This window comes from Mustela nivalis (assembly GCF_964662115.1).
Source record: "Mustela nivalis genome assembly, chromosome: 6".
NCBI lineage: Eukaryota > Metazoa > Chordata > Mammalia > Carnivora > Mustelidae > Mustela > Mustela nivalis.
Window position 1 is genome coordinate 33636654 of NC_139025.1, and position 102966 is coordinate 33739619.

Consider the following 102966-nt stretch of genomic DNA (forward strand, 5'->3'; position numbering starts at 1 on the left):
CCTGGGATGGAGTCCCGCATCAGGCTCTCTGCTCAGCAGGGAGCCTGTTTCGTCCCTCTCTCTCTGCCTGCTTCTCTGCCTGCTTGTGATCTCTGTCTGTCAAATAAATAAAATCTTTAAAATACTCAGCCATAAAAAGAATGAATCTTGCCATTTGCAACGACATGGATAGACCTGAAGGGCATTATGCTAAATGAAATAAGTCAGACGGAAAGGTACCATATGATTTCACTTATATGTGAAACCTAAAAAACAAAACCAGAAACAGACTCAAATACTGTTGCCAGAGGGAGAAGGGTAGAGGGATGGACAAAGTAGGTGAAGGGGATTAAGAGGTACAAACTTTCAGTTATAAAGTAAGTCCTGTATACTCAGTAATACTGAGTATTGTTTGGGGACAGGTGCTGACCCCCTTATGGTGAGCACTGTGGATCTCCAGACTTGTCCCGTCACTATGTTGTGTACTTGAAATTACTATTATATGTCAACTATACTTCAATAATAAAATTTAAACAAAAACTCTTTTCTTCCTGGGTCTACAAAACTGAGGACCAGACCCCCTGAAAGGATTAATATCTTAAGAGACCCTGCCTGAGTTGTCCACCCTATAGGACTCCCAATTCTGCTCTTTATTTAAACAAACAAACAAACAAAAAGTGCCAGGTAAGGACTAAGGACAATGAGTGTTAAATGACTTAAAGGAAATTCAGAGAGGATTGGGGGGTGGGGTGGGGGTCAAAGAATGACTCGCCTATCAAGTAAAGTTTATACTAGCATTGTTTTGCTATTTTTCTTGTTCTTCTCTTTCCTTACTGGAAGAAAATTTTTATAAAATCAATAAGGAAGTATCTAATCGTGAAAGCCCCACCCCACATCCCAGGCTTGACTACTCTAGCTTTACAGACCTTTGTATATAAACACAATTCATACTATTTTTAAATAAGGTTGGAGTATGCTTAGCTGCTGTAACTAATCTTCTCCTACAACAATGGCTCAGACCCAGTAAACTGGTTTCTTGTTCATTTAACATCCCAGGGTGGGGGGGGGGGGGGGGGTTGGGCATTCTAGGTCAGCAGGAGGCTTTCCTCCATGCACTAATTCAGAGATCAAGCTCCTTCTGGCTTGTGGCTCTGCCATCATGAGAGCTTTGCCATCTGTGTGGCTAAGGTTGGGTCTCCCTGGGGCCAAGGCAGCAGGAGAGAAAGAAAGAAGGCTCGTCTGCTTTTAAAGGCTCTGGCCTAAAAGTGGCTCATCATACCTGCTCACATGGTACCAGTCAACAAAGGCAGGTCTGACTTCTGTCCAGAAGAAAATGGGTTTTGGCAGACAGCTAGCCATCTCTGCCACAATCTCAACTTTTAATTTCTACTGCCATAACCTTAAAGTGATTAAGAACTCACAGTACAAAAGCCTATGTTGCTGATTCTAACTCTTGGCAATCCTAACTATTCTAGTTCATTACAGAGCTGAGCTGGTGAACATACTAGGCCATCCTGATAGAGCCTTTTAGGACCTTTCTCCTCCAATGCCTGCTTTACCAAAACCATCGTAACACCAAAGGACCAGCAGAGAAGAGCCCAGGATTGGTTTCTAAAGAATTAACAAGGTTCTGAAAGAAGTTACTCAACTCTTTCCATGTTGGAAAGAGTTGAGTGTCTTAACAGAAATGAGAAGTTTGCCTATGGGAGTAATGCAAATGAGGCTGAAGAGAACAGGCATTGTAACCCACAGGGCAGCATTTTTGAGGAGCGGGGAGACTGACGGGAGGTTCATGTTTTATAAGAACAGGATGAACAGTAATAATGAAGCTATTACTTAATAGAGTGCTGTGGCGATTTCTTTCAGTTAGGAAGGCCCAAGAAATGGTCTCACTGATTTTTTTTTTCTTTAAAGATTTATTTATTTATTTGACAGAGACATCACAAGTAGACAGAGAGGCAGGCAGAGAGAGAGAGGGAGAGGGAGAGGGAGAAGCAGGCTCCCTGCTGAGCAGAGAGCCCGATGTGGGACTCGATCCCAGGACCCCGAGATCATGACCTGAGCCGAAGGCAGCGGCTTAACCCACTGAGCCACCCAGGCACCCCTGGTCTCATTGATTTCTAAAGAATCTTAGAGTCCAAGTGAGAAGAGCAAATATTACAATATGGGAAGAGTGTCTGTCTGTCGTGCTTGAAGGAGCTGTCCCTTTGTTGGACTTTGTGGCTCAGGTCAATTCATCGGCAAGTCTAGATCAGATGAGATGACGTTGCCATGCTGCTCCTTCTTCCCAGAAGGCATTGTAGGACAATGGTAGGACAACTTAAGACTTCAGAGAAGCTCTCCTGACAAACTGATTTGAACAAACATGAGAGAGCACTCGTGTCTACTTGCAGCGGGGAAAGGACAGCTCTGCAGACACTGGAACAGCCTTGCTGCTTTTTTCTGCAGTGAGGGTAACAAAAATCCACTGAATACTACTGATCTTTTAAGCCGAAATGTCACCTTTGGCCTTGATAAACCCCTCCAGTCTCCATCAGAGAGGAGTGAGGACACACGTACATCAGCAGAATGATGTAACCCACTTGTGGGGAAGAAATCAAAACAGCCCTCCCTGACCTTAGCAGTATCTGGGGACAGCACTTCTGTTCCAGGGCCCCAATCTCTGGGGAATCCCTGAAGGAAGCCAGTGATAGGGAAAGGAACAAAATGGTCTCCATCCACCACACCGTTCTAGATGTTTCACAGAGAGCAGCCAATCCTCACAGCCTCAGCTGCTCTCAGCGTCCACCCAGTGGAGAGGAGGAAATTCAGCCAAGTGAATAGCTCCAACTGTGTAGGACAAGCCTGAATCACCCTCTCACTAGAGACTCGCATGAAGACAGTGTTCTGAGTCAGCGGCCCCTAAAGGGGCCTCATTCTGTCTCCTACTCTGACTTCCACTCACAGGGAGCTCTAACTGCTTCCAAGGCTCCCAGCAGGGTAAGAGAAATGGCCTCAGGAGGAGGCTGACACACAGAAGAGTCTGCCACACCACAGGGAGCCCACTAGCTGAATAACAGATTTCAAGAAAAGCTAGGAACCGAGTAGTGTGCGGTTTTTTTTAAACTGTCCCGGAAGGGTAGTACCTGGGTGGCTCAGTGAGTTAAAGCCTCTGCCTTTGGCTCAGGTCATGATCCCAGGGTGCTGGGATGGAGCTCTCTGCTCAGCGGGGAGCCTGCTCCCCCTCCCCCACCTCTGCCTGCCTCTCTGCCTACTTGTGATCTCTGTCAAATAAATAAATAAAATCTTTAAAGAAAAATGAAATAAACTGTCACTGAATAGGATGGCATGTTTATTATGAATTGTCAGGAAGAACAAATCAGTGAAACTTGGAGAAAGAAAAAGATGCAGATCTCACTTGGAGCTGGGAGGGTACAAATATTAATGGCTTTTTAAAAGTTACTGACTCAAATATCATACAGGATACACTTAGCCCCAAAGGGAATTCCTGGTATTATAAGGGAATGTAACTGCTAATCCTTAGAACCTCAAAACTGTACCTAGAAAACTAGCTTATTGAACCCAAAGTTGCGAGGTTACCAGAGGTTTAAAAGTTAGGGGAAAAGGCCAGAGTTACTTCAGGCCATTTGCAATAAGAATTTCTCGCTTATCCCTAAAATGTGATTTGGGTAATAACCTTTGAAGAGGCTGTTACTTAAGGGAAAGTCATTTGATTACCACTAAGAAAATGCAGATGTCTGCATTTTAGTAAGTGCATCTGACTGCAGGGGCTGTACAACCCCCAGAATCAGGAGTCCCAGAGGCGTCTCAAAATCCGCTCTTTGCTTCTTAGTCTCTGGCTCCAAAAGAAGCTGAGTGTATTGGGGAAAGAAATCCCATCACGAAGATAACACCTATTTTTTCTGGTTCATTTCTGGGTCTCTGAGAGGACTGCTTTAACCAGGGCTCTCAACATCTCCTCCTTCCTCACCCAGTTGTCTGAGGCAGTGAGGAGCTGGCTGAGGAAGACCAGGGCAGGGAGAGTGGCTTAAGGAGGAAGGGTGACCCCGGGCTTCTAGGCTTCATGTCAGACACGTCCATCTGGCATGCACCAGAGTTCGCCTCAAAAATCAAATGATACAAACATGGTGCCCATAGATGCCTTTGCAGGAATGGGATACTTGAGTAAAAAAATTTTAAATACAGGACTTGAAAATTCAGTTCACGACATGTAACGGAGATGACTTACAACACCATTTATAGTTTTCTTGCTACTTGGTTCTCTGGCGACATTGGTCCTTCTTCATAAGGAGAAGAGAGTGTCACTGTCTGAAGAAAAGCTGAGTAATGTTTGCCCTCTGTGATGAGGAAGCACAGGCTGGCTGAAGACAAAGCAAAAGCTGGCGCCTTGTACCCCCGGCCTCCATCCGCTCCCCCTCAGTCCTATGTGTAGCATCCCTCAGGCAGCCCTGACTGCCATGAACAATAAGCAAATAGTTAACTTGCAGAGCTCACAATCCTGCTAGACAGGAGTCTCCCTTGGCTTACAAATGTCCTAAATCTCACTAACAAAGATGATTTATAGCAGGATTGTGACATCCCACCAAAAAGTCTCCCAACTATCTTAATGTTAATGGCTGGTCTAAAGACAACATTGATCAAGCCGCAAGGGCAAGGCCTCCAAGGCCTCGGTAGGCCTCTGACATCTTGGCACCTTGTAGGCCCTCTTTAGCATATGAAAACTCCTGTGAAACCTCCCTTCCCCTCACCTTCCCCCAACCACAGGGTACATAACCTGCCACCCCTCACGACCCGGGGCAGCAGCTCTTCCTGCCCAGGGGTCCTGTCCCCGTGCTTTAATAAACCATCATTTTGCACCAAAGATGTCTCAAGAATTCTTTCTTGGTCATCGGCTCCGGACCTCAGCCCACCGAACCTCACCTAGGTTCGAACTTCATCACCTGGACCAAACTCACGTCAACCCTCGAAGCTCCTCTAGACCGTGGCGAACCAACTCAGGCTTTTGCAAATGGACCGTTAGCTGGTGGCACCCCCATAAGCCTGGTTCCAGTGCAGGCTTCCCAAGTCACAGCAACATAACCATCTCCTCCATTCAGAACAAGATCGTTGAGCTTCTCTGGAGAGAGATCTGCTAGTGGTATAACAGGCCAACAAAACTTCAACCTGCTCCAATGTAGAGCCACAGGAAGAGACAACAACAATCCCTGGGGATAAAGAACCGCTCTCCAGAAAATGTGATCTTTTCTAAGTTCTTCATATTCGACCTTGTTCCAGAAAAGATTTGAAGGGAAACATATCAGACTAGTGACTGACTACAGCTTCAGGAGCTAACAGTTCTGATGTACAGCTCTCTTCCCCAGAGCCTGGGCTGGCATCCTAGGGAGTGTTCCCAGGGAACCTGGAACCAGACAGACCACATTCCAGACCCCTCTAGGTGGAAAACAGAGTGCATACAAGATAGCCACAGGAGGTGAAGTGCCACAACAGACACAAAAGGAAGAATTCTTGCCCTCTGGCCCCTAGCTTCCTGGACGAGTCAAGATCGCCAACCAAGTTCAGTTTCTGAGCTTGTCCTATCTCACATGCTCTTAGTATTACCTGAGATAAGGGAAAGCCTCCACAAGCTAAGGTTTATATCTTAGTTCAACTGGATGAAGCATCTTTGTGGTTTTGTGCCCCACCCTACCGTTTCTCTTTTCCTTGAAACTGATGGCGTAACCTAAGACTTCCCAAAACCTGTTTGTAATAGACTGTCATTTTGATAAAATCAGGTTTTGGTGAGAAGCTGCAAACACACACAGGCCCACAGATCGCACACTGAAACGGCTCCTAGAGTCTCCAGCTCTCACACACAGCTTGAATCTTCCAAATCTATGAAATACTACTAAGGCAAAGCCAATTAATCTTGGAACGCCAACTCTCTGAAACCCTAAGCATGATGCCATCCGCTCTGTGACTCAATTCTTGGGTCATACAGGAAGGAGTTTTTTACTTCTTTTCCTCTTCAGTGGTTTCTGACCTTGTGGCCTGGGGGAAGGAGCCAGGAAGATTTGGTCTGTCTTCTCCCAATCTGAGCATTACTACACCTGTTATATTAATACAACCTCATATCTGAATCTGGAAGGTATTAGCCAGCAATAAAAGCGGAAGAGGGGAAGGCTTCAAGCAGAAGAGGCACAGAATACCTTCAGCCCTATAGAACAATTCACAATTCCCGGGAGCCCAGGGTTCCTGGGAGGACTGTGGAGAAGGGGGGGTATGCAGGGGTGGGGGTACAGGTGTTGCAAAAGGAGAGTGACAGTGGGGAAGGGGCAGGACACAGATCCTAAGCAGGGAGCTTACTAAGGTTTCCACATCAAGAAGTGACCAATCAAATCTGTGCTGCAGATTTAGCGCCCTGGGGGCCTGAGGGAAAGGGATTGGCTCAGAGGAAGTGCAGCTCCACAAGGGGGGGGGGGGGGAGACAAGGCCATAGGAGAAGCAACAGATGCTGGTAATACTTACAGTGGGATTGGAGATTAAGGGCCCTCACACCAGCTCTCTGGTTTACTACCAGAGTTGAGGACACAGGGGAAGCGAGTGAAGAAGATGAGAAGTTTCGTACTGGATAGATGGCCTTGAGGTGTTAGAGACTACCTTGTTGAAACTACATGGAGTGGCACCTGGGTGGCTCAGTTGAGCATCTGCCTTTGGCTCAGGTCATAATCACACGGTCCTGGGATAGAGCCCTCTTAATTGGGACTTCAAGCTCAGGGGGTAGTCTGCTTCTCTTCCTCTGCCCCTCCCCTCTGCTTGCGGGCTTGGCGCTCTAAAATAAATACATCTTAAAAAAAAAAAAAGGCACTGCCATGTATTGATGATTGATTGACACTGGGTAACAGAGACAACAAATTCACTAGGTCACCGTCTCTACTTGGTTATGTTTGAACATTTCCTTAATAAAGTCAAAAAGATACACAGAGGGACACCTGGGTGGCTCAGTTGGTTCAGCAGCTGCCTTCGGCTCAGGTCATGATCCCAGCATCCTGGGATCGAGTCCCACATCGGGCTCCTTCCTCAGCAGGGAGCCTGCTTCTCCCTCTGCCTCTGCCTGAAATTCTGTCTGCCTGTGCTCGCTCCCCCCCCCCCTCTGATAAATAAATAAAATCTTAAAAGAAAAAAGATACACAGAAGCCAAATGGGCTACAGGTTTGGAGCTGAGCAAAGAAACAAGTGTTGGAGATAAAGCTTTGGAGGCATCAGCATAAAGGTGACAGAAAAGCCATGGGGAATAGACAAAATGCCAACTGAGAGAATATTAAAGCAAGAGAATCAAGGGAAGAACACTGAGGAACACCAGAAGGTAAAGGGCAGATAGCTGAAAATCTAGTCAAGGAACCTGAAGAGCTAAAACCAGAAGAACATGGGGTCTGTTTCAATAAGGAAGGAGTGGAGGGGCGCTTTGGTGGCTCACTCATTAAGTATCTGCCTTGGGCTCAGGTCATGGTCCCAGGGTCCTGGGATTGAGCCACACATCAGGTTCCCTGCTCAATGGAAAGCCTGCTTCTCTCTCCCATTCCCCCTGCTTGTGTTCTCCCTCTTGCTGTGTCTCTCTCTGTCAAATAAAATCTTCAAAAATATATATATAATAACAAGGAAGGAGTGGCCGACAGTGATGAGTAAGGTGAATGCTGCAGTGTCTCCTCTGATAGAACATAGGAGGTCCAAGACCGAAGCAAAACCAGTTTTTGTTGCAATGATGGTCCAGGACGTCAGACTATAACAAGTCAAAGTGTGCAAGGGCAGTGGAGAAACCATGACGGTAAGATCTGCAGTTAATTACTGAAGGGATGGGTTAGAAGTTGAGGAACAAGAGGAAGGAAAGGGTAATTGCTAGAACACTCTGAAGGCAGGAGAGATAGGATCTGGAGCATAGGGAGGTGATGTGACCATTTGTTCCTTGTCCAAGATCTGTTCTTCACTTCTCCAGTGAGACAGCAGACCTCTAGCTGGGAACATGACCTCTTAGAATTAAGACTAAACTCACCATCTTCCCCTGTAACTGGGTGTGGCCATATGACCCATTGGGGCCAACAGGATAAGCAGGAGTGCCCTGCAGCTTCTTGGAAACTTTCCTTCAGGGAAAGCACAAGTTCTCCTTCACCTGCTTCTGTCCATTCTTGCCCCCTGCTGCCAGATAGGACACCACACTATCTGGGACCATTAGATAGAGACCTTGCTGGTGGAACAGCGAGATAAGAATCTAGGTCCAAACTATAAAAACAGAAGGTCCAAACCTGCTCTGGACTTCTCTCCAGACCTGCTTACTGGAGAGTGAGTTTTTTGTTGTTTTTTTTCCCTAAGATTTATTTATTTGAGAGAGGGGGTCAGGGAGAGCAAGGGAGGGTGCGGGCACACAAGCCGAGGAAGGAGGGAGTGGGAGAAGCAGGCTTCCCACTGAGCAGGAACCCCGATGGGGGACTTGATCCCAGGACTGCAGGATTATGACCTGAGCCAAACGAGCTGAGCCACCCAGTGCCCTTGACATGATTTTTCTAAAACTGCTGTTATTTTGTGCTTTATCACATGCAATTTTATCTACCCGATACCAGGAGGACGGGATCCCTCATCCTCTGAGGGTATAAAAGAATTTTGGTCCATACAACTAACTGGGGGGAGTCATGGGGAAAAGGGCTGTTAAGGGAGTTTGTGCCTGAGTCAGAAAGACAAGACCCTGAGGATTGTGGGTAAAGACTTGAAACAGCCATCATGGGAATCATGGGAAATGTGAGAGTGAGTACACCATGAACACGCAGGACTTTAAGAAGTAGGAAGCCATACACTTTTGACAGAGCCACTCTGAGTTTCTTCCACCACCACAGGAGCTGAGAAGGCAGCCGACTGCCCCAGTCCAGGGATCGTGTTGCACAGGGCAAGAAATGAGTCTCTCTTACTCTACTACTGACTGTATGACCTAGAGAAAGTTTCTTATGGTTTCCAGGACAGACTTTTTTGGTTTGTTCATTCTCAGATTTATAGAGCAAAACAATGTGCTAAAAAGCTAAAAAAAAAAATCATTTTAAGCACATGGCATGGTCATGTCCTAAGAAAAGCTACAACCTCAAGCTACGGCCTCATTCTTAACTCACATTATATTCTAACTTACTTTAATTCTCCTTTAAATTGTGGTAAAATACACATAAAAATAATCACTTTTAAGTGGTATTCCATGCATTCACATTATTATATAACCATCACCACCATCCACCTCCAGAATTCCTTTCATCTGTACACATTAAACAATATTTCTTCATTCCCCCTTCCCCTGGGCAACCACCACTCTGGGGCCCTGGGCAACCACCACTCTGCTTTCTGTCCCTATGCGTTTGAATACTCTAGGTACCTTGTAAGTGGAATACGTAGTTGTCTTTTTGTGACTGGTTTATGTCACTTAGCATAATGTTCTCAAGGTTCACCCATGTTACAGCATATGTCAGAACTTTCCTTTTTAAGGCTAATATTCCATTGTACGTTTGTATCATTTTATCCATCCATTCATCCATCAATGGGCTCTTGGGTTCCTTCCATCTTTTGGTTATTGTGTGCAATGCTATGAACATGGGTGTATAAATATCTCCTCTAGACCCTACTTTCAATTATTTTGGGTATATGCCTGAGGTGAAATTGCTGATATGTTAACCATTTTTAATTTTTTGAGAAACTGCCATATTGGTGTTTCGGGGTTTTTTTTGTTTTGTTTTGTTTTGTTTTGTTTTTTAAGATTTTATTTATTTATTTGACAGAGAGAGATCACAAGTTGGCAGAGAGGCAGGCAGAGGAAGCAGGCTCTCTGCTGAGCAGAGAGCCCAATGCAGGGCTGGATCCCAGGACCCTGAGATCATGACCTGAGCCGAAGGCAGAGGCTTAACCCACTGAGCCACCCAGGCGCCCCCGCCATATTGGTTTTGACAGCAGCTATATCATTTTGCATTCCCACTATAGTGCACAAGAGTCCTAATATCACCACATTCTCACCAAGTCTTGTTATTTTCGGGGTTTTTGTTGCTGTTTTTATTGTTTTTGACACTGGCCATCTTGATGGGTATTGTTTGTTTTTAACAAATTAAGAATGACCTAGTAGCAAGAGCCTAGCACAATGTCCAGAACATGGCAAATGGATAACAACTTTGAAATGAAAGGTCTAAGTTAAATTCTTTGCTGCCTGCTCCCTTTCTGAGAAGGAAAGATTTGGTTATACTGAAATTTGGTAAATCCCAATAATGCCTTTAAGAGATTTACCTACATCTGCTACGTTGGCTTTTGCTCCAGCATATTACTCAGCAAATTACCTACTGAAGAATGGCTTCATCACCTTCCAGAAAGAAACCAGCATCCATTGCCAGCCACTCCCCATTGCTTCTACCCACCAGTCCCCAGATTAGTCTACTTTGTCTCTTTAGATTTGCCTATTCTGGATAGTTCATATAAATGGAATCATAGAATATGTAGCTCTTTGTGTATTTCTTTCACTTACTATAATGCTTCCAAGTTTCATCCCTGCTGTAGCATGAATTAGAAATTCATTCTTTATGATTCAGTGATATTCCACTGTATGGATATAGCCTATTTTTTTTTTATTAAAACAACTTAGATCTCCCATCAAAATCCAGATTTCTGGTTTTTCTTGAAAAATTGAAGAATAGAAGGCCTTCCCCTTCCCAAAGAGCAATCACTGGCTAGAGCTCAATAATAGCATCTTGTTCCCTGAACATTCCCAGGCACCTTTCTTTCTCTGGGTCTTACTGTTCCTTCTGCCTGAAATACTCCCAGTTACATACCTTGTGCCTTTCTTCACCTGCCAAAGGTCTTCTCACAGGACTCCTTTTTGCTGAGGCCTCCCCAACTACATACACAATGCCTACTCTATCCCCAATACTTGCTATCCCCCACCACTTGCTTTCATTTTTTTATCATCTGACAGACTGTATGTTTTACTTAAGTCTGTTTCCAACCACCCTTCATTAGAATGGCTGCTCCAAGATAACAAGACTTTCTTTTGTCCACTATTATATTCCCAGTACCTAAACCTTAGCAGTGCTCAAATTTTTGGAATATAGAAATTAGCAAAAGAACTTGTTATAGTTTTTAGTGACTAAAAGCTGCTCCTAGAAAAGAAAACCTGAAAATGATATTTAAAATGCTTTGATACATACTTTATATTACTTACATTTTAAGTGCAATCATTTTAACAGATGTCTACAGTCTTATAACTCTATTAAGATATAGGCTTAAGATCGAGAACACTGAAAATGATTTAAGTCATGGTAATACACTAAAGTTGGTCTGCTTACTAGTCAGGCATGCCCAGAACTTAAAAATGTCTTTAGTTAAAATTTGAGGTGGTTTTCAGGAGTCACATTAAGGAACGTGATGGTTCAAAAATCAAAGCACCAAGGAACAGAGAGCTGCTAAAACCTGGAGAGACTAAGATCTAGTCCGAAATTAACTAAAGGCCAAAGAAACTGTAACCTAATGAGTTATATTAACTTACAAGAAGTCTGTGTCAAGTACTAGGGAAAAAGACAAACAAAAGAACAAGAATTTATTATCAAGAGACTAGAGAGAGGACTTAGAGTATCCCAGTCCACATGGCAATTTTTCTCACTAGAATTTGTAAACTGCGTATCAATCGGGATCTCTAAACTACAAGCAACAGAAACCTGTTCTAGCTAATTACAGCAGAAAAGCAATTTATTCAATTTGGGTAACTCCCGGAATCTTTTTAAGAGGGCTGATATCTGGGTTAAAGGCCACAGTACCAGCAATTATGGCTCCCGAAGTCCAACTACAGGACAGTCCGGTAAAGATCTAGAGCTCCACTACTCAGGAAAGGCACTGCATGCAGCTGGCACGACTGACCCCATGACGCTGGACAGAAGCCCCTGCTGGCACTGTTACCACCCTGCCCATCACAGAATGAATTCTTTGCTGCTCCTTCTCGAATTTCAAGTCAAAGTTTAGGATGCATGCTTCTATATGTGGAGCCTAGGTCAAGGGCTCACAACTCTAGCTGCAATGAGAATAAGGCAGAATGTGGGTAGAGAGAAGTCTAAAGACATAGATGAAGGTCAGATTGCAATGCTATGTGTTCTACACTTCAACCTAGGGGTCGAAGGACAAATAGCAAAATGTAAAACTATTAAATGAAACTGGATTAGAAAAATGTATCTAGTACAAGCCTGAGATTTCATTGCTTATTATAGGTTCAGGCTACATTTAAAAATTATGAACCTTTAAAGCCAATTTTAAGAAATACAAAGTGAATAATATGGCAAATTAGAAAAGATGGTATATGAATGAAAAGACTGAAAAGCATGGACGCATGTAAAAGAAAGCCATGGAAAGACTAAGCAAAGGATAAATGGTCTTAGAAAGCTTACTCTGGTGGCAGCAAAGAATGTGAACCAAGGAAGGTAGACAAAGGACCAAAGAAACCAAAGGAAAGTTACAGTCAAGTGTAAAGAGAGAGAACTACAGCAGCACCATTATGGCGAAGGACTCTAATCTTTTAGGAGGGGGAAAAAAATCAACAACTTTGTGACCAACAGATGTAAAGCACAAAACGGAAGGAGCAAAGAATTGTGATGGTCTTTTTAGTTTGACTTGAGTGACTGAATAATGGGTGATAGCATGAAACAGACAAGGGGAGGACAGCAGGAGAAACAGATCTGAGGAAGAAGATAAGGAATTTTGTTTTGAACAAGTGCAGTTTGAGACATCTGTGAGAGTGAGACGAGGGTCCTTAGAACCAAGCTGGAGAAACACTGGGGTCAGCATTTAAGGGTTGGGAAGAAGAGGAAGATCTCACAAAGGAGTCCAGGAAAGACTAGTCAATGGAGACAAGAGACTCAAAAGAGAGGGGTGTCTTTGCTCACAGTATTTCCAGAATAAAGCGATCAGTTGTGCAATAGAGAGGCCCAGCAAAATAAAGGCTGACAGATCAGTAGGCTTGCTCGAGGTAATTTCAGTGGAATAGCAAGGGAGAGGCCAGGCCAAGTATCACGATAACACAGCTAATGAATATTAACACCCCACCGCAAGCAAATACATATCCCGGAACTCACACATCAATCTGTACCGAATAGTTCTCAGATCTTCCTGTTAAACTACCTAAGGCCCTCAATCAGCTCTTCCTGAAGCAGACCAGATTCTGGTCTGTTGTCTGATGGAGCACCAAATGGAACAGGAAGGACAAATGTCTCTAGCCTAGTCGAGAGGAACCAGAGGGGCTCCCACATGGCTTCCAGAACTCCAGCCTAAGTTAATTTAAAGAGTTGTTTCAGTGGCTGGCATCTCTTTTCAGTGCCTCAGCTGAGTCCAATTACCTAATTACAATGATAAAGCCCTCAAACTGTACATCTCCCTTGACAGTGATCCCCCTCCCCCCAGCAGAACACTCCTTCAACTTCCAAAGAAAAAAGGGGCCAATGATCAATGACTGTGGCTTTCAGGGCTCACCAGAATCAGAAGCAGAGGCACCGAATCTGAGACTTGGCAGGCCAACTGCCTCTTCATCTCTCCCAAGCTCTCTGCATATGCTCAGATAAGGGGTCACCTGAGAGAGAAGCCGAGTGTCCTTACTAAATCCAGGGTAAAAAAAAAAAAGGGAAAACCAAACCCAGACACTAAATCAAATCCATTCATTCCAGAAAACAGGAAGTTTGACCAATGCCATGGCAATACCAGCAGCCTGTGACATCAGAGCTGAGGCCAAGGAACAAAGGGATTTGTGAAAGTTATCTTTCCCTGGGTCCTCTCCGCCTTGAAATCTGACCCATGCTGCCTGTTTGAAAGTGCACTGGTACCTCAGTACTGCTTCACAACAGAGCAACTGAACTTCTCTTGGTACTTTTCTCAACCTATTTTTGGAGATTAGCCAAAACCACACGCTGCAAATGTGCTGAGTGCCACACTCTTATTAATATGCAATGAGATTCTATTCTGGGCTGCTGGTCGTACTGGCCTACCAGTCAGCTACAGGGCAAGGATATAAATTGTAAGGCTAAAAAAAACTTAAAGAGAAGACCAAAATAAACTGCAGCTTCCCCATCACTTTAGGTTGAGAGGATGTATTTGAGGGAGTAGTGTTTAAGGGAGAATGGCTACTCCAGGTTGAAGCGGAAAAGTACCATGAGCTAGGACAGGAAAAGTCCACAAAGCATGAGCCACAGATGTGCCTCTCCCCCTCATTCAGCAGCCTCAACTGAATATTATGTGTTCTGTGTAAGAGGCTGAAACTGATTCTTGTCTCTAAAGGTAGAATTGAGGACTGAGCAGGCAATTCAAGCAAGACCAGGCCCAGTTCATCTGACGGGCTGCAGGGGTTTATCCAGTATTTAAAAAAAAAAAAAAAAAAAAAAGTTGTTCCCAGAGATTATGGTCTTCAGTGTAAAACGCTGCCTTTTAAAAAGGCTGAGGGGCCCCTGAGTGGCTCAGTTGGTTAAGCAATTGCCTTTTCAGCTCAGGTCATGATCCTGGAGTCCTGGGATCTAGTCCTGCATCCGGCTGCCTGCTCAGCGGGAAGTCTGCTTCTCCCTCTGACCCTCTCAGCCTCTCATGCTCTCTCTCACTCTCATTCTCTCAAACAAATAAATAAAATCTTCAAAAAAATTAAAAAGGCTGAATGTGTACAGCTGATTTAAAGGGAGAGGATCCTCATTTATAAGCAGGAATAGAGGGGCACCTGGGTGGCTCAGTGGGTTAAAGCCTCTGCCTTCAGCTCAGGTCATGTTCCCAGCGTCCTGGGATGGAGTCCCACATTGGGCTCTCTGCTGAGCGGGGAGCCTGCTTTCCCTTCTCTCTCTCTCTGCCTGCCTCTCTGCCTACTTGTGATCTCTGTCTGTCAAATAAATAAATAAAATCTTAAAAAAAAAAATAAGCAGGAATAGAAACTTCTTGTTAGGTAACTGATGACACATTAAAACTGAATCTTCATTTCTCTTTCATCTTTGGTGGTGAGCCTAGAGAGTTATTAAAAGAATTAAGAGATCCTACTGAAGAAGGATCTGTAATTATTTAACAGAGAAAAGTTTTGAGTAGTGAACCAAAGACACCACATCTAGATCTAGCCAGAGGCACAGGAAGTACACCTCAGCCCAAGGTGGTTTTGGTGACTTCACTCGACCTGTGTTTTAGAAGGAAATGGTCCACCCCTGGAATGGACTCCGTTTTCAAAGCAAGAGTGGGGAAGAGATTTATAGTTAACCTAGATTCCCCATTGCTATCTGCAGCACCCACAGCTCACTGCTGCCACACCTTCTGCACGTACAGCTTCAGAAAAGATCTGGGAGTTGTCCTCATATAAATAGAAGAAATGCCTTTAAACAGCAGCTAGAAACATTCAGGTTAGGTAAAGGAGCCTTCCTATCTAACAGTTGGAATTTGGTGCCCTCTGACCAAAAGAAGGGTTCTCTATTACCATATAAATGGCTTTTATCTTTGGGTCAGGTTCTGTAACTTTACAGTAACTTGGGAGCTTGTGAAAATGCACATGTCTGGGTCCCACCCAGAGCCAATAAATCAGACTATTCCAGGGAGAAGCCTAGGAACCTGTATTTTTTTAACAAGTAATCCAAGTGATTTTCATCACAGGGAAGTTTGAGAAACACTGATCTAAAACTCTGCTTATCGTAATAAAAAGCTATTCATCCTGGGGAGGAAATGAAGGAGAGGAAGAGAGGAAACAGGCTAGACTGATGAATCAGAAGCACACCCTGATGGAGTTCCGAGAGCTGGAATATGAGAGGGAAGAGCTGACTGAGCAGTTAGAGCTGAACTTAGCCAGTATTCTTCCCACTGCTTGCTCCAGACCCCATGTCACTCCACCTCCTCGCCTTCTACACAGTTACTCTCTTTATTGCCGACAAGACTTTGCCTGAAGACTCCCAGATCTTAAACAGCAGATGGAATCAAAGGGAGGACGAGAGGCTTCCCAAGTACAAGCAGACACTGTGCAGTCCCTGGACAGGAGAGGAGACTGAATGGCCTGCTACCAGCCATCACAGAATCTAAACTCCAGCCACTTACCCAAATTGGACAGTCTTTTCATCAAGCCAGCCTCTCTCACGGCAGCAGGACCATATTCCACTCCTTTTCTTTTCTGTCACATAAATCACACAGTTAGATGTGAAAGAAGTGGGTTAGAAATAAGACCACTTTATTTCGCAAAAATACAGAAATCTGCTATTCTATACTTAGTTGCCAACAGATCCCTCTGAAAACCTGTGACACCATCAGCCCTTCCTTTTATTTTTTTCACCTGAGGTCGGCTCGTTTCAAACACTTGCAGGGGAGGAGCAAAAAAAATTACTGGAATCAAATCAACCTCCAAGCCCCTGACTGTGGGAAGAGCAAGCAGAGGCCAAGACAGGGAAGGGCCTTAGCCTGGTCTGGATCCGGTGCTTGGGGGGGTCGGGGGGAGGGTGTGTGCGGCTGGCAGAGGCCTAAGCCTGGGCTTCACGAGCAGTGAGGTCTCCACGACTGCAGGTTTCTTCCATTGAAGAGAACAAAACCGCCCCTCTCGTCCCCTCGCCGCTGAAGACGACAGCTCCAATATCCCCCGCCAATGAATGGTTTCTGAGAATGCATCCTGAAGCCTTAAATCCCCGGTCGCTCACTTCAACCTCTTCTCTCCGGACATTCCACCGGGTATTCTGGCCGATTTGTCCCCCTCCAGCCCCTCCCTGAAATCCTGCCCCAACTCCCCAAGCGGGACCCACCACTTTCCCTCTCCTCGGGAGGAAGGCCGCGGAGACCCTCCAGCCCGCGGCCCCTGCCCGCAGCGCAAGCAGGATGCCCTCCATCTCCTTTCTCCTTCCCCATCTTTTACCAGAGGAAACCCCACGTGCTCTCCCGGTGCCCAATCGTGGGAACCCACCACCTCGTCCCCCTCTCTGTTCCTCTTCATCTTCTCCTCGTCTCCCCGCTCCTTACCCCACCCCTGCTTTCTCCTGGTTCTGCCCCTCGGTGCCAGGTCCCGGTTCTCACCTGTCCCTGTGAAAACGGGGCTCCGATCACAGCCACCGAGTGAACGGACTTCTTCAGGATGGAATGCACTCGCGTCCGGAGGAGACGCGACAGGCTGCTTCTCAGGGACATGACTGGCAGCGCAGGAGGGAAGTGAGAGAGAGGAACGCTACTCCGTGCGGCTCGCCGCCTCAACAGAGCGCGGCAGCCCCGCGCAGCGCTTCACCTACCCGGGCGCCCCGGGCACCGCACCGCCCTGTGACGTCACAGCCACCCGGCCCCGCCCCCGCACCAGCCCCCGACACACCTTCCCGTAGACCCCGCCCACTCCTCCTGGCCTGGACACGCCTTCGCTGACGTCACCCCGCCCCAGGCCGGGCTCTCCCTCCCGGGAGGAGCCCCTGCCGCGGACGCCACAAGGCTAGTGTCAGTGTCGGACCAATAAGAGCGCGGTCACGGACAGGTTTGTCCCGCCTCGGGAAGCGGCCGGCCCCCGCGAAGTTAGCGAATTCAGCGGAACAGGGGAACCAACTAGCGACCACGCAGATCGCGACTCTTCACACAAATGCATGCCCGGCAGGTGCCAACTCTAGGGAAGGGCTGCCGGGGCTGGATCTGGGCTAGTCTGACCCCGCTTGAGTGTTCTGCCAAGAGGAAGCCAGCATCCATCTGCTCTGTTCCGTCTCAGCTCTGGGTCCAAAAAAAAAACACTTACCCATCATTGGGCTTTGAAGGCTAGGAGATCAAATACAGATAGAGCTCTCTGGGCCAGGAATGTTAATAAAAACTCACCTATACGGGGTTGTAAAAAAAATAATAATAATAAAAAACAAAAAACAAAAAAACCCTCACCTATCCTAGGTATTTTGGTTGGGGAGATTAGGATTTTACAAACAATCACTTTCCAGTGTTTCCAATTCTTTGCCTGTATAACGGGAGCACTGTTACTAAAAAACTAAGCAGTGTATCTGGACTGTTCCTAAAATTTGGGGAGGCTATAGAACTGAAAACAACTAGAGTCGTAATAATAATACTTTAATAATCATAGCCAACGTAAGTTCCAAAAACGTTTAGCCCTCTAACAATTCCGTAAATCGGGACTATTTTAAAGAGGAGGAAACAAGATCAAAGAAGATAACTTCCCCCAAGTCATATAGCTTGTAAGTGACAGAGTTGTGTGACTCCAGATTCCAACCAAGTTCTTACCAAGGGCGGGCTTGCAGAAATTTGGACATTAGTCCTACCAAAATACATTTTTACCTAAACAACAGAAAATTATCTCAACTGATGCCAACTTACATGCTGCTCTCCAACAAAACAGTCAGAAATCCCCATGGCAACATCATAACTCCAAGGAGCTTTAGTATTATAAGGTCGTTTATTTCTAGAGGATAAATTTTATACCTGTCTCCCCCTGCTGGTTTAACAAAGACATACATGCCTGAAGCTTTAGCAAAATGAGTAAACCATTACTGTAAGGCAGTAGTTCTGAAAGTGTGATCCTCACAGCAGCAGCATCAGACTTTACATACTTGTCAAATGGAATATGTTGGGCTCTTCCCCCAAATTTACTGACTCTCAGTAACTCTGCAGTGGAGTACCAGCAACCTAAATTTTAACAATCTCTCCAGGGTCGGAAGCTGTGGAGAGCAGTAGGGGTGTGGTCAGGGATTCAGTCACTGATGCAGTCCCACTTCTTTCAGATCCTTGGAATTATCTTGGTACCTTTTTCCTATCCATCAACACATTTAATTTTTTCCCCCTTGACTGTATTTTCTCAAATTGATTTGGGCTTTCCTGGACTCCAGCAAAACTGGTTTCTGGAGTACCTACTTTGGGTCACCAGGTTGACCTTTCTAATGTGCTACATTAATCCTGAACATCATTTCAGTGGTTTTCCATTATCTATAGTTTAGTCAGAGATGAATCATCCATTCCACATTATTATGGGGGGCGAGCAACAGATTGCTATATTACTATTGTCCTTTAAAATTCTTATTATTGCTTCCATACATTTAAAATATTTTATAATTCATTTTTAGACCCTGAAAAATGTGGTCTGCTTTTGTTTTCAAAATAGGCATTTGTTTTCTAAATAAGCTATTAAAGATAATATTCAAAAGTTGTAAAAGTCATAGAAGAATAAGTTGTTTTAGAAATTTACAACTTGGGGCGCCTGGGTGGCTCAGTGGGTTAAGCCTCTGCTTTCAGCTCAGGTCATGATCTCAGGGTCCTGGGATTGAGTCCCACATTGGACTCTCTGCTCAGGAGGGAGCCTGCTGCCTCCTCTCTCTCTCTCTCTGCCTGCCTCTCTGCCACTAGTGATCTCTCTCTGCCAAATAAGTAAATAAAATATTTTTTTAAAAATTTACAACTTGTTTTGTTATAGCGTAAGTGGAGGACCCTTCCTCATATTCAAAACAAGTTGCTCTGCTTTTCTTCTTCCTTTATTGGAGGACCTAAATATTCTCTCTAATTCAGTGGCTGCCAACACACACTCTATCCTTGACAGGTTGCTGGCAGTGTGTATGTGTGTGGGGAGTGGGACGGGGGAGCCTGGTGAATAGGGAAGCCCTGATAATGGTGTTTGCCAGTTTCCAGGTGTATATACTCCCAAGCTACCATTGTGATGTCACTGATCATGGAGTTGGGGAAAGGTGCTCCTTGTATAGTATTTCCACTGTACAGATATGATCAACATAAATAACCTCAAGAGCACAAATAATAACACTAGATTTATAAAATAATTAGGCAATGACAAGTTTCGAATGTATATTATCTTTGTTTTTAATACAATTTACTTGTAAGTTTATATAATTTGATTTTTAACGATTTTTAACAACTGGTTTGAAATAGTCTTGAAAATTTAACAATAGGGTTTTGCAGGTGGCAAGCATGCCTTCAGTATGTCTCCAGCAGGATACAACATACCGCTGTTTACTGAAAATCCACAGTAAACAGAAAAGGGAACACAGAAAAGACTAAACTGGAAATTCCCAAGGGCTGGGACCATAACTCTTTCTGCTCATCATTTTATCCCACTGAATACAGTGCTTGGTACATAGCAGAGGCATGGCAAATAATAGACCTTCCAGATTTTTAATGAAATCCTTATGTGCTTTGGTCTCTGGTTCTGATATGGAAGTCTTTCTGGATTTCTACTTCTACTTTCTAACATCCTAAAGAACTGAGTTCACCAACCACACCTTTAGACTCTAAAATTTAGAGCCTCCCTTTCGTTTAAAGAAAAAAAAATGTGTTTGTTCAATCATTTATTGCCAGTAATTACTGAGCACTTTATGTGTGCAAAGCATTGTTCTATGTGCTGTTCAGAGAGATGAAAACAATAGCTCAACACTCCCAGTGCTTACATTCTAGTGGGGAAAAGAATCAAGTAGTTAAATAATTTCAGATAGTAGTAAGTGCTATAGGGAAAATAAAGCAGGGAAATGGGACACAACGTGCTGTTTTAGAAAGGCATATCAAGGAAGATCTCTCCAAGCTAAACTTTGAGCCAGACACCTGAATGATGAAAAGGAGCTGGTCATAACAAGTTCTGGGAATAGAGCCTTCTAGGTTTACAGGAACAGCAAGATCCAAAACCATAAAGCTAAAACATGCTAACAGATCAGAAGAAGAACAAAAATGCCTGGGTAGCCCAAATGTGCAGAGCAAAGGGTGTATAGTCAATTGAACCAGATTCATAGGCAGGAAACAGATCTCAGAGGCAGCAGTGAAGAGCGTGAATTTCAGAGGAAGAATTTTTTTTTTAATTTATTTATTTGACAGACAGAGATCACAAGTAGTCAGAGAGCAGGCAGAGAGAGAGAGGAGGAAGCAGGCTCCCTGCCAAGCAGAGAGCCCGATGTGGGACTCGATCCCAGGACCCTGGAATCATGACCTGAGCCAAAGGAAGAGACTTTAATCCACAGCCACCCAGGCGCTCTCAGAGGAAGGATTTTTACACAAAGGTAGAGGGTTAAAATTTCTGAATCTATGTTAGGGAGTTGGGAATAAGGCAGGGGAATAACTTTAAGTGATGGTTTCATCGTCTACCCAACCCACAGCCTGGTCTGGAGGCAGCCACCTGAGCCCCTTTCATACTGCTCACCTCCCCCAACACCACCACAAACAGAGGGGTTTTCATCACAAGCGTTGATCAGTGATAGGGGTGTGAAAGCAGAAACATGGCTGCCATCAACGTATAAATGAAACTTAGGTGTGAAATCTGTTTTAGCACCAGTGGAGGCCAGGCTTCAAAGGACACCTGAATGCTTTTTCCTTTGTTCAGGTTCCAAACCGAAAACAAGTCTTAAGCCCTCTGCACCTGGATGTTCTATTTGGAACATTCTGTAGCCAAACTAATGAGAGTTCTTTCCTTGGTGAGTTACAGAGAGAGAGACTGCACTAGGTGTAGTTGTCACACAAAGGAAACATTATTTGCAGCAAATCAGGAGACCATGGAGAATAACTTCCAAAGCTAGCTTCAGGAGTTAGTGGGTTTCTTTGAAGAGAAGGATGAATATTCAGAAAGGGGAGCTTTGTCATTGCATGTAAAGACGGGCATAAGGTTGCACAGGTGCATTTAAAAGACACGCCTACACAGGTATCCCATGTTATGTTAATGAAGCTCGTGCTCCTCCTTGAGCAGAGATTTGAAGTGTATAATGAGGTCCAGGTAACTGTCAGACATTCCATGGTCCCTCTGCTCTGTTGTAAATCAGCGGTCAATCTCACAGTGCTCTAGGCTGTGGAGTTTTCCCTGTTGTTTGCCTCAAAAAGATAAGGTTAACATTCCCATGAGGAAGAACGGTGTCCATAAGGGTCTTGCTGGTGACAATTGTAAACTTATGACCCTGTGGGGCACAGTTTCACTTCCTCCCGCCTCCCTCCTTTCCTTCACTTAATTTCTTCTCTTTCCATGTCAAAGTCCCTTTTCTGAATAAGCCTTTCCAGACCTCCCAAGTTGAATTAGACATAATCACAGAATTTGCTAAGGCTACTGAATGGTTACCATATGCTAGATCACTGCCCACCGCTTCCCAGTTGTTATTTAATCCCCATCACAAGGCTTGCGAGAGGCACTATTATCATCTCCATTTCAGATATGGTAACCAATGCGTGCAAAGGCTAACAAATGTGCCAGGGCTCACACAGGAAGTGGCCAAAAGCAGAATCTCAAACTCAAGATAGATCAAGGGTTTTAAATACCCCTGGCATGGTTTACTTAATCCTCTGAATTATAATTGTCTATTTATTTTTTTATTTTTTTTAAGATTTTATTTATTTATTTGACAGAGATGGCAAGTAGGCAGAGAGGCAGGCAGAGAGAGAGAGAAGTGGAAGCAGGCTCCCCACTGAGCAGAGAGCCCAATGTGGGGCTCCATCCTAGGACTTTGGGATCATGACCTGAGCCAAAGGCAGAGGCTTTAACCCACTGGGCCACCCAGGCGCCCCAAATTGTCTGTTTAAAGGACTATCTCCTTCTCCTTAAGAGCAGCTTCTTTGAGAGCAGGAATGGTGCCTTACCGTCATTAAATACCATGCCTAACACGAGAGGTGTTCAATAAATTTTTATTGAATGGTTAGATATTAAATGGCATATGAAAGTGTCTTTTTAAGAAAAAGATTTCTTTGAGAGAAAGTGCTCACAAATGGTGGTGGGGGAGGGCAGAGGGAGAGAATCTTCAAGCAGACTCCCTGCTGAGCACAGAGCAGGACTCAATCTCATGACCCATGAGATCATGATCTGAGCTGAAACCAAGAGTCTGACTCTTGACTAAGCCACCCAGGTGCCCTTGAAAGAGTCTTTTAAAATAAGTCATATCTCTTTATGTTATGAAAGTTCTGATGATGGAATTATCATTCTTATATGGGACACAGAAGATTTTATGGAATTAGCATTTGAGCTGAGCCTTAAGGACTTTCTAGGAGGAATCTGCAGGGTGTTTTGGGAACGGTGAGAATACTGATGTCAGCTAACAGGCATGAATATGATTGATAGAAGACGGGGAGAGTCGATAAGTATTTGAGAGCCCATTGGTCAGAAAATGTTCTAGGGATACTGTGATAAACAGAGTCCAACCTCTCCTGAAGATAGAGATTACGGGTACTAATAGGTATGAAAATAAAACAAGGCAACGTGGTCGAGGGTATGTATGAGGAGAACGTTAACTAGTGTCATGGGGATGAGGGACAGATGTTAAAAATACTGAACAGGTGCAGTCAATAATACTTAGCTATAGATTAGGGAGGGAACTAGAAAAGGGAGAGGTGTTAAACCTGGATCAGGGGGGAAATGATGGTACTGGAGTAATAGGTTTTTTTTTTTCCCCAAGCTTTCATTTATTTATTTGACAGGCAGAGATCACAAGTAGGCAGAGAGAGAGAGGGGGAAGCAGGCTCCCCACTGAGCAGAGAGCCCGATGCAGGGCTAGATCCCAGGACCCTGAGATCATGACCTGAGCTGAAGGCAGAGGCTTTAACCCACCCACTGAGCTATCCAGGAACCCCTGGAGTAGTAATTCTTAAGGGAGTATTATTTCTGAAGGGATTAATAGCTTTATTTCGTGCCAAGCATAAAGAATCTAACCAAACATTTGGGGACAAACCTCTTTCAAGAGAGGGTGACCCTTCTCTGTTTCACAGACTAGCTTTTTTTTTTTTTTTAAGATTTTATTTATTTATTGGACAGAGAGAGAGATCACAAGTAGGCAGAGAGGCAGGCAGAGAGAGAGGAGGAAGCAGGCTCCCCGCTGAGCAGAGAGCCCGATGTGGGGCTCAATCCCAGCACCCCGGGATCATGACCTGAGCTGAAGGCAGAGGCTTAAACCACTGAGCCCACAGACTAGCTTTTAAGGGCAAAGGCCATGCGGTCAGGCCTGGCCATGCACAGGTGGCCAGTGAGATTGTAACACACACAGGAAACTCCACAGTGATGCTAGGTGACCAATTGAATTACAGTTTACCCTAGCAGACATTTGAACCAGCCTATTACACCCTCATTAGGATTGGCGACAAAAAGGCTCCCAAAGGGCGGGGGCCCATACTCCTTGGTAGCTAGGGAGACAGTATGCAACCCCCCACTGATCGATGTCTCCACCTGGCCTGACCCATCCTTGTATCTGGGCTTTGTTACCTGGAGCTGGTTTCCAGGACTTCCTGTCAAGTTTTTTAAATCCCCTGAGGGAAGGGGAGCAGGGACAGTTAACTTTAATGAAAGCCTCTTGCTAAATAGGTCCTTACAACCATCCTGGAATGCCACATGATGGGGATGTGACTCTATGAAAAACAAAACACATCTTACTTTCTGCTCTAACTATTCTAATAGGCTTCTTTCTATTTCTGTGTGTCTATTTTTCCTTTCTTTCCTAGTTGTCTGTTTTTTCCACCATCATTCTTCCTTATTTGAAATAATTACTAGCCATTTTCACCAGACAGGAAAGCAACAGAGTGACACTAAATAAGCAGTAGAAGATTAACAAGATAGAATACTATGCAGCTATTTTAAATGGTATTTATTTCAAAAATCTGTAGAAATATGGAAAATGTTTGGGATACCTGTGTGGTTCAGTTGGTTAAAACACCCAACTCTTGGTTTCAACTAAGGTCATGATCTCAGGGTCATGGAATCAAGTCCATTGTTGGGCTCTGTGCTCAGGGCAGAGTCTGCTTGTCCCTGTCCTTCTGTTCCTCCTCCCACTTGCTCTCTCTCTCTCTCTCTCAAATAAATAGTAATTTTAAAAAACTAAAAAATAAATAATAAAAATCTTTTAAAAAAAGAAATAGGAAAATGTTTGCCAAGCATTAATTTTTAATAATTGTTAGCTTAATCAAACAAGGAGGCCATTAGACAGGGTGTTTCTAATAGTTCAGCTGCCTACATAAGCAAACTAAAACCGAACCTGTAAATGCCTCAAGATTAAGAAATCTAAACCCAAGCACAACCAATGACAGTCAACAAATAAGTTCTCAAATAAGGCAACCTTAAGCTATAGGCAATCACATAATTTCCTTGCTTTGCTTCCACCTCTTCTCTCTAAAAGTTTTTCCCCTACCTCCTGTCAAGTGGAGAGCTCCTACTCTCTGGTTTAACATTGCTCCTACTACTTCTGGTAGTAGTAGTAGTAATAGCTCCTACTACTTCTGGTTTAACATTGCCCTATTCAAACAGATTTTTTTTTTAAAGATTTAATTTATTTGACAGAGAGTGCACAAGCGGGGGGAGCAGCAGGCAAGAGGGAGAGGGAGAAGCAGGCTCCCCACTGAGCAGAGAGCCCTATTTGGGGCTCGATCCCAGAATTCGGGGATCACAACCTGAGCCAAAGGCAGATGCTCAACCGACTGAGCCACCCAGGATCCCCTAAACAGATTTTTGCTCAAACTTAAAAAAAAAACTTTTTTAAAGTAGGCTCCATGCCCAGCACAGGCTTTGAACTCACAACCCTGAGATCGAGAGTTGGATGCTTAACTGATGGAACCACCCAGGTGTCCCAAACTTAAAATTTTTAATATGCCTCAGTTTACATTTTAACGTTACAAATGTTGTACACACTATGACTACAATAATTTTAAAAAGTGCAATAACTAGGGGCACCTGGGTGGCTCAGTTGGTTAAGTGTCTGCCTTCAGTTCAGGTCATAATCCCAATGTCCTAGGATCGTGTCCCATGTGGGGCTCCTTGCTCAGTGGGAACCTGCTTCTCCCTCTGCCTACTGCCCCCCAACTTGTGCTCACTCTCTCTCTCACTCTATTTCAAATAAATAAATAAAATCTTAAAAAAAAAAAAAAGTGCAAATGCACCTGGATGGCTCAGTGTGTTAAAGCCTCTGCCTTGGGCTCAGGTCATGGTCTCAGGGTCCTAGGATGGAGCCCCGTGAGCCTGCTTCCCCCTCTCTCTCTGCCTGCCTCTCTGCCTACTTGTGATCTTTCTCTCTGTGAGATAAAAAAATAAAATCTTTAAAATAAAATAAAATTTTAAAAATGTGCACTAATTAAGAGATGGAATGAGAGAGTAACATGTAACACTGAAAGGTTTTTAGGATTGGGTATAGGATTTTTCTCTCATTCAAAAATTTTCTGTATTATGTTATCTTTTCGACAATGAAAACATTAAAACAAGATGACTTAATCCTTGGGAAATGAAGATTTATTGGTTTAGGCGTCAGGGTGATAGATGTATTTTCTTTTATATAATTTCAATTTGATGCTGGGAAAATAAAAAACATATCTTATTAAAAATGGACAGGTAGGGGTGCCTTGTGTGGCTCAGTGGGTTGAGGCCTCTGTCTTTGGCTTGGGTTGTGGTCCCGGGGTCCTGGGATGGAGCCCAGCATCAGGCTCTCTGCTCAGCGGGGGGCCTGCTTCCCCCCCCCCTTCCTCTGCCTGCTTGTGATCTCTGTCAGATAAATAAATAAAATCTTAAAAAAAAAAAAGGACAGCTAATAGGATTTTTAAAATATATATTTATAAGAATGTCAAAAAACATTAAACACCTAGAAATAAGTCTAAAGGAAGATGTGTGAGACAACTACAAAATATTGCTGAGAGAAATTAGAGAAAAATTAAATAAGTGGAGAAATATACCAGGTCAATGGGCTGGAAGACTCTGCATAGTTAAGACGTCTATTCTCCCTAAATAGATTGATAGACTTGATACTTGATACAACCCAAGCAAAATTTGTGGGGAAAATACAAAGAACCTAGTACAACTATCACAATCTTGAAGAAAAAGATTGAAGTTAAAAGACAACACCATGAGAAATCAAAACCTACTATAAAACTATAGTAATTGAGACAGATTAATGTTGATACAAGAAAAGACAAAATAGAAAAACAGACCATAACAGCGTTTGGAAACAGACGGACACAAAATTGATTTACACCAAAGCCACCACTGCAATCAGTGGGGAAAGACGGTATTTTCAACAAAGCTATTGGGGGAAGGGCACTTGGATGGCTCAGTTAAGCATCTCCCTTTGGCTCAGGTCATGATCCCAGGGTACTCAGATCAAGATCCACATCAGGCTCCCTACTTGGTGGGGAATCTGCCCCTCCACTTGTGTTTTCTCTCTCTCAATTAAATAAATTTTTAAAAATTAAAAAAAAAAAAACAAGCTAGTGGGGGAAAATAAAGAACACTGACCCCTACCTCCTATCAAACAAAGATTAATTCAAAATGGATCATAAATCTAAATATGAAAAGTAAAAGAAGCTTTAGGAAAAAAAAGGAATAGAAAATATTCATAATTTGAGGCAGGCAAACTGTCTGGCACAAGATCTAAAACAGCATTAACCATAAAAGAAAAGATTGATAAATTAGACTTCATTAAAATTAAAACCTCTCTTCACCAAAAGACACCATTAAGAGTAGGAAAACGTAAGGCATAGAGTAGATTTCACTGCATGGATGGTAACACCTCAGTAAAAATTGTTTTAGGGGCACCTGGGTGGCTCAGTGGGTTAAGCATCTGCCTTCAGCTCAGGTCATGATCCTAGCGTTCTGGGATTGAGCCCCAAATCCTGAGCAGGGAGCCTGCTTATCCTTCTCCCGTTCCCCTTACTTGCACTTTCTCACTCTCTGTCAAATAAATAAAATCTTTTTTTTTAATTTTTAATTTTTTATAAACATATATTTTTATCCCCAGGGGTACAGGTCTGTGAATCGCCAGGTTTACACACTTCACAGCACTCACCAAAGCACATACCCTCCCCAATGTCCATAACCCCACCCCCCTTCTCCCAACCCCCCTCCCCCCTGCAACCCTCAGTTTGTTTTGTGAGATTAAGAGTCACTTACAGTTTGTCTCCCTCCCAATCCCATCTTGTTTCATTTATTCTTCTCCTACCCCCTTAAGCCCCCATGTTGCATCTCCACTTCCTCATATCAGGGAGATCATATGATAGTTGTCTTTCTCTGCTTGACTTATTTCGCTAAGCATGATACGCTCTAGTTCCATCCATGTTGTCGCAAATGGCAAGATTTCATTTCTTTTGATAAATAAAAAAAATCTTTAAAAAGATTGTTTTAAATGGATAAGGAAAATTCTACTTCTAAAAGATGGGGTAGATATACCCTTCTCTATTCTTCCCACTGAGAACAGCTAATATCCTTGGACATTTTTGGTTTGCCTGGGTGGCTCAGTCAGTTAAGTGTCTGCCTTCAGCTCAGATCATGATCCCAGGGTCCTGGGATGGAGCCCTGCATTGGACTCCCTGCTCAGTGGGGAGTCTGCCTCTTCCTTTCCCCCTGCCCCTCACCCTGCTCATGTTCTCTCTCCTCGCTCTCATATAAACAAATTTTTAAAAAGATGTTATTTATTTGGGAGAGAGAAAGACCGCGAGAGAGGGAACACAAGCAGGGGGAGTAGGAGAGGGAGAAGCATGCTTCCCCTTTAGCAGGAGTCACGACACAGGGCTTGATTCCAGGACCCCAGGATCATGACCTGAGCTGAAGGTAGACGCTAAACAACTGAACCACTCACGTGCCCCAATAAATAAAATAAATAAATAAAAAATAAATAAAATCTTAAAAAAAATAAAATAGGGCGCCTGGGTGGCTCAGTGGGTTAAGCCGCTGCCTTCGGCTCAGGTCATGATCTTATGGTCCTGGGATTGAGTCCTGCATCAGGCTCTCTGCTCAGCAGGGAGTCTGCTTCCCTCTCTCTCTGCCTGCTTGTGATCTCTGTCAAATAAATCAATAAAATCTTAAAAAAAATAAAAATAAAATAAAATAAAATCCATGGCGCCTTGGTGGATCAGTCGGTTAAGCATCTGCCTTCAGTTCAGGTCATGAACCCGGGGTCCTCAGATCAAGCCCCACATAGGGTTCCCTGCTCAGCAGGGAGTCTGCTTCTCCCTCTCCTGTTTGCCCGGCTGTGCTCTCTCTGTGTCAAATAAATAAAAATCTTTAAATGAATAAGTAAATAAATAAATAAATAGATAAAATCCTTGGACATCTTATGTGAAACAAACAAAAGAAGAATCTGAAAAGTGGAGAGACAGAGGCCAACGGGTCTCACTATGACACAGCAGTGTGTTCCCTGGGTTTTCTTTTTGCCTTATATATCCCAGGCTGGGGGCTGGAGAAAATGGCAACCAGGAAATTCTCTATAGAAACCTGCCTTCTCTAGCCAAAGAACAAAGTAAGGAGCAAACCAGGAAGATAGAAAAAACTTTTTGGGGGCACCTGGGCGGCTCAGTGGGTTAAGCCGCTGCCTTCGGCTCGGGTCATGATCTCAGGGTCCTGGGATCGAGTGCCGAGTGGGGCTCTCTGCTCGGCAGGGAGCCTGCTTCTTCCTCTCTCTCTCTGCCTGCTTCTCTGCCTACTTGTGATCTCTCTCTGTCAAATAAATAAATAAAATCTTTAAAAAACAAAACAAAACAAAAAAAAAAAACTTTTCTTCCTGAGACATACCTACTACAGACAAACACTACAAAAAAAAAAAAAAAATCATCCCTTCCCCACTCCTGCCAACTGGGGAACCTAGATTTCTACTTCACTGGGCTGTTAGGAGGAGCTACAGCCCTGCTACTGGGGTAGTAGCAGAGAAGACTGAGTGCAGAGCATGGATTTTATCCCTTTTGAGTGGTAACAGCTTCCCCCAGTGCCACTCCATGGTGTCTAGGGTTAATGATTCATTGTGGCTACATGATGAAACCCCAAGAAAATCCCCAAAACATGAGATCTGGAGAGCTTCCAGGTTGGTGAACACATCCACATACGGGGAGGGTGATGTATCCCACCTAGAAAGATGAAATGTGTTAGATTTATCTTTTTTAATGAAAGGGAATTATTTTCTCAATCACCTTTACTAAATTGCAAGAAGCTTTATAAGTTCTTTTCACTGGCTTTTTATACAATTGAGATATAATGGAAAATATTTATCCTTTTATAAACCTATTTATTTGGAATTTCTTTTCATTTATATGGGCCTTTGCTTTCTTCATCCCTATTTAAGTGGTCCTAAATAGGAGACCTACTCTCAGTTAACACAGCAGCAGCACTCATTAATGCTTTATCACAAAATAATAAATAGAATAAAAACTACAGTATGAGACAGGATTCTTAGAACAACTACTCAATCTTTAAGTGCAAGTAAATACTAAAAATGAAGGTTCTATAAAAGAGTTTTGAGAACCCAGCATGGGCCATAAAAATAGAGTTAACTGGTTTGATCAGATTCTTTTTTTTTAAAGATTTATTTATTTTATTTTTTAAAAATATTATTTATTTGAGAGAGAGAGAGAGAGAGCATGAGCGGGAGGGGCAGAGGGACAGGCAAAGAGAATCTGAAGCAGACTCCCCACTTAGCAGGGAGCCCAATGCAGGGCTGGATCCCAGGACCCTGAGTTCATGCCAAGTTGAAATCAAGAGTTGGCCACTTAACCCACTGAGCCACCCAGGCACTTCAATCAGATTTTTTTTTTCTTACTATTCATCTTCATAGATACTCATTCCAAGAATAACTTCACTAGTAGAAATAACTAATACCCATCTTACTAAAAGTAAGTCAGATTAGTTCTGTGTACTATGACCATAATGCTCAGTTCTCTCAAATATATTTTCCGTTTCTTGTAGCCAGTATTCTTTGGAAAATGTAGCAAAGGCGGGCTAGTAGTTGTTCTTACCAAATCATCTCTCTCCCCTCTGGGCATACCGATAAACCATGTTTCCCGGCCTCCTTTGAAGTTACGTATAAGCAAGTCAATAAATTCTGGCCAGTGGGATGTGGGTGGAAGGCTTGGTCATAAAACTCTCCCGTGCATGATCTCCCTTTCTTGCCCTTCATCTGTTGGCCAGATACAGAGGATCCAATGGAGAGGAGCATGACAAGGTCCCAAGAGATCATGAAACCACCATCTGGAAGAAGCCTGGGTTTCCAAATAACCTCTTGGTAGAAATTCTAAGGCATCTGACTACAAGCATCCAAGTGGAACAGAGAGGTAATAACTAAACACTTGTGCTCAGCCTCTGAAATTGCATTTTTGTTGTTTTGTTTTTAAAAGAACAGCCTATCTTGATAAATACAGAGTACACATGTTGGTTGTGACCCTGCAAAAAGATAATAAACTTTCTTGGAGAAACTTGCTATTTGGTAAGTAAGCTCTTTTCATCAGCTGTCCTTCTTTGCTGATATATTCTACTGAACTTTTGAGGCTTATCAATACTTTGAAATCCAACATTTAGAGCTGTTTTTATTTTTTTAATTATTATTTTTAAAGATTTTATTTATTTATTTATTTGACAGAGATCACAAGCAGGCAGAGAGGCAGGCAGAGAGAGAGGAGGAAGCAGGCTCCCTGCTGAGCAGAGAGCCTGAGGCGGGACTTGATCCCAGGACCCCGAGATCACAACCCGAGCCAAAGGCAGAGGCTTTAACCCACTGAGCCACCCAGGTGCCCCGCTGTTTTTATTTTAAAGCTTATTTATCTTTAGTATTTATTTAGTATAAATATAAATATAAATATAAATAACACATTATATATAATATAAATATATAAAATATATAAATATAAATATAATTATTTATTTATATTATATATAAAATATATAAAAATAAAAATAAATAAATAGTATAAATTAGTATTATTTATTTAGTATTTATTTATTAGTTATCTCTATGCCCAATATGGGGTTTGAACTCACAACCCCAAGATCAAGAGTCACATATTCTTCCAATTGAGCCAGCCAGGGACCCCCTCACTCCTTGCCCTTTTTATTTGGTCATGTTCATGAGAACTTATCACTTCATGGATGGCATCTAGCTAAATGGCAAATACATAGAAATTCAATTTCTATTGAGGTCTCAAACTGCAGAACAGAGTTAAGATGACACTGTGAAAGAACAAAGGAGCTATAAGGATTTTGGAATTATATTACCACACTATGTACCCTGAATCATTTAATATTCAAAAAAATTAAGTATATTAAGTGCCTTTTTCTCTTTCTATGATCTATAGTTGTGAACCTTCTGAACTTGCACAGGTTCTTAACCTTTTTTGTGTCACAGACCCTCTGTAAATCTGGTAACCTTTATCACCATAATGTCTTAAAATGAATACAATACATAGGATTTTTAAAAACATTTGAATTAAAATAGTTATCAAAATATTTTTAGTATGTGGGGCGCCTGGGTGGCAGGCACAGTGGGTTAAGCCGCTGCCTTCAGCTCAGGTCATGATCTCAGGTACCTGGGGATCGAGTCCCACATTGGGCTCTCTGCTCAGCAGGAAGCCTGCTTCCTCCTCTCCCTCTCTATGCCTGCCTGTCTGCCTACTTGTGATCTCTGTCAAATAAATAAATAAAATCTTAAAAAAAATATTTTTAATATGTGTTGTATGTGTCTCTATTGACAGATTAGTAAGCTATAAAAGTGGGTCTAATAATTACTGCAATTTTGAAGTAGTGATGAGTGGAAATGACATTTGGAGATAACAATTATTGTGAAATGAAAATATTTGCGTTTTCTTTTTTTTTTTTTTTAAAGATTTTATTTATTTATTTGACAGACAGAGATCACAAGTAGGCAGAGAAGCAGGCAGAGAGAGAGGAGGAAGCAGGCTCCCCGCTGAGCAGAGAGCCTGATGTGGGGCTCGATCCCAGGACCCTGAGATCATGACCTGAGCCGAAGGCAGCGGCTTAACCCACTGAGCCACCCAGGCGCCCAATATTTGCGTTTTCTAACAGAGTAACAAGTATTGCTGGTACTAAGTGGTTTGTTGCCTGCATTCATAACAACAACAAAAAAAAGGTGAAATTTTAATTAAGAGATAATGAAACTGGGCGCCTGGGTGGCTCAGTGGGTTAAGCCACTGCCTTCGGCTCAGGTCATGATCTCAGGGTCCTGGGATCGAGTCCCGCATCGAGCTCTCTGCTCAGCAGGGAGCCTGCTTCCTCCTCTCTCTCTCTGCCTGCCTCTCTGCCTACTTGTGATCTCTCTCTGTCAAATAAATAAATAAAATCTTAAAAAAAAAATGAGATACGGGCGCCTGGGTGGCTCAGTGGTTAAGCCGCTGCCTTCAGCTCAGGTCATGATCTCAGGGTCCTGGGATCGAGTCCCGCATCGGGCTCTCTGCTCAGCAGGGAGCCTGCTTCCTCCTCTCTCTCTCTCTCTGCCTGCCTCTCTGCCTACTTGTGATTTCTCTCTGTTAAATAAATAAATAAAATCTTTAAAAAAAAAAATGAGATAATGAAACTAAAGATAAATATCTGATTTTATCCATGGAGTTCAGGTTAAGAGCTCCAGGACTGGAGATTTCTTGAGAACATCAACAGTGTTTCTCTGAGTGGTGGAAATATGGGTGGCTTTTTCTTCTTTTCTGTATTTTTCAAATTTTCCACAATAAGCAAACATCACTTTTATAATTTTAAAAGACATCACGTTATTTACCCTATTGCTTGGCAAGATTAAGGGTATAGAAATAAAATTGGAAAAACAAAGTAACACTTGAAGAATATCCTTTGGGGGGAAAAAAGGAAACAAAATCCGGCATGAAGATGGAAAAATGGAACCTGACTCATCAGAGACTTAAAGCTGCTAAGACTGTTATGCCATTTATCTGTATAAACAGAGGGAGCAATTCTTTCATACAAGATGCTGCCTCCGGTCTGAAGCGCCGTAACTCTAACGGGCCACAAGCCACTTTTAAGCCACATCCAAAGAAAAAGAAAGAAAGAAGAACCCACAGGCCGCTATTACTCATGAGCTTAGTAATTTTATTATCCACACCCTGTGCATCTTCCCCTCTTGCTAACCTCCTAGCCAGGACTCATCTACCTACTCAATGCTCCAAGCAGCGGTTGGGAAGAGAGAACTCCCAGCCACTGAAATCCAAACTTCTTACCAGGCCCTACAAGACCCTCTAGGATCTGAGCCCTGCAACTACCTTCCCAACTTCCACATTGTTTTGTCAGCCTCTTGATTCCTCCAGGAAGTCAACCTTGTTCCAGCCTCGGGGGCTTTGCCTTTCCTGGCCCTCCAACCCGGCCAATTCCTCCTGCAGAGCTCTCCCAGACCAGTCTGGCTCCTCGTCCGTGCCCCTGCAGTGTCCTCAGACTCCCCTGACTGCCCCATTGCAAGTCCCCAGGCCACCCCTGCCCGTCCTGTTATTGCCAGCAGCACTCTCTGAAATTACTTCCATACTGTTTCTTCTACTAGGAGGGACGCTGCTTGAAGGCAGAGACCTTCAGCACTGGTCAGCGCTGTATCTTCAGCACCTATAACCGCCCGGCTCAGGAATGCACGCATGCACGCACGAATGCGTGAGTGAGCGGGAGCCTGGAGTGAGTCTCTCTACCTGCGGACTCTGGCTGAGAAATAGAAAACGGTTTGCCGAGCGAAAGCGCGTTAACAGCGGTTTTAATCGGCCGGTTGGGTCAGCTCCCCGCGAATCTCCGGGGCAGTCAGCCGCAGAAACACAGCCCAGCCGGGGAACGCGAAACACACGCCGGCTGACCCGCACCTCGCGCCTCGCTGCGGTTCTGCGGCTGCGCGGAGCGTGGGGCGGGGAGGGGCGGGTCTGACGTCGCTCCCCGGAAGTGGGTCCAGAGCCGGCGAGAGGGCGCTGGCGGGCGGACTAGAGCGGCGCGGTCGGGTGGGAAGGGGGAGATCGGGCCATGGAGGACGAGCAGAGCTTCTCGGATATTTGCGGCGGTCGCTTGGCCCTGCAGCGCCGCTACTACTCCCCGTCCTGCCGGGAGTTCTGCCTCAGCTGCCCTCGGCTGTCGTTGCGCTCGCTCACCGCTGTCACCTGCACGGTGTGGCTAGCGGCCTACGGACTCTTCACCCTCTGCGAGGTAATGGCCGGTCGGCCCCTTCCCGCGGTCGGAGTCGGGCGCTGGAGTTGGGAAGGGTCTTTGGGGTCATCGGGTCGAGCCCGGACCTCCTGTTATTGGGTCGGAGGGCGGGAATTAGCTGGTTCCGCCGCTGGACAGTTGTTTTCTTCATCTTTAGTGAAGTTTTTTACACCTGTACTCTCCCTCTTGTGGGTCTTGTGGGTGGGGCGCTGCGGTTCCACCCAGCGTACCTTTAGTTAGTCCTTGCACCACGACCTAAGGCTTTAACGTGCATGTGCTCCACATGGTACACGCCCACGGGAATTCAGTTCCAGGAGTTCTGAGAACTATTAAGTGGATCGTCCTTATCCATCACTTCCATTCCTCAGAGGAGTCACTGCTAGCAGCACCGTATGTAGTCTTTTTTTTTTTTTTTAAGATTTTATTTATTTATTCGACAGACAGAGATCACAATTAGGCAGAGAGACAGGCAGAGAGAGAGAGAGGGAAGCAGGCTCCCCGCTGAGCAGAGAGCCCGACGCGGGGTACCATCAGAGGACCCTGAGACCATGACCTGAGCCAAGGCAGAGGCTTTAACCCACTGAGCCACCCAGGCACCCCTGTAGTCTTAAAGAACTGCCTTTGTCTCCACAATGAGCTTGATAGTTCTTCCTAATCTGTTTTTCAAGATAATACTCCCCACCGCCCCTTCCCCAACTTTTAAGTACTTTCTAAAGAATTGTGAAGTTTTGGAGATGAGTTGTTTCTGTGTTCTTTCTAGACTCATTCCTACTTAAAAAAAAAAAAAAAGATTTATTTATTTGACAGATCACAAGTAGGCAGAGCAGCAGGCAAAGAGAGAGGGGGGGAAGCAGGCTCCCCGCCAAGCAGAGAGCCCGATGCGATGTGGGGCTGATCCCAGGACCCTGAGATCACAACCTGAGCCGAAGGCAGACACTTAACCCACTGAGCCACCCAGTGCCCCTCCTTCCTATTTTCTGAGCATCTGTTTTCACATGTCTAAAATGGAATTGCTCTCTGCCATGCCAGCTTAACAGTGTTGTGAGGGTCACGTGCAGTAGCTTTGTGACAGCCCTCAAATAAAAGGAGTCATCCTAACTGCCCTTTTCAGGATGAGTTTAGTTTTGTATGTAGTGCCCTGAATTGAACATATTATCCTAGGAGTGATCTGACCAGAGCTACGGCTATTTATAATTTGGATCTTGTTTTCATTGGCTTTTTTATGATCAGAGCATGGTAATTTGGTGTAGATAATATGCAGAATTAAGACTGCTCTAATTTGTACCAAACTATATCTAAAAGTTTGTTCAAAAGTCAGTTGAAGTAATTAAGCTGCCAAGACAGTCCTTCTCCCTCCCCTTAAAAGGATTTAATTTATAATGTAGTTGAATTTTATAGTGTTTTTTTTTAATTTTTATTATTTTCTAAAGATTTTATTTATTTATTTGACAGAGGGAGAGAGATCACAAGTACCCAGAGAGGCAGGCAGAGAGAGAGGAGGAGGCTGGCTCCCTGCCGAGCAGAGAGCCCAATGTGGGGCTTGATCCCAGGACCCTGGGATCATGACCTGAGCTGAAGGCAGAGGCTTAACCCACTGAGCCACCCAGGCGCCCCTGTAGTTGAATTTTAATACTAGCCTGTGTTCTGGTCACGTGGTCATGTGAGGAGGAGGGAATGTATAATTGCTTAAATGCCCCCTGACTGCCAACTGCTTTCCTGAATGTCTCATTTCTTAGAAGAAAACCCAAAGTCACAAAGCTAGTAAATAGCATACATGGCCTTCAAATCAAACTGGTTTGTTTTTGGTTTTTGTTTTTTTTTTTTTTAAAGAATTTTATTTATTCATTTGACAGAGAGAGATCACAAGTAGGCAGAGAGGCAGGCAGAGAGAGAGGAAGGGAAGCAGGCCCCCGCTGAGCAGAGAGCCCGATGTGGGACTCGATCCCAGGACCCTGAGATCATGACCTGAGCTGAAGGCAGCGGCTTAACCCACTGAGCCACCCAGGAGCCCTTGGGTTGTTTTTTTTTTTAAAGATTTTATTTATTTGTTTGACAGATAGAGATGACAAGTAGGCAGAAAGGCAGGCAGAGAGAGGAGGAAGCAGGCTTCCTGCTGAGCAGAGAGCCCGATGTGGGGCTCGATCCCAGAACCCTGGGCTTTAACCCACTTAGCCACCCAGGTGCCCCTCAAACTGGTTTTTAAATTCACAGTTCTATTAAAATTGCAGGTTATGGGACGCCTGGGTGGCTCAGTTCTTTGAGTGGCTGCCTTCGGGTCAGGTCATGATCCCAGCGTCCTGGGATCGAGTCCCACATCGGGCTCCTTGCTTAGCGGGGAGCCTGCTTCTCCCTTTGCCTCTGCTTGCTACTCTGTCTGCCTGTGCTCACTCTGAGAAATAAATACATAAAATCTTTTTAAAAATTGCAGGTTATTACCTTATTTATTCCAATCTGGAATGCTTTTCCCTCTTCCTTCTCTTAAGTATATCTCAATAACCACTACCTCTTCTGTACCAGTGAAAATCCTTCTTGCTTGGAAGTCTTCATGGGATATCCTGTGTGCTTTGATGTCTTTCTTGCTCTCTCTCTCTTTTAATCCTTTCTTAGGTAGTTATACCCAGTTTCGTAGTATTCTCCAAAAATATCTTATGTGTATTAATTTTGTCTCTTACACATCTGTAAGGGCCAGGACTGAATTTTATTTCTCTCTATTCTTCCATAATGCTTATTGAGTTCAGAGTATGAACCAGACACTGTACTAGATACTAGGCATTTAATTAACTCAAAGTAGATATTTCTGGATTATCAGAGACCCAGCACATAGATTTTTCCATTCTCCATTCATTAATCAACAAGGAATTACCTAGCACAGAGGTCAGCAAACTTTATCTTTAAAAGGCCAAATAGTAAATATTTGAGTCTTTACAGGTCTCTGTCTCAGTCTTCTGTTTCTTTTCCTTTCTTTTTTAACCATTTAAAAATTGGTGAAACCATTCCAAGCTCAGGGTGGACCAGACAAAAATAGATCAGGCCCAAACAGATTCTTGATCAAACACTTACTATGTGTTAGATGGAATGAAGTAGAAAAGTATTTTCAAGGAAAACCACAGGCAGTCAGTAGTTAAAGCAGCAAAAACAGATTTTATTCAGAAACTATTGCAATAGGAGAAAAGCGTGACCTCCGTGCAGAATTGGGCTCAATTCTGAATCCAGAAAGGACAAGTGGGAATTGATAGCCAAGGAGCACAGTCGGGAGGGTGAATGGAAAATGACTGAAAAGAAACCTCAGGGATAAAGGGGGATTCTGGCTAACTTGACTTGACATGATTCTTGCTAAAGGCAGGCCAGAGTGATCAGAGGCCAAAGATTTCTCTCTAAACCGACTTAGCAAGATTCTTGGTACAGCTTGCTGAGCAATGCAGGCCTAACAAGGATGGACACCCAAGGATGAGGGTTTAGAAGAGTGTGATTAGGGTTAGGTCAGAGGGAGCATCTTACCAGTAATAAAGTATAGATATTTCTGCCATCAAGGAATGATATTCATAAAGTACTGAATCTGTTTTTCTAGGTCATCAGTGATTTTGTTCTCTGTGCCATCCTTCTAAATAATAGCTTTTTTGGAAAAAGAAAATGGCACCAAAAAATGTGCATCAATAGAAAAACACATTCAACTTCAGAAATGTTGAAGGATTGTAAATGTGTCTTAGAATCAAAGGAATAAATACCCTTTTTTGAGCCTTTAACACATAAGTTAGTCATTTCATCTACTCAGTCAGGCTTACCACATCAGTTAGTCACTACCCAAAAGAACTAGAAGAGCTCCAAATGATGTGATCTTTATTATTAAACAAAGGAATCAGGAGGAAAGAGGGCTCTTGAGGGCATAAGAGGCTCTTAAAGGCCTTTTAATTATTTTCATGTTACTGCTCTTCCACTGCTGTTCTCATCTTCAATCTTTCTACATGGCCTGGCAGAGTAGTAGTAGTTTCATAGTAGTTTCAGGCATCAAACCTCAAGAGGAAGTGACCTTTTCTTCCTTAGATCTCTTTTTAGGATGGGCTTCATTTTCCAGAGGCCCCTTCAGCAGACCTCCCCTTGTATTGGCCAGAGTTGTGTCATTTGTCCATTTCTAAACCAGTCATTGGCAGTAGTGGAAACCACTCATGATTCCAAGTTCTGTTAGGAAGGAGGAGTGGCTGTTGAGTCCTGTCTGCTACACTGTGCTAAAGCATTTTATTATTGTATTGTCTGATCTTGCACGGTATATTCTACTGATGAAGCATGAGAGGAAACGGTCTGAGTCCTTAATTTTCAGTTTTGAAAGAAGAACCTCTGAGAGTGGTATGATGGTGGGTACTATTTTGGTGATCGAAGTTCTCCTCCTACACCTATCCATTTGTTGTCTGGATGTACTTCATCAACGCTTTCATAGCACTGCAGAGCTAAAATAAAAGTGATTTTCTCTTCCTCCATGCATGTTCCTCCCATCTTTTCAACTCACCATAGAACACAGGCTTTTTTCCATATTGCATGGAGTGGACCAGTTAAACAGCAGAGATCTGTGTGGAGGACCATTTGGTAATCTTACCGCCTGTATCTGGCTCTTTCTTCAGAACAGCATGATCCTCTCCGCTGCCATCTTCATCACCCTCCTAGGGCTGCTTGGTTACCTCCATTTTGTCAAGATTGACCAGGAGACTCTGTTAATCATTGACTCCCTTGGCATCCAGATGACTTCATCCTATGCCTCTGGCAAAGAAAGCACTACCTTCATAGAGATGGGCAAGGTGAAAGATGTGGTCATCAATGAGGCTATTTACATGGTAAGTAGTTAAGTTGTAAGTATTACAGATTTCTCTGGAGGAGGTAGCCCAAGGCCGTTGCCAGAGTCTAAAATGAGTCTTAATACCTTGATGTCAAAGAATTAAACTTGAAGACTCAGTTCCGGGATTGTAGTGTTTCCTTTTTGGCTGGCATGTCCATGAACGATGAAAGTGAAACTTACATTGGAAAGGTCCATTCCTTTATTGTTACAGAGATATAGCAGGTTTTCGTAGAAAGGAAGTCAGCATTTCAACTTTTTTTAACCCAGCTTCAAAATCACCTTTTTTTTTTTTTTTTTAAAGATTTTATTTATTTATTTGACAGACAGAGATCACAAGTAGGCAGAGAGGCAGGCAGAGAGAGACAGAGAAGCAGGCTCCCTGCTGAGCAGAGAGCCCGATATGGGACTCGATCTCAAGACTCTGGGATCATGACCCGAGCCGAAGGCAGAGGCTTCAACCTACTGACCCACCCAGGCGCCCATCAGAATCACCTTACTTTTGTTGCTGCTGACATTAGAGAATAAGAATATATTTTTTCTTTACTTCAAAAGCAATCAAGTGTTCTAATAGAGATAACTGCTTATAAAAAGCTTACAGCCTTCCCTTGAAGAAAAAGAAAACAAAGTGAGTTTCACTTAGATCTCTGCTGTTTGGTTTATTGTCTTACAGCAGAAGGTGATTTACTACCTCTGCATTTTATTGAAGGATCCAGTGGAACCACATGGGATATCCCAAGTAGTACCTGTCTTCCAGGTGAGCACAGAACAGTTGTCTAAAGTTTCTTCAGAAAAATTCATTACCTTTCCCCGTTCTCTGCATATCCACTGCTACTTATACTCAGTAGGAGTGTAAACTCTAGTTGCCAAGAGTATTTGAGGACATCTGACAGCTATTTTTTTTTAAGATTTTATTTATTTATTTGACAGACAGAGATCACAAGTAGGCAGAGAGATAAGGGGAAGCAGACTCCCTGCTGAGCAGAGATGGGGGGAAGCAGGCTCCTCGCCAAGCAGAGAGCCAGATGATATGTGGGGCTGATCCCAGGACTGTGGGATATGACCTGAGCTGAAGGCAGAGGCTTTAACCCACTAAGCCACCCAGGTGCCCCCAACAGCTATTTTTAATCAAAGTTAGGATTTTAGTTATTTCAAAAGTTTCTTTCTGAAGCAAATACAGGCTTTCAGAAATATTACAAATTTATCCAAATTTTAAAGAAAAAAACAGCAGTTTCTGCCTGTAAATCACCATTCATCTATTTTGTTAGTCTGCCAATATATGATTTTACATTGATGTCCATTGATCTGCACATACTGTTACACCTAATTTATGTCTTGCTTTTTAAATCTAATGTACATATTTTTTTTTAAATTTTATTTATTTATTTGACAGAGAGAGATCACAAGTAGGCATAGAGGCAGGCAGAGAGAGAGAGGAGGAAGCAGGCTCCCTGCTGAGCAGAGAGCCCGATAAGAGGCTCGATCCCAGGACCCTGGGATCATGACCTGAGCCGAAGGCAGCAGCTTAACCCCTGAGCCACCCAGGCGCCCCTCTAATGTACATATTTTCATGCATCAACAGAATCCATTATAATTATTATTTTAAAGTTATATTATCATGTTGAGTATCAGTTTATTTAGCCACTCTACTGCTAGCTTTTGAAATCATCTCCAGGTTATTTTTTGCCTTGCTTTTACATGAAATACACAAACAGGATTATAGGTATGTAGACTATTTATATATATAGTTAATTTTGCCTTATTGCCCTTCCTTTTCTCCCTTTGGATTTAAGACCACAAAGCTAAAATTCTTTTGCATTACAGTTCAAAATTATTATTATTATTATTATTTTTTTTTTTTTAAGATTTTATTTATTTGAGAGAGAATGAGTGAGAGAGAGCATGAGAGAGAAGGTCAGAGGGAGAAGCAGACTCCCCAAGGAGCTGGGACTCGATCCTGGAAGTCTGGGATCATGACCTGAGCCGAAGGCAGTCACTCAGCCAACTGAGCCACCCAGGCGCCCTCAAAATTATTTTATTAAAGCTTATGAACAGTTTCATAGATTTTTACAGTTTGAGATTTGGCTCCAGAGATTGGACAACTTTACCATACTTTTGGGAATCTGTACTTGTTTTTCTATAGTCTTGGCTAACAGCGGGTTTAATTATTTGTTTCCTTTAGTATGTAGGTAAGGGAATTTGAAGTTTCTAAATCACTTCTTAAATGACAAAGAGATTTTTCATCTTTCCTTGAATTACCTCTTTTTCCTCTTGTTTTAAACTATCCATCTCCTCTATTAGTCAAGTAAAGTCTAGATATTGATTATACATTTTTTAACAACTTACATATTTTAGATAATGAACTTTTATTAAATATGCTTTCCAAATACATTTTTCCCATTCTGTGACTTTTAATTTTGGTTGTATCACATTTCATTGTACAAAATACTTTTTAATATTTATATATTAAATTGCCCTTCTTGTCCTTGAAGACTCTCACAGCTTGTGACATTTCCGAGAGGGTCTGTCTTTTGTTAGCCTCTTGCTTCCTTAGCCAGTTAGATGCTGTGTGGCCCAAACTCCTGCCTCTCCGAGCTCACACCTGAGCGGTTTAGACCCCTGCTTTGAGGAGAGCTTGTGGTTGCACTGCTAAGCTCTCTCTTTTGTTCATCTTGACTGTGCATTTCTTCCCTTTGGAATTCAGAGTACCAAGCCCCGCCTGGACTGCTTGATTGAAGTGTACAGGAGTTGCCAGGAGATCCTGGCACACCAGAAAGCGGCATCGGCAAGTCCATGAGTCCCAGCATTCCAGAAGGCCAGTGTTGTCTTCCACGGGAGAGGACTCCTAAGCCATAGTGGCTGGTTTATTTTCTGTATTCTAAACCATCTGGTGGACACAGCTCGAAGAACCAGGATGGATGCAGTGGATCTCAGAGCCACAGAGCAGGTGACTGGAAACCGCTCATTGTGTGATTTGGAGCAAAGTATTTGTCTGTTTTAGTGATCCCCTTGTAAGGTTCTGCCTACTTTATTGTTTGAGGGGAGATCTTAAGCGGTGGTATGTCAAAAGTAACGTTGACAAAGAGCACTTTGAAATTCCTAAGCACATGCAGGTTTACATTTTGTAGAGTTTGTGGCGCAGACATGGGACACTGACAGCAGATCTCTTAAGAAACTGATTTCCTACTACACAGTACTTCTGTGTTAAAGTCAAGCCCTTCAGGTACTGCTGACTAGGAAGAAATGTCCTACGAAAGACCAGTCTCTGTGCACCTAGCTCCCGTGTTCTGTACAGGGTTAATTTATGATGACTGTCTTAATAAATCGATCCCCTTCCAAAACATACACAGTAATTGTCTGGTTCACAGCTGCTTTTTATTGACAACATGAACACAGCATTGCAGTCATGGATGTCAAGCACATTAATACTCTGCTGTTAGTCAGCATTGTCTAGGGTTTAGAAAACGTCTTTTACTGAGAGGGGTGACACCAAAGGCTAGACAGAAGTTCGACTTTGGTTTCTACACATGTTAAAAAAGGATAAACACACCAACTGTAGTAGCCTTTGATTATAAGGCAGTTTCCTCTGTGTAGAATTAATAAACTGTGGGAGGATTTCTGAAGTGCTGGGAAGGAGATAGGGTGGGGGAAATCGCTTGACCCCCAAGTTCAGTGTGAACACAGCTCCATCCTTGCTTGCTTTTTCCTTAGAATCCTAATTCCTTTTTTTTTTTTCTCTTTAAACTCCCAGGTGGATATAATTATCCTCATGGGCCTGGAGACCCTCAGGGTATTATAAACCAGAGCCGTAATTTTACACCAGTACAGGAGGGGTTGTTTGGAGCCTGTGGTACATATGACGTGTGACTTGTTTGAGGTAGAAATGTCTCATCTAATTCCTAAATCCTGGGGGAAAGGCAGCAATAGAAATGAGAGATGGCTATAAAATTTCCAGTCTTGCAAAGTCAAGTTCACTTAAAAGAGGCAGACACTATCATGTGCTGCTTTATTTTTTTTTTATGCTTTTCCGTTTAAAGGGTGAGAGAGGGGAAGCCTACAGCAGCTGAGGTGTTCAGATAACCAGTTCCAGCCTTGAAGTTCTTACAGTGTGCAACACACAGACACACACTTCGCTGAAGTCAAAGGCTTGGTTCTTAGATGCTACTGCTAAACCCATACAGTTTTCAGCACTTTATTGACAAATGCTCAGACTGCCTCAGAGCTATGAAATAAAACTCTAGTTTCTCCAATGCTGGAAAATCAGAGCATGAATGAACTCTTTCGTCTTTTTTTCTCTCAGGGGAGGGTGGAGACAAGGATCATCTCTGCACTCAACATAAGGTTTCCATTGGGGTTAGGGGGTATTTGTATCATCAGGATGCTCTTAGCCTATGTGCCTTCTGCCCTCGAATTAATTCCTAGCGGAAGTTCGCCAGAAGTCTTGAGTAAATCCAGGCCCACAAGCCTGGATTCTGTTTCTGTCTCATCTTTGGTGGCCTCAGAAAGCAGCAAAAAACGGTGCATTTGTTTGGTCTTTCAAAGAACAAGGAAACAAGTGATGACCACCCCATCCTACAGTAGGAAGCACAGCCTTCACTGAGCCCTAGCTAGTGGTTAAAATGAGACAGGGAGAGGTCGCGTTGGACTTACCCCCTGCCCTTGCTTGTACCCAGTTGGGCTGACAGTCCAGTGTGAGGGAGAATAGCTTCAATCTCAGCAGGAATAGTGCCTTTCCTTGTCCTGCAAAGACAGGAGCTGCTGCCCCAGAGGGCACTGCAAATGCCTGCTCTCTTACAGTGGGGAAGGGAAAAGGTGAGTCTCTTCCTTTTTCTTCAGCCCTGCCAATACCTTTCCCATCTGGGACCAGCAGTCCAGTTTTAATGAGTTCTAGGCTTTTGTCACAGTTCAGGTGAATTGGAAATTTTAGTCCTATCTTGTTTGGGGATGTTGGGAAAACTTCAAGTATAAATCCCCACATAAGGACCATGTACAGTATAAAAGATACTGGCCTTCCCAAGAGTATCCATGCAGAAAGCCTTAATTTACAGCACTGATGCCCTCAGTAACCAGTAACAGTAGACCATCCCAGTCTGTGTCTAGAATCGGGCAGGATCCAGAGCTCAGTATTCTGGTGAAAAAAAGTGGTTTTTATACTGGGTCTGGATTTTTAAAAGTTGGGCCCTGAAACATAAGGCACCTAGAGAGTAAAGGCTTCAGGGACACTGAACTAGACATTTCATAGAACAAACAGAGTGGGGTTGGGAGAGGGCTGTCCGGCCCATCACAGTAGTATCATACCCTAGGATACAATCTCTAATCCCAGAGGTACCAGGTGGTTTGGGGGGAAAAGGGGTAGGAGAAGCATTCACAGCAACGTTGGCCCTCTGGCAGCACACGGAACAGAAGCAAAGAACTGCTGTCCATCCAGTTCCCATAGCCGGTGGGCAGCGGGCGGGTTGTTGCGGAGGTTCACAGTCGCAGAGCAGTGGTTCATGTAGCTGGCCATGATGAACGTAGCCTCTGCAATCTTGAGACAACAGAAACAAAGGAATTCAACTTGCCTTGGCTTGAATGCCGGCTTTCTCACATACTAGCTGCTATACTGGGTGCATAACCTTCCTGGGCTTCAGTTTCTTATCTCTTAAAATACCTGGGAGAAAATGTTGAAAGGGGATCATTTCTGGGAGGTTCAGAGGCCCAGTGAACTGGGTGCCTGTTGGTCTGAAGGGCCACTGATGCAGAGTACCCTCCTGAGAACAGGAGAGGCGATACTCTGCTCTGCTCACCTCCAAGCCAGGGAAGTGGGCCTCCCTGGAGGAAGTGTCTGTGTATCCTCTCCTTCGGCAGGGGCAGCATTAAAAGGAGGAGGTTGGGGAAACTCCAATTTTAGGATTAAAACAACAGGGTTTTCACTTACCCTCAGAAGGGAGTCAGAAACTATAAATCAGAACTTGGGTTTTGGGAGTCTTTGTTATTTTTGCTAGTCTGAATCTCCCGCACCAAGCAGGATACAAAGCCCTTAAAGCAGAAGCGGTCTCTGGGATGGACTTTAAGACCGTAAGGAAGCCAGGAGAAGAGCACACAGGGGAGGCAGCTGGCTGCCCTGGCCCCCGGTCTGCTGCAAGAGCAGCGAGTAGGCACCCGCCTCCAGCCTGTGCGGTGCTGGGCTGCGGGGGCTGAAAGTACCATGTGGAGGGCAGGGGAGCTGCTGGACCAGAGCGCGTGCCCTCTCAGCCAGCCCCTCACCCACCGGCTCGGCAGGGACTCGGAGCTGCAGCCCTACCTGAACCCTTCGGAGGACTGATTACAACCAAGACCAGACTTTTACCTGGGGCAGGGCCCTTGTAGAGGCCGTCATAACCCAGCTTCCTTAACTTCAAGCCCACCTCCTCATTTTAGAGAGATCCGAGTATCATGTTTTAACAGCTGTCAGACCCACCTTGGGAGCGGCCATCCGGAAGAGCAACTTCTCAATGTGGCCTTTTCCAGAGCTCTGGTCTGGAATGGATCTAATCACAAGCATGAAGTCATCCCGGCAGCCACCGAAGGTCGTTACTGAAGAGTAGGGGTAAGTGACGTGCACTTGCTGTGAGAAGAAGCCAGTCAGTTCTGGGGAAACTTCCCACCTGCCTCCGGAGATGAACCAGCACCCCCTGTCTATTCCAAGCACAAGTCGTCTTAACCAGAAAGGGAGAACTTGGAAGTGGTCCTAACTTGGAGATCTACATCTTGAATGTCTACAAGCTGTGTCTAGCCTAGAGGAAAGCAAGGCTTGGGTAGGGTGGGTTGGGAAACCATGGTCCCTTAGCTCAGCTCTTTTGAGTCCACAGAGAAGAAAAGGTGCTGTTAGGAGAAGGAAGGGTCAGATAGCCAGCCCTCATTCTTTCCTACCATAGTGCTGTAGTCCAGGATGCTGACACCGTCTTCATTCACAGCAATCCACACCAGAGAGCTGTCCTTGGAAGACATCTGTGCAGGCTGGGGAAACAGGAAAATCCCATCAGACGTATCCACAGCTAGGAATGCTAACCCGTAAGAGATTTTGGAGGAAGAAGGCACATCCAGGAATCTGCTAGGCAGTGATGTCCAATCTTTTGTCTTGGAAAACATGAAGGATGGTATTTGTACAGCATGCTGAAGTAAATAGAAGACATCTGGTCTTGGGGCTCTGGCCACCCAATTACCATCTCGAGAGGAGAGGGGTACCCACAGCACACAGGTTGAGAGGCTCTGTGCTGCTGAACAAGGCCAGCCCTGGCTGCTCAGTCATGGGCACAGAGAGCGGGCTGTGTTCTCCTAGTGCTCACAGACTGACGGCATTCCACCCACAGTCTCTCCCAGCTGAAGTACATCTTGGATCAGCCAATTTCCTAGGGACCGTGAAACAAACAGGAAAGCAAGAATGCAATCTTATGGGCTTTTGGCTTTACTAGTGAGAAAGGTGGCTATTGGTGGACAATTCCTGGAAGGACTCATTTTCACTGCCCAGCTACAATAGGGCATTCCAGATTTCCTAGCTCTCCTACCCAAAAGGCTGGGGAGAGGGAAGGACATGTCCTCATTTTCAGAAGCTTTTCCCAACCTCCCGGACTGAGAGGGCCCCAGGCTCCCCTGTTCTATGCCTTTATAACCCTGATACTTCTTTGATAGCTTGTAAAATGACAGCTTGTCATTTTATGACAAGCTTGTAAAATGTGTATTTAGAGAGAGAGAATTTGTATTTAGAGAGAGAATATATATGATTATCTGATTAACAAGTATCTCCCCTACTAGATGGGAAGCTCCACAAAGGCCAGGATGGTATTTGATTCGCTCATCTCTTGCCTTCTTGAACAGTGCCTGAGACCTAATAGCTCAACAATTCTTTCTTGAATGAATGAGTGAATGTCCACTGTCGAATCTGTACCATCAGTGAATAGGATCGTGACCCAGCTTTGAGGACATGGTACTCTGATTACGAATATGGTTCATGCACACCAGACAGTTGGCCAAGAAAAGTTCCAGCTGAGATTACTACTGGCCCCCTGGGCTTTGTGCAGGTGAAATGAACTCTTGCCTGAGTGGTTAAGGAGTCCCCCCTGGCCCTCCTAAGTCTGCAGAGACGTATTTGTTTAGATTATATATTGTTCTTTTATACTCTCTTAAAAATGGAGGTATTCTTGAGATGGCTGTCATGTCAAGTTTGACATGACAGTGTGTGTATCAATTAGTTGGTCCTCTATTTCTTCTTCAGGGATAGCACTGAGAGAGAAGTCAACAAGGAAGGATGAAGGGACACCTGGGTGGCTCAGTTGGTTAAGTGTCTGTCTCCAGTTCAGGTCATGATCCCAGGGTTCTGGGATCGAGTGTCGTATCAGGCTCTTTGCTCAGAGGGGAAGCCTGCTTCTCCCTCTGCCTGCAGCTCCTCCTGCTTGTGCATGCTTGCTCTCTATCTCTCAAAAATAAATCAGATTTAAAAAAAAAAAAGAAGAAGGAAAGACGAAGGTCACCCAGAAATCATCCGGGCCCAAAAGCAGTGACCACAATTCTGCTCTGGACCATGGAAAATGGAGGCCAGAAATGGGTGGAGAAATAGCGCCCTCTGCTGGTTGTTATTGTGAAGGCCGGCCCTCCAGACTGGACTGGCTCAAAGGGGATCAGATATGGACAGTGGCAGGAGGAGAAATGTAGGGCACATTGCTGAGGGTGTGGTAATCACTCCTTCCCCTGAAAACCACTGGCACTTACCTGAGCAGCAAAGAGCTTAGCACCAAAGAAAGGCCATTTCCGGGCCACCGTCAGGTAGATGCGGATGCACTCAGGAGGGGAGCAGCCCTGTAGGGCTGCCCACTTTGTGGTCAGCAGATCTGCCAGGTGCCTGGTTTGGATGGATGGAGAGAAATGGGCCAGTGAAGGGCCAACAGGTTTTCACTGCAGCTCTGAAGCCTTTCCCCACCCTACAGCCCCTGCCTCCCCACAGCAACTCCCTCCAAGATCTGGCCAGCCTACCTCAGCTGTTCAGAGGGTGCCCCGTGTCTGTAGCGCCTCGGGTAGAACCTGTCTAGGACCTGCTGGAGATGATGCTGAACCTTGGCAGGGGGAGGGCTCCCGGGGCCTGGTGGGCTGGGCCTCTCTAAGTCCCCATATTCTACCTGTGTTGGAAGCACACAGAGGGCAGTCAAGAATCTGGAAGTGGATGGGGTGGGGCTGGGGCTGCTGGGGAGGTGAAATCAACCATCACTTCGTTACTTCATTGATGGGGTATGGACAGATGCGAAAACACTTCTCATGACAGACCCTTCATCTCACAGTTCATGGACCCTAGAGAAACCACCTTATGGCCCTCGATGATTATTTATATTCACTTTCCTTCTGCAATGGAGGTTAAGTGCCTTATCCAAAGACTCGGTTCATTAGTGGCAGACAAGGGAGAACTATGGATCTTCTGGCTTCTAATCCAAACATCTGAGATCCAGGACTGAAGATGCTACAGATCCTAACATGTTCCAAACGTGGCCTTCGGAATCACAGACCCGGCTCAGGTCCCCGTTCTGCCATCTGCTGGCCTTGTAAACCTGAGCAAGTACTTAAATTTCCTCATCTGTTACACGGGGATAAGAACTGAGATAATACACATGACATACTCAGCAATGGATCCTCCACAGAGCATTCAGTAAATGTTTATTATTTCCCCTCCAGCATGCAGAGTCAGATGCTTTCTCATGCAAACCAAGAGGGCATCCCAGATACCTTTGGCAAGACAGCCTCTTAAAGGTAACAGAGAGGAGTCAAAGTCTGAATGCACCTTCCCCTTCCTGATTCTATTTACAATGTTTTACAGTTTTAAGTACAAATCTCAGCACATCTATTATGTGACATATATCATTTCAGTAGCATACTTAGTACAACCCTGTGGGGGGCAGGCAGGGAGGCATTTTTGTTTCCATTGTACAGAGAAGGAAACTAAAGCACAGACCACTGCAGTGACTTGGCCAAGATCTCATGGCGGGAAGGTGGCCAGCTCTCAAAGGCAGGGCTCTGCTCTGGCTGCCATGTCCAGAATTCTGCGTGTAATGTGTATCTGCAGTAAAGGGCTCTGACGGTAAGGAGTCAGATTCCCTCCATTGCCAGAGACAGCAGGGTCTGCAGTTTCTGGCTGTGTGCTATGTGCCCCCTGTGAGTCCAAAGATGGTTCCCTGGTCCTCCCAATTCTTGCACAGAACCTTACCTGGGCCATTAGGGCGGCCATCTCAAGCGCCAACTCTTTGTTGACAGGAAACCTCCCTGCCACGATCTCCCCACTGGTCTGGGAGGCGAGCAGCAGCCGCTCCCGCTCTGTCTCCCCTTTGACTTGACTCCGAAAGTACAGCCTACAGGGAAGACAGCGAGAAACAGCCAAGACTCAGCTGGGATCCCGAATGGATGAGGTCATCTTGGCATCTGTTTATCTTGATTTCCAAAGAAAGAAACTACTTTTTTTTATACCATCTGTGAGACTCTTTTTCTATTGCCTCCAGAAAGATTTAAGCACAACACAGGGCAGATAATGGGGCCATGAGATCTCATGCCAACAGTGGCCCGGGCCATACCTAACTACACCCTCCCCTACTGGATTTGCTCAGCGGAATCTGCTCCCCAGAATCACAGCTTCTAGGGGAACTGGAGGAGTTGAAGATTCCAAGAGAATAATGGAAATCATGTGCCTGCAGACAGATCTGGGATGGGATTTTCTTATCCAAATGGACTAAAAATCACGGTATCTCCTATATTTGCTGGAATTGTTACAGGAGCTATTTATTCTTGAGCCTTAAATATCTAGTGCTCATGAGAAATTTCACTCTTCTAATGGAACCCTTGCAGCCATCCCACAAGGTTGGTCTATTTTCTTGCCGGGGGTGGGGGGGGGGAGGTGTGGTGTAGTGTGGGGGTGTGTGTGCACATGTGTGCGCAAATACATGCAGGACAGGGACTGAGAGCCTGAACTGCCCAGGGTCTCACTGAGGATCACCAGAGCCAGCCTGGGCCACCAACTAGTGTCCACAACACAGTGCTATCTGTGGGTGTGCTGTCTGTCCAGCACAGGCCAGCCGGTGGCAGTGATGAGTGCCCCCGCCCCCCTCCCCCACCCCCGGGCAGCACTCAAGACCTGTTCTTGTACATCAGCTTCACGACACGTGTGCCACCCTCAGCCTTGCCAGAGTGCAGCTCCTTCACAGCTTGCTCCCACTTGGAGATGGCATCACAGATCTACAACAGGCAGGAAAGGACAGTCAGAAGAGGCCCTGACGAGGGGAGCAGGTCCCATCGGGGGCAGGCCTCAGGCACCTGGGACTAGAGGTGTCTTACAACCTCCCCCCAGACAGAGCGGTAGAGCCCGGGCATGGCATGAGCAGCAGAGTGTGGGAGGCTGCCCCCCACTGGCCTTGACACCTAAGGGGGCCTCCCCAGAGGCCAGGCAGCCCTCTGTCAAAAACCGTGGCCTCCTATTACCAGCTCCATTTCCCTTCCCCCAATCACTGTTGTCTTCAACAAGTACCCCCAGAGGCCTACTGTGTAACCGAGCCTTAGAGACACCCAGACATTTACAAAGGGGACATGTGCGCAGGATTTCCAGGCAACAGGAAAGGATTACAGGAGCCTTTGTCCTGTCGCCTTAAAAAAAGCGGACTTGGAACCAAAACCCTCAAACTCATCAACGCTACAACACATTCCCACAAACACTTAACATCCCCCATGACGCTACTCCCAGACCACAAGACAAGATAGGTGGAAATCCCATTCAAGGGCTTTTTACTTGTAGATGTGCTACATAGATCTACCTGCTTCAAATATGGTCGAGCCTGTAAGTGTAGCAGAGGCCCTGACAGGGCAAGAATGAGCTGCAGTGCACAACACACAACTGGGGACCCAGGGGGATGGTCATCTACCTCCGCATGTGCACAGGGACAAGTGCCTCCCTGTCCTTCCTATACCAAGCCAAGAAGCAGCTTTTCCCCAGGATACAGCACAGCCCCTCAAGGGCTGGGGGAGAGAACATATGGAGATGTTCTCTCCAGAGACAAGGGCAAAAACAACTTTTCTCTGCCTGTACAGGTAGGTTTTAGCATGCCACAGAATGCTGGCCAGAGGGAGCACCTTGGGCTCCCAATCTAACAGACTATGCAGCAGGAAGGCACCCGCCAGAGGGGCTCTTGCCCTACCATCCAAACCCCAAGGCCCAGAGGGATCCCAGGAGGGGCTCAGCTGGCTCAGTGGGGAGCCCATCACCTTGATGCTCCCATGCAGGCAGTGTTCCAGGTCCCTGCCAGAAGGATCGTCTGTGAAGAGGGCAAAGCCAGAGTGGGAGGACTTCCTCATGCCCGTCTCTTGGTTCAGACGCTGGAGGAACTCATCAACCGTGGAGGAGCCATCAAAACCGACCACCTGCGTGGGAGAGGGATCAATCCCAGTGGAAACTTCCCAAGGAGCTCGTGAGGGCTAGTGGAGGGCTGTGAGTCTGGAAGGTGGAAAGTCTTGGCTGCAAGGAGCAAGGGCAAATGCAAAAGCCAAAGGAAGCTGGTTTCCGTGGTCCCATGCAGAGGGGTGCGTGCTTTAGGGACAAGCCCGCCCGCTGTAAGCTGGAGTCAGCGGCTCTGCTGGCCCTCTGCCACCACACTTTTGGAGGCGTTTTATCATGCCACCCTCTCGGTCAGCGTCTCAGCTTCCTGTCCTTGCAGTGGCTTCGAAAGATCGACTTCCAAGGGCCAAACAGTGAAGCAGTTTCGCAATGCAAGCTCCTCTTTCCCTGCACTCTGGCACTCACGGTCCCACCCACCTCCAAATCCCAAGGCTGCCCTCTGCTGGTTTGCCTGTTCAGAATCAGCCGAGGGTACCTGGGTGGCTCAGTGGTCATAATCCTGGGGTCCTGGAATCGAGTCCCACAGTGGGCTCCCTGCTTCTCCCTCTCACTCTCCTTCTGTGCTCCCCCCAAATAAATAAATAAAATCTTAAAAAAAAAAAAAAAAGAATTGCCAAGCCTAAGGAGGTTTAGCAGCCCTCTGGCCTGCAGGTGCTCCCTGGGCGAGGGCTAGGAGAGGATGGAAGAAAGGGAGCCCGTGCAGCCTCCTCACCTGGTAAGTCCCATTGGTGAAATGCACGGGGATGCTGAAGGGTGAGGAGTGGTGGAAGGGGTTGCGTAGCAGGATGGACACGACTTCCATGCGGGACGGCCGGGCCTCCCGCTCCCCTGTCTGCAGCGTCCGCTCCACGGCCCGTTGGCAGTAAGTGGCATACTGGCCAGTTTCATTTCTAAAGAGATAGGAAGAAAGACAATCCCAGGGAATCCACTCATCCCTGCTACCTTGATCCCCTGGCCACCGACTGTGACCCAGCCAAGACCCCATCTGCAGTGGGGTTGGCGGTGAGAAAAGCCCAGAATGCTCTGGTCTGTGGTGATCATCCATCATTCAGGGTCTATCTGCTACAGGTGGCTTGTACAGATACTGTCTCCAGAAGCCAGAAGAACGGGGACACAGACCATGAAAATGTGGGGATGATCTGGGGACACCCAAAAAGCATGCATGCATACAGAGCCTGGGATGCAGAGCAGCCCAGGCCTGCGCAGACCTCTGTGCGCCCGCTCGTGTACACAGCGCCAAGTGAAGTCTCCGTGATCACCGTGCAAACCTCAGGGGCAGGGCGGTCTGGTCCCTCCTGGTCCCCCACGGCCCGCCCGCTTCCCCCAAGGTTCCCCACATGTGGTCGGCAGGGCTGGTGCTGTGTGGGAAAGGACGCTCACTCACCGGGGGTCCGCGTGGCGCTGGAGCTGCTGTTTGACGTACCAGAGGAAGTGGTGCTGAGGCAGGAAGAGTGGGGCGCACAGAGCCAGGAGCTGCCAGCACTGCAGGGCACAGGCAGCATGGGACGGGGCCCATGCGGCTCTGAGCTACTGAGCCCTCAGCACTCTCCAAACCAGGGCTCCCCCAACCCGGTGTGGCTGCCAGCATGGCCAACCTGGTCGGGCCCCGTCCAGAGCAGCCATCACAAGATCTGACCAGCCCAGCCGAACGGAGGCAGCCCACAGGCTACCGGCGCCCTCCTCCCACCTTCCTGTGCCCTGAGCAGCAGCGCCCCCCCCAAGGGCTCCCGGCCCGGGGCCCCGCTCACCTGTATGAGGGAGCACTTCTGAGGCGGGCGGCCACTGGTCTGCTTCATGAGCTGGCAGTAGATCTCACTCTGCAGCTCGGGGTGAGCCAGGCAGACCTGCAGGGCCGTCTGCGCCAGCGACACGTGGTAGTCCACCGAGGCTGCCTCCACCGGCACGTTGATGAAGAGCTGGCAGGACTGGCAGGGAGAGGACGTTGGGCACGGGCGGCCCCACAACCCCTGGGTTAGTATCCTTGGTGACAGTGGGCACACAGGGCCATCCCCACCGCGGGCAGCCCTTCTGAAGAGGGAGCAGTGCCCCTGCCTGAGGGCGACTCTGCGTGCTTCTTGGCTGCTCTGGGATGGCAGCATTCCTTCTTTAAATGTGTCCATTACATAAGCAAGACATCCATTTTTTTAAGAGAATATTCAGACAGACACAAAGAACATTCTAAAATGGGTCAGGATCTCTCAGGTTCAGAAGCAACCTGAACCCGGCCTTTCCTGCCGTTCACTCCAGGAGGAGGAGGGTTCCTGAACGGGGAGTCTCGCTGGCTGGTCCCCAGGAAGCTGTGAATGCCTCTGCGCCCTAGGACTGTGGTGAGGCTCCTTCCGCGAGGGCCCTTCCGCTCAGGGCCCTCCATGAGCTCCCCCTAACTCCACGGCTTCCACCCCAGGATCCCGCGGTGGGCAAACTGCTTCAGGGAGAGCCTAGGCCCGCGGCGAGGGCGCCGCCTGCTGGTGGGCCTGCACTCTGTTCCCAGGTTACCTTGAAGAGCTTGAGCGCCTCAGTCTGCAGGGCCTCGGAAGGCAGGGTGGTGAGGGAGGTGTACAGTCCGTCCTTGCTGTAACACAGTATGGGGTGCCTCCAGAGAGGGGAGTCTGCCCAAAGCACAGCACCAAGAGCAGCAGCAGTTACAGTTGGGGCGGGAACTGGACCCGCACCCCCCCCCACCAACCCCCAGATTTTCGAGGAAGACCAGGACAGACTGTCCAGATGCATGTGCTGGGCTGTGGTTAGAGCCCCAGGGTGTGGGCCACGCAGCTGGGCACTGTGTCCAGCATGAGCACAGCTCCCAGAAAGGTGGCTACTGCTTCGCTCCCAGGGTAGTGACAGGGCTGGGTACAAGAGTGCAAGCCTGTGTGTGCAGGGGAAGCCCCTCCCTGTGGGATGGAGAGTGCACCTCAGCCTGAGGGCAACAGGCCTCCGAGGAACAGGGAAGGGTGGTGGGTGCTGTTAGTTCCTCAGGGTCCTGAGAACCAGGAGTGAAACAAAGACCTCGGAACACCCAGGCTTGGGTTCGTCTCATCCCAGTGCAGGCTTCCTTCATGGATTAACGAACTGTAACAATTCACCAGCTACCTTCTTTCCTCGACCCTCTGCCCAGCCGGCAAAGCCCGGTGAGGAAAGTAAATCACTGACCCGGGTCACTGGGAAGTCTGCCCCCAAATCAACTCCCCTGGACACAGTGGGGTAACCCCAGTATCTTCACCAGAAACAGGGGCTCTGGAGCTTGGATGGGAATGTCCTTCTGTGGCTTAGATGGTTTTAAAACAGCTTCGGGGTACAGAAATGCTTTCTGTGGGTTTCTGACCAACCATTACCCAGCCACCACCCTCGAGCCCACGCAGGATGGCCACCCTGCCTTACCTGGGTCTCCCTCCCCATCCATCAGTTTTCCAATGAGTTGCTCATAGGCAGTGCCAACTGTGGCGCTACTGCCCCCTGCAGCCACTGTGAGGTGGTACAGCCACGTGTCCTGGAAGGGGAGTGGAAGAATGGAGGCAAGGGTCCGCAGTTCTCTTGAAGGGGCCAAGGCCAGGGTGAGGCTGGGCTAGTCTGGCTGGCACAAGTCAAGGCCACCAGTCTCTAAAAGACTTGGGATCAGGTGAACATGAACCCAGGTTTCTAAGCTTAAGGTGCCATCTCATGGTCCCAGTGGAGAGATGGTGGTCACTGGGAGGGAATTCGCTATAAGGAAGGGTCCCAATCAGGGAATGCTAGTTGCCAAAATGTCCAGGAAGGAAAGAAACTTGAATCTGAGGAGGCTGGGAAAGAAAGCAGGGAAGATGAGAATCACAGGCCGGAGCTTGGCGGCAGAGGCTCAACCCCCTCCCTTACCTTTTCATGCTTGGTGCCAATGAGGAGGTAGGTGGGGCTGTGCTCTGGGGGGTGGATCACCAGGGTGCAGTGGGAGGAGAGCAACCGCCTGCTTCCCCCAGCCTCATAGTCCTCATCGGAGTCACAGGATCGGTCGACTTCCTCGATGCGCGCGTCCCGCACAGGCAAATGGCCCAGGGGTCGCTGTGGACAGGAACCTTCCATGAATGGGAGAGCCAGCAGGGAGCCGGGCAGTCTCCTCTCTCTGAACCCTCAGACTCTGCTGGGCTGGGAGTCATGGATGTGTCTAGGTCCCAGAATGAGGGGGGTTAACTAGAGCTGCCTGGCTGAGGCTTGCCAGGAGAAGCACAGACTGACCCGACGGGTAGAATCTGTGGGCTGTGCACACTGGCAACAGGCGAGAGGGATCCAGCCAGCTTTGTACTTGTGTGGTGTGACGGAAAAGCTGGGGCCTTTCCATCAGGACACGGAGCTACAGGAATGTGATCTGGGGAAAGCAGAGAGTGGGTGCTGTCAGGAAGCCAGGAAGTACCTTGTCCTCATGACTTCGATAGTAGTAGAAGGTTCTCCCAACAAGAGCACACCAGACCAGCTTGGAATGGCCATGTTTTACCTATAAGAAATTAAGACTGTGTGATTAGAACCAGGTAATCCCAGAAGTAAATCCAGGTCTGCCAAAGAGAAGCCAGAGGAAGGAAGATCTCAAAACCTCTGGTTTAACCCCGGTCCTTAGTGGAGATGCCACCCAGACTCTCTACTAAGAGTATTGGCCCTTTCACATGGAGAGGGCCATGGTGTGTACCCTGTGACAGCCCATCCATCCTGGCACCACACGTCATTAAAAGACTAACCAGGCCAATCTGATGTCTTGTCCCAGGAATATGGACACAGCCATAAGGATGCTGAGAGGCAGGGCCATGGCTGGCAAGCTAAAGCCCCCGGCAAATGTAAATCACGAGGGCACAGCAGGTGTACGGCAGGCGGAGGACACTGACCCGAGCACAGACGGAATGCCAAGGCAGAAAGTGGGCCAAGAGCACCGAGCTCACTCACACGTGGCTTTGCCTTCTCGTGGCGTTCTGGCCTAGTTCATGTTCTTCCTGGTTAACTTCCATTTTCTTGAGGTTAACAAGTACTTCTCTGCTCTTTCTAGCCAGAAGAGTCCTAACTCAAACACCTTTAGGGCAGGCCTGGGATCGGACCTCGAATGGTGTGCACACCTACCTTACCTGCCTCACGGCTTCCACTATTCGCTGGTAGGGGTGGGCAGCAACCCCTAATGACCTCAAACTAGGTCCTCCCATCTTGACAACAGCTGTGCTGCTCGCAGCCCAGATCTCAGTGTTCACTCACAGACACTGAGCCGTCAGACCGGGTCTGGGGCCCACCCGCTAATCCCAGTGAGCCAAGTCCTGCACAGGAAGCAAGGAGAGCTACGCTCGGGCGCCTGCCTCCCCTGCCTCTCCGCCCCACCAGCTCCGCCCCTACCTTGGTCAGCCAGCCCTTCACAGTGGGCTTGGAGCCACCCCGAGGCAAGGCTGGAGGCCCCACGGCCTGCACCTTCAGCAGGCTCTGCAGCGCGCGGATCCACTCCTCCAGCAGGCCTGGTGAGTCCGCCGTCAGGTAATAGGTCTTCTTCTCAGAGATAAGCTGGGGAGGAAGGGTTGGGGGAGGGGCGGGGAGATGGCGGGATGGCATGCCAGGGACCGGGCTCTGAGGTGGCACCGATCCCTGAACCCACAGGGCCTTCCTCCTTCCCACTCTGGACCCTCTCCTGTCTTTCCCTCATTCTCTTCGCCTCGTCTCTGCTACCTTAACTCTGTCTCGCACATTTGGTCTCGTCTTCTCTCCCAGGACTCACAAACGAGGGTCACATCCAACTGTGGATGTGATGTCTCTCACACATGCTCATCGTGCCCCAGCTGTGTTTCCACCCTAGTCCTATCCGAACCCACACCCCTTCGTCTAAGCCGCCTGCCCACCTGGAATGTCTGTGCACCCTCCCCTCGAACAATCTGGCAACGGGAATTCAGTTCCACTTGACCCTGCGGTTTTCGGATGACATCGCTCTGTAAAGACAGGAATGGGGAGGAACACGGTTAGGAGCCTTCCCAGAGCACATCCTTCTCCCTCAGGTCTTACTCCAGGTCAAAGGCAACGGAGAAAGTGATTCCCAAGCCTTCCTGGGCTATGGTAAGATGGTAACTTGTTCTGGATCCCGGTTCTAGCTAAATGGAACAATGATTAGAGACACAGGGGCCCATCTGACCCAGGCCTCAAAAAGGATAGATTGAGCCTTTACAATTGGGTCAGAAACCACCACATTACTGAGCTTTAAAGCCTTTAAATTCTTTCTACTACATTCTCTATACCAAGTGTGGCATATAAGTGGCAGACACATCACCGCTCCCCTTCCCCGTGCGCCTGCACACCTCACTGCTCAGAGCGTGCCCGCTCGCTGAGGGACACGGGCCCAGGATCCTCAACAGCCACGGGCATTGGCTGGAGTTGCACAAGTGATGTGGCCTTTTTGCTTTCTGTAAAACATTCATGTTGGTTCCCCAAAGAGATCCTATCAAACTAGATCTCAACATCGAAGGCTCCCTCGCTCCAAACTGTACAGGGAGGAGGTGGAGGAGGTGATGGGCTGTTAGAAAAACCCAGATGACGTGAGGGCAGCTTGGAAACAATTCTATTACAGGACCAGGCATTAAAGAAATCAGCTTCTGAAGTAAGGAATCACCGTGCCAGGTCATCTAGAACTGCCTTGACTGCTCTGTGCCTGACTTCATTCCAAGAACCAAGGACCAGCCTTTGAACTTTGAACTTTGAGGTTCAAAGTCCCAGGTACCCAGGTGCCCACCTGCCAGACCTCTGGCCTCTGGTCGTGGGCCCCACCAACCCTTCTTCTAGCCCCTCCACACAGTCCCGAGTTTGGCCCAGGCTCCTTCGGACCACTGTCCTGGGGGAGGAGGGTCTCACCGGGGACTTGTAGTACATAATCTGTCCCTGTCTCAGGACAAACCAGCGCCTCTTCCATGTCTTCACTCGGCTCCCCATCTTCAGTAGGTAGCCCGACTTCTCCAGGGACTCCTGCAGGGGTGAGAGGGCATGGCGGGGGGAGGAGTGGACAGAAAGGGGGAATTAATTGGGGTTTGTAGATGTCCCACAAACCAGAATGGCCCAGTGGAGTTGTCAATTAAAGACAACTTCTTGAATACATACTAGATGCATTTTCAGGGCACCGTACCCTGCTAAGGGTTCAGAGAGAACTAGAATAAAGCCAGATGGCCCCCTCAGGGACTGTACGAGGGAGAGGCTGGCCAGGGAGGGCTTCCCCGAAGAGCCAGATCCAAACTGGCCTTGAAAGGAAAAGTCAGCTTCCCTTCAAAGCCATGACAAGGGGAGGAGAAGGCCATTGTAGGCAGCAAGAAGGGAGGGTGAAGTTTGGGGAACAAGGGGCCCATCAGCCAGGCCAGGGCGGAGGGCTGGGGAATGAGGATGTGGGTCTGCAGCATGGCTCTGAGCCTCAGGCTTCTTATCTGGAAAATGGGGTCCTCGTCCTGAGAGGACGGTGAGGACACGTGAGACAAGGCACAAAGAGCACTGAGCATGGTGCATGGCGCTCAGTTAGAAACTCCTGCATGTCCTCTTTTGGCATTCCAGGATTGGAACACACGGAAATGCCTGGGGCCTGGTGGGCCGCTGTGGGAAAGCCCGCTGGCTGCCCCTGGTTCAACGAGGGTGCCCTCGCTGGGTGCCCTCTCCTTCCTCACAGGGTCTATGACGCCAAGCCGACATCCCCAGCGCCTCACCCTTGTTGCAGCCCCCTCCCCCTGCCTTTTCCCTTCCCCAGGACCCCTTGTCTTGGGCTGAGGGCTCCAGGCAGGCAGCCTCTGCTGGAGGCTTGCTTCCCCCCATGCCCTGCGTCAGGCCGGGGAGGCCCGTGCCCCCCGCGCACCCCGGCCAGGCCCGGCCCCTCAGCAGAGTAGGAGGAGGTCCGCTGCAGTTTGTGTTCTGGCTCAGAGTAGTCGCTGTCCAGTGAGTAGGCATCTGGGGGGATGGCGTAGTCCCCCTCGGAGCTCAGCGAGGACATGGAGACACCTGCCGAGGAAGGACAAGTCAAGGCCTGAGCCCCAGACCTCCCCAGCTCACGCAGTCCGGGAGCTGCAGGAGCCTACTTCCTCTCTGACCCAGGTTCTCTGAGTCTGCAGCAGAGGCTCACAGGCGGGGATCGAGCAGCGGGCCCCGGACGAGCCCGCCCACGGAAGGAGGTGAGGGGCCGCCTGCTGCCCACACCCTCCTGCTCCCTCCTCTGTACCTCTCTTGATGGCCCGGGGGCTGCCCAGTCCACTGGTCTTCCTGGACTCAGAGCAGGGGACCGAAGTTCGGAAACTGGCCTGAGAGCAGCAGTCATCATCGGACCCCGAGGATTCGTCCACAAAAGGCACGGTGCTGATCTGCGTGGCTCTCTACAAGACAGGTGCCCTCCCCTGCTGCAGCTCACCTTGCAAGATGTCAGCGCTGGTACCCCTAGCCCCAGCACCCAGGGTGTGGCCAGCACGGCCTGTCTGGGGCACATGGGTGCCCTCAACTGGCTGGGGCACTCGACAGACAACTGTCCCATCTCTACCTTACTCTCACGTCCTCACCTCCACGCTTCTCCTTAGGCCTCCTGCTCCCACACATGGTCATCCTCCGTGGTCCCCAAGGGACCTGCCTCATCTAGGTTGAGCACCAGCAGCTGTAACCCTTCCTCCTGCCACTAGGAGGCCAGAATGCCACATGGGCCAGGCACGTGAAAGGAGCTTTAAACGTGTGTGCGGATAAGGAAACAAGAAGCCACCGACTAGCTCCACGTTGTTGAAAGTATGGGGAAAAGATACTCTGTAGCATGATAAAGGCTTTGAAAAGGTAATTTGGTGCTATCTGCCACAATTTAAAATATACCTATCATTAGCCCATAAATTTCCCCTCCGGAACTCTGTCCTCTGGAAATACATAAGCCTAATACTTAAGTGCACAGAGATGTGTCTGCACAATGACGTTCATCACTACACTGACTGCAGAGAAAAGCGGAGATATGACCGAAACTGTCCATCAGTGGAGGGCAGGTTAAGGTAGTCATGGGGCATCCACACCGAGGGGCCCTGAAAGAGGAAGCGGAGCTGTGCAAGGAGGTGCACCCGCGAGATCTGACTCATGGTCGTGTAACAAGCAAGGGGCAGAAGGGCAAGTATGATATGATACCCGCCATGTGCACGCGCATGGATGTGTGTGTGTGTGTGTGTGTGCGCGCGTGTGTAAGAGAGAGAGGGACAGAGACAGTATCTGTCAGTGCACTGGTAAATGCAACAGAGAGCCTCATAGAATAAACACAAACCGTGAATGACAGTTGCCCCCGGGGTTAGAAATGAGGGAAAAGCAATGTGAAAGAAAATGGAACTTTTGGCTTTTCGATTATTCTAAAAAACTTTTTACAAAGTTAACTGTTTTGACCTCAAAAACCAATAACAAAAGGAAACAAAAATATGTGTGAAAACATTATGTTGCAGTTATATCTAAAAAATACAGATACGAAACTAACATAATATTGTGTGCCAACTACATTCAAAGAAAAATACGCAGAGATATTATGAGAGTGTACGTGGGAATATGTTTGAACATGTATGAAGCATTCTGGACAGAGTCAGAGTCCTTCTGGGACAGACATGGGAAAAGATGGGGAGGACACGTGAAGCAGGGGTAGGTCTAGCATTTAACTTTTCACTTTGCCCATGATCGTATGGATTCAACATTTTCAATTTGAAAATTCAAATTTAGACTTTTTATAATAAAAGCCTAATAAATACTAAAAATAAAATGACATTACATGGTAGCTGAGCTCCTTGCCCAGAGTCCTGTGTGTGCAGAAGCCTGACCCCCACTGGAGCCACTACGTGGACAAGGGACCTCCTGGAGGGAACACCCCCACCTCGGACAGCAGCTTCTTACCCCCTTCAGGGCAGTGTAGACAGGCACGGTGACATTCTTGTAGACAAGGCCAGAGAAAGGCCCAGGGAACGCAAGGGCAGGAGGGCTTGAAGCTGGAGGGGGTGGGGGAAGAGGGAGGAGATTAACTCAGGTGCCACAGCAGAGACCTGGGCAGATCCACGCAGGTTCCCTGAAAGAGCACCCCAGGAAACAGGTGGGCTGGCTATCCTTAGGATGGGGCCAGGACTCCTTCAGTCCTAGTCTTGCGAAGGTGCATTACCAACTGTGAGACCATGGAGCTCACGTCGAGGGGGAATTCAGTAGCTGGCCGGCTGACTCAGGAGCCAGAGGGTAGGGAGGCGGTTCCTTCAGGAGGTTCATCTAAATCAAGGCACTAGGGAGCTCTCCCACCCCCAGTACCGGCCACTCACTACAGAAGGGAAGCCCGGGCAGGTAGGAGGATGAGCTGGAGGACCCCGCCTCTACGGTCCCTTCCAGCTCTGTAATTGGCTACAGTCCTGTTCAAGGCCACGCCCACCCCGCAAGCCCAGAGCTAAACCTGTACAGCTTCCTTTTGCCTCAGAGGTAGTCTGTGATTTCACTGAACCTCACCTGCTGGGGGAGGGGATGCGGTGCTGGGCGACCCCGGCCCTGGGTGTTGCTGAGAGTCTCCCCCCTGCATGCCCACCCTGTCCAGCACGTGCGGTGCACTTGGGACTCACCGCAGCAGGTAGCATTCATTCTGGGAGATGCATCCGAGAGCCGCATGCCAGCCATGGCCACCGCGTAGATCCGGCTCTCCTGGAATGGAAGGGCCCAGAGGGTCAGGGCCCAGCACGGAGACCAGCCCAGGCCCTCCTGAGTGTGGAGGGAAAAGGATGGTCTGGGGACGCAGGTCTGAATCTGGCCTGGGCCAATTACTGGTGGGGTAATCCTAGGCAGGTTACACCTGAGCCTCCTTCTCCTCCGCCCTAAAGTGGGGCTAACACTTAACTGTCAGTGAACATCTGACACGGGGAATATAATCGACATCCAACAGATATTCATTCCTTCTCTTGCCTCCACCCTTCCCTTGGCACAGGAAGTTCAAGAGGAGGAGGTCACTGACCTGTTTCTCTGAATCGTACCCATTTTAGAGGCCCCGGGGTCTCAGGCTCTCACCCCCTGAAGCTGGAGTGTTGATAATGAAAAAAAGGGAGCCCCACGGCAAGGGACCCTTTGGTAAGCCTGTGTTTGGAAACTGGGACACGGTTTTTTCCTACAGTAACAACATGATGTGCATGGTTAGGCCCCACCTGCAAAGCCACCTAAGCTCACCCAGGACCCTGAACCCTGCTGTAGAAGACGTGTGGACAAGCGCCCCCTAGGGAGCTTTTCTAATGGTTTTGATCAAACAACCCAGAGACCCTGCCTCTGCTTTTCCCATCTCTTTCTTCACTCAAGGTAAAGGGAAACAAAGACCTCCTCAGGGGACAGGAGAGTCGGAAGGACTAGGAAAAGTAGGCCTGGCCGGCTCGGGGAGGCAGCAGGGCCAGGGGCTGGGGCTAGAAGGGCTGCGGAGTGTTCCTGGGGTGTCCCCCAGGGGGAGTAGCAGCTCTGGGTACTTAGGGGAGGGAGGGCTGGGTGGGACCCACTCTGAGCTGAGCAAATGGTAGGAGGTAAGAGATCGAAGGGCAGTGGGGAAGGGGGTCCCAGGAGGGGATTATTCCTGCTAGTGCTGATCATGGAATTCAACCAGGGACAGGCCTCTAACCCCCCAGAGGACATGCAAGTGAAGCCCAAGGGATGTAGGTAAAACAGACGTGGGAGTGTTTCACAAGAATCATCCACGGCCCAATTCATGAGGATGATTTCATCAACCAAAAAAGGGCTCTGGAGGCTCTGTATCAGCAGATCAGTGCATCTGCCTCCCTCCTCTCCATTCCCAGTCTTGATTCCCCTTCAGACAGTCCATGCACAGCGGGTCCCACCAGGGAAGAGAGGGTGGGCACCCACTGGGGTTTTTTGGGGGGCCAACTGCAACGAGGACTGTGAACAGGAGACAAGTCCTTAGCTGGCATGGCCGGCTGTGGGGTCCCGCAGCCCGGCTGAGAGCAGGGAGGGCCTGTGGAAAAACCCAACACCCCTTCACACCTGCACCCCCGCGGCTCAGCTGATGTCCCCCCGTGGAGAGTGTCATCAGAAGCATCTTCTCTATTTATTCACTCCCTTTCCCCTGGGTCTCTCTCCCGCGCCCCTCCGTCGCACTCAGCAGAACACAAGAACCCCTCAGAGCCATCACGGTGGATGGACGGCTCCGTTCTGGCCCAATGGCAGAAGTGAGCAGCGCTTCTCTCTGGTACCACCTGCTGAGGCCTCTTGTCACATCCCTTGCGGGAAAGCTTCCTCACCGCTCACCTCTGCTTTAGGATTCTAGATTGTTTTAAGTTACAAGACAACAATGAAAGAGGAGAGGGACGGCTCTGACGGTGGTCTGGCCTGGCCTGGCCCGTCCCTCCTTTCCAGCGTCCTCTCCATCCCTGCCTCTCTGGAAGGCTGTGCCTCATGTGGCTCCTGCGACCCCAGAGCTTCAGGGACAGGGCAGCAGCCTAAGGCCTAAAGACTGGCCAGGGAGACCTGCTAGCCCCCCGCCCTGACCCCGCTCCCAGGCATGGCCGTGTCTCTGGCCATCGGGCCCCCTTATGGCCAGCACCTGCAAGATGCTGCTGGAAAGACAGGTCTTCTGGGCAGCAGTGAAAATGAAAGGCAGTGTCGCCCTGAAGTGGGGTCCCCAGGATCCCCACTCCTTATGCTGCCAGAAGCCAGACACTCAGACATCTCCCACCACAGCAGCTTCAGGGGGTCTGAGCACAAGGAAGAAAGAACATCTGCTCTTGGATGTCCCCCAAGAGGCAGTGCAGCCAGAAGGTTAGAGCCGGGTCTGGAGGCAGTGGGGCCCACCTTTAAAGCCCGGCTCCTCACTAGGGGCTCCATGACCACGGGCAAGGGAGCAAGTCTGTGGGGTAACGGGACAGCACCTCACGGCCCGCACACACACGGGGTCCTGCACGCGTGCCGGGCCCTGAGCTACACGCTCCACACCCCAAATCTCGTCTCACCCTCCACACTGACCTCGGCAGCCTTATCCATGTCTACCCACCCCTCATTTTTATTTCAACTGTTCATCACGGAAAATGCCAGACAGACACAAAAGCGGAATGAAGAGAATAAAGAATGATCGTGTAGCCATCACCCGGCTCTGTGGAGATTTGAGGCATGGCTAGTCTTGCTTCCTCGGTGTCCCCAACCCCGTATCACTGACTCTGAGGCAATGCCACCGGCCATCACGTCCTCCATCCGATATTACAGGAAGGAAGCGAAGGCTCCCAGATAACAAGAGCCCGCACTTTCTGGGAACCACGACTGCGGGTGCCCCCAGCCTGCGCACGCATGGTCGTCTCCACAGCAACCCGATAAAGTACTGTTATCCCCATGTCACAGATAGGGAACTGAAGCTCGCAGGGTTAGTAACATCTCGGGGTCACAGGGTCAGCGGTTCAACCCTAGTGGTTTGATTCGGGACCTGGGTTCCTCACCGGTGCGCTGCACCACGGCAGAGTCTGGGAGATTCGATGAGAACACGTGCGCCAAGCTGGGTGGGGGCACGTGCTCATGAAAGGGCAGCGGCCGGCGTGCAACCACTGCAAGTCCGGGCTCTGCCCCTGCTGGTCGCCACGAGGCTGGTCGCCTCCTCTCACACTCTGCCCCCTGCCCCGCAAACAAACCGCCTCTTACCCAGGATGGAAACCGGTGCAGGGGGGGCGTGGGGGGTGTGTTGCCCAAATCCACTTCCTCCAGCTCAGCTCCAGGGGCCTGTGGGCTCTCTCTTTCCTCCTTCTTCCCTCCTGGGGGTGGCTCCCCCATCTCCATATTCTCCGGTTCCTCCCGGAGCTCAGCTCGGGCCTCCGCCTCAGGAAGCCTGGAGGGGTGGAGGGCTGAGAGGGTCCCAATCTCGATGCTCACCACATGGTTGAAACACCCGGGGCCCACCTGGGGCTGGCTGTGGTGCCGCTTGGCCAGCTGGATGCTGTCCCGGGGGGTGCTGGGGACCCGCGCCTTTGGTAGCGTCAGGCTGCAGCCCGGGCTTCCTTCCCTGGCAGAGTTCTTTGTCCCAGGGAGCGTGCCTCCCTGAGCAGTGACCAGGCCCTCCCCCCAGGAGGCCGAACCATGTCTGTGGGTGCGAGGCTTCATGCAGAGCCGGCGGGGAGAGCCCTCTCTTCCCAGATGAGGTGGAAGGGTTTTGGCCTCGGCTATTTCCCCAGGATGGACCACGATGGAACTAGAATCCTCCAGGGAAATCCCTGCTTTAGGACCAGAGTCCCTTCTAGGCAGAGCACCTGGGGAAGGTGCAGGCAGAGCTGCCTTCAGGGCATCCTTGGCCTGGGGACCACTGTCCTGCCCTATCGGCTGCACCCCTGGCCTCGAAGCGTCAGAATCCTGCTCTGGGGTTTCCTGGGGGGCCACCAGCAGCTTCCCCGAAGGTGCCATCTGAAGAGCTGTGGTTGGGGGAAAAACAGGCATAGTGAGAGCTCCCTCCATTCGGTGGGGACACACACACACACACACACACACACACACACACACACAACACAGCCTGTCCCGAGTACCTTCTAGAGCATCCTGGAGGGCTCCCACCTGCTCTGCCAGGTGCTGATTACTGCTCTTCAGGTGCTGATTCTCCATCTCAAGCTGGGCAAAAAGAAAAATAAAGATTTAAGAAGACTTAGCTGACAGGTTCAGGCATATAACTCAAAATAAGATTAAAATCCTTTTCAAAGATCAAATCTTTGAAAAAGAACACATGGTGCCCCAGCAATCCAGGGCTGACCCTCCCAGGGAGCCCTGACCTATCCCCTTTCCTTTGTGCTAACCAGTTTCGGTTGGGATAGAATTCCATTTGGCAGCCCCTGAACCTTCTGTTCTAAAATACCATTTCTCAAAAAAAAAAAAAAAAAAGAATTGTGAAGTGGAATACGCGCCCAGAAATCCGCAGACCACATCAAGGAAGAGCTTTGCAAATGACTCTGACGTGAACACTCACGTGACCACCGCCCAGGTCAAGAAAGAGGAATTGGCCAGCACGGTCTACAACCCCAGACTCGCCCCTTCCCAGTCACATGCTTCTCCCTCCCCTGGAAGGCAACCACTAAGTGTACCAGACTCACTACCTTGCTTTCCGGGCTTTATCATCCAGGCCTGCACCCCTGCACACATTGGCTCAGTTGTGCCCCTTTTGGTATAAGTGGGCTTATACAATATATACTTCTGGGTCGGGCTTCCTTTACTCAACACACTGTCTACAAGACCCTTGTGCACAGTTGCTGCATTGTCTCCCGACTGAAACCCAACCCAGTTTTTTGAGCACCTTTCAGCAAATATGGAGGCAAACCAGGCATCAGCTCTGCACCCAGGAGCTCATAGTCTGGCGGGCGACAGGAGATGGGGAGGCCAAACCGCCAACACCCGCGGCAGGCATGACCACTTTGTGGGGACAGAGGAAGAGAAGCTGATGTTTGTCCTTTCCCAAACTTCAACTCCTTGCCCTCTGGTTTGGAAAGAGGTTGCTTTTTGGTTTTTTTTTGTTGTTGTTGTTTTTTCCTGGGAGCACAGTAGCTTCTAGCCCCAGGCTTCCCTAAGTGAGTGGCAGTGAGCCTCAAACTAGAGGTGGAGACAGGACGGGGCTGTCAGGGGATGAGAAATCGGGGACTTAGTGACTCCTGGGCACAGAGCTGCTGTCTGGGGCGATGAAAGTTTTGGAAACAGATGGTGGCGACAGCTGCATGACAGTGTGAATGTACTTAATGCCACGGAATTGTACACTGAAAATGGGGAAAATGGGGGAAAACGGGCAATGACACGTGTATTTGGCCAACAGCATGGAGGCCAGTTGAGAAGAACGGAGAGGACAGAGGTGCAGTGGCGAGGGTAGGTGCAGGGTGTGTGTCCTCTGTGGGGCAAACAAAGTTGATCAGGAGCTCTGGGAAAACCCAACGGCGACAGGAGGAAAGGAAAAGTGAAGCAAGCCTCAGTGTTTAAGCCGAGTGAAGGACAGATAGTTAATACAAGGAAGGTCAGTCAAGGCCCCGCAGACAGGAGGCAGAAAAATGCTGGGGCACGGAGGGGACCCCCGATCCCTCCGCATGTCCACTCCAAGCTTCCTGAGATGAGTTTTCCACTCACCTCTCCTAACTTCAGAGTCACCCATTCTTTGATCTTCGCAGCTTTTTCCTGGACAACTTTTGCTTCTTCAGCTCTCATCTGCTTCTGCAAGAAAGGGAGGGACTCCGCATCAGAGCGGTCACCAGTGGAGTGAATGACTGGAGGCAGGAAACCCTGAGAAGGAATATCAAGCAGGTGGCGGGGGGAGGGGCAGTGGAAAAAAAGAAATTCACTTATGAATTTAAAAATATTCTCAAAGTGGGAAAAGTCTTCCTCAGCGTGATCCATACCCGGAAGCCATGAAGAAAAAGACAATCAAATCTATACCGTCACCATAAATTACTACATGACAAACAAAAGGTCCCTTAAAACCAAAGACCAACTGGGGGATGATTCACAACACAGATGGCTTACACAGAGAGGGCGAATTTGAAATGAACAAACCAATAAATACATGTGAAAAGAATAGGAACAAGAAGTCAACAGAGAAATAAAGGGAAAGGGGCGCCTGGGTGGCTCAGTGGGTTAAAGCCTCTGCCTTCGGCTCAGGTCATGATCTCAGGGTCCTGGGATCGAGCCCCGCATCGGGCTCTCTGCTCAGCAGGGAGCCTGCTTCCCTTCCTCTCTCTCTGCCTGCTTGTGATCTCTGTCAAATAAATAAATAAAATCTTTTCAAAAAAAAAAAAAAAAGAGAGAGAAAGAAATAAAGGGGAAGAGAAACCCATGAGAAGCGGTTCAAGCTAACTGTGATTTTAAAAATGCACAAAAAAATCAGACATTGTTGGGGCGCCTGGGTGGCTCAGTGGGTTAAGCCTCTGCCTTCGGCTCAGGTCATGATCCCAGGGTCCTGGGATCAAGCCCCGCATCAGGCTCTCTGCTCAGCAGGGAGCCTGCTTCCTCCTCTCTCTCTCTGCCTGCCTCTCTGCCTACTTGTGATCTCTCTCTGTCAAATAAATAAATAAATAAATAAATAAAAATCTTTAAAAAAAAAAAATTAAAAAAAAATCAGACATTGTTTCCTCTATCGGACTAACACAATTTAGAAGTTTGATGTTATCCCAAATTGCCAGGGCTGTTGGAAAACAACCCCTGTTCTAGAAATTGGCAAAGCCTTCTTGGGCAGCAATTTGATAATACCTGTCAATGTTTTAAATGTATAGACTGCTGACCCGACAAACCCATGGCTTAGGAATCGTTAGCTGCAGTATTATTTGATCAAGCAAAAAAACTCACAACTGGACATAACCTAGGAGTCCACAAATCCAGGCTTGGCTAAATAAACAAAACGTAAATGGAATGCTGTCCTTTGATACACAAGAAATGTTCACAGGGAATACTGGAAGGACCTTATGGTTAACCAGCTGAAGGGCTCTGCAAACTGGCCACCATCCAGCCTTCCACCTGGTTCCTCTCCCCCTGCCCCACCTGTTTTTATAAATAAAGTTGTACAGCAACAGAGCCACAGGCATGCCTGTTACTTAAGTATTGTCTAGGGCTACCCTCCTGGTACAATGGGAGAACTAAAGAGTTTCAACAGAGGCCACATAGCCTGCAAAGCCCAAGGTATGTACTCCCTGGCCCTTTACAGAACAGGTCTGCCAACACCTGCCCTCGTCTGATACCCTCTGTATAACGGAGGCCCAGAGGGTGACGTGGCTTGCCTCCATCAGCGTAGGGAACACAGCTGGGACTAAGGCTAGGTCTACTGACTTGTAGAACAGCATTCTTTCTATTCTGACCTTTTATTATTGGAAAACAATTTTTTTTTTGATCCAGGCTTCAGCGGGAATCATTTTACCCACGAATCCCCAGATGTGGCCACTTCTATGAAGCACTCGAAAATGAGGTACCTCCAAAGTCAATGAATAACTGATTAGAGATTTCACGGGTTGACGTCGTATTTCCCCACGACTTCTCAGGAACACACGCTGGGTGCCCCTGAGTATACAAAGGCCCATCGCACCATGGACACGTTCAGTGACTGGTGATGAATGATTAAAAGTTTGCCCATGATGGTGGGGAGATACTCCCAGGACCAGCTGGCACCTCATGGAGAATTCACACGGAAAATTAACAGTCATCTGGCCACACTGACGTGGTTTATGGGAAATGATGGTGTTCTGGTGCCAAGTGGGAAGGTGAGGCTGAGGGCAGAGGGAAGGGACAGCAGTGGGAGAAGTTAAGGGAATTGTAAAGGGGAGGAGGCTGGGCATAGGGAACTGGCAGAGTGATGTTTCAGAAAACCTTTCCGGAGCAAAGGGGCTAACGAAGCTGGAATGCTAGGCATGGCCTCTCCTGGGCACCTACATCTGGGCACACGAGTATGCCTACTCAGGTTCATCGAGAAACTCTAGCCAACCAGCTGACCAAGGCTCACGGTCCAGCTCTGTGCCGCTCTAGAGGGCTCAAGGCCAGGGTGGAGAAGGACAGGCTCTCCTTACCAAACCCAACCTCATGTCTGATACTACACACAGATTACCTGAGTTTACTCTCTGGACAGCCCCGGGGTGTATGATGACCCCTAGTTTACAGCTGTGTAAATGGGAATCCGTGACTTACCTGCCCACAGCCAGAGAGCAGCAGGTGCTCGTGGGTAGGGTGGGGGTGGGGTGGGAGGTGTCAAACCCAGATCAGTCGGCCTCCATGGTCCTCTCCCCATTATGTCCCCTGCCTGCCTTCTAACAGTTCAATGTCCACATGAAAGAACAGTCACATGAGGGAGAGGCCCCCACCAGCAGAGGAAACCTGTTCCGTTGCAGGGGGCAATGGTGCTGAGTGGGGCGTCGGCCCTTACCTGCTTCTCCAGCTGTGCCTCCAGCTGGCTGATGAGCTCATCTTTACCCCGCATGGCTTTCAGCAGGTCCTGGTACTTCCGGTGCAGGCTGCCTGCTGTGTCCACGTTCTTCAGATTGGACAGTTTCACCTTCTCCTCCATTACACCCACCTTCAAAGTACCATCGTCATGCAGGGTTAGCACGTGTGTGTGAAATGGCCACTAACCTGCCCCGGGACCCTCCCCAGGCAGAGCCCTCATGACAACAGGGGGACCAGTTAACTCTGGGACCATTTAGTAAGCCTCACGTGGGCAAACTAAGGACATGAGGAAGAAACCGCTGGGTACTTGGCCATGTCACTCTGGGGGCCTCAACAGGGACAAGCTGGGCAGGACAAACTGCTTCGAGCTCACCATGGCCGAGACGGCTGTTGCTCACTGAAAGTCCCTGTGCTTCTCACCCTGCCCCAGCCCTCCCGTGGCTAGATGGCCATGGAATTCCCTCCAGCCCATGGGTCCGAATGGAGTGACTCATCATGTCTGGACTGAGGCATTTAAGAGCTCTCTCCCTGCCACGGCAACCAAGGAGGCCGCCTGTTCCAGAGGGTCCAGGCGGAAGATGGAGAGCTCCGTCAGCCTCGATCCCCAAGTCCCTGTGGGAAGCAGAATCCCCAGCTAACTCTGGATGGACAGAGAACTGGATAGGATAAACTGCTGAGACCCGTTACCTTAGCATAACTTGGCCTATGTGGACAAACCCAGCCACCTGCTCTCGCGCTAACCCTTACCCAAAGACTCCGTGCCCAAAGAGCGCTCCAGGCACCTGAATTATCTGTTTAGAAGAACAGACATGTGACTGCTGGTTTTCCTTGTCCCCGTGAGGAGCTGGTGAGGGTGACGAGTATGTGTGTGTGTGCCCCTGGGAAGGATCAAGGAAGGCCAACAGCCGTTTCTGCGGCACAGTCTCGCCCGTCCCCCGCCCGTTACCTGGGTCTCGGCGTTCTCTGCCCTCTGCTCTGCCTCCAGCAGCCTCTGCTCCAGCTCCTGCATCTGTTCGACCAGAGAGCAAGGACAAATATCAGTGCGGTGTCCCCACCACGACCGTGGCTTCAGGGCCAAGTGAGCAAACTGTGTAGACGTTCCACACGGGCCAGGTTTTAACTACTCAACTCAAGGGCGGCACAAGGGTCTCAGGGCAAAGATCTTCATGGAAACCCTCTGCTCCCATATCCCAAATTTAGGGGGCTGGTGAAGAGCCTAGAGCTGCTGTCCTCTCTGCTGAGCGAGCAGAAGCCTAGCTCTGTCTCCCATGCGTAGCGTACCCAGGAGGGCAGCAGGAACGTTCTTTATGAGGCAACGCTACCCTCAGCCCTCAGTCTTGTCAGCACCACGTCCCAGGCAGGGCCCTGCCACTGCTCGCCATGTGCCTGGCACGGAACACGCTCCCACGTGAGCCGCCACGCCTGCAGTAAGAGAATGTTCCTTCCCACCCAAGGACAGCTCACTGGCGGGGGACAAGTATTAATCCCTTATCAAGGACATCTCTGACTATAAATGGCATCAACAGGCATCACCTTATTTGATTTCTTTAATCTTAAACAGAGACGCTCAGGACACGTTTTTAAAAATTCTATCTCACTACCAGTAGAGATGTGTCATTGAGGTCTAAGGAGCTCGGCAATTCTGGAATTTTACACCAGCTGGCCAAGCTAAGGGACGAGTGTTCTTACCCATGGAGGCTCCTGAGGGACCAGCTCTAAGCTAAAGGCTAAGTCGATGCTCATGAGCCCACACGACACCCCCGCAGCTTCACAAGCTCCCCGTGACAAGTGTGGGCTGGACCGCTGCTCTCATCCTCCCTGGCTCAGGGGCGGGTCGGCCACACGCTGCCCCGTGGACATCACCACACCAAGGCAGTCACATGCCCAACTCTCCTGTCAAGAGCCACCTGCTTCCATGTGCCACAGCCCGGTCGGTCACCTGCTCCCAGCCCTACCCTGCCCTGCCCCAGGGGGCATTATACACACACGAGGGGCAGAACAGCCCAACTTGTCCTCCATGAGGCTGGACAGGTCCCCCCTTCCCAGCTCCAGTCCAGCCTCACCCACCTCCTCTCTACAGATCGGGCCTTTCCTCCTGCTACTCAACCTTCTCTTTTTGGCCTGGATCCTGGTTTGAAACTTACCCTTCTTTCTTTCCCAATCTCTCATCTGCTCAACTGCAATTCTGCCTTCCCTTCTTGATTCAAGCACGCAGGAGAAGGAGCCCCCCAGCCTGGTGCTGGGCAGTGAAAGGAGGGTTCTCTGGGAGGAGAGCACGCCAGAGAACCTGCGGCAGCTCTTTTCTCAGGCCAGCCTTTCCTCACCCACTTTTTCCTCCTTCTTGGGGCTGGGGAAATACAGATGCTTTCGGCACACATTCCCTATGACAGGATCTGAGGATCCCAGGGGAAACTCGAGATTTACAACCCATGGGGCAAAAATGCCCCTTGGGCTCCCAGTAGACAGGACCACCACTGAGGGGCATTCATGTTCTCAGGCCAAGGCTGCCTGCAGCTCTTCTCTCCTTCCTCTCCCAGGTTTCATCATCACGATCGAGCCCCAGGTTTCATCATCATGATCGAGCCTCTCAACTCAAGCCTGAGAGGGTAGGGTGGTGCCGGCCAGACACGGACATCCGTTAGAGCCAGATGGCCTTCCACAAGTCAAACAGCCGTGGAGCCTGCGCTACAGAATTCCCTGACCGTCAAACAGCTACACAGAAGATAAGAGCTTAGCATCAGCTGGTATTATGGGGACAGGGCTGGCTTCCCAGAGCAACAAGAATTCTGTGTAGCTAGAGGGGGATGTAGGCTGACACACAGCGACGGCCCCCAGTGACCAGGTTAGTACTATGTAATGTGTCCCCCTTAGGCACCAGACCTGACTGAGCCAATCAGGTTCTCTGTCCCCAGGAATCTGACACCTGGGATTGACAGACCAGAGACAAGAACAAGGGGACTGAATGGGAGATCGTGCACAAACTTCACCAAGTCACAATTGTTAGCTCCTTCCTCCCGTTCCGTAAGGGGCCCTAGGATCCTCCAAATGAATTCCATTTGCTTAAGCTAGTCAGAGTTGGGAGTTTGGCCCCACCTCAAAACCATCACTAATACAGCTACTGGGAGCATTTACATTTCTTAAATAAGACTTACTTATTTGAGAGAGAAAGAGCGAGAGAGCGAAAGCGTACGTGTACAAGCAGGAGGGGCAGAATGAGAGGGAGAAAGAAACTCAAACAGACTCCATGCTCAGCACAGAGCCTGATGTGGGGCTCCATCTCCTGACCCTGAGATCATGACCTGAGCCGAGACCAAGAGTTGGACGCTTAACTGACTGTATCGCCCAGGTGCCGCAGAAGCATTTAATTTTTTAAGAATACAGTGAGGGGGACCTGGCTGGCTCAGCTGGGACAGCATCTCACTCTTGATCTTCGAGTCATGAGTTTGAGCCCCACGCTGGGTATAAAGGTTACTTAAGTAATAAAATAAAATAAATACAAACACAATGAAATACTGAATAGGAAGATTTTGGATTCCTGACGCGTTTCCCTAGATGAACCTTCAGCTGGACCATTCAGACACAACATCTCTGTAGCTCAGAAGACATAAGATTCCCACAGGAAATGATCCCTCGTATTCATAACCCTTCTTGAATATCAGACAACTGTCTGATATTTTCAAACTCCTTTAATAGAAAAACTTCTCTTTACATTCTATGGATGGAGAAACCAAGGTAGAGTGAAGAAGAGAATTGTATCTGAGTTCTACTGCCCAGCTGGGCATTCCCACTTGGACCAAGAGCAGTCAACGACACTGGTGAGAGCTGGAAATCGCCCTGGTATTGACCACACAGTGAGCATGTTTTTTCCCACTGAGAAGATCTACTACTAGACATCCCTTTAAAGAACACGAACCAGCAGTGTCCACAAAAGCCAAACTATGGAACAAGCCCAGATGTCCATCAGCAGATAATGGATAAAGGATACACACACACACAGGAATATTACACAGCTATCAAAAAACCAAGTCTTGCCATTTGCAATATCGTGGATGGAACTAGAGGGTATTGTGCTATGAGAAGTCGGTCAATCAGAGAAAGATAATTATCATAGGATCTCACTCCTATGTGGGATTTAAGAAACAAGGCAGAGGATCATAGGGGAAGAGAAGAAAAAAATAAAACAAGATGAAATCAAAGAGGGAGACAAACCATAAGAGACTCTTAATCATGGGAAACAAATTGAGGGTTGCTGGAGGGGAGCAGGGGTAGAGAGACGGGGTAACTGAGTGATGGACACTGGGGAGGGTATGTGTCATAATTATATAACACAAGGTATTATGTAAGACTGATGAACCACAGACCTATACCTCTGGAACAAATAGTATGTCATATGTTGATTAAAAAAATAACAAAGTACGCTATCAGTGAAGCAAATGCAATGGAAGGCACCTTCCACAGAGCCTGGGGTCTTCTCCCAGCCTGGGCAGGCGGCCGCAGGGTCCCCATATTCCTACCGATTCTACAGCTGTTCTTATCTTCCCGGCAGGGACACTCAAAACTCAAAGCATTTTGTATTTGCCTTTACGCTGGAGTATTTTTTTTCCCCGAAAACTAATTTCTGAACACTGAAAACATTCTGAACATCTGGAACGCTTTTAAGAGAAGAGTGTAACGACCATCCACGTATCCCTCACTACTGTCCAACGATTACCGACATCCTGCCATCCTTGTTTGAAGAGTATTTTTAACACCATCTCTCCCTCTGTCGTGATGAACGTACATTTCCTCCATGGCCCGGGAGTACTCCAGGTTCTCGAGAAAAACTCCAGAGTTTTCGAACTTCATTTTAACACCAGCATCAATAGTTCTCACGAGGGCAGACCGCTCCTTACACCGCATTCGGGGCCACCCCTGCTCTGGGTTCTGTTTCTCCCCCTCAGTGGGTTCCCTAGAGCCCTGTCCTCAGCTGTCCTCAGCTGTCTGTGGGCCTGGGGTGATGGGCTGGCCCAGGAGGTGTCGGGTTCAGGCAGATGACTCTGAGGCGGCTCCGCTCTTACCAGCTGTGACCGGCACACAAGGCTCTTAAATGAGTGGCCCCGGCACTGGCCATGGTGACCTGACAACACGCACTGGGCGCCAACCTGGTGCTCAATCCCTGTGTCCGCAGCTCGTACACTTGTACACTCACGATGCCGTGACACGGCAGTACCCGGGCAGTGGCAGCAGTGGGCACTCTCGGGGGCCCGTGAGCTGAATGGTGGTCTGAGCCGAGCTCTGCACCTGCTGGGGCTCAGCCGTTCTGTGAAATGGGGGCTCAGCATTCTTACTGCCGCGATGCCCCCACTGGAGAGACGGGCACAGGGAAGCACTCAGGCTTGAACCTGACTGGCTCTGCCACAGTGTGGCTTTACATAAGTTCCTGAACTGCTCTGTGCCTCAGTTTCCTCACCAGGGAAAAAAGGGTAACGAGTCTCTACCACCTAGGGTTACCGGGAAGAGGACCACGAGGTGCCTCGCATAGAGCTCAGGTGCACAACGTGGCCCTTATGGTGACTTGACAGCCAGTTACTTGCTGGTTTTTCAGAGACAGAGATGACACGGAGGACCAGGGAGACCCATTTGTCCGGGGTTCCCCTGTTGTCCCACGATAATTACTAACAGGGCCTTCTTTTCTCTTTCCAGAGCGTCCTGGGTTAGATGATAAATTATACAGCCATTCCTTGAATCATCCACCTACAGCAAGAGCGGCTTCAAGCCTGAGGCTGCCAACTCTAGCCTCTGGGGCATCTTGCAAGACCTCACGTGTTAGGGGCATGTAGCTGACACATAGAGAACTCCACAGGGCCACTGGCTGTGTGTCTGGCACTGGCTTAAACACTCCACACGTGTCGACTCACTGAATGTTCATCCCACTGGGAAGGAGCACGTACTACTATTAGCCCGCTGTACAGATCAGAAACCGATGCCAGCGGGCTGGGGAACCTCACTAACAGGCCACGTGGGAGAGAGGCACAGCCAGGGTTCAAACTCGGGAGGACTGGCTCCAGAGTCTATGGCACCTTTAGCCGCGGGGCCTCTCACATCCAGATCTCGCATGTCACATAAAAACAGAGATTCCACATATAATCCCTGGCTTCCAGCTTCCCTCGAAAACTCAGATCTAGCCATGCTAGGGTTCCACTTTCTTACAGCGATACAGAGGTTCCACTTCCTCTAGCTCCAGCCCGTTCCCCTGATTCTTCCCAGGACCACCCGTCTCACTTGTGTAAGTGACCTGCCTGTGTGTGAGCAGCAGCCCCCAGTCTGGGCTATTAAATGGTTCTAACTCGGGGCGCCTGGGTGGCTCAGTGGGTTAAAGCCTCTGCCTCTGGCTCAGGTCATGATCTCAGGATTCTGCGATCAAGCCCCACATCAGGCTCTCTGCTCAGCGGGCAGCCTACTTCCCCCGCCTCTCTCTCTGCCTGCCTCTCTGCCTACTTGTGATCTCTGTCAAATAAATAAATAAAATCTTTTTTAAAAAATGGTTTTAACTCTGTTAAATGCCATTCAACATTTTTTGTTTTTTTTTACTAGATCTTTTGTTTAATTCAAATCCTATGTTTAGTCCTAAATATTTAAAATACAGCACCATGGGGCTGCCCTGGTGTCTGACTATAGAAAAGGAAGGAGTGAAGGGGCTCTGAGTCTTCTCTGTGGGTCCACTGCTCTTCCGGGGCACCTGGGGCTCAAGATGCTGAGAGGCCGTGGAGGGAGTTCGTGCCCGGAGCTCTCACTGTCAGGGATGTAAGGACCCACACGGAGCGTCCCCGAGACAGATTCTGGGGCCTTGCCCACAGACGGTTTTATTGAGCAAGCGTGAGGCACAGACCTGGGAATGCGCTTGGGAAGAAAATCTCGGGTGATCCCGATGTAGGAGGCCCACAGACCACACTCTGGAAAACACTAGACTGGCCACAGGATGCAAAGCATAGCAAAGCTTCTGGGCTACATAGTGGGGCCAGGCCCGTATTGGCAGAGCTTCTCGAATGGCTTCATAGGGGGTACAGAACGCTATCAGTACTGAGGTTCCAGAAAAATACTGCAGTGGACCCTATCAAAAATAGGTAGTTAGGAGAATGGAAAGCCTCTTTCTCTCTCTCTCTCTCCCTCTCAACGTGTGTGCACACACGCACAGGTACACACAAGCTCATCCACAGTGAATGAACGTTCTAGAAGGCATCTACTCCCAAAGCAAACTGGATCTGTCAGCTAAGGCCAATTCTGTGATGACTTTATGCAGACTTCAACATATTTCCAACTAGTCCTGAGAGCCCTAGTACTCTCCTTTCACAGTTCCTGGCCTTTTCGTAAATTCTGAGGTACGCAAGGAAGTGTTTTTCTGGCCTCTGTGTTCCAGCCATACATTGAGAAGCTGAGGGCTCCAGAGAATTGCTGCCTCCGCACAGTCCCTGGCCTGAGGGGGGGGCGGAGCAACAGTCATTGTTCTTTTGTTTAAGGGGACTGAACCACTTATGTGTTTACAGAAACAAAAAAAAAGTCAACCTACACATTTTTGGTATATAAATGTAAACTGGGTTGCTGCGTTTCAAAACCTTGGTTGGTGGAACTAGTAAGAATTTCCAGAAAAGAGGGAGTGCACACAATCCTACTGGAAGGAGCCTTGGGAAAAAGCCACTTCAGTGAAAAATATTCAAGCTAAAATATGAGGGATGTTGGGGTGCCTGGGTGGCTCAGTCATTAAGCGTCAGCCTTCGGCTTGGGTCATGGTCCCAGGGTCCCGGGATTGAGCTCCGCACTGGGCTTCCTGCTCTGCGGGGAGCCTGCTTCTCTCTCTCCCACTCCCCCTAACTGTTCCCTCTCTTGCAGTGTCTCTCTCTGTCAAATAAATAAAGTCTTAAAAAAATAACAATAAAAATTAAACATGAGGGATGTTTCATTACATTACTTCTTTTCAGTAAATCCACTCAAAACCCCTTTGGGGAGCAGAGAGAGATAAATACATAAAAAGCTTAAAACAAAAAACAAACAAACAAACAAAAAAGCTTAAAACATGCGTTAGTTCTAATACTGAGGCCGTGTGTTCATCATGGTCATTCCTACTGTGGACGGCTCCTCTGCGCAGTTACTACACTCCCACTTTTCTGATGGGATGACTGAAGCACAAGTTTAGCAAGAATGAGAAAAAAAATCCCAGGGACTTTCATACCATCTATAGATCCTCCTAGAACAGTATCAAGTTTTAAATTGATCTGCAGCCTTTGTGACTTCTTCAGCAGAGCAAGGAAGAGAGCAGGGTGGGGGGCGGGGAGGACGGGACGGATGGACGACGGACGGACGGACGGACGGACGGACGGGACAACGGTGGGGGAGGATCCCAGGGAGCAGAGCTAGATGTGAACTCTCCGGCATCAGCCACCCCCCGACTCCTGTTCTGGACAGAAAGTGCACCCTCAGTTCATCTGGCTCCACAGTGCGTGGTCCTGGCAGCCTGGGTGTCCATGGCAACGGCACACCAGGCCTGGTGTGGTGCACCAGCAGAGAAAAGTCTAACACTGTTTCCCCTCCCCTGCCCTTCCTCGCCCTTAGGTGAGGGATTATGCGGTAACCTCGATGTCTTTTCTTTCAGAAAAATTTGCTTTTTAGCACAGATCATTCCGCATCCCAAACAGCAATTCTGCAAGAGGGAGGCTGTAGGGTGGGGAAGGAGGAAGGGCACATTTCCAAGCCTTCATAGCCCATGGGCGGGATCTGATCCCAGGAAGGGCCACTCCCCGGGGAAGCACCCAGGCTTGGCCTGCCCTGCACCGCAGCCAGCCTCGAGGGAGCGAGGGAGCGGCTATCAGCCAGCCAGGTGGTGCAATCCCCACGGGCTGTGGCCGAGTGAGTGGGCTGGCCAGAGGGACCCAGAGAGCTGACCTGGCTTAGCCGGTATAGGTGGGTACTGGTGATGATTAACTAGTAAGTTCTAGGAGCAGCGACAGAGACCCGACCTGGGCATGGCCCCAGTACCAGCTCTCATGAGAAACCTGAGTCATCTCCTCTTGTGATCTGAAACTTACCTTGACGCATGGGGGAAAATCTTTAAGTGAACTGTTGAACCTGTCCTGTGGGTTTGGGGATGATTGCAGGTGACAGGCCCAGCCCTGACATTGAGCAACGTGGTGTTTATGGCTTTTAAGGTTTCCTGCCAAGAGGTCTGGTGTTGGGCTACTGTCGTGGTACTCTTCCTCAATTCTCCCAGCCTATGATCCCTAGTCAAGATGTCTTTCTCTATCCTCTTCCCTGGCACCCCAGCCTCTTCTGCCCTGTGCTAACATGCTTCCCCTTTCTTTACCCAAGTCACAGTCTGAGCCCCCAACCTTTTCGTGGGAGGGCATTCCAGCTACATGACAATCAAAGGCAGCCTGGAAGAGGAGATGGGGCCACTCTTACAAAAGTTCAACCTACTTACGCCCAAGAGGTTGTGGAGGGAGAAAGTGTGTTTACTGATGTGTTTAAGGACCCTGGGGAACAAGGGAGGAAGGCACTGTAAGACATTTTTTTATTATGAAATATTTCAGGAAACACATGGAGAATAATATTTTAAAACACGTATCCACCATTCAGCTTTATCAGATCTTACTTTCTGTTGTCTCTGCTTCTGACTTAAGAAATGGGCCACTACAGAGAGGCGAAGGCCCCAGTCTACTCTTGGATTTCACTTCTAGCATCAACCCCAGGTTTGGTTGTGTTTATATTTTATCTCATTTGCATAGACCTCTAATCAATAGATAGACTGTCCTGTAGGTTTTGAAACTTCATATAAGCCAAATTGTTCTCTACATGTCCTCCGGATCTTTTTTGGTCAGTGCTGGTGCTTGAGATTTAAGCACGTAGCTCACCCAATTCATTTCTACCTGCAATGTAGCATTCCGTCCTACAAATACCCTCAGTATGTTTACCCACTTCCCTGTTGATAGACATTTAGGATATTTCCAAATTTTCGTACAGCAACACTACATTCTTGTATGTGACAAGACATTTCTTATATAAGTCTCCTATGACTGATACATTTGGATTTATTTCTCCTGTCGCATTTTCTGCCTTCTATTTACTCCTTTTTTTTTTTTTTTTTTAAATACTCTTGTTTTTCCTTCCTGGTCTAGATTTAATAGACTTTATTCTATTTCCCTACTCTACTGATTTGAAAGTTATAGACTCTATTTCTACTTGTCATCATCATTCTAGACTTAAATTCCAGGCTAGTGACTCCTCCTTGATCCCCAGGATCTGTTTTCCTCTTCTTTCTCACACAAAATAAAGCCTCCAACTTTGAACAGAGCACATCATTATCCAGAATAATGACTGCACTTTCCAATCTTCCCTGCACCTGGGAACGACCATGAGAATAAATTTTGGCCAATGGGATACGAGCAGAAGCGATGAATGGAAGCTCCAGGTCATACATGTAAAGGGAAGAGGCTGGAATGTGGCCATCATGGGAACCCTCTTCAACCATGCAGCAGACATCACCCCAGGACTATACTGCTCAGGTCGGCAAGGTTACACGAGAAGGAGATAAACAGCTGCTGGTTTTAAGCCGTCATGTTTTTGGGTTCTTTCTTATGGCAGCCACCCTACAATCTAGCTAATACGGTCAGCAGATTTTTAAGAAATGCATACTGCCCAGTTTCGTTCTGCTGCACAAGTCCAAGGCTGCACAACCTTCATCAAGTTTGGGAATTTTTACACCATTATCTCTCCAAGTAATGTTTCTCCTTCATCCTGTCCTCCACTTCAGGTACCTTATAGGATCTTGTCATCCAAGCATCCAGGTCTCAGCCTCTGGGCCTTTCTCTCTCTGTGCTGCATTCCGGATGGTTTCTTGCATTGGCCCATCTTCCCACTCTATAAGCTCATCTCCATGGTGCCTCATTGGATGTTTAATTCAACCGTTGAACATTTAATTGCAGTGAAGACATCTTTTGTTTCCAGCAGTTCTATTTGGTTCTTCTTCCAGTCTACCTGATCTTTTTGGATAGTGTCTTGCTCTTGTCTCACATGCTCAATCATTTCATTACCTCTTCAATAATTTTGAACTCATTTATTTTATGGTGTCTTGCCAACAGTTCCTTATTCCAAATTCTTATGGGATCTAGTTGTGTCTGCAGACTCTAACTCAGGACAGATTATTTTCTCAAGCATTTAGTCATTTCGGATCATATGTGCATCTTTACTATGGGTTTACTATGGGATAACATGAGGATCCTGTGTGATTTGGGTTGAGGTCTTGTTTCTCCAGAGAGGTTCTCTGTCTGTTCCTACGAGGTCTCCAATGGGTATCACTGGCCCAGAACTCAGGGTTCTTAATCCACACAAAGAGTATAAATTCTAATGCTAAGCCAGTACCATCATCACACTTTCCAGGAATACTTTTCTTTGGCTTTCTTTTGTTTTTTTCTGCCCCGAGCCTTGGCTAAGAAGCTGTTCAGTCATCTCCCTGTGTTGGCAGATGATTTTCTTTTCCTGGTCTACCTTTTAACTTAGAGCAAAAAACTTTGATAGTCCTCACTTTACGGTAAAAGTTTCAGTTTAAGCTCCAGCTTCCAAAGGGCCAGACCTCATCTCTATCTCCACAGATTAAACCCCAAACCTCTCATCACTACAGGGAGGCCATTCACACAGCCCATCCTACTGAGCTGTCCAAGCTGAGTACCACTTGGGTTTTCCCTCTTTGTTTTTCATAGTGGTCTTTTTTTTTTAAGGTTATTTTGTGGTCCCTATCACTAGGAACAGAAGTTTTTTTCCTCTGAGATGTGTTTTAAACCAGCTGGGAGACCCTTACTCACCCTCTCCTCCCCTCCCACACCTTCCCCAGTAACCTATCCTAAGGCAAGGTTCTCAAACTTTATGAAACTAATTTCTAGGCGCTTGTTAAACATGCACATTATGAGTGGCACCCCCAGGAGAATGGGACCAGGAGGACTGGGCGAGGGGGCATCCAGGAATGTACAAGCTTAATAAGCACTCCATGTTTCTGGCATGGGTGGCCCCAGGACCACCCTTTGAGAACCACTATTTAAGGCTGGCTTCCCTTCTCCCAAAGTGGCCTAATTCTACCCTTTCTCTTAGTACCTGAACCATGGCCACAGGAACACAGCCGGTCTCTGTTTTGCAAAGCCTGAACTTGGAGACAGCAGTGCCAACAGACCCAAAGTTCACAAGTTCTTATTTAGGCTGAACCAGTGCTACTATCCTCGGCAGTGGAAATGCAGGGGTAATGTCAATAAGTTGTCTTCCCAAATGCCAGCTTGTGGAGCTATCAGTAAAACTGGACATTTCCTCAGGCTTTACTTGTCAGAATTGGAAATTCCTTGGAGAGGGGTGGACTGAGTTTTACTTTTGCCATATGAAAGAAAGGGTTGGCTACACAGATGGATGATGCAAACAAAACTAGAAGAGAGCTGATTCAATTAATATACAATTAATATATTATATTATGATATATTATATATAATGTATAATTATATATATAATATATAATTTTTTTCCCTTTAGTACAGGTCTCTACTCTCCGAGGTTATACTCCAAAGTGTTTCTGAAAGTCAGCTATTTAGAATTCATCTTCCCAGAGAAATATTACAAATGATGGTCAGTTTCCCAGACCAGACCACCCAAGCCTATAAAGATAATAATCATTCCCGTTTAAGACGTATTCCATGGGGCGCCTGGGTGGCTCAGTGGGTTGAAGCCTCTGCCTTCGGCTCGGGTCATGATCTCAGGGTCCTGGGATCGAGCCCCGCATCGGGCTCTCTGCTCCGCGGAAAGCCTGTTTCCTCCTCTCTCTCTGCCTGCCTCCCTGCATACTTGTGATCTCTCTCTGTCAAATAAATACATAAAAATTAAAAAAAAAAAAAGACCTATTCCATGCCAGAACCTTTATATATGTGACCTGACACAATTCTCAAAATAACTGCAAGGCAGACATTTGTGTACCTGCCTTAGAGGTGAAGGGACTTGCCAGGGTCATACAGCCAGTAAGTTGCAGGTGGTACTGGCTCCAAAACCTGTGTCCTCACCTCCAGGAAACCAGGCTGCCTTCCACAGCTCCTATGCTTAATAGAGGGTGACAGCAGGGTGTGGCTTTCCCCTCTTCTACCCTAAGAAGATTACAAAAAAACTCCTCCCTCTTCCTTTCCCACACTGAAGAAGAAATATTAAGGGAATAATAGAACCTCCACTATAGCCACCGTTGGCCCAAGAGGTTATGGAGGGCCGAGAAGATTTCTATCACTTCTCTGGAGCAGGAAAGAATGCAAGACGACAGCTTAGTAAGCTGCTCTGATTTGGGACTTAAAAAAAAAAAAGTACCCCGGGTTTCATTTTGCAGGTGTGCAAAGTATCTCATTAAAAGTTCACCTTTCTGCAATGAGTAGTAAATAAGCCCTAGGGATATAATACACAGTATGGTGAATATAGGCAATAATGTTGCATTATAATCATCAAATTTGCTAGGAAACTGGAACTTCATTATTCCAACCACTAAAAAGAAATAACAATTACATAACAGGATAGAAATACTAATTACCACTACAAAGGCAACCTTATTATAATATACAAATGTATCAGATTAATATGTGGTATACCTTAAATTATATAATGTTACATGTCAAATATACTTCAATGGAAAATTAATTAATACTTCAAAAAAAGAAGCAGTAGCAGAAAGTTCACCTTCCCCAACTCTCCTTCTCTAACTCTGGCCCTGTCTGACATTGACCTCTGCAGGGAGGTTGGTTAGCTCTCCAGGACTCACCTTGTCAGCAAGCAGCTCCCTGATCTTGCTGGCCTGCAGGCGGAACCGGAAGAGCTGGGTTTCCAGGGCCAGGCAGCGCTTCTGCCAGTCCACGCTGGCACGGGTCTCCACCTTGAGTTCCGCCATGATGGAGTCAACTTCTGGCTATTTCAGGGATGCCTGGGAACCAGTACAGCAAGAGGAGAAGATAAGGAAGTGTGTGAGGAGGAAGGCGGAGAAAACAGAGCTGGGGAGGTGACTGAGTCATTGCCATAGCCACTTTTCTTGGCTGTGTGTCCCATTCCATCGTAAGCTAGCTAAGCAAACTCAGGGAATCACAAAGTCTGAGAAACTGTAAGGCAAACCTCGTCTCATTTTTATTTAAAGATTTTATTTATTTATTTGTCAGAGGGAGAGACACCAGAGCACAAACAGGGGGAGCAGCAGGCGAGGAAGAAACAGGACGCTGGGATCATGACCTGAGTCTAACTTAAGGCAGACACTTAACCAGATGAGCCACCCAGGCATCTCCCTGGTCAGCAGAAAGTAGGGCCTCATTTGTTTTTCATTCAATTATCCATTTAACAAAAATGTATCCATGCAACAAATACTTATTTTTAAAAAGATTTTATTTATTTGACAGAGAAAGAGTGAGAGCAAGAGAGTGCACAAGCAAGGGGAGCTGAAGGCAGAAGGAAAGGGGAAGCAGGCTTCCTGCCGAACAGGGAGCCCCATATGGGGCTGGATCCCAGGACCTTGAGATCATATACATATAAATGACTTAAATGTGAAATGATATAACGTCTGCGATATGTGCTTTAAAACACTTCATAGGAGGGGGCTAGCAGTGGTTTGGGGAGGAGATACATGAAATAAGATTTATCAAATTGCTGGTAAGTTTTGAAGTTAGGTGATGGGCATCTGGAGTTCTTTATACTGGTTTCTCTGCTTGAATGAATGCCTAGAATTTTCCGTAATAAAAATTTAGTTTTTTGGTTTTGTTTTGTTTTTTTTTAATTCCTTTTCCCTTCTTCAGGAGCCACATGACCTGGGAAAACCCAGTCGCCTCCTGCACTGCTGCTAACACAACCCTGGTGACCAGTGAGCCTGTCCTCCATAGGTTAACCGCCTCACATTTGACTTCTTTTTTTAATCTTCTTTCTTCCCTTCCTCCCTCCCTTCCCCCTCCATCCTTCCTTCTTCCAACTATCACATTTGACTTTTGTAAGTATCTTTTTACCATAGTACAAATAGCTATCATTTATTTATCATGAGTGGCTTCTTTAATCCTCATGACAATACATAAGACAAGGTATGGGCATTGTCCACACTTATGTAGGAGGTCACTGAGGAATTCAGAAGCTACACAGAGAGTTCTAGAGCTAGTCAGTAGTGGGGCTGGGATTCTTTTTTTTTTTTTTTTTTAAGATTTTATTTATTTATTTGACAGACAGAGATCACAAGTAGGCAGAGAGGCAGGCAGAGAGAGAGAGAGAGAGGAGGAAGCAGGCTCCCCGCAGAGCAGAGAGCCCGATGTGGGGCTTGATCCCAGGTCCCTGGGATCATGACCTGAGCCGAAGGCAGAGGCTTTAACCCACTGAGCCACCCAGGCGCCCCGGGGCTGGGATTCTTGTTCCAAAGTCCCTACTCTGAGCAACTGTGCTTCTTACCCATCTAAAAACTGGAAAGAATTCTGATTTTACAAAGAGTGAACTGGATTGTGAAGAATGAGAAAAATATTTTATGGGATCTTTCAGCATCCTTGGCAATAAGGTGAACCTATATTCAAGGTTTTCCAGGGCATCCTGGTCTCACACATTCTGACACCATAACCTCCATAAGCGTAGACATGTATCATGTGTCCTGACTTTTCATTTAAAATACAGGGCCAGTGGACCTGTAGAGAAGCCCCACAAGTATACATTGACGGGTCTAGGGTCTAAGTCTTCGGGTTCTGGGCAGCTCAGAACGCTAGACATGTGACCTCAGTCCTGCTCCCCGGGGACTGTCCTGCTGAACAATCCCGACATTGTGATCTCCCAGCAATTCCCACCTCAAAAGACTGGGACCGACTGGAACGGGCAGGAAGACAAAAGACAAAAACAAAACATGACCTTCTCTGAGCTAAGATCGCAGCTGAAAAGACAAAACAGAACCTTGTGGGGCCTCCAGAGAAGGCCGGGAGGCCTCATGGTGTTTGATTTGCTTTGTCCTTCAAAGGGATTTTGCTTTTCCTCATATTTAAAAAAAAAAAAAAAAAAAAAGTGTGGCAGATCTGAAAGTAGGACCTGGAAGTCTTGCAGCCTAGCTCAGGGCTAAGAATCAGCGGTAACAACACCCAGGTAAAACCAAGGGGTAGGGGAAACTTAATCCTTGCGTGCCACTGAAAGGTTTGGTGAATTTTAATTCCCTCTTAACTGGCTGTCAAAGCTGCAGCTCTGATTCCATGGGGACAGTGGACAAAATCTCCAGGAGCTCTGGAAATAAAAGACATCACTGTCCTCTGCCTAGCCCTGAGAGTTGAAATTATACCCAGCCTGCAGGGAGTCCTGTCCCAATCAAGCAGCTTATGACATCACACTTCTGAACAGATCAAGTGCTCTGCTGAAGCCTCTCCCTCGCCCTGGGAATGTGGCAAGGGGGCTGGACCTGTGCTAGGCGTGCCTCAGCATGTGAGAAGAGCTATGGGCTTTCAAGAGGGAACTGGAGCAAGGGGCCTGCTGCCAAGCACGTGCCCCAGAGGCTCTTCCAACAGAAGTAGGTGGTTGCCGCAGCAGCTATAAAACATTAAAGGTTAAGGCAAAATACCACTACGTTGAACTTCACCTGCTAAGTCACCTTGCACTTGTACCTCCAGTAAAGATGTGCAAATATGAGCAGAAAATAATTTACAGAATGGCTAACTTTTCAAAGTACCATGAAGGCGTGATTTCTCTCCGTATCCTCTCAGTATCCCTGTGATGTAGGACAAGAAATATTATTCACAAAGAACAGATGAGAAATCCTATCACATCTGTGACTTGAGACACGGAGCTAAGGAGAATCAGAGTGGGGCCAAGAATCCCGATCTCCCAACACACAGAACATCCTCTTTCCATGTACATGCTTCAGTGGCGGTGGTGGAGTCTCAGGGCTAGCCTAACACAACACAATGGCAAAACAGATGGGACAGAAATGAGAGGAGGGACAAAACCCAATACAACTGTTCATTTTTTATTCTGGAAAGCTTCATATATATACAAGAACTAGGGAGAACAGTACAGTGAGTCCCCATGGGCCTCCCCCCGCAAGCTACAAGGATCAGCTCCTAGTCACTCTTGTGAAACCCACTTCTCTTGATTTCTTCTAGTGCCCAGAGCGCTAAACTGTTTAGCAGGTGACAAATGACCGCACAGCCTGAGGCCCTGCTTTGGAACTCCCTAAGTCCTCTGGCATCCTGGAATGACGTAGCCGGGGAGGGTGGTGGAGAATGCCTCAGAGGCAGGAGCTGTCGTTAGGTGACCTCAGACTCTGGGCCAGTATCAGAGAAAACACAGACTTGACCTGGGATGACTTTGGCAAGCGTAGGGATTTGACCAGAAATTGACAAGATGCTGAGATTAAATATAATTCAACCAACTTTTTGTGAAGTGATTCCTACATGCAAAGTCAGGAACATAAAGATGAATAAAGATCTCATGGTTTGCAAGGCTCAGGTCAACAACGGTGTATATCCTGGAACTTTCCTACAAAGAGAACAAGCCAATACAAGACCTTACACGGAAGAGGTCAGAGGTCACTGCAGGAGGCTTCCCTAGGGAACATGGACTCTGTTCTGGGTACAGTTTCCACTGGGCTCTCCCGTGTCCCCTCACTACGGTTCACTACCTGAGTGTGAGCACCTTTTGTGATTTCCACTCACTAGTGATGGGCCACCACCATCTTCTAATAGTGCTACACTAGGCTGACCACCTGTCCAACTGTGGGAAGGGAAGAGCTTTGTGGCCCCTTTCTGAGGATGGAGCTGGGGGTAGGTGAGTGGACACAGGGCACATCTGCCCACACCTTGTCATATGATCAAGCCAACAATATGCATTTTACTCTTGGGGGCTGAGTGGCACATTTCACAATGCTGGAAGAGATAGGAAAAGGTGAGCAAGTTCCAGCCTTCGGGGATCTAAATACCGGAGGGGACTAGGACAAACAGGAATAGCATCCTTTAAGAACAAAACCAGTACAGAGGAACAGCAGAGTGTAGTAGTTAAGATTCCCCCTTCCAGCGCCAAGCAAGCCTGGGTTTGAGTACTGGCTCTGGCCCTTAATCTTGTGACCTTAAACCATCTGCTTAACCTCTCTGAGCCTCAGCGCCATTTTGAAATTGAGAGCAATGATATTTGAAAAGGAGGGCAATAATATTAGGTTCAATCACATGAAGTTATCAACATTTAACCATTCTTTTGACCTTCAAGAATGGCAAGTTCAGGGGCATTTAGGTAATTTAGTCGGTTAAGCGTCTGACTCTTGGATTCCACTCAGGTCATGATCTCATGGGTTGTGAGACTGAGCCCCACAACCATCTGGGCTCTGCTCTCATCTGAGATTCTCGCCCTCTGCCCCTCCCCCCACATGCATTTGAGAGAGAGGGAGCCTCTCTCTCAAATGAATATACAAATAAATAAATCTTTTTTTTTAAAAGGCAATTTTAAAATTTTTAAATTTTTAAATAAATACTAGGTTTGTTTATTTATTTATTTATTGAGAATTACGGGAGATATTACAGAAGCTGGGCACTCAATGATAGCTTCATTCACAATGAAAAGGCAAACCACCAGTGTGGACATACTAGGAAGATGTGGCCCACAGATGTGTTCACTACCAGATCTGCCTCAGAAAGATCAAGGGATCTTTAAAAATTCTTTTCTTTTTCTTTTCTTTTTTTTTTTTTAAGATTTAATTTATTTATTTGACACAGAAAGAGAGACAGAGAGAGAGGGAACACAAGTAGGGGGAGAGGGAGAAACAGGCTTCCCACTGAGCAGGAGCCTGATGCCGGGCTTGATCCCAGGACCCTGGTATCATGACCTGAGCCAAAGGCAGATGCTTAAGGACTGAGCCACCCAGGCACCCCATTATCTCTTTATTTTTGAATACTGAACAAAAGAGTATAAGTTACAAATGCTTCCTCCCACCCCTGTACCTCAGCCACAGTTTTCCCCAGAGGCAACTGTTTACGGGGTTTTACGTCTTTCAGAGATATCCAGTGCAGACACAAGCATTCATACATATGTTGCAAGCACATACACAAACACAAATGGTGTTTACACATACACACTGTACTTCACCTATAACCGAATTCCTGTATCTGCATATACACCTGACCCGTCTCCCCTCCATGCTTTTTAAAAAAAAATTTATTTATTTATTTATTTATTTGACACAGAGAGAGAGAGAGAGAGAGAGAAAGATCACAAGCAGGCAGAGAGGCAGACGGGGTGGGGGTGGGGAAGCAGGCCCCCCCTGCTGAGCAGAGTCCAATGTGGGCCTCTATCCCAGGACCCTGAGATCATGACCTGAGCCATAATCAGAGGCTTAACCTACTGAGCCACCCAGGCGCCCCTCCCCGCCATGCTTTTTAACAGCTGTGTCGTATTCCGTGGTGTAGGTATTACATTGATTTTATTTAAGAGTCCCTTACTGACAGACATTTGGGTTGTTTGAAACCTTCTGCTAAAACAAACAATGCTGCAACAAACATATGTCATTTCACATGCCTCAGAGTGTATTTGAAGGATAAAGTCCCAGAAATGGAATTGGAGGGTTAAGCAATACACATTTTTAAATGACCAAATAGTCCAAATCGCTTTCCCCAAGACTACTGGAATTCATACTCTAGCAAGCAATCAGTGCCTATTCCCCCATGGAGGAGGTCAGTTTTGAATTTGACAGAGAGGGAGAGAGAGCTCAGCGGGGTTATCACAGAATGCAGGATGGTGACTCAACCGCCAGCCTGCTAGGACCTCTCCCCGATAAGGAGTGAGGGAATCCTCACACCTTAAACCAGCAGGTATAAAGCACTCTTGAAACCATAAGGAGCCCAGAGTTCCCCACATGGATACACAGCCTCGCAGAGAGAAGGGAATAGGAATGAGGAGTGCACCCCGGGGAGCCAAGTAGGGGGTACATGTTTCTTCCCCCTAGCTGCTGACTTCTGAAGAGGGGAGGGAGCACCACGTTTTCTCAACTCAGCTGTCAGTTTGAGACCACACTGGCGGCCACCGCCGTCACCCAGCTCTAAGCAGGTCCCCTCAGGAGCCTATGGGACGGAAGCTGACTGTGAACCCCACACTGGAATTTAGGAGGCTTGGGTTTGAGTTTTGCCTCTTCCACTTTTTATCTATATGACCTTGGGTAAATCACAATTTTTTCCCCGAGTCTGTTTCCTCCATTGTAAAACGGAGATAATAACGTGCAGAAACACTAAAACCGAAGTTCTATAAAGTGTCAGTGACATTACCACACACAGAGTCTGGCAGAGAAGACAGTCCAAAAAGCCCGAGGAAGGAACCCACGACTTTTCCAACGAAACTGTTATTAAAGCGATCTTCCAAGTATAAGTTTGACCTGGAACGAAGGCTCTGTCCAAAAGGGTTTTATTAGATGGACTCACAATAGAAGGTTATAGAGACGCCCTGGCAGGGAGAAACCCAACAGGGAGCGGATTCTACTCCCAAGTGCGGGTCTTCCCGGCCTCTGCCACCCCCATTAAGGCTCCCTGGTGACAGAGTCCTCTCTAAGGCTCCTAGGACACAAAGCCCCTGCCTGTCACTCAGTGCCCAACTTGTTTTCTTTTCTGCTTGGCTGACCTGCCTCTAGGAGCTGAGCCTGACCCAGCAGAATCCGTAAAAGAACCGCGGAGAAATCACAGAAGAGATTACCTGAGCCAGGCGGGGAGGCGAGCGGGAGCGGGGCCAGCCAGCCAGAGTCCGGGCAAGGCGGAGGAAAGCCTGCAAGTGCGCCCGAGGGCCCTTCCCGGGGGCAACTGGCTCCAGCCGGTCCCAAACTCCCGCTCCTCCGGGGGAAGGCGACTCCTCGCCGCGCGCCGCCGGTCCCCGGTGCCCAACCGCGGAGGCCAGCGCCCCCGGCGCCAGGTGGGGAGGCACCTGCTCCGGATTCGCCCCGCGGCCGGAGAGACCGCGTCCTCTCCGCCCCACTAAAGCCCTCCCGACCGCCTCACAGCCCCCGAGCCCGTCCCTGCCCGCGGGGCGCGCGCGGCCGCTCACCTCCGGCCGGCTCGCCTGCGCTCTCGCCGCCCACCCGGCCCCCCGGCGCCCTCCGCGCGCGGCCGCCGCTGACCTTGCGTCCTTCTAGCCCGACTCCGCGGCAGCCGCCGGGTCTCCGCTCCGCGGCTGCAGGGGTCGCGGGGGGCGGGGCGGGGCGGGGAGAGGCGAGGCGGGGCAGGGGCCGGGCGGGGTGCCGGCGGGCTGGCCGCACAAAGCCGAGACGGGCCTCGCGGCACCCCATTCAACGCCGCGCCGCGCCGCGCTCCCTCCTCCCCGCCGGCTCCTTAAAGGCCGAGCGGCGGCGCGGCTCCTCGGGCGGCTCGGGGAGAGGCACAGGAAATGACCTCAGCAGGCTCCAGCCTCCCACCTCTCCGCACCGCTGGGCTCGTCCCTGAAGGCGGCGGGGGTCTCCCGGCCCCGGCCCCGGGCTCTCCGCGAGGCACCGCACCGGCTGCCGCGAAGGGCGGCCGGGTGCCGCGAGACCTGCTTAACCCCCGGGCGGCGTGGGACCCTGGTAGAATGGGGCGCAAGACCAGACCTTCCCCCTGCACCCCCAAGGAGGTTCCAGCATTAGCTGGCAACTTCTGAGAACGGTAACGGCCGGATATTTGGAGAAGTCCCTATTTCCAACAGTCTGTCCCACTGCCAGACCAATGCACTAGTTTGTAATTTGGGGGGGAGAAAAAAGTCGCCACAAGCGACAGGGTAACTTGCTTGCTTATGTATGTATGTATGTGCATTATTTATGTTAAAGAAGCGGCCAAGGAGCCAGAAGGCCAGCGGGACAGCTTGGGCAGCTGCAGAGAGGTCTTCTTACCCTTGTTCTTCAACGACTTGCAGTCCCTCAGCTCACCAGTACAATCCTACGCTCATAGGGGACTGGAACACTCAATTTTGTTTTATTTTATTTTTTTAGATTTTATCTATTTATTTGACAGAGAGAAAGAGAGCATGAGCAGAGGGAGGTCTGCTGAGCGGGGAGCCTGATTTAGGGCTCCAAACCAGCACGCCTGAGCCGAAGGCGGGCGCTTACTGGACTGAGCCACCCAAGCGCCCCGGGAACACTCAACTTTTGGTAAAGAAGATGAATATAGAGAATATTGCAGGGAAGGACTGCTTTCTTCCCTAATCCTACAGGCTTTCTGTCCAGGCCTGAACAGAAGCCAACACCAGCAGGGCCCATTTCTCCCAAAGGATTTTGGAAGACTCACTCTAGGTCTTGATGAAGGATCCCCTGGCTCCACCCCAAGTCTGAATTTGAATCGCTGGAGGTGAGGCTGCCAGGTCACCCAGCGAACGAGCTCCCCAGGCAATTCTCATGCAGAAGTTTGAGACCCAGGTACTTTAGAAAGCTGGTCTCAATAGGTCAGGAGGCCAAGGGCCAAAGCTCAACTGGGCCGGTGGGGGTGGGGTGGGGGGCTGAACTTGCAAATGGATTCATAGCTCCTGGGGACTGAGGTAGATCAACCCCAGATTATGGGACACAGGCTTTGGCTATCCCTTCAACACTCAGGAAGATGCCTTCGGGAGCCCAAAGCAGTCGGTTAAGGGTGACTCAATCCTTTATTCGTGCCTTCATCTACCTTGAATAGCTAATCATGTACACACATTTCAAATAATATGGAGGAGCTAATGATGAAAAATGTCTACCTTTATCCTGCCCTTGTCCCCCAGATCACTCCTCCCCAAACACAAAATTTCCTTTCAAGATATTTTATTCACAAAGTATGCATAAATACATATACAGCTGACCCTTGAATAGCATGGATTTGAACGGTGCAGTCCAATTTATACAGAGGTCTTTTTTTGAAAGATTTACTTATTTATTTTAAGTGGGGGAGGGGTAGAGAGGGAGAGTGAGAATCTCAAGCAAACACCCCAGTGAGTGCAGGGCACAACGCAGGCCTGGATCTTATGCCCCTGAGATCATAACCTGAGCCAAAATCAAGAGGCGGATGCTTAACCAACTGAGCGCCTACATGGATCTTTTAAAATAAATATATATAATTATTTTTTAAAAATTTTTGGAGATTTGTGATAATTTCAAAAAACCACATACCTAGAAATACAAAAAAAATCAAGAAAAATTCAGTATTATTGTAAGAATACAGTATTTAATACATACACAAACTATGTGCACATCAGTTGTGTTATTGGTAAGGATTCTGGTCAACAGTAGGCTACTAGTTAAGTTTTTGGGGAGTCAAAATTATACTCAGAATTTTGACTACATGGAAGTTGGTGCCCCTCGCCCTGGCATTGTTCAAGGGTCAACTTTAAATATATTCATACATATCTATTTATATCCCCTTTCAACACTAAGGAAGCATCCCTTGCTTTTTTCCTCCTTTTTTTTTCTGAAGATTTTATTTATTTATTTGACAGACTGAGATCACAAGTAGGCAGAGCAGCAGGCAGAGAGAGGAGGAAGCAGGCTCCCTGCTGAGCAGAGAGCCCAATGCAGGGCTTGATCCCAGGACCCTGGGATCATGACCTGAGCTGAAGGCAGAGGCTTTAACCAACTGAGTCACCCGGGGACCCCTCCTCTTTTTTTTTTTTTTTTTGAAGATTTTATTTATTTATTTGACAGACAGAGATCACAAGTAGGCAGAAAGGGAGGCAGAGAGAGAGGAGGAAGCAGGCTCCCTGCTGAGCAGAGAGTCCGATGAAGGGAGCCCCGATGCAGGGGTCGGACTCAATGCAGGGGGTCTCCATGTGGGGCTCGATGCTGGGGGACTTGATGCAGGGCTCGATGCAGGGCTCAATCCCAGGGCCCTGGGATCATGTCATGACCCGAGCCTAAGACAGAGGCTTTATTTAACCCACTGAGCCACCCAGGCGCCCCAGCTTTTCTCCTCCTGAAATTACCATGTGTTGATTCTGTGTGGCATATCAGCACACTTGGAGATGCCTTACTGTTTTTAGGGGTTCCCTAGTGTTCCTCATGATAGATCTTTAGGATGTTTCCAATCTTTGGCTATTACATACCTTGCTACAGTGACTATCTAGGCACATACTTCTTGGTCCACGTCTATGGCTATCTTTAAGGTTTAATAGTTAGGAGTGGAATTGCTGGCTCTGAACACAGTATGAATTTTAAATTTCAATAGATGCAACCAAATCACCCTCAGAGGAGGCTGCACCCACCTACACTTCCATTAGTGTGTTTTGAGGGCCCTCCCACCACACCAATTAAATGATTTATCATCACAAAGTACAAAGCTTTTAGGAAGGGAGGATTAAATGAGTTCACGGGCAAAGATGAGTTGAAAACAGTGCTAGCTCACAGAAGGGCTCAAGGAGGTGTTCGCCTCTCTCCCCACGGCAGGCACACCTCCCGGTGACCTCCCTTTGGGCTCAGTCTCAATCCCAGTTCTGTAAACTGGAGCAAGTTCCTTAGTCCCAGGCTCCATTTCCTTTTCTCTAATGCATGAGTCACAATATCTTTCTCTGGAGTTGGTTTGAGGATTAAATCAAATAATAGAGTTACATAAATTTGGGGATCCAGGCATGGGTCATAAAGTGATAGCTATTCTTCTTCCCTCAAACTTCCTCCTCCCCAGCTTTTATTTTGAAAATTCCAAACTGACAGAAGTTGCAAAAAATAGTGCATCGAACACCCGTATACTCTCTGCCTGGGTTTACAGTTGTTAACATGTTGTTACATTTGCTCTCTCTCTTTACACCTATGTGATATCTATTATATTACATTATGTTAAATATTATATTACATTATGTTAAATACTGTTTGTATTGTGTATTGTGTATGTTTTTATACATTTACATCTATTTTAACATATTATATATAATATGTGATAATATACCATTCTTTTCCTCAACGGTTTGAGAGTTGGTTGTACACTTCATGACTTTTTTTTTTACTTCATGACTTTTGACCCCTGAATTCTTCAGCATGTACCTTCCTAAGAACAAGGGTATTCTCTTAATACCATCATACTTGGGAAACCTATCATTGATACAATATTATCATCTACCATAAAGACCATATTAAAATTTCCCTAATTGTCCCAATAATGTCCCTTATAGCTGAGGTTTATAGATCTTCAACTTTTTTTTTTTTAAAGATTTTATTTATTTATTTGACAGAGAGAGATCACAAGCAGAGAGAGAGGAGGAAGCAGGCTCCCCGCTGAGCAGAGAGCAGGACACGGGCTTGATCCCAGGACCCTGAGATCATGACCCGAGCGGAAGGCAGCGGCCCAACCCACTGAGCCACCCAGGCGCCCCTAGATCTTCAACTTTTATTATTAGTCTCTACCTAATACTCACCAGAGTGAATGGATGCCTAGAGGAAAATGGGCTTATCTCCTCCTCTGTTCCAAGGAGAGAGTGCCTCCTATAACTCTAGAACCTAGTATTCCTCAGGGGCTATAGGTCATCTACAACCATGCTAGCAGGGAAGGTCACAGGCTGGGCCGAGTTTTCCATCTAAAGCTAGGGACTTTCCCATCAGCCTTCTTGGCTGACGTCGCCTCCTCTGCCTGACCCCAGCCACGCCATGCTGGTAGCCCAGGAAGGTTCTGCCCACCCCTCAACCAACTCTGGTTGGATTTCTGGTCTTATCCACCACTCCCCTTGGTCCCAGTCAGTAGAGGCAGCCCTGTGGCCTTCAGTGAGGGAAACCTGGTTCTTCCATCACCCTAACTGTAGCCCTCCCCATGCCGTCCATCCCAGGGATGACCTCGCTATGGACCTCCATCCAGGATGGCCTACCCCTAACTTAACCCTGGAATTAAGGGTTGAGATGACGAGACACTATCTGTTCCCCCACAATCTTTCTGTCTGAAGTCACCTTCTCTGTAGCCCTCCTTAGATCTGAGCCTGAGAAAAACTGGCCATGGACCACATCCAGTCAGTAACATCAGCTGATGCTGATATCCTGCTCTTTTTCCTTCCTTCTCTTTTTCCATTTCACTCATGCATTTGTTCATTCATTCATTTATGATCCCTGACTTATAAGTTGTTCCAGGTACTCTGTTAGACACCCAGCTGTAAGCTTGGGAAAAAAAAAAACATCTCCTTGCTTCTGGCCTCAGTTTGCCCTGTGGTAAAGTGTGGAAATTATTTTATCAGCACAGCTACCTTGCAGGTCAGAATATTTGAGAATTTGAGGAAAAGGCAGGATTATGAGAGAGTCACCAAAGCAGAGAGGAACTTTGTAAAACTGAAGCAAGAAAAACCATCTTGGGCACCATCTTTGTGCTGTCGTGGGAGAGAGGAGAGAGCAGGAAAGCTGGTGGGAGCCTGCTGGGAAGGCTCTGAGCCCCCAGGCTCATTTATGGGCCCGTGCAGAAATGGTTCTCACCACACCTAAACCTCATTCCTGTTCGATGTTCACTTACTATTACAGTGGCCTCACAGCAGACAGAGAGAAGAAAGCCACTGTGTGCTCAGAGTCCAAGGCTGAGTTGGGTCACTGAAGCTGAGAGTCTCCTTTACTTTTACTTTTCGGAGAGGCCTTGGTGGCCACTCACTGTGAACGGGTCTGAACCAATTTGGTCCTTTGGCGCTTATCAGGTTCCTAAACCCACGGCCTGTAGAGATGAGAGAAGAGTATAGACCATTCATCTCCTCCTCTGTAACCTCCTAAGAGGTTAAGATAGTAAGAATGGCCAAAATTCTGCCAGCTACACATTTATTAGCAAGCAGGCACAACAATTCCTACAACATGCTTCAAGGGGAGTCAGGGTGTTGGCCTGGTCTGGTCCCTACACAGTATTCATGCAAAGGCCTGGATGGTCTTTCCCGCTAACTCCTTTCGAAAACCTCTAGCACACCCCCAGCACATTGACGCTGCTGGTGTAGGCTTTGATGCCATTTAAGTGCTTATGAAACCACCCTCTAGAGTGCGGGTTCCTGATTAGAATACTACAGATGATAACTAAACCCTTTGGGCATTATATACACACGGCATGTGTTTGAGACTGAAATGGTTAAAAAATAAATTCCTACAGAGTCGCTATAACAGCGTCCTAGTCTGTGCTCGGTTTCCTGGGCAGTACTGTGGGGAAGAATGGGGGCCACAGAACCGGGAAACATCAGTTCCCATCCCTTCTCTACCATGTCTGTGCTAATGTAACCTTGGAGCAAGGGCTTAATTAATTCCCCATCTGTCAAATGAAGATAATAACAAAGCTTGCCTCTGATGGTTTTAGAAAGGATTAAATGAGAAAGTGTTGTGTCTGGCAGGTACCAAGTGCTGTATAGATGGTAGCCTTTGTTATTCATTTTTTGGACAAATATTTGCTGGAAGTCTAATGTTTATCAGATACTCTCCAAGGTCCTAGTATCTTGCACTAGGTCAAGAGGTGGTCTCAAGGAGCTCTCTCTGTTGCAAAATTGCAATAGATAAGAAAGATGTCTCGAGAGATAGTCATGGCTCTAGGAGAACTGGTGAAACGTTGGACAATTCATCTTCCCATGTCCTGGGCCTTCTAGGAAACCCAATTCCCAACACCACTTGTATTCTCTGAGCAGAATGCTCCAAAGAAAGCCCTTCTGCTTCACTGAAACCTTCCCAAATCAAGCACCCCTTCTTCTGCTCTCAGGGCCTGGTTCTCCGTTGTTGTTGGAAGGAGACTAAAGAGGAAAAGGGAGGAAGAAGAGTCAAAGAAGGGGCCTCAGAATCCCAGGAGCCCAGGGGCCAGTTTTGGTGCAGCCTTCTATTTCAGGAGCCAGGGACAGAGTCTGGCAGCTCTTGGATTACAGAGAATTCGGGAGACTATTTCTACTGCTGAATCTCTGGGAGCAGCCAGGGTAACCAGGGGCTGGGGCAGAGAAGCTCAGAGTCATTGTCCAGTTCAGGTGATCCTGGAAGGCAGTGATCAGACATGTAGAGATGCAGGGTAGGAAGGAAATGAAATGGTGCAGAGGCAGAATTCTGTGGGTGTGTGTATTGGATGGGGCGGGAGGAGGTCTCTTGGGCATGGACTCTTCTTTCATTTATTCATTCAATTATTTAGGAACAAATATTATGGAGTAGTTATCATTTTCTAGGCACTGTGTGAGGAAACAAAGTGTGGCAAGTGTGACCAAGGAACTCAGGACAGAGACTTCAAAACCAGACGTGCCTGCCATTGAATCCTGGGTCTTCCAGGTGGGGAGCTTGGCGAATGACCTATCCAGTCCAGCTGTGGGTCCAGCTGTCCAGAGCCAGACAGAGCCAGGCAGAGAGGGAAGGGAGAGATTTTTCATTTGTAAAACAGGAATGGACGGAAAATGTAAAGATAGAAATAAAGGGTCTGCACCAGTGTCCGGCATATCATATGCACCTACTAAGTGTTACTAAATGGAAATATAAAGGACTAGCAAGGAGCCCAAAGACTAGAGACTTGGAAGCTAACAAAGAGCAATGGGTGGAAGGAAGGATTAGTCACGAAGGACCCCAATGAGAGGAAAAGCGGTGATTCTCCATCCAACCTTATATCATAAAACCCCGGGGCCACTGATTAAAAATATGGATTGAGATTAGCACATTGAGATCAGCAGGCCCAGGGTCTGTATTTTCATGATTCTTAGACCAACAGGGTGCCTGGTATTGACTGGTTTGTTATGTGTCATATTCCAACACGCCATCATCTTCTCAGAGAGGAACAACAGCTCTAGAGGGGAACACAGGGCAGAACTGATACAATTACAAAATGTATCAGTGCAAAATGATCTGTCCAGTGCAGCTGCAAGCTCCCCAAGCAAGAGAGAGCCAGGCAGAGGAGGACTCAGTGGGTTGGGGGTTGGGAGGGGGAAGAGCGGGCGGGAGATCGGAAGAGAAACTGAGAAGGGAGCTGATAGAGCTCAGGGAACGAGAACTGGGTAAATCCAGCCATCAAAGTGGGATTTGTTTTTTGTTTTTTTTTTTAATCATTGTAGAACTTAGAACATCAAGCTTTTTTTTTTTTTTTTTAAGATTTTAATTATTTATTTATTTGACACAGAGAGAGATCACAAATAGGCAGAGAGGCAAGCAGAGAGTGAGAGGGAAGCAGGCTCCCTGCTGAGCAGACAGCCTGATTCCCTAGGACCCTGAGATCATGACCTGAGCTGAAGGCAGAGGCTTTAACCTACTGAGCCACCCAGGCGCCCCTAGAACATCAAGCTTTAAACCAACTGTCTTATTTCTCCATCTGCATTCATCACAGTTGAAAACAATGGTGGCTCCCATCATGGGGCAGGAGGGACCGGCTTCAGGTCAATGGCAGGTTCTCCAGCAGCATAGGGGGCCCATGAGGGAAGAGACTTTGGAGTTCTAAGAAGCGAAGGGAACTCAGGCTAGTCAGGGAGCTGGTTGTGGCACCTCAGCCCCTTTTCTGCCTCTCAGTGTGTGCTTCAGATATGTGAGTTCTTAAGACTACAGTGTGTTGCCTCTGGGCTTCTACTTCCAGAGTTCAAATCCGAGCTCTGCCACTTAGCTCAGTCCTGGCAGATAGCAAGTGCTGAGTAGATGCTGGCCTTTATTATTACTTCTTCAGTTGACGACAGATCATGGGAGAGGTCTGGTGGGCTGGGGTTCTGCTTTCATATATTGAGTACGTGCTTGGTGAGTGTCCACTGTGGACTGGGGAGGAAGGGAGGGAGAGCAGCGAGGAACTTGTGGCTCAGTCCTGGGCAAACTGGACTGTGGAGGGCCTCTTTGTGCGCCTTGGTCTCCCCTCCTCTGAGTGGCTGCTTCACCTGACCAGGCGGAGATCTACATGCAGGGCGATGAACAGGAGTCCTTTGCTTCAGGGACAGGGAAGCTCCCTTGCAGGGCATGTTCCAGGCTGAGTGGTTCCTGTCAGAGCAAGCCGACAAATGCCCCTGAATTCACAGGGATGGCAGGATGTGAAATACCTGGAAGGAATGAGAAGACGTAACCTTTGCAGCTCTTTCTCCCTCCTTCCCCCAGGGGTTTAGTTATGAAACTGATCGGTCAATTATCTGCTTTGGTCAATCAAAACTTCATATGTAATGCTTATGATCGCTGTGCTCAGATTCAGCGGCTTTACCAATGTCAGGTCTTAGATTTTACGGGAGGCTGTCTTTGCCCCTTTTAAGAAGGGGGTTTAATCCCGGCAACATAATCTGTCTTCCTTCTCAAAATCCCCAAAGCGACCAGCAGTTAGCCAAGACAGGGGAGGCTGTCTCTCAGCGCCATCTAGTGGTCAGGATGGCTTGTTTTCGTTCTTCATCTTCTTTTTTAAAAAATTTATTTATTTGAATGAGACAGAGCCAGAGGGCGAAAGAGAATCTCATACAGAATCTGCACTGAGCACGGAACCTATCGTGGGGACAGATCCCACAACGCTGCGATTACCACCTGAGCTGACACCAAGAGTCAGTGGCTCAACCCCAGCACTACCCAGGCGCCCCAGGATGGCTTTTGTTTTCTTTTTCTTTCTTTCTTTTTTTTTTTTTTTTTAATTAAAGAGCGTTTTTTTTTTTTAAAGATTTTATTTATTTATATGACAGACAGAGATCACAGGTAGGCAGAGAGGCAGGCAGAGAGAGGAAGGGAAGCAGGCTCTTTGCTGAGCAGAGAGCCTGATGTGGGGCTCCATCCCAGGACTCTGGGATCATGACCCGAGCAGAAGGCAGAGGTTTTAACCCACTGAGCCACCCAAGCACCCCTGACTTGTGTTTTCTTAAAGAACCCAAGCTCCAGCTTTCCTACTCCCAGCTACACCTAGGGCCCCTTCTCTTTCCTTCTGATCTGACCAGTGCATGCTTTGGTCACCTTGAAAGGAGGTGGTTAATGGAGGGCTTTTACTTCTGTCTAAAGTGGAGACTTTAAACCTTAAACCACATACTTTGTTCCTGTTCAATGTTGCATGGTTTCACGGAAGGGGATTGGAAAATTTCACGGTACTAAAGGATGAGGTAAAGTAGAGAAAGATGTAAAAACGGTCTCCCTTTCCCAGCTCTGAACACTGGGCTTCAGCAGTTCACAGACCATAGCTTGGCACTTCTTCCAGGCATCTCTCACCTAGTCATGGCACAAGAGCAGGAACAGGAAGTCTCTGCTGCTGGTTAAGGCCCATCTTTGCTCTGACACAGGTAAAGTGATGAGACATGGAGCTAGAACCAGACTGCTCAACTCAGAATACCGAGGGAATCCACAGATTGGGAGATGCGCTCAAGTAAAAGTGAGCTTTGGACAATGTTCACAATAGGCAAACTATGGAAAGAACCTAATTCATTCTAGGATAAAGAAGATATAGTATATATATACAATGGAATACTATGCAGCCATCAAAAGAAATGAAATCTTGCCATTTGAGACGACGTGGATGGAACTAGAGGGTATTATGCTTAGCGAAATAAGTCAATCAGAGAAAGACAACTATCATATGATCTCCCTGATATGAGGAAATGGAGATGCAACGTGGGCGGTTTGGGGAGTAGGAAAAGAATAAATGAAACAAGATGGGATCGGGAGGGAGACAAACCATAAGAGACTCTTAATCTCACAAAACAAACTGAAGGTTGGGGGGGGGGAGAAGGGAGGTAAGAGGGTGGTGGGGTTATGGACATTGGGGAGCGTGTGTGCTATGGTGAGTGCTGTGAAATGTGCAAACCCGGCGATTCACAGACCTGTACCCCTGGGGATAAAAATACATTATATGTTTATAAAAAATTTTTTTAAAAATTTTAAAAATGAGCTTTGGAGAGTTCAGAGAGTTGGTATGGACAATGCACCTTTCCAAAATGCAATTTCCGCATTTCCAGGTTCTGAATTTCCTGATTCAGGTCCAAAAGAGGGTCTCTTGCCAATTATAATGAGGGGGCCACCCAAAGGAATGAGGTGGAGCCAACAGGTCTCATACCTAAGAAGGGAGGTTGGTGATGGAGCAGAGCACACAGATTCCTAGGATCAGAAGCAATGGGCATTGCTCTAGGTGTAGCACATGACTGTTGTTCCTTCCAAACACTACATGTTTCTCCACTGGCCACTGGGGAGACTCTCAGATGGCTCTGGAATGGTCTGATCTTGAAAGCAGGAATTTCCCTACAGAGTATAGGGGATTATTCTTACAAGGACTCAGGATCTCTCAGGAAAAAATGCTCTTGGGAAGAGCATGGCTCTTTGGGAAGCAAATTTATGTTAAAATAAATCCATTAGAATAT

The 102966-nt window shown here is 47.6% G+C and overlaps 3 protein-coding genes across 10 annotated transcripts in view; 1 reads left to right on the plus strand and 2 right to left on the minus strand.

The window, feature by feature from the left end:
- ARG2 (arginase 2) overlaps positions 1-17243 on the minus strand; it is a 31389-nt gene extending 14146 nt beyond the window's left edge. For 2 of the 3 annotated variants that reach the window (XR_014312607.1, XM_082734045.1), the window contains exons 1-2: positions 17005-17241; positions 16045-16117 (exon numbers count right to left, since the gene is read on the minus strand). Coding sequence is in view for 2 of the 3 variants with exons in the window: in XM_082734045.1 (XP_082590171.1) it covers positions 16045-16117; positions 17005-17115 (184 nt within the window). In the remaining variant the exon portion in view is untranslated. Of the gene's footprint in view, positions 1-16044; positions 16118-17004 lie in introns of all 3 variants that reach the window. The other variant, XM_082734044.1, reaches the window with a different exon arrangement.
- Positions 17244-34484: 17241 nt separating this feature from the next.
- On the plus strand, positions 34485-42947 carry PIGH (phosphatidylinositol glycan anchor biosynthesis class H). 4 transcript variants are annotated; one of them, XM_082734047.1, is made up of 4 exons: positions 34506-34780; positions 39394-39603; positions 40276-40359; positions 42307-42947. In XM_082734047.1, the coding sequence occupies exons 1-4, from the start codon at positions 34601-34603 to the stop codon at positions 42397-42399; spliced, it is 567 nt and encodes a 188-aa protein (XP_082590173.1). In that variant the 5' UTR covers positions 34506-34600; the 3' UTR covers positions 42400-42947. The 4 variants fall into 4 exon arrangements, with proteins under 4 accessions (XP_082590176.1, XP_082590173.1, XP_082590174.1 ...); XM_082734048.1 differs by having other exon boundaries at positions 34509-34780; positions 40279-40359; XM_082734049.1 differs by having other exon boundaries at positions 34517-34780; positions 40312-40359.
- A 660-nt stretch (positions 42948-43607) lies between these two features.
- PLEKHH1 (pleckstrin homology, MyTH4 and FERM domain containing H1) lies at positions 43608-92050 on the minus strand. 3 transcript variants are annotated; one of them, XM_082734042.1, is made up of 29 exons: positions 91919-92050; positions 84608-84766; positions 71759-71821; positions 70793-70942; positions 68020-68103; positions 66447-66528; positions 65575-66335; positions 62523-62601; positions 61822-61913; positions 60149-60299; positions 59789-59931; positions 58810-58920; positions 57810-57896; positions 57316-57477; positions 56360-56440; positions 55828-56010; positions 55357-55465; positions 54475-54587; positions 53727-53903; positions 53363-53460; positions 52691-52868; positions 51849-52004; positions 50728-50828; positions 49810-49951; positions 48591-48733; positions 48330-48459; positions 46494-46580; positions 46042-46188; positions 43608-45129 (listed from the first exon to the last, which is right to left on the minus strand). In XM_082734042.1, the coding sequence occupies exons 2-29, from the start codon at positions 84731-84733 to the stop codon at positions 44968-44970; spliced, it is 4098 nt and encodes a 1365-aa protein (XP_082590168.1). In that variant the 5' UTR covers positions 84734-84766; positions 91919-92050; the 3' UTR covers positions 43608-44967. The 3 variants fall into 3 exon arrangements, with proteins under 3 accessions (XP_082590168.1, XP_082590167.1, XP_082590169.1); XM_082734041.1 differs by having other exon boundaries at positions 91846-91978; XM_082734043.1 differs by lacking the exon at positions 91919-92050 and adding an exon at positions 91501-91637.
- Between the last annotated feature and the right edge of the window lie 10916 nt (positions 92051-102966).

Bases quoted from the DNA above. Each gene is read 5' to 3' on its own strand.
- PIGH (XM_082734047.1), top strand. From the start codon at position 34,601: ATGGAGGACGAGCAGAGCTTCTCGGATATTTGCGGCGGTCGCTTGGCC. The intron at 39,604-40,275 runs GTAAGTAGTTAA...ATTGTCTTACAG, and splicing joins TCAATGAGGCTATTTACATG to CAGAAGGTGATTTACTACCT. The intron at 40,360-42,306 runs GTGAGCACAGAA...TTTGGAATTCAG, and splicing joins AAGTAGTACCTGTCTTCCAG to AGTACCAAGCCCCGCCTGGA.
- PLEKHH1 (XM_082734042.1), bottom strand. From the start codon at position 84,733: ATGGCGGAACTCAAGGTGGAGACCCGTGCCAGCGTGGACTGGCAGAAG. The intron at 70,943-71,758 runs GTAACGGGCGGG...GGTACTTTGAAG, and splicing joins CAGAGAACGCCGAGACCCAG to GTGGGTGTAATGGAGGAGAA. The intron at 58,921-59,788 runs GTGCGCGGGGGG...TCACCCCTGCAG, and splicing joins AGGGGCCGGGCCTGGCCGGG to GAGTCCCTGGAGAAGTCGGG.